At 39.9% G+C, this 106074-nt stretch overlaps 4 protein-coding genes across 9 annotated transcripts; 2 read left to right on the plus strand and 2 right to left on the minus strand.

Moving 5' to 3' along the window:
• Positions 1-30364: 30364 nt before the first annotated feature.
• xxylt1 (xyloside xylosyltransferase 1) lies at positions 30365-52591 on the minus strand. The gene is given in 8 exon segments (XM_034530101.1): positions 30365-32053; positions 32056-32080; positions 33463-33476; positions 39240-39241; positions 39484-39616; positions 46002-46149; positions 51265-51908; positions 52264-52591. Coding segments are annotated over 7 exon segments (1215 nt in total). The 5' UTR covers positions 51805-51908; positions 52264-52591; the 3' UTR covers positions 30365-31700.
• A 1155-nt stretch (positions 52592-53746) lies between these two features.
• On the plus strand, positions 53747-62044 carry LOC117729228 (serine/arginine-rich splicing factor 11-like). 4 transcript variants are annotated; one of them, XM_034530099.1, is made up of 13 exons: positions 53747-54121; positions 55567-55700; positions 55951-58027; positions 58303-58412; positions 58848-58928; positions 59025-59071; positions 59170-59303; positions 59961-60042; positions 60152-60265; positions 60470-60559; positions 60731-60802; positions 60907-61102; positions 61276-62044. In XM_034530099.1, the coding sequence occupies exons 4-13, from the start codon at positions 58329-58331 to the stop codon at positions 61480-61482; spliced, it is 1107 nt and encodes a 368-aa protein (XP_034385990.1). In that variant the 5' UTR covers positions 53747-54121; positions 55567-55700; positions 55951-58027; positions 58303-58328; the 3' UTR covers positions 61483-62044. The 4 variants fall into 4 exon arrangements, with proteins under 4 accessions (XP_034385990.1, XP_034385991.1, XP_034385987.1 ...); XM_034530100.1 differs by having other exon boundaries at positions 57908-58027; XM_034530096.1 differs by lacking the exon at positions 55951-58027.
• A 1582-nt stretch (positions 62045-63626) lies between these two features.
• LOC117729656 (ankyrin repeat domain-containing protein 13C) lies at positions 63627-87864 on the minus strand. Of its 2 annotated transcripts, XM_034530931.1 has the most exons (14): positions 87736-87864; positions 87159-87643; positions 84921-84962; positions 79517-79621; positions 75384-75469; positions 74646-74691; positions 73457-73523; positions 72028-72172; positions 71278-71409; positions 70221-70382; positions 67065-67144; positions 66492-66590; positions 65930-66030; positions 63627-65777 (listed from the first exon to the last, which is right to left on the minus strand). In XM_034530931.1, the coding sequence occupies exons 2-14, from the start codon at positions 87535-87537 to the stop codon at positions 65647-65649; spliced, it is 1575 nt and encodes a 524-aa protein (XP_034386822.1). In that variant the 5' UTR covers positions 87538-87643; positions 87736-87864; the 3' UTR covers positions 63627-65646. The 2 variants fall into 2 exon arrangements, with proteins under 2 accessions (XP_034386822.1, XP_034386823.1); XM_034530932.1 differs by lacking the exons at positions 63627-65777; positions 65930-66030; positions 66492-66590; positions 67065-67144 and adding an exon at positions 69186-69581 and having other exon boundaries at positions 87736-87848.
• A 2702-nt stretch (positions 87865-90566) lies between these two features.
• LOC117729520 (cystathionine gamma-lyase-like) lies at positions 90567-101058 on the plus strand. 2 transcript variants are annotated; one of them, XM_034530664.1, is made up of 12 exons: positions 90567-90828; positions 92726-92807; positions 93002-93097; positions 93288-93397; positions 93834-93968; positions 94653-94710; positions 94903-94980; positions 95829-95981; positions 96108-96229; positions 96509-96561; positions 96831-96969; positions 99935-101058. In XM_034530664.1, the coding sequence occupies exons 1-12, from the start codon at positions 90643-90645 to the stop codon at positions 99950-99952; spliced, it is 1230 nt and encodes a 409-aa protein (XP_034386555.1). In that variant the 5' UTR covers positions 90567-90642; the 3' UTR covers positions 99953-101058. The 2 variants fall into 2 exon arrangements, with proteins under 2 accessions (XP_034386555.1, XP_034386554.1); XM_034530663.1 differs by lacking the exon at positions 99935-101058 and having other exon boundaries at positions 90625-90828; positions 96831-97864.
• The last annotated feature ends 5016 nt before the right edge of the window (positions 101059-106074 follow it).

Below are 106074 nucleotides of genomic sequence, written 5' to 3' on the forward strand. Positions count from 1 at the left end.
ATGTAATTTACCAGATCAAAGTTCATGATAAGGCTGTGTAACATGAAGATGTTGTGAGACAGCATTGATGAAGGGGATACAATGGTCTCATTTAGGACACTGGCCGGTGCTAGGGTTGGCTGCTCCTTGTCTCGATATAGTGAAGAACATGAATATGCGGACTCAGCTACTGCACATGGTGGATATGAAAGACATGGAAAGTTCGAGAGATATCAGTGTTATATTGACTTGGTGCTTGTATTGTGAGTTTCTGTGTATTTAATGTGAGATTTGGACAACCTCCATATCTAAAAAATGTACTGAAGTCCTGAACTTGCAGTCTATGTGAAAATGACTACTTCTCACTTGATGTATTACTCCAGTTAACAATCACTAGTTTCAAGTCTTTTTCCATAGAGAGTGATTAGTAAAGGTTTAGTAAAGTATGGTCCCATTTTGAGTAAGATAGCCCACACACAGGGTATGCTTTAGGGCGGGCTACTTTGTGATTGACAGGTTGCTACCCCTATTAGAGCCATATACAGCATCTTTATACCGCGTCACTCCCCCGTAGTCTAAATATGGTCACTTACGTTCACTGGTTGCAAAAAGCCAATGGCCGTAATCGATAAACTCAAGACTTCAAAACGGCCGTCTACAAACCAATGGATGACATCAAAAAGACTACTTCCACTTCTTATATACTCCCTATGGTCCAGGTTTGAAAACCTCAAAACACCCAACCAACAAAAAGAAAAAAAAGAAAACCACACCGATATAAATTTTAATCTAACACATACACGTGGCACAAATGTCAAAACTTTAGCAAATGTTTCTCCCTTCTCTGCAGATAATTCAAGGCAAGAAGTCATATAGTGTGCAGTATCTGCTGTGTAACTACAGGTCTAAGCATTGTTTATACTTGCACATGTCACCTTAGCGCCAACCTCCGCCAATGGTGGGAGAGCTACGAGCGTGCACCAAGGCGTTTATGCACAACGTGCTGTTTGATGCAGTATTCTTCAAAACTGTAGAGGGCATACTGTGAAGAAGCAATGAGATAACGAGAGTAACCGCCAAAATGCCATAAACCAACCTCCACAATGCAGGCGAGTAATTGTAATTTGTACATATTTTCTCAAATGTAGATTTGATACCTTCTGTTTCTTAGGGCATCTTATAACCAATTCGCCTTCTTTGTATAATCCCTAGACATGTAAAAAGTGATGTTATTAGTGCACTATTTGTGACAGTCACGTGAAAAGCTCTTAAAAAACTTCTGAGGTGCACGACCAAGCACTGCGACCACTTGCGGATTTAGTTATTTTCTGGAGCCAGCTTCACTGCAGTGATCATGAACTACGCTGCGACTGTTACTTTTCTGGCCTCTAGCAGAGGTTCTAGATTTCAACTGGCCACAATGGTTTTGCCAGCCAAGTGTTTCTTGCAACACGTCTTGGTGGGATCATGACCATATTAAGGTAATACACTTTATTTGAACATATCCTCCAAACTAAATGGTTAAATACGTAGTTTGTAGTGGTCCACAATGACACATATAGGCACCTATGATATGTTCTTCTAAAACAAATGTGGTTCATTTGGTGTCCATTTTCTGATTTGACACAAACTAAACTTTGGTAAGGTTTAGGCACAAGGACAATTAGGTTACTGTTTCATTGAGTTTAAGGGATTAGCACCGACATGGTTAATTAAAATAATACATATTTGGTTAAAAGAAGCCAGTGTTGATTAACTGCATCAAATGTAAAGCGATCAGTGGTTTTACAGTCATTTGGTGGACTTTTCAATCCAGATGGACACAAATTATAGTGGTGACCATATTATACTTATGGTTGCCAGAAGGTGTTGTCGCTTAAACGTACACATATGTTGTTTGCTCAAACAACTGATTCTGTTTTCTCTTCTTTTTTTCCCCACAGCTGATATTTGAGACCTATTAATTATCTGAGCTGTGGCTTTTATCTGAGAATGTACATACAGTTGACTGAATGCAGGATCCTCAAAGAACAACAATCACTGAAGCAAATATGTAATGCCTTGCTCAAAGACACTCCGGAGTGACACACTGCTTGCGTGTAACAAACACCATGCTTGTATGTGTAAGAGTAGATACAAACAAAACAGATGAATAAAACATCAACAAAGAGGCAAAGAGCTCAAAAATAAGTGTCTCCATTATGACAGAATTAGAGTCTGTTATATAAAGCCAGTCCTCTATAATGAGGCTGTGTTCAGGGCTTTGTAGAGCATGAATGATGCGTTTGCATGAACTTAACCAACTTACCAAGTTCACTTACATAACACGGACTGTTGGGGTTTTAATGTGTGTGTACTAAGCCAAACACCCCTCTGGGTATTAGTCAGTGTATTTGTTCTCTATCTATTGCCAAAAGGCCTTTAGGAGTTTCATTTGATACCAACAAGTAAGGGAAGCAATTAGGGTCAGCTGGGTGTAAATCTGTAGTACTAGTGCATCTGATGGTAATTTAATTTCAGTACCGGTTGAGTGAAAGATAGAGAGCAGGCGATTCAGAGAGAGACCAAGACAGAGAGAGTGGCGCTGTGGCTCAATACACAAGCACAGAGCTGGTTCCTTTCCCTATATCCTACACCACAGTCCGATTAAGCAGAACCAACTTAATGAAATAGAGGGTTGGGTTTTAAGTTCCTATCACTCAGAATGAGGTCAATCCGAACTCGTAAAAAAAATGATGAAAAACTCATAAAACCTATAAGTCACTCTCTTTTGTTATTTGTGGTGAGAGTCAGGGCTGCCTCGCCTCCTCTGGGGCTCTGATGTATTCCAGAGACTATTGATCCGGGAGCTCTAATGCAATCTGGCAACCCTTCCACCACTTATTGACGCTGGCGTTTCAGACTAATGCCCTGTGATTAAACACTGATGTGACTATTAATTTAACTTTTTTTAAACAGTATTTATTTTAGGTTTGGCATTTACTGTATAATAAATATATCTGTCAGCTTCATTTCGCAAAGTTAGTCGGCTGAATCACTTGTTTTGCATAAAATGCTCTGGGCTGAAGGGCTGACACCTTCTGGTTGGTTGGTTGGTTGACATATTCTTGTCCGACCAAAAGAAAAAAAGGAAAGGCTTTAATTAATACATTATTTTGGAGACGGGAGGGATGTGTGTTTGTGTAAGAAAGAGACAAAGAGACAGAGAGAGAGAATGTCCTGTATTTATTGAAGGCATACTTGCTTTACTGCTATTCAGCAATAAGAAAACAATGTAATTTTAACAATTAATCAGCCTAGATCTTCCCAATACTGTAGGCGATGGAGAAAGAGAACACCCTGCACCGCTACAGCTGTAGCTTCCAACAGCTAATGTGGTTGATCTAGACAAAGTGAAGCTCATTGTTATTTTTTTCCCATTGTCTAAGCAAATGTTTGAAACGTAGGTAGAAGCCAGTATGTATCTTTGGTTCCTAGTGAGCTGGAGTCCTGAGCTAACAGTTTGCAATAGGAGATTAAAATGTCACACTGTGGACGGACGAGACCCAAACAAATGAATGGCTTCCATTAATAAAAGTAAATTAATGTAATATACTCTATTTTCACTTTTCAGCCATCTTGGGAAGATGAATGAGAGTACATGTTGATTTATTTTACTGAATGAGTGAAAGATGTGCCTTGTTGGTGGTGGCCCAAAGGAAAGGTCAGGGGATCATCAAAGTCTTAAGGATGGATTTGCACAATAGATGTCTAATATATTTTATGGAAATCCACCCAAAAGTTGTTGAGATATTTGCAGAACCAAAAATGACAACCGGCCTCACTGACACTTCTCGTGGTCGAGGACAAAAGGCTATGGCGATTTACCGGGGCAGGAGCAAGGCGGACAAATCCAAACAGGCACGGTCGGCAACGGGAAACCAGTCGGAGGGTAAACGTGGGAAAGTCTGTCATAATGAGGAGAACGATCTGGCAGTGAGTGTATGTGAGACTTGGGTTTAAGGAAGTAGGTGCAGCAGAGTGGGCAGGTGAGAGTAATTGAGCTGATTAGGTGGGTGTGACTAACAGGTGTACTGAATGAGCTGATTAGGTGAGCGAGAGCTGAACTGTGACAATCAGTTATTCTCATGCCAAAAACTATGGATTAGTCAAGAGAAAAGAGATTACGTTGGGTTTTGAAGCATAGTGATCACTAGGTGATGCTCCATGTCAATGCCCTCCATCCCCCAAGGAATAGACTCAACATGCAGTATGGGGCCTGTACAGCAATCATAGCGATTGCAGACAAATGCAGACACCACTTATTATCCTGACATCGAAAAAATAGCAACTATACTACATGTCTTCATGGAACCCCATTGTTAGGAGAGCAATAATTACTGATGTGGTTGTGGTCTCACAGTTTGTGAGCCTCAGTTTGATGTAAATCCTTCCGTTTCATACATGTTCTCGGACAGGTTTTATAATGGATGGCTGATGGTGCAGTTAATATTTTGAAGGCACTCATTTATAGTGAACAGCATCCAGCAGACTGCCAGAAGGCGTGTTCTTATTCATAGTCTAAAGTTACATCTAGGGCTTCAACTAATCATTATTTTAATTATTGATTGATCTTCCAATTATTTTCTCATTTAATTCAATCAATCAAGTGTTACTGATACAGCACCTTTGAAACCAATCAAATGCAATTGAAAGACAAAAACGGAAATTGGAGAAGATATAGAAACTTATGGAGCCCAGATGTCTTTGTAAACCCTCTCCTGCAGTCGCTCAGTGCAGCGTAATCCACGTCAGTTCTCAAAAATGTTGTGGAAAACAGCCTGCACACGTGCATCTTTTTAAGGGTCTAAGAACACCTTTGTCTTTCAATGCTTTATTGTTCAGGAGTTTAGTCTGTTGGAACATTTCAGTCAGGAACACAGATGTCCAAAAAGGGTTATATATATTTCAGGTAGCAACCTTCATTTATTTACTGCACTATTTGTTTATCAGTGCAGTAAATAAATCTAGGTTGGAAACGAGAGGTGGAGCAAAGCCTTTATTGTCCTTAAACTGGAAAATGAAGCATGACTTTTTGACGAAGTCTGTCATTTTGACTTTGTGTCATGTGACTTTATGAACCAGCATCTGATACAACACAATGAAGAAATAATGAGAAAGTTTCACAAAGTCAGAATCTCTTCCATCAGCAAATCTTTTGTCTGGTGTCTTTTATTTATAATACTTAGGGTATATATATATTGTCAGTAAGCCTAATTCATGGCAGCTTTAGAGATTTATTATGAACCAGTCTTGTATCTCTTTGTACTGTGTACTTTATCGATACCACCGTGGATTTATTTAAATGTTAATATTTATAGCACTTTTGTTCTTTCATTGGTATCTGAGTTGACCTGATGTGCACACCAATTATTTTTGCCATATGGAATTCTCTGTTCTCTACTTACCTAAAGTAACAGCACTCTCACCATCCACTAATGTGTCCAGCCACTCAAACAATCAGCCAGTCCCAGTGTGTGTGTGTGTGTGTGTGTGTGTGTGTGGGTGTGTAGGTGTGTGTGTGTGTGTGTGTGTGTGTAGGTGTGTAGGTGTGTGTGTGTGTGTGTGTGTGTGTGTGTGTGTGTGTGTGTGTAGGTATGTAGGTGTGTGTGTGTGTGTGTGAGGAAGACAGCTATAGGTAAGGAAAAAAACTATAAACATGGACAGCAGTGTAGAATTTTGCTTCATGATACAAATATGTATCAACTGTTTAATTCAGAGAGCCCAGTCTCTCATGTATAGAAACATCTCATGTATATTACATGAAAGTCATGGCAGCGTTTTGGTGCCTGAGAAGCTTACGGATAATTTACTCAAACTGGAGTTCTTGGATTGTTTATTGAAGTGTATTGATGCAGGACTAATTTTGGCCTGAACGCCCATCTACCCTGCCAGCCATTCGATTAAAGTAATGCCTCATTCACACACACAAATTAAAAAGTGGCAGGCTGTCTTTCGGGTGTTTAACACCGATTGGCATTGTGGCCCATCACCTGTGTTTAGGCCAGTCACGGTCCCCATGCTGGTCCGTTAAAACTAGTGATATTGTTTGCCATTCCAAGACGTAAGAGTCTTTGAGCAAACTGATTATTGTATCCTGCCTAATCTTTATCGTCAAAAATGTCTACAATACATTTGTCTGGTTTAGAGTCATGTCGGTCTTTACTCAGGAATGAATATTTAGTGATTATGTTACTTGTTTCAAATGTTAACCAGTTATCCTTTTCCTACTTTTTACATTTTGAATAAAGACATTTTGAATAACATACTCCCTAAATAGCCAGTTGATCAATCTTTAACTGACTTTCATAGATTATAACTTCTTAAAATCCGCCTTCCCACATGTGGGTGCGGGGTAGGGTAGGGGTTGGCGGTGAATAATGGTTTTGAATGATGAATGATGGTATTAAGGTAAGGGTTAGGTATTGTCTGTAACAATGTGAATGAAGGCCGTACACTCCACAGACAATACCTTTTGTTCAAGTGGATTTGCTGTCCTTACTCTGACAATGTTTTTCTAATTCTTTCATTCCCATACTTAAAGTAAATTATTACAAGATGCGAAGAATGAGAGATGCTAAGATCAAAAAAGGGCCACTTATTAATGTAACATAGGGAAAGTGACATACCATAATTGGCACTTCATTATCATCTTGGAAACTGCAGGCATATTTCCTTCCTGCTGAGTTGAAAGTCCCTCTCCATTTTTTCTGCTCTCTCTCTCTCTCTCTATCTGACTCTTCTTCTCCTCTGACTCTATTGCTTTCATGTCAAATTGTCCGTGTGAAGTAGAAACTGAGAGCCAACTAATTATGACATAGACAGACACGTGAAAAGAGGGGGAGGAGTGACCAGGCTTGCCAACTCTCCACTTTGCCCAGTTACAATGCAGTCGGATAGCTGCCCCTGGCTGACTGGAGCACCAATTAACATCCACAGTGTGAGGCTTTAGGAAACCTCTCTCACTCAGTCTTGTGACCTGATATTCACCCCGGCATCACTGTATATTAGCAGCCAGCCAATGAGACCTTAATGGGATCACACCCAGGCACAGGGTGTAAAGTACAACACATCCCTCAGGACAGAACTTTGGCACAACATACTGGCTGGAAATCCTTCATGAGCTCTGATCGACAATTTTGGATTACCGAGCTCACAAAACGACGGTGCAGTGTGAGCCTGTGCCAGATGGGGACTGGCACCATATTCTACCACAGCGCCCTCCACAGGACACCTCATGGGACGCGGGTCATACGTCCTCTTCAAGTTGTCAAAGGTCCCTCTCTAGCTCCCAACGATATTTGCTGTAAACCGTGGGTGCGGTTAGAAAGTTTGTTCTGAAAGTTCGTAAGCAGACCTTTTTGAGCATTTGTTTGATTACACTTTTCCCAAAGATGTACCCTCCAGTATTTATATGAGCTGGTCTACTGTTTCCCTTCTGGATGTGAGTGTCTACATTGCCTAACGTTTCTTTTCTGGCACACTGGAATACATTTTTCCACGAGATTTAGGGGCGTTCACTTTAGTTCAGTTCTGGCCCAGTTTGTATCCACAGTTTTTCTAATGAGAAACAATAAACAACTCATTCACTCGACAGTTGTGATGCCCATTACTTTGCATCATCAATACCTGGAACCCTGGGGGGAATCAAAACCAAGTTAATTCCAGTGACTGTCATGCTGTGTGTTACTGCGCCTCGTGTGTTCATTCATCCTCCCTGAAAAAGGTAGCAGTATCCGCATTATTAGTCGAGAATGTAACTGAACCTCATATGTCATTAAAGATGATGGACAGGTCTAGACAGGATAATGATGAGCTCTCTGGTATTAGGGGAAAACAGTAGTTGCTCTTAGTGTGGTCGCTACATTTCAGTCACTTTTAAATCATTTGATCAATTAGCCACTCAACAGAAAATGAAAAAATATTTTGGTGCTTTGTGGTGATGCTACAAAGAGGTCTCTGTATGCTTTTGGTTTGTAGCAGTAGAGTTGAATGACAGTGTAAAGTTACAATATTTAGCATGTTACTTGTGTTACCTTTAGTTTAGGTCATTTGATTAAATGTGTATTCTTCTCTTTTATTTCTCTCTTTCTTTCTTAACCAAATGTATAAAGCACAAATTGTCACAGTGAAGGCAGTAGGACGGGCAGGAAGTACCCAAATGCAGACTCTGAGATGGCTACGCAATATGAACATTTAATGTTAACAAGATCCAAACCAAAACAATTGTGATTCACAATATTGTCCCAATCATAATCTCATAATTTGCAAACAATCTAACAATGTTATGTAAAGTAATGAATCAAAAGTTCACTCAAGTCACTCATGTATCGCTGTTCACAATTATTTTGATCATTGAAATCATCCACGATCAACTTGTTCTGAGTGTCTTTTTTATCGCCATCTGCAATAAAATCCTATCCTATAATTGTCTTGCCATACAAACACTGGATTTCTTCTCAAGGAGCCTGGGAGTCGAGGACCTCCCAGGACCGGCAGGGCTCCCAAGAAGGCGTTTGGGGATTTAGAGTGCCGGCCAGAGTGGGGTTTAGGTTGACAGCAGTGGGCACTAATAACAATATTGATTCAAAGTGGAGGTCTGGACTCCATGAATATGTAGGTAATCAGGATGCATTCATTACTGTAGATACAAAGATGTATAGAGGTGTAAATGAGTGTTTCCTGACATTCAAGCTCCTATCAGACTGAAACTCGTGTTTTTATGAAGATGCAGGGAAAGATTCTCGTGTGCAGAACTGAGCACAAAATCCTGATTTTGTGTGACACGCTCTGTGTGGAATCTGTTCTCACATTTTGGCTAACAAGCTTCAGAAAGACACATCCAGGAGGACGGGATGACACTTCCAGGTCAGATGGTTTCTTTTCTCTGCTAGCAGGTGGATTTTGTATAAAAGGAATGCAAACTTTGGATTGATTACTCAGTATGCTGCAGTTTAGATGCTTTTCCAAATGTCTGCACACACACAAACAGATCCAAATACACATGCAAATATACACACAGATTGTACACCACATACATGTCACTCTCTAAATATGTATAATAATTGTAAAAATAACAAACAATGAAGAAATTCCTGACAAAAAAGCTATATATATATATATATATATATATATATATATATATATATATATATATATATATAAATAAAATGAAAATGGAGCAGCCGAGTGCGAAGCGGCAGGGATGAGAGTTAGCACCTCCAAATCTGAGGCCATGGTGCTCTGCCGGAAACCGGCGGATTGCTCCCTCCAGGTGGGGGCAAACTGCCTACCCCAAGCGAAGGAGTTCAAGTATCTCGGGGTCTTGTTCACGAGTGAGGGTAAGGTGGAGCGGGAGATCGACAGGCGGATCGGTGCGGCTGCAGCAGTAAAACAGGCGCTGTACCGGTCCGTCTTAGTGAAGAGGGAGCTGAGCCGGAAGGCAAAGCTCTCCATTTACTGGTCGGTCTACGTTCCAACCCTCACTTATGGTCACGAACTCTGGGTCGTGACCGAAGGAACGAGATCTCGGATACAAGCGGCCGAAATGAGCTTCCTCCGTAGGGTGGCCGGGCTCAGCCTTAGAGATAGGGTAAGGAGCTCGGACATCAGGGGGGAGCTTGGAGTCGAGTCGCTGCTCCTTCGTGTCGAAAGGAGTCAGCTGAGGTGGTTCGGGCATCTAGTTAGGATGCCTCCTGGACGCCTCCCATTAGAGGTTTTCCGGGCACGTCCAACTGGTAGGAGGCCCCGGGGAAGACCGAGGACACGCTGGAGGGATTATATCTCCCGGCTGGCCTTGGAACGCCTCGGGATCCCCCAGAATGAGCTGGAAAGTGCTGCGGGTGAGAGGGAAGCCTGGGTCGGCCTGCTGAACCTGCTGCCACCGCGACCCGACCCCGGATAAGCGGGTGATAATGGATAGATGGATGGATGGATGGAAATGAAAACGGTTTCCTAAATTTGATCACACATGTTTAATATTATATAATATATAGCACATTCTTAGATGTTAAATTGCTACATATCTCAATTTAAATGTTCAGGAAGAAAAACAACAGGCAGGTATAGTCTGCAGCTTTGTTAAAAACAGTTACAGTATTAAGTTTTGTTGCTATTTTACTTTTTTGTAATATACGTCAGTGTCAGTTATAAATTCCATTATAGTTATGAAGTTTGACTCATGCATCTGGTGTTGCTCTGACTGGAATAATAAAAATAAGAATATGCAGACGAGAGCACAGTGTTCCCTCTTGTCTCACTGCAGATATCAGTATAATTTAACAGCATGTGGAGATGTGGAGAGATATGCTCTTTTTTTCTTTCTTTCTTTCTTTCTCTCTCCCTTTCTTCTATATATCCATCTATCATCCATTGCTCTCTTTCTCTCTCTCTTAATCAAGGCTGAACGTTGATCTTTGGCAAAGCTCCTGCTGAAATCCTGCATTTAAAATGATTAAAATAAGCTAACAAAAACACTGTAAACACACATATTATTTTAAAGCACCTTTTAACGTATAGCATCAGTCAACATATGTTCATGCTAATTTTGCACATATATATTTGTTCCTAACAGAAATATGGCAGTTGGATTTAAGACAACTCAGGATATATATATATATATATATATACATATATATATATATATATATATATATATATATATATATATATATATATATATATATATATATATATATATTCAAAGAAAACATCTACAGTACAGTAAGACGTGAGCTCCTGTCTCCACCTCTCTTTTCTGACAAGGCCTAGTGTGCCTGCTGAGTCTGTTCTGCCTGTGACAGGCTGTGTCCTCAGTCTGTACTTTAGTTTTCTCTCAGGCACCTTGGCAGGTACTTGCCACCGTGTATTCTCTTATAGTGTTACAAATAAATGTCATTTACTTTGTGATTTCATGGTTAGGTTCCAATATTTTATTATTTTGGTTTTGATTTGATTGGGTCAGATTGTTTGGTGTCTACCCTGAAGCCCTGGTGTGTGTGGACAAAGGACTCTTTTCTACACAATGTGTTGGCTCGCTTTCCAATTTAGATAATTAGAGTGTATTGGCTTTATCTGAGTTTGTCTTTTGATGGCATACAAATCCCTTCTTATAATCTCCATCTCATTTACAGCCATGCCAAGAGGTCCAGTGGACAAACTGATGTCCAAGCCTAAACATGTATAATGTTTTGTATCAATTTCTATATTTCCGAATGTGAATTTATTTGTCTCCTGTTTGTTTCAGTTTCTGGAGGGAGACAGGAGAATCAGGCCATCAGCAAACATCTGACATTTTACTTCTGTGTCCTGCAGAGAGTCACACCAGGGACTGGTGAGTTATTTATGTGTTGCAGAGGTTTGGGCTCATGCTGTAGCCCTGTTTCATTTTTCATTTTTATTTGTTTCCAATTATAATGCTTATTTGTTATTCAAATTGTTATTAGAAATGTTATACAGCCATGCATATACCTTTTAGTATATTCAGGGTAAGGGTTTTCTATAAACTCATTTAATCTCTTTACTAGTGCTTGCCTTTTGGTATTGCTCAGTGCTGTCTGAGGCTTTACAGTATATCTACATTTCTGATATGTTGAACAGCTGATCTGTTTGAAGGCGAGGGTGATGCGGTCTGATAAAAGGGGTTAGGGCTTGCCTGTGAAGGCATTGAAGGGGAGAAGGCGTCCATGTATGTGATCATATAGTCTACAGTGCTGAGGAGTGCAGGGGCTCTTACAGACTGGTGTTCTTCTCCTGGAGGGTTTAGGGGGTTTGTCCGAGGTCATCACTGCTCTCTTGATCTGTTGGAGCTCTTCTCACAGTTGCTGGAGGTTGTTGAGTTATGTGAGGTATGAGTGGTGGCTTCAGTGCTACCTAGCTCTTTACTTTTGCCTCTAACTTGAAGATGTTGTTTTAGAAAGGGAAAAAAGGGAAAGTCTGTCTTTCCGGAACAGGAAGCTTACCAATCCTTTATTTTTCATTCTTATACCAGTTGTTTAGAGACAACTGGTCATTCTGATCATTCCCTTCAAAGTCTTGAGGTTTAGAGATGCCCTTTTGTTTATCCTCTGCGTGCCTTTAGCCATCTTTAGGCACATGGGTATATCAAATCATCTTTGTGTTTTGTTTCAGTTGGTTCATCAAAAGTGTTTCAATTTTTAAAAGTCTAAAGCCCTCTGAGGCAAATTTGAATTTTTTGATTTGGGTTATTAAATAAATTTAGTTTTAGGAGCTCATTTTTGTTTTTCTCTCTCTCTTTGCACGATTTAACATCCTCTTCTTGTCTTTTTCGTCTGGCAAGATCCAGGTCACTGTCTGAGCAAAAATAACTACTGTTTTTTTTATCATGGCACTCCTCTCCCTTTTCATGTGTTACAGAAAACAGATGAATCATGAGGCTAATACTTCCTCTTTTGCAGCTCTTTCACAGGATTATAATACAATTGTACGTTTTCCAGGAAGAATCTTTATTGGGCACTAAAACAATACAACTTAATGATTGCAAGAGTGCGTAGATAAATATAAAGACCTAAGTAGAGTACACATATCTCACTTAATACCTGCATACATTACATCCTCTCCGATTTTCTGAGAAAGCGTTAGTTTATTTAAATATTGAAGTTTTGTACATTTTCAGATAAATAAGGTAATCAATACCGGATAGACTGCAGTGTCCCTTTTGCACTATAGATGAACATTTGAAGGCATCGGGTTTTATGAAACCTTTTTCAGATTATGAGGCTGATGGTCATAACTGACTGTGGACAGAATACTTTGTCAGCTGGTTCAGTAATGAGTCAACCTGTTTGCACAAGTCTATTTTTAGCCTGTCATCCAGACAGCAGAAATGCTGAATATTGTCTCACTGCTATGAGAACTGATCACCTCAGGTGACAAGAGATGGTGATAAAGTGGTGCAAAAGTCCAGCCGAGCTGTTATGTTCTTTTTATACGTTATTTTGTCTCAAGGATAGAGTGGACAACTGCACTGAAAGCTCATACTATGACCCAGAGTGTATTAGACTTAACGCCATCATACTGTATATTCTTTAGTGACACAAGAGACGTTCCACTTTATGTGACACACTTTGGTTGGAAATTCTGCCGGGAAGATTTGTGTGTATGTATGTACTGTAACAACAATATTACTTTAGAAGCTGATTTTGGTTTTGATTCTGCACTCCCCGAGCCTACAAATAGCATAACATCTGTCGGCATGGGTCACATCCATAGACCTGAGAGGCGTTTATTCTCATCTTCACATTTCCTCTTACCTTTATCTGTGTCAGTTTTCCATTTTCATAAACTCTCCTATAGGAGAGTTTATGAAAATGGAGATGAAAAAGAAATGGTCCACATTTACATAATATCACAACAATTGATTTATGTATGCAGCTTGATGTACTGAAGATGCATATTTAGAATAAAATTGGAGCCTAATGTTTATCAGGTGGTAGGTTGTAGAGAGATAAGCAAAAAAGTCTCAATACGTCTTCATATACGTCTTTAATGGCAGGATTAAAGATAAACATGAGGAACATGTAAATATAATTTTAAGCCAGTCTATGAATTGAATATATCCCATTTAAAAGTAAGCACCACAGAACGGCCAATCAGATTGACTGCAGAGCATCTACCAACAGGTTAATGAAGAAGAAAGCAGAGCAGCATTAATAGAATAATGACAGAAAAACATAAAACTAAAATGCATTGTTGGCAAGTTTTCTGTGATTGCTGAACTGGTACCTGCAATTTTCAGTGTGCTGTTTTGCAGGAGTGAGTGGGCTAGTCTATGGAGGACAAAGCCTGTTGAAACACAACTTATAAAACAGCTCTACAAAAAAAACATGTTAGATTTTAGAACTGTGGCAAGCTGGCTGCACAGAAAGTGCTGCCAAGGTTTTAAAAACAAGGCTTTATTGTATATGAAAATTATAAAGATGAAAGACAGCTGATAATATATTAATTTTATTCCAGACTCATGAGTCCATAAAGCAACAAACACAAATACAACAACAATATACAACAATATACAATATATACAATACAGGGACATAGGTACAATTACTGCAGTTAAAAATTCACTTGTGGTTTTAATGTTTCCAGAAACGGGAAAAATACCTTGTATCACTCTGTGTTGGCTCAGTTAAGGCTTTTATAATTACATTTTCTGAGTCATTTAATCGACATTTAAATTTGTATATAAAATTCCTCAACACAGCATGGAAAGTGGGAACATTATGAGTCACAAACATATGACTTGCTTGAGCAAGATTCTGAAAGCATCATTAAATGCCACATGAATCTTTTTAATTTTCACTTTGCTAATCAGTAAAATTCTGTGAGTGATTGGTTGAAAATTCAGCATCAAAAAATCCTACATGAATAGAATAAGTGTAGAGGGCACAGTGGTGGCTCAGCAGAGATAAGGTTGGTGCACTTGTGAGCACATGCATTTCGGATTTGAGAAGGGGGGCGGGGGGGTTTGTCGACCCACAAGCATGTGTCATGGCCGCCCGCTGTGGCACCCCGGTGTTGAGGGCTGATTGATCACCTGCTACACAGAGAGGCATCAGTCAGCAGCCATTCAGTGCCCACGGAGAGTGTCGGTTATAAAGGGAAGAAGGACCGAGGAAAAGGATAAAGAGATGTGAAGGAGGAGAAAAACAAGGAAAATATAGATGAGAAAGAAAATGAAAGGGAAATCCAAAGGGAAAGGAAAAAGAGGTACAGAGATCGAGATAAGGAGTTCTATGGAAAAGAGAAAAACAGATTGCAGGAGATTTAAAAAAAGACATTGAAAGAAGCATATAAAGTTAAAATGAAGAATAAGGGAAAGGCACATACAGCAGAAGACAGATTCCATCAGGATATATAACTGTTATAAGGAAAAAGTCGCAGTCAGGAGGAACATAAGTTACAGATGAAGGTGGAGAGGCAGGAATATCAATTTTTCTCATCATGTTCAGTGACCCCGCCTGGGTGTAGTAATTGTGAAATTGTCAGAATGGCGAAGAATGAGGACGGGCGTCTTGTCCGAAACGTCAGTGTCGCCATATTAAAAGGTCAAATCGGCGTGCTGTCCTCGTCTTTACTTTTACTTCAAATTAGTTCAAATTGGTAAACAGACTGAAAGAAGTTTGTCGATTTACATCGAGGAATCTCCATCTTGATCACCAACATATGATTGACTCCAGCAGATTCACATGATGTGAGGTGACAGTGTGAAGCCATCACGCTGTGATAATGAATGCTATTTCTGAAATGATATCTCACTGCTCACCAAGAGTCAAGACACACGGAAGACAAATCCAGAGCCACCATTGTGAAAGGAGAGCTCCAATAGACAGAAAAAGACAAATATGGATGAAGTATCTGTGTCAACCACAGCACTCTAACTTTTAGTTTACCGATGACTCCAGCAGAAAATAATAATTGACTTGTAGGGTTAGGTAGGTAAGAGAAGTTATTACGAGACATAACATATTATATTATTACCTTGTACTTTTTCAGCCCTTTTCAGGTGCCGAGTACTTGATATTGCTGGCTTCATCTAGATATTATTGAGTTATGTGTAATGTTGAGATTTACAGAGATTTTTTTGTTCTTTTAGAAGCTGTATCAGTGATGGATGTTAAAGCTGGGCATTGTGAGCGTCCGCTTGTCATCATTGCCATAATTTCTCAATGTTATCAAAGAGATAATTTTGCTGCTTGTTTTGTAATAATTGACAGTGCACAAGCATTCAACGATAGGACGGTAGGCTGGGACTCTTGTTAAATTGGTGTTTTGCTGAATATTTATTTATTCGTCCATGCAGGTGGTTTGAATGGTGGTCAGATTGTTGTTGTTGTTTTTTTATTGATAGTTTTTATTCTTCTCTTTTTTCCTGGTCGCACTAAAAGAGAATCATGTTTTTTATAAACTGTTGTAATATGTAAAGAAACAACTTAAAGCCGGCTTTTTTTTATACAACGTTTCATAGTTTATTAAAATGATTAAATTGTCTAAGTTTTTAATTTAACATCTTATATTTGAGCCAATATTATAATTTTCCCACAGTTGGACTAATTATGTGAGTTCTTCCACTGCTAGAAAATCTCTCTAATCATGTAGTACGTATAATAAATCTGTAAAACAGAAATGGATGAAAACGTATACATTGAAGTAAAATTGGTGTGTGAAAGGGAAACGGGATGAGAGAGGGAGGCAAAGACAGATAATGAAGGGGAGGGATGAAGACAGAGAGAGGAAGGTTTTGACGTTGTGAATGTAGGTCACCAATTCAGAAATGTATGTTAGTGTGTTAGGAAGGAGTGATACAACTTTAGAGAGCAGAGTGTGAGACTCTGACGGAAGAACAGACGGCAAATGAAACGTAAACAGCAGATTAGACGAATAATGAGAAGGAGAAAGGAGAGGAGGATGTTGGTCAGAAGAGAAGTAAAAAGGGGGAACGACACAAAGCACAATAGACAAATGAAAAGAAAGAGAATGCAATATAATTTATGGAAAATAGATTATCTTTTTAATTATGTAAGGGCCCTGAATTGCTTATGGGTGAACTGTTCAATACAGCCTTCAGAAGCACTGTCAAGGCGTTGTTAAATACTACAGACAACATTTTAAATGCATGCATTTAGCAATTGGACTGATACGGCATACAATACAGATCACTGTGAACAGTGTTTGTGTTATTAAGAGCTGCAGTAAATTTATTCATGAACAATATGTAGCAGAGAGCTACCTTACTGGTTCAAAACTATCCACCACCTTCTTAAAGTAAAGGGCTCTGACCTGTTGTTTCCATGCAAACAGCTACATCTGCACTTTAGCTGAAGTAGGTTTCTCTCTTGTAACATTGAGCATTTTACATTTATGATTGTTGTAATTTGTGCAGTTTATGCATGGCACAATAAAAAACTCACATAAACCTTCAGTCATCTTTCTATCACACTGTGACGTCACTCTGAAACCCATCTATGTGAAGAACAAATACATTTTATTTGAGACTTGTAGTTACATTTTACAGACATTTTACACAAAGTATTTTTGTATCAGAAAACAAATGCATTGTCATAAGGAAAAACAAAAGAGAGCGTTGTTCTAACAAGGACAATTAACCAATAGCTAATGGTGATAAAGGAGTGACTGGCCAAGAAAAACACGAACCGTCTCTTCCAACCACTTTTTAGCTGCGCCGCTCTTGTGCCCGCTAAGCTGGATGTATGCAGTCCTCTTTGTCAGCACTAAGCAGATAACAGATAACACAAACACCTATTACATGGGGCTCTACACTAACATTACTGTCTGGAAGAACTGGGCTGTGTGCATGTTAATGGTTTTGTCCCATTTCATGAGCAGCAACGATGCAACCCCTTTAGAGTACAGCAGTGCCTCCTGTAGGCAGCCCACAGGACCTGTGGAGCCTATTTTCTGCACAAGAACACAATGTACAGCAGAGTGAACTGTGTGTCTATGTGCTGTACATCCCCCTGGCTCAATTTATTGATGTGGAAATAATGTTAAGCATGGGCCCTCTGTCTGTCTGTCTGTCTGTCTGTCTGTCTGTCTGTCTGTCTGTCTGTCTCGATTTGTGCTGTTATAAAGGACCTAAGAGATATAGTAATGAAGCTTAACAATAACTTTCATGTTTCTTTCTGTCTCTGTCTGTTTCCCAAACCCCATGAATAACCATTTCATCTAGCTGCACGTAAAATAAACTATGGCTCTGCAACTCTACTGCAAATGTGCAGCCTCAACATAGTTATTAAAATGATTACAGATGATACCGGTAATTTAGGGAAAATAGGAAATATGAGATTATCTGTGAATTTCAAGGTGTAAAATCCAAAGCAAGAAAAGTGACAGCCCAGCAGCTGGGATGTTTCTCTAATGCTTTTTTTACGGGAGGAATAATGTTTTTTCTTGTTTTAAAGAAAGGATTGCAAACCATCCGTGTAGAGCCTTTAAATGATGCACGTCCAAAGCAAATGGCCACTCAGCCTTGCAAGACCACGATGAGCAAAGCAAAAAGAACTTGTTGGGCAGGCAAAGTGCATATGACAAGTGACAAAATATACAACAACAAACATGATGTTCTGCCCCTTTCTGATACAAAGGCTCGTTGCTCAAAGCACTGGCATGGAGAGCAGCTGGTTACAAACCGGCATTGATAAATCAAACTTCCCCTGCAGAGGATAGCAGCGATAAATAATGAGCTGTGAACAAGTTATGTCACTCAATTAACTGGAAGCACACCAGCATCCATTTGCAATTCCAAGAAGAGAGAAATAACATTACCTTGTTAACCGTATGGAGAAGACATGATGGGGGGTGGATGAGAACGTGTATGTTGCATTTAATGCAGGTATGTGCAGTTGTGATGTTTGAGATTTCTTCATATGAATGAAGAAACAATAAAACAGGTGAATGACGGCAGCTGTGCAGTGAAATCGGGCTGTATTGATATTCAAAATAAGTGATCACAGAGAATGCCAGAAGGGATTGTATCGTCCAATGACTATCAGACAGTCATCGGATTGTCTGTTGGATTGTCTCTACATCCCACTACCCATGGCAACATTATTTTAACACTCCACCTGTTTTTCCACACAGGACCACAAAACACACACATAAGTATTTGTGTGAGTTGTTGTAGGCAAGACATTCTGATTGTGTGTGTGTGTGTGTGTGTGTGTGTGTGTGTGTGTGTGTGTGTGTGTGTGTGTGTGTGTGTGTGTGTGTGTGTGCGTGTGTGTGCGTGCATGCATGCGTATATTTTGCACATATGGTACCAAGGGGACTGTGTGTAACTGTCATTATAGATCATAGTTTTTGTGGCCAGTGTCTCTCCAGTAGAAGATGAGTGGGTGGTTCAGGCTGCCAGTGCTAAACAGGGGTTAAACAGGGCTGGCAGCCTCACTGGGGCAGACGGAGGAAGTGACACTGTCATGGGGGAGGGCGGGGGGGAGTGGGGGCTGTACTGCGTTCCCTGTGAGATGTAGTCTGAGTGTTTTGAGGCAAGAAAGACTTTCATAGTCAGATCATCAGCAGATGTCCCTCAGCTATAACACTATCTGTTAAGTCATTACCATAAGCATCATTTCAAGTCTTTTATCAGAAACTATATGCTTCACTAGCGGTTTCATGCAGTTAGGTAAGTCAGGTCCACATGCGAGTGAGAGTCAAGATAATGTACAGAGAGGTGAGAGGGCAGTGTGGTGGATCAGTGGTTTGCAGTGTTGCCTGTGTGTGAGTTTAAATGTTCTGCACGGTCTTCTGGTGTAAACACAGAGACGGTAGGAGTGTACAGATGGAGGATTGGTCAGTTAAAATGAAGCACGAACCACAGAGAGAGAAAGAGACACAAAGAAAGACAGAATGAGTGATACAACATGTTCAGCATCACCACCCACACCTTTTAATTCACTGCAGCTGACAGCTGGTACTGTCTTCATGAGGAAGATATGTAGTTATACAGAATACACAGTAACATAGAATGCACATTAGGATGCATCACTGGGAATCCACCTTGTTCCAGTTGAAACAATGTTATGTCATACCAGTGTTTAATATATATATATATATATATTTTATATATTTTTTTTTTGGGGCTGTTTTGCAAAGCTGCTACTGCAGTGCTTCAGCCGTTATTATTTTACATGACCATCAGTATATGAGTCATCATGATACATGGAGAGGAAAGAAATAGTTTTCGATGGACGGACAGCTGGAATGTGACTGCAGGTATAAAGCAGGTCTCTGTGTAGACAAATCTGTGACGCCAATTGCATGTTGGATCACATTTATATTAGGAGTGAGACACACACTTCATACACACACTAATACACACACATACACATACAAGCAGAGCATTGAAAGCTCAGGAGACAAATCTGGGCAGCTTTTCAGAAGACACTGTTGCTTTAAAAGTTGGTCAAAATGTGATCTGAATTCCTCATATGCACCAAGGTCACCTGTGTCCAAGCGAGTTACAATAAAGCCCTTTTTGGAGTTCAAACAGGTAGCCTTGTCCATGTGGGGCTTTGCAATTTATTATTCATATATTGAAAATTGCAGAAAGAGGCTGAGTTTAAATTGAACAAACGATCCATTGCTCCACCACGACTGCTGATTTTAATTTAATCAAAGCTTTTCTTCTGGCTTGGAACAACATATTCCCCTCGAAGAACGCTCCATGGATGAAATAGCTGAACATTTAAAGCAGTGTCAGTATTTTAACCGGCACCTCGTTGCTTTCTGAAGCACATTTACCTGATGGAGAGGATTGATTTTCATTAGTCACCTCTGTGGTGACACAGCAGGCTCATCTTCGAAGCCATAAATAAACACAAAGAGAGAAAGAGGAGTGCGATTGGAACAGCAGGCGCACTTGTGTGTTATTTGGATACGGAATATGGGTCAAACTAGTGGAGGCCTGACACTTTACCGGCAGAGTCAAGAAAATGCCCCTCGGCCCGCCAGGAGAAATGCATCTATTCTTTAGTTTTTACATCTTCTGTGTGCATGCATTCACCACACAAAGACATGATTCTGTTTGCACCTGCTCATTCTCAGCCTGACCACAAGAGATTTTAAGCTGCTCACCTGCACACAACCCCCTCCTTCTTTTTTCCCTTTTTCCTCCTCTTTTTTATCTGTGCGTCATTCACAGCTTTGATGTCATTTCTGGCCTTTCTGTTCCATCTCCGAAATTCACAAATGTCCTTTCTTCATAAAGGGCAATTGAAATACTCTCACAAGATATCAACAAACTCATGAGTAACATAACCTGAATTGGTGTGGCGCCCCATTCCGACTGTTTTAGGACGAGCACTAAAACTAGTGTTTCAAATTAAAAACACTATCAAGGAACATTTTGTCTTGAAATTGTCCCGAATAATGCTGCTCCCTGTTGAGCAGTATTATTCGGTTCAAGTGTTTCTTGATTTTTTGTTGTTACCTGCCACATAAGATGCAGAATAGATCAATTGATGAGAACACGCTCTGCAACATTCACTCGTATGTTTTATGTGAGTGTGTGCATTAAAACATGTAGATGTTTGTGTAAATGGAGGGACGGGCTGTTGTTTCAAGCTTTTATGTGCACTGTATTTAACACTGTAATTTTACAACACACATTTAACAATATTCATTCAGACATTTTATGTGCTTGATCAGATCTAACATAACTGCCTTATATCTGTCTGTGTGTGGGGGATATTAGCTATAGAGTCGTAAACTGCTTTTTGAACCAGGCTGTAAACATCTTTATTTCTGCTGTAAAGTTAACAAGGGGGTTTGGAGCCTGCCCCAAGTGGCCATTTGATGAACCGCAGTTTTTGGCACTTCCGTGTTGGCTCCATTTCTCAGTACCGGAGGTTGCCAGTTGGACACAACGCAAGTACTTTAGTCATTAATAATGTTTTGAAGGTCCAGTCACATAAAAGAGAGAGAGAGAGAAATAAAGAAACCTACATTCAATGTGAAAGAAGTCACTGGAATTGACAAACCCACAGAGAATAATGTCCAAACTCTGTTGTGTTGTGTCCAGTACTGGCCTGCAAACTCCACTCTCATCACTCTCATCGCCCTCATTACCATCATCAGCAGGCAGCGGTTTTAAGCCAAAAAGCTCAGATAAACCCATTGTACACTATCTGCCCCTCACGAAAAAACAGACAGACACCGTTTGTGGAGAACATAGCGGAGTATTAAAACTGAGCTAGAGGGAGAGTAAATATTGAACTGTACATTCGCTAGAAACCAGAAACACGGCTCAAAATGAGTTGCTTCATAATTGTTTGCTTAAAAGTTTGCTACAACAACATTACAATATGTCCTGCTTCCCCAACATTACCAAGGAATATACATGCAGCTTTGAAATACCAAGTTCCCAAATACTGCTTATCGGCATCTATGTACAGTTTACAAGCTTAAGAAAAGCAGCTGTATTCAATATTAGCTATCCTTACTAGTTAGGCTCCTTACGTGCTTGCTAATAACTTATTTGTAGAAATTGGTCGCAGAGATTGACAGGGTTGTGTTAAGAATGTAAATAGGCTAAGTCAGTGGTTCTCAACCTTTTTTCAGTGACATTTTTGTCGAGGAGACCTCTGGGCTGTCTCCCATATAGCAGCTCAAAGGGTGAGAAGCCAGTGGACGCTTGAGGAACCTCTCTGATTGAGAAAAAGACATAGGGCAGGAGCTGGTCCCAGTTACGACCATCTTTATCAACCACCTTCTTTAACATTGACTTCAACGTCTTGGTAAAACATTCAACTAACTCATCAGTTTGTGGGTGATAGATATAGATGCAAAGCTGTTTTACCTTGAAGAGCCGGCAGAGGTCTTTCATTACCTTGGACATGAAGGGGGTGCTCTGGTCCATCAGCATATCCTTAGGGATTCCAACTCTGCTGAACAAGTGGATTAGCTCCCGAGCAATCGTTTTTGTGGTCATGTTGCTCAGGGGAATGGCCTCAGGGTACCTTGTTGCATAATCCAGTATCCCCAGAATATACTGATGTCCCCTAGCGGACTTCGCCAGGGGCCCCACCAAGTCCATAGCAATGCAGGAAAACAGAGATGTATGAGGGGACTTTTAAAATAGGGCTTAGGGCTCATCTTTTGGCATTCAACGCAGGTACGACAATAGTCTTGTACTGCTCTTACCACTCCTGGCCAGTGGAACCGGCTTGCAATCCGCTGCCTTGTCTTCTCAACACCGAGGTGGGCCACCAGGACATGGCTGTGGGCTGGGTGCAACACTGTGGGGACATACGGTTTTGGGACAAACAATAAGTCCCTCCTCTGGCCTTCTGTCTCTTTAGTATAGTACAACATGTTAGGTTAGCTTACCCAGCCCTGGAGCTAGTTTCTCCTCGATTTCCAAGACATTGCTGCGTGCAGGCAGCAGATTAGGGTCCTCCAACTGGGCCGTTCCGAACTGGCCCTTTAAACTTGGCAGCCAGTAGGCTTCCTCCTCCCCACCATCTGTGCCTGGCCCCAACAGAAAGGAAAAAAACAAATTGTCCAGTGTCTCCTCTGCATTGGAACTTTGGTTGACCCTCCTTTCTTCAAGGGCCGCACACACCACTTTAGGCATATGTTGTCTCTCACGGCTTTTCAGTTTAGAGCCAGACTTGGTTCTCGGTGGACTCCTTTTGACGTCCTGCCGCAGCCGGTAATACAGTGGGCAATCACGCCCTACCAAGATTGGGACTGGGAGAGACGGGACACCCCTATCTTCAGCTGACAGCTGCCTTTAACCGTAGTGAGTTGGATGACGCTTGTGGGATACTCTTTGGTGTCCCCATGTACGCAGGACACCGGGACCACCTCACCAGGCCCGGATGGTTCCAGAAGATGGGGTTGGACGAGGCAGGAGTCGACCAGTGCTTGTGTATCTCTCCCATCTACTTTGACCAGTGTCATATGGGTTGGAGAGGTTTCCTGCACCCAGCAGGAGTCGAGCAAGTGAGGGTTTTTTGCCCACAAGGAGTCGGAGGTGGGCATCGGTTCATCCTTCCCGGGACAGTCCCAGAATATGTGGCCTGGCTCTCCACACTAAAAGCAGCGCCTTAGATCACTTGTTGAAGGCGGTCGCCTCCGTCTTGAACCCTCCAGTTCATGTATTCTCCTAGCCCTCGGGACCTCTTCCCTAGATTTCCGGCTCCCCTCGGGGTCCGCTCATGTTGATTGCAATAGTTTGACTGTAACCCTCTGGCTACCCACCAGGCTAACCAGGTCATTGAGATTGGCGTGATTCTGCTGACTAGTCATTTTCTTGCCGTAATATGGTAGAGACCGGCTGTATTTGTCCATCATGATCCTCTCCAAGACCCCTAGTTTCTCTGGGTTGGATGTCAGCCAAGCTTTGGTTACCTGGCCGAGGTCATACATTTGAGCCCTGGCGGGCAACTCTGGTTTAAACCTCCAGTCATGGAACCTCTGGGCTCTTGCTGCTAAACTGTAGATACTAACCATTTGTGAAGCATATGCGAAAGAAAACACTTGCAATCTTCTAGTAATGAATGGTTTGGTCAACACAAACTCTCTCACAATATGCATTATTTTATGGCTTGTTTAATCCTCAGGTGGAAGTGTAGAGTCAGTCGGTGTCATAACGGGCCAACCTGTCAACCCATCACTTATCACTCATATTTTCCATGTTGACATCCAGTGCGATTATGATGCCTCCTTGTCAGTGATGTCAGTCTGAGAACAGCATGTGCATCAGCTAAGAAGGCATTGACTATTCAATTTGACATAAATGCCAGTGAGTCATCACCACCACTGCTTTGGCAGAGGCACAGGGTGTGGATGCTGGCCATCTGGGCCGAGGGAAGAGGACAGAGCCATGGACACACAGGCTGCCTGCAGAGTATGCAGTCATTTGGTGGTGGCTTATAATGACGCTCACAATAATAGAGACTGGGCTTGTTGAGAAGTTGCAGTGCGCTTGTTGCTATGGCAATGCTGATTGTTTGTACCAAGCATCAAGTCCAGGAATTGATAATTGAGTTGATTTATGGATTGATTGATATTCACTGTGTCATTACAAGAATAAACTTTATATAGCAATGCTAGCAGCATCGCGAAGATGTAACACTCGATATATCCCACAAAATGAAGTTGCTGGATGGAGAAAAAGGGAATCATCCCGTGTACAATGGTCATTATGTGGTCAGATGCACTTACCCCAGCTGTAATTGGAAATGTGTCATCACTGAAATTTGTAGATGTGTGTAAATGAATGTCTTCAATCTGTCAACTAAACCAAATTTGGACCAAAAACTAATTGGGCATTGAAACTGTAAGTGCTACAGTGCACTCTTTTGTCTTTGTTGCTTGTTAATGGGTTTATTGGATGTCAGAGCCTAGATTTTGAGAAGTGATTCATGGTGGGCTTTTGGTTGTTTTGCTAGCCCTTCTCCACATGTAAGTGAGAGGTCAAAGTTGAACGACTGAACAGCGCTGCATGAACAGATAGGAGTTGCCGTCAGAAGGGCAGCTGCTCACCCTCCTGAAGCTTGAACTCAAAGCCTCTGGTTGACTGATAGGCTCCATCTGTTCATTACGCCGGCCAGCAGGCCATGGAGCATCATTTCTAATGTGGAAGCAAATACAGTTGCTGAATTGATTAAATAGCTGATCTCTGATGAATCTCCCACAGAAGGTCTCCCAGACGTGAGCTCAGTACTTGCATCCTGATAGGAAGTGTGTCACATTTGTAATATATGCAGCGTTATGGCCAAGTAGCTATTAATCACCACTGGAGCCTCTCTACTGCTTGCCTGCTCCATGTACAGTAGCACACTAACCTACTTATGTGGTCTGCTGTTTGTGATATCCAGACAACAGAATGGGCCGATATATGAGACTCTTGGCCATTTCCATCAACCAACATTAATCGCAATATAATTACTTAAGTACAGGGACTTTAGCAGTACGATGAAACTCCAACACACACACACACACACACACACACACACACACACACCTGTTGGGCATTCTTGGTCATTATAGGCTAGTCATGTAACTGGCACATTAAGCATTGAGAAGCAAAAATAACATCATATAGCTTCACCTATGTGTCATTTCACAGTACACACACACTTGGGTTTAACAACCATAAAATAATAATATGTGACAGATCTCATTCTTTCAAAGGGAACTAACTGGATTTATTCTACTGACCAATGAAGCGTCTCAGGCACTTCAAGATGTGGGTCATTCAAACCTTGATGTCCGGTTTTAGTTGTCTAGGTCATGTCTTTCAAGATTATTCAAGGCCAAACAGGTTCTCTTAACTGCTGCTTTTAGTCCCTAGAAGGTCTTTTAATCAAAGATATTGACTTTACAGGAAAAAAGATGGCCCAATTTGACTGCTATAATCTCAATTGATTATTTTACTTCATCAATCTCCAAGAAACCCAATGGGAGATTCCTTTTCTGCTCAATGACTTCCTCTACAGCTTCAGGCTTTACTGACAGTACTTATAAGAGTTGAGCAAAGGTAGACGATAGATAATGTTTCACCTGATTATATTTACACCTGTGTCTACAGTTAGATGTCATTGTGATACAAGTTTGAATAGCTTGTGTTTACAGTACTAATCACCACTAATTCTAAATCAAATACCTTTTTTTTTTATCAGTAACTATTTTAGGTCTGAAATAAAGAAAAAAAAGGCTGATAATATTACCTTACAACACCATAATGGGATTAACTAATGTCATTTAACTCAAAAAATGACTTCTTTTAAACATGAGGCTCCACTGCATCTGGAGGATTTGGTTCAATCAAACTCACCCTGTCTATAAGAATAGTTCGACCACCTCAGATTTTAAATCACATTCTGCAGCTGAATACAAGATTAGACGTTACCATGGACATTTCTCCCCGTGGACTGTGAAGTAGGGCGACACAGACACCTAATTTCTGCTCGGTAGAGCCATATATTATGTGGGTCAGTCTCCCGGACAGTTTTCACAGTTTGCATTCTCCCAGAAGACATGTGTGATTCCACATCTTGTGAATAAATGGCCGGAATAAGTCTAGGTGTAGCTCTTGAGACTGTCTGTTCACATATCTCACTGTCTGCTTATTGTGAGACGGCGTGTTCCCTTTGGTTCTTGACGCACCTTCCAAATCTATCTTCTGGACCCACCTGATCTCACATAGTTAATCTGGTGTTTTTGACATGATTAAGACCTCAACAAACGAACATATGATTGAAATGGGCTTACACGTCTCAAGGGTTGTTGTACTTTAACTATACTAACTAAACTGTATGTACATAATCCCTCTGAGGATCTTTGGTAACACATCATTTTACAGTGGCTTTATTCCATACTGTGTTAAATATTTATAAATCTAATTTACACTTTCAGCTGTAGTCTGTGAGTCCACGTTACATAATGTAATTAAACCTTCTTGAGAGTACAGGGCATTACCCTACGTGTACACACTGTACTTGCACCCCTGCAAATGCATGATGTATGAGAGTATCATTAAACGCTATTTAGTTCTCCATTTCCTTAGTTAGGAGCTCAGTTAGTGCAGTTCAGAAAGAATATAATATATCGAAATGGGAGGATAATGCACCCAAAGGTGAAAATTCACAGACATATAAAATAAGATTATATTAAAACGCTACGAGTGAATCTAAAATTCACTTATTCGAGATAGAGGTTCTGCCCAGTTTTCAACTGCTTGACGTCAGTGAATGTCACATTCACTGACGTCAAGCAGTTGAATGTCAGTTTGAATAAAAGCATCAAATCAGTGTGTATAAGATCACACACATGATTAAGACCTGCAGTTTACTTAGAGTAATGAGCAGCAGAAATTATGTTGACACTCAGTGGCCCAATTTAGAGCCATTTAATTTTGGCTGTCATCATAACCTTCCCTCTTGTTTATAAGTTACAGCTGTTCTGACACTGAGAAGTGGAATCCAGAGCAATACCTGAGGAACACAGATGGTTGTGGCGAGTGCATGTTAATTTGTGTCTTTTTATGCATACGTAAACGTTTGGGGGTAAAATAGGAGCATGATAAACAAGAAAGAGACAGAAGAATAGCTCCTTTAATGGCAATAGCAACTGCACATCTGCATACAGTAAATTGTCCTTTATCTGTACTGTTCTCTTGCGAATATCTTATTCTGTTTAAAGGTGAGTATCAATATAGGAGCAAACAACTGTGTGCTTTGTGAAGATATTGTGGAGTAATGGTGTCCTGAGGAGAGAATGAAGCTCTGTGTGATGTAATCTGAGCTTCTCTGTGCCTTGTTAGTGCATGTGAGTCCCAGTGTGTGTGACCTTCTGGCTATAGGTAATGTGCCGCTCTGCACTGTGCTCATATGGCGGTTACTGCTGATAATGCCTGGGTCGCAGAAGTGTAACGCACCCTCCACCCATGCACCCTCTTTTGCATCTTAGCTATGAGTGAGCAACAATTTCCCTTTACGCATGGAGAGGACCAAACCAGCTAGCGGTGGGAATCCTTCGGCCCGTCACGATTCAATTCGGTTCCGAGGCCTACGATGCAATACAAAGCGGTTATCAATTAATCTTGATCTTTTTCTCTCACTGTGTTTATCTGATATTTTTAAAACACTGTATATTTGTAATGATTCATGATTAAAAAAACTTCTATTATCTTTTATTGATTCATTACATATTAGTAACAAATAGAACAAATGTGTCAACTGGAGGGTTACATTTCCAAACATTGCAAACACGATGCCTGCAGCAGCATCCTCGTGGTAACAAGCTGTCCTTATTCACAACAAATCCTCCTTTTATAGGCAATGAACATTCACCTCTCAAACAAAAATAAAGCTTTCTGGAACATGTGGTGAAACTAGTGCACGGTTACGGTGACACATGACAATCTACTTGCATCTTGCATCTGATGCGTTCAGGGGTAGCTGAAAGGAACTTAACGTTGAGTTTTAAAATGTCTGATTATTGAGTTTTCTGCATCGAATCAATCGTTCAAGAGAGAATCTCGATGCATCTAAGAATCACATTTTGTCCCCACCCCTAAAACCAAGCTGTAATAACATTTTCAGTTCATGAAACTGTGGTGGTACAAAATTGACTTTGGCGGCCGCCAGATTCTGGGTAATTAATGGTAAACACTGTATTCAACATGTCAAGGTGAGTCAATGGCATAAGTTAAAGACAATAGTGTTGTGAGAACTGGTACACAGCACCAGGGAATCAGAGCACGGCTTAATACAACAAGAAGGCCGCTCATTGTTCAGCCTTTTATTCAACAGCATCTGCCCAGAGGGAGTAAGTGGTGAGAGACAGAAACAGAGAGAGAGAGGGAGAGACCAAAAGAGAAAGAATACTCCGGAAGATGGCCTACATTTTAGTGGTGTCATCAGCACACACATACAGGCACATTCATTTGTAAACCACAGGCTTATGTATACTGTCAAAAATCAAGTTACTTACACACTGTCACACAGATCATGTAGAGTTCATGTCATGTAAATGTGTTTCAGAAGTCACAAATGTTAGGCTAGCAGCTAACAATGCTAACAGCATGAACCATACAAACAACAGCAACAGTGTGCAGCTGGGAGGCAACCGGAGGGTGAGCGCCACGCTTCTGCGATGGCGTCGCGGGTCGGGAGAGTGTTATCAGCAGGGATTGGCCTTCGATAGGCCGTGCAGGCGGCGACTAGCAAGGCAGTGGGAGAACAGAGAGACTCACATGCACTGAAACGCATAAACAGAGCAAAGAGAACCTCGGACACACACATTCACACAATCTCTGCTCTTTTAGTTGTTTGCTGCTATATCAGCACTCTCATATTCTCATACTCAAATTTAGCAATTTCAGCGGGTGCTATTCTAAATTGACAAAAGTGGAACATAATTTGCAATCACAATTACTGTAATTGCACAACGATAAACAAATAATTTATTTAAAATGTCGGTATTACAAGATGAAAAAAGTTAATGTGTCCGTGCTGTCTTGCAAGCCAAAGCATGAAAGTAAAGAGTTCCGGTATGTTCAAAGCAACTGTCAGAAACAAAGGGAACTGGTTCACAGACCAAAAGCAGGTCAGTCGATCGTCTGTTTAAACAACGTTTTTGACTTGTTGCCATAAGCACAAGTGTGGACTCCTACACTTTGTTGATATGCCGTTCTCTTTCTGTGCATATCTGTAGGATTATCATCATCATGTGACGTCTCTGGTCACTTTGAATGCGTCCCTGACTCAGTGAGTCATCTATAATTAGCCGTTACAGCAGCATTAGATTGTGCAGAGCATTCACTCCACTGTCAATCTGTCAGAGTCTCACTGAGCTCTACATTGAGCTGTTTGTGTTTCTTGGAGAAGACGTCAATGCTGCCGCTGTATTGAATCTCTACCAGCCTGCTGTTTTCCTGCTGAAGTGTTTGGCGATTTTTTTAAAGAGCAAACCAATTTCAATGCAGACAAAACAAAATACCATTATATTTCAGCATATATTTATGCATTTTAACTTCAGGGGTAAATTGGGTTATTTTAATGTCAGCACATTCAGAGGTCGAGGCTGATTGATGTTGTTTTTTCCGTCTAGGGAGTGTTTGCTGCCTGCGTCTGGAGATTTGAGTGACAGAAATGGTTCATGTTTACCACAGACTAGACAAACTAGAACAGTCACAACTCTGTATAATGAGAAATTACCACCTCATCATAACCCTTAAGTGACTAAAAGTGTCCCCTTTTTCACAAGGATGTGTTTTCAGCTCCCTCATAACACATCAAACAAAAGCTGAGCTGAAGAATAACTGTCTGCAATATTACTGTTAACATCTTTTAAAAAAGAGTGACATTATCATATCATTTATTTAGGAATGCGGATCACACAAAAGAAACAAAATGTCGACGTTGTGAAATAATGTAGAGACAAAGCTTACTGTATTTCTGTCACAGGAAATGTGGGTCTGAAAGTTTAACATTCATAAAAACATGTTACACAAACGTGACCATTTTCACTGCACACCATCTTTGAATCTCCAGTACTTCCCAAGTTGTAAACAGTTGTGTTGATGGGTAAAAACAACAGAAACATATGGATTACACTTTTTTTGATTTCATTTCTTTCCCATAATTTCAAAGGAGGAAATACAGAAATGTAATTTGATACCTCTTATCATTTTTAAACATAGTTAAAATACAATGTTCTTCAGCAAACAAGTATCCTTTCTTGGTCCTCAAACGCACCACTATGAAGAATTGCTGCCTAAAGAGTGGGAATCACTTAAAAACTACAACAATCTGCTGAGGTCTTAAAAACAAAAAACAAATAAAAATCAATGCAATAAAATAAATCTACCTGTCATCTCAACACAACCCTTGATGATTAAGATTGTGTTTTGAAGTTGTAAAGTGCAATTGGAAACTGAGAATGGAAGTTATTTGTCAATATTTACTATGATTCAACGGCTCCATGTGTTTTAGAGCTATAGAGATTAGAGATGCCTGAAAAAAGCTTTAGGGTGAATTGAAGGGAGGCGCATTGATTTGCGATGTTTGTTCTCAAGTGTCTTCGGTAGCCTCTCTTTGACTCCACTGATGGTGAAGGGCAGGCCATTGAGCTGCTTCACTCTCACTGTGTGTATTAAAGTGTGCAACGCCTCAGACAATTTTCTGACTGAATATTGAGTGTTGACATTTCTTTGAATCCAGGTGGCAGTTCAGTGAGCACAGCAAGAACAACTTAAAAGTGGCTCAGTGTCTACCTGGCCGCTTTACTCCTTCTGAAATGTGCGTGTTTGGCCTCAGCTAAACTGCAAGGGGCACAAACAACAGCTCGACCCCTCCTCCAAGTCTTAAGTAAATGGATCTGGACTTCGTAAACCATATTTCATCTTCTCTATAGCTAAAGAGATGTGTGTCAACTATTGCAGCTCCTTGCATTGCTGTAACACGGGGCTTTCAAACTGACACAGTTGTACGCTATAGTTGTAGCACCTTGATATCAGCCCCGTGGCCAGCAGGGGGCAGAGTCTGCGACGACGCTGGCTTTATAGTGGTCAAAAAAAGAAACAGCCGTGTAAGTCAAAATCCCTTCCATCTAAAAAGCAGGAAAACATTTCCCCTAAACTCTATTGTAGATGTCATAGCCTCCTTTTCGGTTCCAGCTTTAGTCTGGTGCCTACATCAGTCATCTGGTATAGGAGAGTTACAGTTCCCATGGTAGATATAGACAAGGCCTTCACAGCGATAATACATCTGAAACACGTCTCCGTATCCGTGGTCCTGCCACCAGGAGCAAAGCTGCCGGTTCCACCCACAGGCCAACGAATAAAACAGTTCAGGATGCTCCATGCCGATCATGGTGAAGAAGTCTTGGTCCCCCAGGTGGCCCCTGAAGCGATACTGGTCTGCTAGTTTGGCCACATTGCTAGGCTCCAACAATTGGTTATAGAGTGCCGAGTCCCTCATGGCACCTAGGTCCAATAACATCACGCCGCTGTTGAAGCCCGGGAGGCCGTCAGGAGGAGGATCGCCACTCTGGTCTGAGGGTTCTCCTTACGATACTGCAGAAAGTGTGTCTGAGGAAAGACAGAAAGGGTCGCATGAAAAAAGTGTTCTGTCGGAGAACAAAGTGCCCACAGAAGAGGCCTCAAGTCAGTCCTCAAGGTGCAACCATCTTTTGAATAAACTTGACTTGTTGTGCGGGTTAGCGATTGAGCAAGCCGAGTTAGCTAACTGGGGTTAGCTCATTAGCCACAGTAGCTTGCCAGCTCGTCCGTACCAAACTTCCGGCAGATATTCATACTGTGAATGAATCACACGTTCTCTCTTTCTGGTGTAACTGGCACTAAAAACTGATCTGAATGCCTACAAAGTCATGTTTCTCTCTCAGGCTCACTGACAACAACCAAACCCGAGGAAAAACACAAATTGTATCGAGAGATTTATTCAAGTGGTTGAAAAATAAAATGATGACTGGAATAATGCGGTTGCAGAAAAGTCAGCAATAACTCAAACACGACCACTTGATTAAAAAGAGTGTCTTTCTGAACCTGAACTCATCTCTTTGCAACGTCTGGAGCTTGTACATCAACGGTTATATGTCTCACTCATATGTATGTTTGGGCTGTTGCATATTTAAAAAAAACAACAACAGCAGTGGCTAAAAACACGCTGTTCCAGGAGTGTCAGAGCGTGCTGCAGAGCCAGATGCTCATGCCAACTCAGCACCGTGTTCTGCCAACACACCAACACTTAAGTAGCCAAATGACACACAGAGCTGCATTCAACAAGCATTTGTATGCACAGTAGTTACTTGTGTCTACAAAGGGGAGCCCCTTTGTGGGATTTATTAATATTATTTTCTCATTTTAAAGTTGACCCTGGTGAGAAAAGTTCTAGTTCGGTGTAATAGATGGCACATGCTTTATGTAATGCGATACAAGTGTAATAAAGGATCACTATGTTTGGCACACTTGACTAACATATGAGCCAGCAACAGTCCTTCTGTATTTGTAGGTTGCATGTTAAATTAGATCGAGGTAAGTTACAATATATGAGAGCTTTCTAGAGAGAGACGTTTAAAGTGCACTTGTCAGAAGTTGTCATGACATCTATTGCATCTGTCCATCCGGGGAGAGGGATCCTCCTCTGTGGCTCTCCTGAAGGTTTCTTCCCTTTTTTCCCTGTCAAAGGTTATTTTTGGGGAGTTTTTCCTGATTCGATGTGAGGTCCTGGGACAGGGATGTCGTATGTGTACAGATTGTAAAGCCCTCTGAGGCAAATTTGTAATTTGTGATATTGGGCTATATAAAATAAACTGAATTGAATAGAAGAAGAGTTGTGAGAATGGCCAGGGGTCTCATTTATAAAACAGTGGGTAGGAGCCACACTAAATGTTTGTGTATGTTCAAAGGAAATATATTATGATATACCTTGCGCACACCTGCCAGTACGAATCTATTTCTATAAATCCAAATCAACCTGTAAATGTGCACATGTGCCTCACATCCCGCCTTCTACACGGCCACATTCAACCATACACGGTCAATACAAAAGCACTTTATGTTGAGTTAATGCATCGAAACCAGCCTGCTGATCAATGGGTCTTTACGGTGAATCAAGGCAACTACTTTTTTTTTTTTTTTTTAAATAGAGAAATCAAAAGTAACTGCTTCCGCTGTACAGCGGACCACAAGTGTCAGTAGTTCGGCCCTCACTTCTTTGATTTTGAGGTTTGAGTTGGTTGTTATCTTTTACAATTTAAATGTACTTTTAGTTTGGCTCACTAGTACAAGCACAAATAACACTGCTGGTTTGACGGTTTATGATTACGAGAATATATAAGTGCAAAGTACCGTGTGATATAAAGTGAAATTAAATGTGTGAGAGGCATCATTATACCTAGAATGATGCATCTCACGTTGCATTACTACAATCTGGCTTCAATTCAATTTGTTTTTATAGAACACAACTTTTGCGTGGCAAGTGGCGTACTCCTCTCTCAAGCCCCAGTTTGTCCATTCCCAATGGTAATGAGACCCCCGTTCAGATAACCCAATATTACCCCTCCAAGCACTGAGTGTATGTTTGCATATTCAACCCCTGATGTATGAGTATGTATTAGTTATGAATCTAATCTCTCAAGACCAGCAGATACAACCCACATGGGAGAAATAACAGCACTTTCATGTTGCTGTGGTTATAATGGTGTACTATTTTTAGTTGAAGTGAAGTGCTTGCTGTATGGGATAGTATTCTTTATTGCATGTATGTCCACACGCACAAACTCTTTAGAGAATTAAGATTATTCTTAGTACTGGCCAAGCCTGAAGAAACATACTGTAGATTAACATGAATTAATGGAGGAGTTAGTTGCCTTAAAGCACATTTTCCATCTTGAAGAAAAAAACAAACACAAACAAAACAAGATCACCCTTTAAATCAAACGGAGCATGCAGCTAAATCAGCTGCATGCTCAGTTGATGCAGATAAAAACATGTGGGGAGATCTGTGTAGAATTATTATTATTCATATTGTCAAGGGTATTGTCGATTGCAGCTTGATCAAATCTAGTGTTAGCAGAAGATTCTCTGAGTCACGCTTTGATATTATAGCTGACCCTATATCAGCAGCTGTAGCTTGTCCACACAGTTTTACACAATATGTTGGTTCGGTCGCTGGGGACTTGTGGCCTCTGTGGAGCATTTAGCATCTTTAAGACATACACTACGTGCCCAGAGACACATTCTGGGTGAGTAAGTCAGTATGGGAAGATTTACACAGACTTTTCCATTCCACTTTCTTGTGTCGGAACAGCAGAATACTGCATTTGCTTTTAAGTGTCATGGTGGCCGTGATATAAGACTGTCATGTCTCATAACTACTATGCTGTCAGACAGTAAAGCGAGAGTTACCGGAAGTATATGTAACACCTTTTTGTGGTTAGAAATTGAGATAAATTACACATAGACACAATTTACTTTTGTTAATGTATATTATAAATGTGTCCTTATATATATACTTGTTAAAAACAATACTCCAGCTAGGCTATTGATAAACCTGATCATAAACATTTTAGTATCTCCACCTGGGGGATCATGCAATCGGTCTGTGAGTGTGCACCTCTGTGTCTGTCCATGGCTAATCTCCCATTCTTCTGCAGAAAATGGCATAATATTTTGGGTGGCCAGTTATGGCTGCAATAAAAAGGACCAGGAGAGGTGCTGGTATAAAACATCTAGAAGGGGTCCTGGTTCTGAGGTACACAGATGACATAGACAAATACTTAATTGGAATAATTGGGACGCATCACACAACAGAGACTCTGTACACAAAGCAAAAAGAGTGTGATTTGCTTCTGGATAATGTCTCTCATTGTGTGTATGTGGTCTTGTCTCTTGGGTTTTTAAAACCTTACAAATGCAGCTGGTGGGGAAAGACATGTGACATTTTTTCTAACAATTAACTTTTTCTGTGGCAGGATGTGTTCTGAATGCGGCTGGTGGGAGGATGCACTCTGCAGCATAATGCTCTACCCATTAGCACCAACACAGTGTGGGAGCTGAGAGACCTCTCCACACAACACAGGGAAACATTCAGGTGAGCAGATTGCACACAATGCGTCGCAGATACCAAGTTTAAAAATGAAATTATTACAAGGTCCATTGACCACTGGCTAATGGTTTACAGGCCAGCTCACTGGGCTCACTTGTGTTTTCTCAAATGTTCCCTCTGGTAGCATCATCTTCTAAAGAACACCTAATGCATTGGCAGTGTAACCATGCTGGTGTTAATTTCCAGCCAAATATCATATTGCTCTGAATAAAAGACAACCTTGATTATGAATTTAAAAAAATAACTACTTCCATTAAAGCATAATGTAAATCCCACATTTGGGAAGCTCGTCTCTCGGAAGGGTCCTGAATGTTTAACACTGCTATTAATATGTGTGTTTTATTTGTGTGTATTATTTTGCCAATGCAGGTGTCAGAACTCAAAATTTTAGAGGCATGCGCAAATATATTCCCATTCTCTTACTTTTTACTGATATAATAGCGTGAAAGCGTCGGCTTTCACAAAGGAGAGCAGCGCAGCAAAGGATGGGATTTTTAATGCTTTGTTTTAGCTGATAGCAAAATATGCCCATGTCTTCAGGATCAACTCCGAATATCTGGATTACATGCATAACATTGAGGACCAACATGTTTATGACATGATGCATTATGAATAGCAGATTTAATCTTTAAAACAAAGATTCCTTTTGAAAAAAGGTAATATAAGGAAAACTTGCATACACATTTACATGTACAGAATATAAGGATGCTGTGAATAATAGTCTTAATATGCATTCTAACAATTCTAAAATTATTCGTTGTTTCATTCACACACCGTTTTTAAAAGCCAGGAGGAAACCACCTGGATGCATGTTTACCCCAGTAACCAGCTGCTACCTGAAACCTGAAACCTGACAGACACAGACACAGACACAGACACAGACACAGACACAGACACAGACACAGACACAGACACACACACACACACACACACACACACACACACACACACACACACACACACACACACACACACACACACACACACACACACACACACACACACACACACACACACACACACACACACACACACACACAACACACACACCTGACAAAACCTCTGCGATTTGACATTACACCTACAATGCCCCGAGACTTACAATGGTTGCACGTGTGGCGTTATGCTGCACTTAATTGGTTAGTGTGGCGTATGCACACACACACACGCATGCCACACAAACGCTACACCTGACATAACAAAAATGAACTTAGTCACTGGTTGTGTGAGCTGGGTGAAATTGAGAATGGAGGTGCACTTTGTGTTTTACTCTTTTGTAAAATGAACTCCATTTATGTTGATTTCTTTTGGCTGAATGAATATGAACAACTTAAGTTGTGCTCAAAGATAGGAAACCTTTTTTGTAGCAGATTGTATTTGCCAGGCCTGGGAGGGAATGCAGAATATTTTGTTGAAGACCAATCGGTGAAATAATATGTAATTTTGTAATATAACAAAATGTTTTACCACTGCAGCTGTATCTTTTGTGTCTTATAAACCCATGAGGGTTGAGCATGTTATGTGAATTATACGTGAAATCAATCATGTAGAAGCAGGTGGGGTGTTAAGTGAAGCTACAATGGTCAGGTGCACTGCACTATCAAGCAGCAGAAATTGAACATCATTCTAGACACGCACGCACAGACACGCACATGCACAGACACACACACACGCTTGGATGGAAAACAGTGATGTAGTCAATACAAAGCAGACCTGTTTATTTTGCTGTCTTAGAGAGGAACGGAAAAATCTGCTGAGGAACAAAGAACTTGAAAGTCTCTTGTTTACATGGACAGACAGACACACACACACACACACACGCACACGCACACGCACACGCACACGCACACGGACACGCACACACAGTTCATTGACACTAATAAGTATGACATTTTGATTTGGATGCATAACCCTGGTGTTATTATTGAGTGGTGTGTGCATCTGCATCACCTTAAATCAGAACACAACTGGCTAATAGGAGGTGTAAAGTGGGACGGATAGTTGATCTGACTTGAGTGTGCCAACTGACGCACAAGTTTATCTTAAATTGTAGGAACTAAAATGACAACTTTTCTTGCCATTCAACAAAACACTTCCTGCATCCATGGTTTAAATTTGTCTTTTAAACTAAATTTATAATAACCACTCGTAGTAATGGCAAATTAATGACAGTAGTAACTAAGCTTTTGATGCAAAATATATTTCCAATGGGCAGTTTGCTATCTGTTATAAGTGTTTATTGAGTAGAAAAATGATGGTCTGAGAGTGCAGAGATGAGGATGAGAGGAAGGAAGAGTTCAGTGCTGTGACCTAAAGTCAAAGTGGGTTCAATGGGTTTACTTTATAGATGTCAAGTTCCCAAAGAACCTGACAATTAGGGCAGCTAATACAGCCAGTTATAGAAGGTTATGTGGATCCTATCAGTGTGTTTGTCAGTTTTGGGGATGAGCAGATTTTTTGTATTTACTCCAGACAGGTCTAACAACGAGACACTTCTGAATCACAGGATGAGAACAACACATTTCACAACCAGAGGAGCCTTTCTGCTGCTTACATTCTGCCAAATCTTCAATTACTTATCTGACGTGAAGGACTTAAAATAGCTCATTCATGAAAACATCACATCACACTCAGTGTTGCAACTATGACTATGTCTGCTATCATGGATCATGGTGGTAAAATTAGATTTTTTACTGGTTTGTGGCAGATTGTCAAATGGAAACAATTACATTATAATAACACCTCAAGATTCTTCTTCTTTTTCTTCTTTACAATAACAACATTCAGCATGTCGTTGTTTTAAGGGCTTCCACTCAGTAACATTTGCTGTCACATTCAGTACATTCAGCCTAGGAATTATGCAAAAGCTAGGCACACAAGGATGATTCAGGTGTGATAGAGCTGCATCATACTATACAGATTTAGGAATGTAATGATTCATCCCCCTTACTTTGTACTTGAAGACAATCCGATTATTTACATCCCTATTCTTACAGTAGTTTTGATTTTAGAATTTACCATTATTGAATGTTTGAGGTTTTTTTATAATGAAAATTGAACATCCTGGAATGAGAATCATTACATGGATCATTAGAGAAACCACTTTGTTTCTCTGAAATATGACATTGCAACATTTAGTTGGGAAATGACTGAAATGGTTGTTAACACTGCTGAGGTTCTTGTGAATCTGAGCCTGTATGAGAGACTTCTGATGTTCTTTCTCACTTAGAAACTGTGAGAGAAAATAACTGTGAATGTGCAAGCGGGGCCCATTAAAACGACAATCCATCTGGGGTTAACAACAGTGAGTGAGATTACGGTGGCTTTTATCCCATTAGTGGGAAAGAAATAAAAAGGATATTGCTAATGTGCCTGCTCTTACCAATTTTATGCTTAAATAAATATAGCATATCAGCATTGCAAAGTAAATTTGATTTTGATGATCTTTCCAGTTAGATGATCTTTCCAACTTTTTCAGCAAGATTAGGCATAGACCAACTCATAGAGAAGATACACCGATCAAAACAAGATCTGACCAAACATTACATTTTTTATACAAAACTGGTTTTCATTGTCCATTCTTTGGCCACATTTTAGCTGCGTTACGTCTTGATACTCAGTCACTAACGCACTCGCATGTGTAGTTGGAATCAATTAAATGAATGTATACAGACGCATGTTGGACTTCGGGGAGTATTATCCATTTATTTTCTAGACCAGCGATCCATGTTCAAAACCTAACTTGTGTCTATAGACTTTTGTTTGGACACATTTTTTATCACAATGTATTTTGTGTGGCCCTGACAAATTTGCATCACTAACATCTGCCGTGTTGTGCCACACTGCCTACCTGTAGACTGGCTGCATCTCTCTGGTGATGCCTATTACGGCTCCTGGAGGAAACTGGTCAAATTCTTGAAAAAGGTCCCTGATGTTGGTCCTGTATTTCAGATCCAGGTCAAGCTGCACTATGCGCGTCAGGCCTGAGAGAAGAACACAACACATTGAGAAGGCAGCATCAAACTGTTAAAACATCCAAGATTATTCTAAACATGTGTAAACTGATTGCCGTTTGATTGCTTGCTTTATGTGAGTGAATGATTAATGACAATACATTTTCAACCAAGTTTGAGAAATGACAAAAACAAGTTCTCCATTTTTTTTAAATGAGCTTCTGCGTCAACTGCACATGGAGGTTGACATCCATCCAGTGACAGACTAACTACTCCTTCCTTCCAGGAATACACAGTGGGAGGCAATAGGAGCCGACTGTGACGAGACTGTTGACAAGCTTAACACAATGAAATGCTTGCTCAGTCTGTGGGGCGAAATGTCTAGAAAGTTGAGCATGGCTGTAAAAAACTATTGACAGCGGGGAGTGAACACAGTCAAGTAGTTTTTGTGGATGAAATGGTAACAGCAGTATCCAGGATATTCAGGCCCTCATCTGTTCATTGTTTCAGCTTCCTGTGTTTTGCTGGTTGGCATGGTGACGAAAAGGTTGGGAAATAATCAGGGTAACAACATGATTATTCAACTAATGGAAACATTTGTCAGGTTTAGACAAACTTTCAAATACAAAAAAACAAAAACATGAAATGGCAGAAGGCTGGTTTAAATTAACAACTGCAGAATTGGTACAAGCGGTGCTCAAGGACTGAGGAGATGAGAGAACTTAAAAATAAATCAATTCAACATAAATTTGAGATCTGCTAGCTGATGTCCCATCTTTAAGTTGCACTGTTTATCTACTCTGGTTTTGCAATGGACACCAGTGTTGCTTGAAAGTCATGAATAAGCACAGCAATTATGTCTGGCTTCTATAAATGTGTCTGGCAAAAAAAAATTACTCAAAAAGGGCCAAACATCACAGACCATCATCCTAATTTTGGAAAAAGAAAATTGCAACTTTGGTTCAACAAAGCCAGCTGAAATTTAAAACATTCAAGGGTATGAATGTAACTATGGGGAGATCATAAATGGGCTACACATTTGCTGCAAAGATATTCAAGTGGCGGTTTCTGTTTAAACAAGTGGTGGAAAAAGAAGACTCAGCAGTGCGGCGGCGACCGGTTTTCTGAGCTCTCCAAACAAGGAAGTTGCCATCACAATGCCTTCATGTACTGTGGCAACAGAGAGGGGCTCGGACGGGTAATCTCTGAGTGGTCAACGCTGTTTGTTTGTACTAACGGGGCTTAACTAGTGATAAAATAACAGGAAGAGTGGGCCTGGAGTTGTTACAACACTGTGGTGTGCTGGGTTTGATGTTAGATCAATGACTCAACGCAGGCCTGTGTAGGTGAAAGTATGGCAGTGTTTGATCGCCACATGTTATGATTTCAATAAAAAGGTGATTTAGTGTACGACAAGACTCCGGTGTTTGTTGTACTTTTTCACATCATTCATTTTGTATTTTCATCAGTGCCTTAAAGTGATCACTCTCTTCCATAGATGCCCAATTATGTTGCGTATAGGAGTACTGATAGATGTTCTTATCATAAGAACAGTAACTAGTCAATAACTGAAGCAACACTGTTTGCATTGGTCGTCATTTGTAAACTGCCTTTCTGAGATCGAGCCCATCTTAAGAACATTCTTCATGCTCAGTAGCATGTTTTGTTTTGCCATGATAAAAGGAAGTTGGCTATAATGCCACCTCTGTAATAAATTGCCTAACATCATAGACTGCAGATAAAAGCAGGAAATCTGACTTGGAGAAAACTATTCCTTGTTCATAGAAAGCTGAATATGAGACTAGAGAGAGTGACAAAGAAAAGAAGACAGAAGGTGCAGTTCTCTTTTTGCATCTTCTTATCCCACTTGAATCGGTTTCTCTTCCTTCAATTCCTCTCTGCAGCAAGTAAGTGGGAGAGGAAGCAAGTTGCTCTTCTGCAGTGCTGCCGATCACTGTTGATTGGTGCACAAATGCTCTGAACTGTATTGTTGTCCTAAAGTTTTGAAGCCTAAAATCAAGCTGTTGAGTTTACCAGCGATCAACACACACATAACAACCTCAATGAAGCCAGTGTACCCATAAATCAAAAATTAATACAATTTGTAGGTCTATTGGTATCAATACATGTTTCATATAGAAATGTAAGAAGTCATAGTCCTTTTAGCTTGTTGACTTAAAAAAAATAAAAAATAATGTTTAAGCATCGTTTTCATTTTCCTGGATTTACTCTTTTTTCTTCCCAGCAGCATTTAGAAAACCCAGATATCCTTAACGTTGGTAGATATTTGCTGATTCCTAGATCTTGTGAGGATGAAGATAGACAACCCAAATGGATAAGTAGAAATAACGAGAGTTCAAATCAATCTTGGCTGTTGCGTTTGAGCAATAAAATTATTGCAGGAATAATGTTGTTGGTGTGGCTTAGAGCTTGCCCGAGGCTCTGGTCAGATCAGAGTAAACCTCAACTCCAGAGACACTGTTATCTAACATCACATTTTGTTCAGAAAAAGAAGTAGGTCAACCTCATTGAGCCCTAATGTTAGCCTGATGCAAGCACTTACTTCCTATTTGTAAGGGTCATTGTTGTAGGCTTTCACCAACATTCACTGGAAAACAGCCCGCCTTTTTCAAAAGGAGGGGATCGCCTGAACTTCATTTTCACCATCATTGGATATGCAACATTGATGGGTTTCCTGCTACAATAACAAACTACTGTTTGCAGTAAACAGAGTTCACTAGTCACAAACACTTGTTAGAAAATGCTTCTAGGAATATAAAGAGAAAACAAAAACACAAATAGCTTCAGATCATGAAGCTATTAGAATGTACACTGTTTTTAGGTAGAATTGTATATTCTTGATATTTGTAGTTTCTAATTTCCAATTGTTAAACATATTAGTTATTTTAAACCACATTTAGGCAATACTAGCTTTGCTGGACTGCAATCCAAATGTAAATTTCCAATATAATGCCTTTGCTTTAGCCAAAACAATGAAAACTTGCCGTCTACTCTTGTTGACCATTAAGTAAAACCACACCTTTTTATATATTGCTATCCGTGTGTTTGTTAATCACAAAACAGACCTGCTGCAGCTAGGTTAGCAACAGTATGGCTAGTTAGCTATGCTACACTAAGAAGCCTGTCCAATCAATAATCACCATTTAAGTTGAAGCCTTTCAGACACCAATGACTACTCAAACAGTCATTTATTTACAGCTGGACAAATTTAGCAAAAACAATGATTCATATTAAATCACTGTTATTTTTGTCTTGTTTTTGGAAACTTTGATTTAAAGTATTTCTGATATGAATGATGCTTATTTGAACCAATGTGCGTTTTAACATGTGTCGGTCAGTCAGTAAGGGACATCGACTTTCTGTTTATCTTATCGAAGTCAAGATAAACAGCCTGAGCAATCTATGCCAAAGACCAACTCATGTTCAACCCTTGCTGTCAGTTTGTATCAATAAATCCATGTTGAAGTGTTATTATCTTTGTGTTATCAGCTCTAGAGAAACCGGATGGGAGTTCTCATTATAGCAGGTATGTCTTCCAAAGTTAGACGTCAGTGTTTGCAAAAGGAAGTAGTGCAGGTAGGTTTTTGGTGCTTCATCTCGGAATTTTACAAGGGCCAGAAACGGATAGCTGTCAAGAGGCAAATAAAGATAGAACCTTAAAACTATTGCAATAAATCAGCATTTCTGACATCGACCTGTTGTGTAATGTTAGGCTTGTGTGACAATAGATGAGCTATAACTCGCTTTCAAGTAGCATCTTTCTTACTTTAGAAAAGCATTTCACACATCAACAGTGAGACTCCACCAGAGGTGGAAAAGAGAAGTCAAGGTTTTGACTCAAGTCCCAGCATGTTGAGACCTCTAGAGGGGAAACAAAACATGGAACACCTGTCCACCAACAAAAACAGTGTTTCTTAGAAACCTTATCATTAATTACAACATGTTTCCATTGTGCAATTTTATTTCCATCCTCCAAAGACAGATGGTGTGGAAATAGAGGCCTCCTTTTTTTAAAGCTATTTGTCTAGTAACTACTAAAAATTGTCATATATATCACATTATTACTTTAGCAAATATATTGTGTTATATTATTGATAGCTGTTCTGTGATATTTAATAGCTATTTAGCTGATATACAAATATTGTTGAGTACCAAATAGACTCCATAGGTCAAATAAAAACTAAATATATACCACACTAATAGTTTATCTCCCATTTACAATAAACAAACACTTTCCTCTTCAGGCTGCATCGCTGGCCAAAGTGTTGACAATTTCCTCAACCTATTCCTTCTCTTTTGACAACCAAATGAAACTTGCTGAAATCAGAACATCGCCCACTTCACAAGTTAGAGGATGTTAAATTGCATGTCCTCCCACTTGCAGCTGATATTTTTATTTATGGACATCACATTTGTTTTCAAATCATAAATGATGTTCTGTGTCTACTGTGATGTTTGCTGAATGAAGAGTTTCAGGAAAATCGTACCCCCGCTCTCTCTGTTACGATGACCCCGTTATGCCCTTTAGAGATAAAGGGATTCTTTAAATAGAAAAGTGTGACCACTTGGACACAAAGCAGACGGCTCATGTGGTTGATCAATAAGCATTTCAGGGACACTGTTACGGCCACAGCCGGCCCCCTCCCATGTGTCTAACCCTTTCAGTGTTTGATTTTTTTTACGTAAGCCAGGTCAGATGTGTGGTGCCCTGTACGAGGTTGGTTCTGGCTGGCACTGCCCATCCCACTTCCTGCATGGATATCTGAAGAGCCTGATTTGAGCCGCACCCAGTCCAGCTTATATACTTGGCCTGTAGTTAGGGCAGCTGGGATTTCACTGTGGGCGTCTTGCCACCATGTCCTCTGTTGTTGTGTTCTGACTAATAGATGTTAATTGTCGTTTGTGAATTAATATCGAGGCACTTGTTGACACCTGGGCCAGGTATAGTTTCTCATGTTTCTGATAGCACACGCTAATCATTTTATTGTCTAAATGCATTTGCAGCAATGGTGCTGTTGAGACTGTTTTTGGTTTTCATCGCATTAGGTTTTAATACTGATGTTTTATTTCCATTTTGGTTTCCTTTTGGGTGAAGTAGCAAAGTAGTGATTGGTTACTGTATATTAAATACTGTATACTGTTTATTTGTTTTCAACAGCACCTACATGCCTTTTTTCCTTTTTTGTCCACCTCTTTGTTTGTGATAATTTAAGTTCCTTCCTTGTAAATAAAATACATTTATTATATCAATTCTAATTATTTTTAAATTGCTTGGGTCATACCAGGCACCATTGGGACATACACCTCCTGTCATAAAAAAACTGCTGAGTGAAAACCACACACAATCATTTTCCCACCAAGTACAATCTTTTATTTATCATCGTGTTTTGATTGAAGCATCAAGCTTTCCTCTTTTGAACTTTAAGTGACAGCCTGTATTTCAGAGTAATGTAAATAGCATACTTTAATGTGTTAAAACCTGAATTTGACCACAGGGGTTGTTAAGCCATTAAAATGTGGACATGCAGCATCTTTCTTTGGTGGAAAGCTAATAAAAGGAAGACATTCTGCTTCCAGCTCCAGCGAGTTCTAATATCACCTCGTTTATAAAAATCACGCACGCAACTGCTGAAAAACCCTTTGCTTTAGAGTGGAAAACACATCACTACATCCTCTGTTCACGAAATGTATTACATTATTTTATTATGATGCCTAAATCATAACTTTAAATATAAAAAAGTGGTGTCCTGCTGTCTGCAAGACAGAGACTTCAGGTTTCATATGTGTGCCTCTGACGACTTTTCATTCAAAACTCATTTGTTTGGTTCACTTCTGTATGGATGCCACATCCTGCACATCCACTGAAATAAACCACAAAGGAGGACATGGCTGCATCGGTCAGCACCAACACAAGGGGCACTAATGTGGGCAGCAGCGACAGAACACATCCTGCCTTCCTCACTCCCCAGGGCCTCTGCAGCATGCCACTTGTCTGTTAGATACATGCCCATGCTGCCTTTTCCAGCTGTGCTCCAAGTGAGCATCTGAATTTATTTAAAATATGGTCTAACAGAGAAGAAGAAGAATCATTTTAAAGCTATATTAAGTAAGATACAGTATTTATGGAAAAAAACATTCTTGGATGTAATACAAGGTCTTTTGTCAGCCAACATTTTTTGCTGTTTATTTAAAATGTGCTTTATTTCTTGTTTGTGTATTTTTCAAAATAAAGTATTAAAAAATCACACCAACAAGCAAGTCACCAAAGCCTATGAGGTCATCTTTTGACTGACTAAATAAAGACACGCATAGATCAGCCATAGCTTTAAATCTAAAGCTAAATCTGTGGTTATTTCACTGACAAAGTAACGTGACAAAATATGCTTTTTCTTACTTTCAGGCATGATGTGATGCATGGCAACAGACAGGAAGAAGATGGCGTCGCTGTAGTAAGCACCAGAGCCAGCGCTGAAGTGCTTCTGCATGGCCTCCACAATAGGGAATAGCTTCTGTGTGAGAGCCACCACATCATGAAAGAACACCTGCAGATCAACACAGTGGAATCATGTTAGTACAACAAAGTCCCATTATGCAGTAGCGCTGGGAATATATATAGAACTATGAAGATATTCATGAGACCATTGATACATATCACCCTAGAGGAACATTTTCTGATAGCACCACGTTCACGAGTTGTGAAATACACCAATGTTGGAGCCCATGGGAATGTTCTTTGAAAAAAGCTTTCCAGCGGACAATAACTTAGGTTACTCCTTTGTGCGTGTCCGTTAAATTCAGAGCAAACTAAAAATGAAAAGCTGTGCACAGATGAGAGGAAGGTAACGTGGAAAGTGACTCAGAGGAATCTGACACTTGCTCGCGGTGCACTACAAATGACTACTTGCCCCTGACTACTTGCCCCGTGCAACCTCTCAAACAAAGCTTTCACTGTCCACAATAAGTAAACAAACCATGGTGCCTTCAGAAGTATAGTGTCAATAAAAAAGTTTTGACTCTAAATTATGCTTCATCTTACAAACCAAATTCCAATAAATGCCTTCTTCTTGCTTTTCCTTTCTCTCAGCACTGAGCTTTAAATTACATGACATCTGTGAAGCAGCAGCCTCTGCTCATGTACAGTAGACATCTCAACAGATTACTGACAGAGGATTTGTTTTAAATATAGTAAACACTGAAACAGTGATTATTATTAAAGCTTTCCTGCAGGTGGGACATTAAATGTGTTGGCTTGGGACAAACATTATATCCAGAGGAGAATCTGTCCTTTTACTGGTCAAGCCTGACATCAGCAGGTGTGAATGTTAGAGGCCTCAGATAAAACCCGGACAATACGGCCATCATTATTATAAATCCGGCCCATGTGCCTCGATGGGCAATCATTTCATGATCCCTGGCAGATTAAGGTGAACCCTGTTTGTGGAAATAAAGGCTGTCCTAGACTGCTGTTAGTTATGTAATTGCACATAAACCACTGCCGTGGGATGAATAAGTGATATTAGTCCTGGGTCACTCACTGGGACGGCAAAGGACACATTTTCATTTTACTCTACGAGTGGCTGCACGGTGGTGTAGTGGCTAGCACTGTCGCCTCACAGCAAGAGGGCCGCGGGTTCAATTCCCGGTCGGAGCGGTCCTTCTGTGTGGAGTTTGCATGTTCTCCCCGTGGCAGCGTGGGTTCTCTCCGGGCTCTCCGGCTTCCTCCCACAGTCCAAAGACATGCTGCAGGTTAATTGATCTCTAAATTGCCCATAGGTGTGAATGTGAGAGTGAATGGTTGTATGTCCCTACATGTGCCCTCGATGGACTGGCGGCCTGTCGAGGGTGTCCCCTGCCTTCGCCCTATGTCAGCTGGGATAGGCCCCCGCGACCCTAATGAGGATAAGCGGTATTGAAAATGGATGGATGGAACTCTACGAGTTGCATTACAGTACTAATATCAGAATCCATGTTCGCTGTTTTCATATGAAAGTACGTGTCACTTTTCTATAAGATGCTTGTTTATTTTATAAACTATTTTGTATAGCTTTCTACTATCAATTCAAGGAGAAAACTCAGCTAAACCAAGTTAACTACTTTACCAAAAGGGCTTCAATAAATACTGCAACATGCTCTTTAAAAATATTTTGACATATTTCTACTATAGGGCCCCTATCTTGCACTTAGAGGATCGGCGGCTCGATCCCGGCACCGCTATCCATGTGTCCTTGGGCAAGACACTCAACCCCAAATTGGGTGAATAGGTGAATGATGACAAGTAGTGTTAACGCGCTTTGAGTGGTCAGAAGACTAGAAAAGTGCTGTACAAGTACAGGCCATTTAACATTAACATCAGCGCAGCACAACCGTCATCGCTAGCTTCAGACTAGAACTATGAAAACACTTCTGAAAACTTGAAGCTCACGTACCACCAAAAAGACTCCTGTGTGCTAAACTTTTATTTCTAATTCATTCTAAATCAACTCTTGAATACAGAATAATAAATATGACCAGGAAAAGCCGTATGTACATAACGACAGTATCCTTTGATGTGGACAATAATTTCCTCATCAATAACCTTTATCGACGTTGTGTGGTCAGAATACAGAAATCAGACACCCATCTTTCAATCTAATGAAGAGTGCAGGAACCAGATACAAGTTTACAAAGTCCAGTCAAAGTACACAGAATACCTGTTAGCAGGACATTCATTTCAGAGGATCTCCATAAAGAAGGGAAGATATTAATGCTGACTGTTGTTTTTGTAATAGTGCCGATTCACTTGAGATTTTTTTTGTCAGATACATGGTTGATATACTGTATACTGCCAATATGATATTAAACTGGGACTCACAACACTGGGTTCTCCATGCTAATGCCTGAACGGGAATGAGGCACACGACTCAAGAATGTTGTGTGACTGATGGTCAGCAGTAATGAGCACAGCCTCTGGGTAGTGTGACTCTGTGGGCTGTTTGTTGCGAATGTCAAGTGGGTCAATGAATTTACCACTGTTGAGAAGTGATGGAGGCTAAAATTATTGCAGAACCGCTGTCATACCCTCATGCTCCTTTGAGATGAATAATTAAAAGAAATGAAGCTCAAGTTAAGCGGACGAGGATGTCAACATGCTCATATACACGACCTCCGTCAGCCCCTGGGGGGTCCCGACCCGTCTGTAGCTTTGGCAGGACTTCAGCGTGTGCGCTTCAATAGAGACAGAGGAGACGGTTGCTGTACTTGTGGTCGTCAATGGTGGCGGACATCATTTCATGATTCATCATCTCAAACCATGATGCTTAAAAGCACTGGTCTGGAATGGACAGTTAAAACCACCGGGAGTACACCCAGCTGGTACAATTTATGGAGCATTTCATTTTATATTTACAAAAGCACAACAATGTGTGAGAGAGAGTTATAAAAATGTGTTTCCCCGGGTCGCGATGTACCGACTGTGATATGTGTGCCCATTTGTAGCATCTCATAGACATATTGGTATCGGTGTACATGGTAATCTGATTTTTGAGGAATTTAGAATTTTTTGAGAGTTGACAGTTCACAGGAAACAAGGGGAGAGATTGGTGTTGGAAACGATGTGACAAAAGTCTCATGCCAAACCAGTCAAAGGGAAGTCGTTCATGGTCAACACCTGCTCATGTATATATTGTTCACAATTCTTTAATAACTAAGTTTAAGAGAGCTCTATCAAAATAATGGCCCAGCATTATTGCACCATTGATAGATAGTTTGGAGAATAATTATTACCAAGCTACATACTGAGGGTAACATTTTACAGTTGAAACATCACAACAACATAGAACGACATGTCAGTGCCCTCTGGTGGCCGAACTACGTGATAGAGACACTGTTTCTAAATTTCCTCAAGCCTAGTTTGCAGTAATTTCTTTACATATAGACCAATTAAATATCAGCAATAATTCCGGCTGATATATCTGCCTCTCAGTCAAATTCAGTATTAGTCAGGCTGAGTCATGTACACTTGCGTTGCAATGTGTTGAGCGCACACACTACCACAACTACTGTAACAGCACCATAGGCTGAGGCTAGTAAGTAAGCTTGAAATATCTCACGATATTTACACTGTCTCGTGAATTATCATATTTACATTGTGAATCATGATTTTGCTGACAGGTTTCTGGCTGAAAGTGTAAGTCAATACAACAACAAAAAGTGTTTCTTATTGCCAACATGTTTGGACATTCGTTTGTGAGGTCTTTAAGTGAATTCTTTAATTAAGGATCCTTGCAATTGTATATTTTTGCATTTAAAACATCCTGATAATACTGCCAATACTGTGTGCTACACGTTTTACAAATGTGTTTTGCATCTAGGTGAACTTTGATCATTATGCACAGAGCAATTACTTGTATTGGCTGAGTAATACTTGAAAGACGTGTGTGGTGAGATAATCTCTGCATAGCCGTTTGGGCTGTGTTCTTGAGAAAGAGACCGTATCTGGTCCTCTAACAAACACCCTGCTGTAACCAATGTTAACAGATCCATTTCATATTGGTGTAGCAGGTTTTACAGCCCTTCACCATCATTTGTCAGATTGTGTCCCGTATTTTACATCACACTCTTTAGCTGTGCTCCAGGATACTTTGAGCTTGGAGTACAGAGAGTGAAATGAACAGGAAGCAGTCTGACCCACAGGCTCAACACTGCCAAGTTGCCAAGCTGAGCAAACCTCCAACCAACCCAAGCAGGCATGGGATCAGCCTGAGCTAATACTGAGCTGTAACAACACCAGATGTTGTGTAGATGATACATTCCTGAGCGAAAAGGCCTAGCTGTGAGGAGGATTTGGAAACATAATAAGTAACTTGTAAATAAGTGTATGATCTCGCGCTCTGTGACAAATAAAGAAGAGAGCGAAACAGCTGACATTGCATGCAGCACAAAGAGAAATAGAGAGGGCACATGATCTTCTGTGTTGGAACCCAGAAGCTAAGGGACACCTCCATTATAGAGGGATTTGTTTGGCAAGCCAACACTGCCCCCGTGTGTTTCAACTTTAAATAGCACATCCAGTAATTTGTTCTTAGATCTCAGGTCAGTATGCAAGTTCAGTAACTTCCTTAAAATTACAAACTGTAAATCTATTAGGCGATCCAACAGGTGTGGGGAAGTGTAAGGTCGGTATCCTTATTCATATGACTGTTTGGTCTCATCCCTGTCTGTGACGCCAGACTTGTGAGTATAAGCCTATCGTCTGTCTAAATGGTGTCTTTTCAGAAGTTAACTTGAGAATGCTCTTTTGCATCCAACTTGGAAATATTGAATGTTGAACTAATAAAATACATTTGCATTCTGTAAGACACTCTGCTGCTGGTTCATCAGAGTTGTGCAGTTAAAAAACAGGACCTGTCTCTCTGTACTGTTTTACTACAATGATCTTAATACCAATACTAACTTCCTTTTATCTGCCACAACTTAGCTCAATAAATACATTCTATATAGTGAAAAAAATAACCCACAATCTCAATACTAGCAAGTTATGTAAATACACAAAGGCAACTTTACTGGAAATGAAATGCATCATTAAAGTCAAACATTGCAGGGGTTTCTTCACCTTAATATTGAAATCAACTGATAACAGGGCCATGGTACAGTGCAAATAACATTTTTAGACTGCCTACCTCATACTTAAATGGTGCATCAAGGAGAAACTCCTGCAGCATCCTCTCTCCCAGTTCTTTGCTGGCCTGGTCGCTCACGAAATGAAGGACCAATATCTCTTCTTCAAGGAAGTCTCCATATTTAACCATAGACAACATGGCCACCCTGAACTTGTCCTGCAGGCTCCGGCTCTTGTCTACCTTGGTGAACATCATGAGTGCGTGGTAGCGTTGGTCATCAGTGTCCCCACTCTCCCTTTTCCTGGACCTTGACCCCTCACTCTCCCCTCCCCAATCTCGATCTTCCTCTCTTTGCTCTTCCAATCCAGCTGGGTGTGAAAGCCTGGTGTCCACAGTTAGGTCAGCATCGTTTCTGTTGCCGTTGTGGGTGGCCTGGGTCTGCTTGATCCTCTTAGTGGTACTAGAGAAGTTCTGCCTCTCTGAGCCAAAATAGTAAAAAGCTACAACAGCAAGTGCAGCAGCCAGGAGAAGCACAAACTGATAGGACCTGAAAGTACTGATCCTACCCATGATTCTGACTGCCAGTCTTAGGATGCCCATGTCTCCTTGTTGGTGTCATGAGAACGGGAGTGTACAAGGGACTACTTTCACCATTATGTGTCGTTCCAGTTCATAGTTGTTTTTGGTAAGTTACCAACCTTTTCCTGTAAGAGAAAGAATGCTCATGTTAATCTTGATGCACAGAGATGGCGCTGTCAGCCAAAAACAGCGATGAAGGTTTGAATCTTGTTTACTGACTTCTGGCATGTTACCTTCACATTTAGCTTGTAAAGCTCTAACTCCTTATTGTTGGCATGCACAAAACATATAATTTAGCCATAAAAATAGGACAGAAGGGCCCCCACTTGCCCGTCTCGCGTCGTTAATATCTGCAGTTCCATCTTGTCAGCCGCGTTACTGGATGCTTGCGTGCATGTGTCGATGCTAACGTTATACTGACATGTATCGACTGAGTAAACGTACACGGAAATGTCATATGATAAAAAATAAAAAAAATACCTGCAGCTACAAACACTGCAGCAAACTGTTGGCATGCCAACTGGTAGCGAGGGTGCTACGTTAGCAACCGACGACTTTGCGCCTCACGTGATGACGTTATATGCAGCGCGTTGAGTTGCCCTCCGACGCTGTTGGTTTAATCCGAGCCCAAAGCATCCCGCTGTTTGATTGTTTAAACTGGCTGCTGTATCTTGTGCATACATGTGCCGTTCTTTAAGTACGGCGACTGTATTGCTTTGTTATTTCGTAAAGCAACACGGAAATAAGGTTTTTTTAAAGAAATCACAAGCTAAAGTTAGCAGCCTAGCAGCAAATGCTGTGACACATATTTAGCCACACCCACTTTGGCTTCAGTCGTATTCAGAGCCGTGCAGCCTTTACGTGTAGTTGGAAAAATGAGATATGGTGCCGAATGAATTACATTTTCATTTATGATATCGTACACATTTCTTGAGCTTTTTCACGATTTTGTGTACATTGTACATTTCGGATTCTACAGTTTACATAACACATTTATATAATTATTTCTTCGACTATTGATAAATCTCGTTTTGTTTGCTGGACATTGTCTAACAATTCTTAAAGTATATCAACAACCCAACCAAAGTACTTGTGGAGTTGCAGAAATGTGTCGAATAGTTGGTTAGCTAGTTTCTACACCAGCAATGATATTATAATAATATGTTTACACTATAGTTAAAAGAAAACATAGTAACATAAACAAGCAATCATAATCATATACTACACATGCACATATTTTATTTACAAATATATATATATATATATATATATATATATATATATATATATATATATATATATATATATATACATATAGATATTTACTGAAGTATTGTACTTATGAACAGTTTTGGAGAACTTCACTTTACAGTCTTTACATCTGAGGCTACTTGTATTTCAGCAGAATATATAACGTTTAATTCCACTACATGTATTTGACAGCTATAGCAACTTTCTAGATTAAGATTATGATTATGTTTATTTACTAGATCTAGGATGGTAAACTGCTCAGGCAGATATGTAAGATGATGTTGACTTATTGTGGACACATTGGTAGTGGTGGATATATCTGCTAATTGTAATGCCATACAAATGTTTAGGTAATTGACAAAAAGTGTCTCACATGTTAGACACTTTGTCCGTCAGAGAAAACTGACAAGTAGATTTTTCAACTGTAGAATATCCATCTTAGTATGTAAAAATAGGTGATGTATGAAGGTGTTTTTTGTTTTTATAAATCATTATAAAATGTTAAACTCATACATATTGATCTCAGTATAAGCCTAAAAAAACAGTACCGGTCAGATATGATGTAAGAGTATTTTCAAATAGTGATATTGCCGCTTTTACTTTTTTTCACCATTGGACAGTCAGATATCAACCACATACGTAATCTTACTAGAATGGGACACTTATTGTTAGCTAGGAGGAAAGCCCATAAGTAAGAATTTACAAACTGCACGTGAACGTGCCACAAACCCTGCCTGGCGACATTTTCAGCAGCTGCATTGTTGCTCTCTGCTGACGGTCGTCGTCGATCTGCCACCAGCAAACGTTAACCATCTATTTATCTACAGAGAACAAAAATGCACGCTTTTGTAATCGCCTGATGTTGTTTTCCTCGTAAACATTACCCACTCGTCTTTTTTAATTTATTTTTTAATTCAATCCCGTTGCTAATATAAAGCTAGGTAGCTTGATTAGCACTCGCGAAAATGAATTCTAACACGCACGTCATTCAGGTGACGAACGTCTCCCCGAGCGCGGCGTCCGAGCAGATGAGGACTCTGTTCGGATTCCTCGGAAACATAGAGGAGCTGAAACTGTTTCCGCCTGAGTGAGTATTGCGAACTGTAACCGTTGTCTTACCTAGCGTCTGCGGCCCCTGAGGCCTGTGGTGTCGGGTAGGCCTCGCTGCTCGCGCTAACGTTTGCCCGCGCCTTTAATGAACGCAGCAGCAGTATCTCCCCTTAACGACGCGAGGGACACGCGCTCATCATATCTTCAGTTGTGTGCATGCGCGAGGGATTTAGCGAAGTAAATCACATTTCTGCCACGTACTGTAACCACACAATTAGCTAACGCATCGATTGATAATCGGATCATTTCTATCAAGCCAACGTGGTCAGACCTCAACTAATTGGATTAATCGTTTAGCCCTCAACTGTCTTTTATTTATAAAAAATGCCCATTACAAGTACCTATAATATTAGTCAAGTTGAAATGGTCTAATACCCAAAGAGACTCAGTTTGCAATGATCTAATGAACACACATGTAGCATTACACCCTCACATTTGATTAACTGGAAACAAAGTAAGCGCAACATTTTTGTTTAATAAAATGTATGTGAATTAATTGACTAATAGTTTCTACCTGAAAAATGTTAGACATTAGCCTGTTCAAGCCGGTCTGTCTGTCTTCTGCTTTACATTACTGTTAATTTAATAAATTGGGCATTTTCTCTTTCATCCCCTCTGACAATTTATAGACTAAACAATTTGAGTAATCGGTTAGATTAAGAATTGTTAGATTAACCAATATTTTAAATGAACTATAGTTAAAACCTTGAATGTATCTGCTGCAGCATCTTCTTAATGTTGTACATGCTGATTTAAACAAAGTAGATGAACACATTACGTTGGGGTCAATATTGTTATGTCATTGACTTCCTGTTGGCAATACCTTGGGTTCCCTGCATCTTTGGATGTTAATGAGCTACTGCAATCTACAGTATTTTAACATTGACTATAGTAGAAAATAATTGTTCTCTGCTTTGTATCTTCCTGTATTGAATTACACCTGACTTCTCAGCAGGTAGGACATGGCGAGGACTGTAACAACTACAAAGGTTCAAAGTGTCAGTGATTGGCAGGGATATTAGATTCTCAACAAATTGTCAATGAGAAAAGTCCTTATTACAACACGTTATAAAGAAATATATTTAAGATGCATTGTTGGCCTAAACAGAATGTAGAGTTCAGAGTGGTTGAGTGTGCAGCTTGTAATCTATTATTAAAGGTATAATATGTAGCATTGTCCTTTTGTTTTAAAGCACAAATCCACACCACACTCTGGGAAGGTGCCAAAAAGTGATGTTTGAGGGATTTTTGGGGGGAATCTGTCTATACATTGTTTTTTAGAAAAATGCTGCATATTGTACCTTTTTTGTTGTCGTTAGTTGTCCCAGGGGACAACAAATAATAATTCATGTCCGTTTGAAGAAGCCATGTTGGGTCTCCTTGTTTGTATTCTTTGCACAACATATCTGTATTTTCTTCCAGTGACTCTCCCTTGCCTGTGACTTCACGTGTCTGTTTTGTAAAGTTCCATGAGTCTGAGTCGGTGGGAGTTTCCCAACACCTGACGAACACCGTCTTCGTGGACCGAGCCTTGATCGTGGTCCCTTTTGCTGAAGGTGGGTGTTTGTATTATTCTTGTCTCACTCACATGGCTATCTCTGAACATGCACCACAATGTGTAGGCTGTTTTGATAGAATGGCAAACACTCTGAGCCATTTTGAGTTCTTTATGACCAAGCAAACTTCGCTAAGCTTTTCAGTGCTTGGCATTTCTAGGTTAATAAAAGGGAAATGTACATTTGTGTCCATGTCTGACAATCTAGCTGTAAACTTCTCTCTCTGTTATTTGTGTTGTGGTTTTCATAGTGGACAAGTCATTTGCAGAGAGTCCCTTCCTTGCTGGCTGAAAGTGGTCCTCTGCTGCCATCAGGAGATTAGAAAAAATAATGGCACCAGGCTCGCAAGCCCCCTTCTCTCTTGTTCTGCAGTAAAATATTAACTCTTTATTTATTTTTTTCTCTCTGTTCAAGGCATCTTTTATTACAAAAATGAGCCACACAACTCTTCAGCAAAATAGGTGTATGGACTTCAAGCTTGAACCATTTCTGATCCTCTATTTATATTTGAACCGTAAGCACCCTGGGTAAGCCTGCTGTAAATGTTCCACTGTGCTTGAACTAATAAATATCAACAATGCGTTTCAATTTATGTTATCCAAACTGTCAGCAAATGTCAGCGGGGAAAGCCACTGTAGGCTGGTCGCTTTGCGTCAATTCCAGTGACATTTTGCACGTGCCCAAAACAGTTTAATCTTGGGAATACTATATCATTTATTTTACGCCGCATACATGTCGAAACCATTGAATATGCTACATATACACAATGGTGTTTGTGGTCTCGAAATATTTATAGGTTTACATTGGGTGGAGCTATGTTTCATTAGTTAACCAAACTACAGGTGTAAGTTTCCCCGCCCTAACGGGTGCAACAAAACCTAACAATAGAGTGGGGGAGATATCAATCTAGCACAGTCTTAGCAGGAGAGGTCGAATCAGCCAAATAAGTGAACACTTTACCTCTGTGGGTGTCCGGTGTGTGACTTTGTTTTTTTGATGCATAGCTTTTCACCAAACTGTATTTCCTTATTAAATGTAATCGGGGCCCGATTAGGCTATTGGGGTGCATTACAAAGGAATTTATAAATACTGGATCTGGACTTGGTATTGGCTGAATGCTGATTTAATGGCTCAGATCTGGGTAAAATGTTCCGGACAACCCTATACCAGCACAAAGCATGCAGGATAGATGCTGTGCATGCTAGGATATATTTGGAAGATGTGTGTGTGTGTGTGTGTGTGTGTGTGTGTGTGTGTGTGTGTGTGTGTTTGTGCGATCGGCTACACAATTACTTTGAGTAAATGTTTTGGAAGTTAATTAGCATATAGTTTGGTTATAACCATGATAAGCACACAAACCGGCAATGGCATTTACTTGCTCCATGTGCGCCTTGTATTATTTTACATTGTGCATCTGTATTTCCAAATTTTCACTAAGACGCAAGAGATGCAAGTAGTTTTAATTCTCTGCTTGATGTTGCAGTAACAATGCTTTTTATTGATCCTCTCCACACATGACTGAAAGAGTTGAGTGAATCTCACGTTTAACAGTGGTGTTTCTTTTGTTGTTGTGTTTTACAGTTCTTTTTCCTGGTTCAGCCAGCCCTATATACCAGGCCCTGCTGAAAATGCCACCAACAGTTTTGTCTTCTGCAGCCTTATCCTGTTTCTCAAGTGTCCTTTCTGTTGTGTGTGTGTGTGTGTGTGTGTGTGTGTGCACGCACGTGTGTGTGTGTGTGTCTCTCTCGCCCTCCCCTTTTTAAAATGTAAAATGTCATACAAAAAATAGCCTGTTTTCAGATTGCACCATGGATGATCATCTCCATAAGAATTTACTGTTTGATTTCTTCAGCTTTGGCCACATTTGTCATGATTTTATGACAGCTTTAGCTGGTAATAGCCCTTAACTGTTTAGTGCAGTTTATCTTTGACATTGTTTAGTGTTTTTAGTGACATACTGTTGTCCAAAACATTGCAGTACTGTAGCTTGTTAGCAATACTTTATTTGGTTGCCAAGTATTTTTATTTCTTTTTTTGTGGTGGAATTGTACAAAGTAACCACCAACAAAAGCCCAGAAAAGGTAATATGTCTGAACCTTTTCTGTTTTTGTATTGGTAATGGTAAGTAATGTTGAAATGTAACCTTGTCTCCACCCAAATCATGAACTTTGTTTTTTTGTATCTCAATGTTTTTGTGTGCTTTATAGCGAAGCAGCCGGCACGAGTCGCTTGTTCATAAAACATCTAATGAAAGTTGAGAGCACATCCCACGGGACAACTGGCTGTGCTTGCTTACGTTTGGTTCATGACTTAAAAAACAAGTACAGGTGAAAAAATCTTGGCAGTGTTGACCACAGTGTGTATTGTGACTTATAAATTCATAGTTGCTAATCATACAATCATACTTTCACACAAAAAGAAATCAGGGATCAAGATTTACAGACAAGACAAAAAAGTCCATTCTTTTCATTTATTTATTTTTTGATTATTCATTATTTGAATACAGAGTAGTTAGACAGAGGTGGCTTGTCTGCAAGTCTTGTTTGAGTGTTCATCAATGTTTGCTTAGAGTGTGTCCTGAAATGTTGTTGTTGTTCTCCAGGAGTCATCCCTGATGAATCTAAAGCAATGTCGCTGCTGGCTCCAGCCAATGCCGTGGCAGGAATGATGCCTGGGGGAGGCCTTCTTCCAACACCCAATCCTCTGGCAACAGTGAGTTTTGACATTAAGTTTGACTCTAAATATACATTATGTTCAAGATCATTTTGGGTTTCTTTTTTTCTTCTATTGTAATAAGCGGTCTGCCTCGCTTTGTGGCAGTGACTGGGATTTTGTTTTTAAGAGGACGTTCTGCCTCTTGATGACTTCATCAGCAATGAATACGTGGTGGCCGTAGTGTGAATTATTACATATAAATGAGTCTTTGGGTCAAATGTTCTAGGACAACTGTGAGATGCCGTCAGGAGTGAAAGCGTGTTGTCCATGAAGTAACACTGTGAATGGGAACAATAATTCAGTTTTCCATAACACATGCTGATAATTAAGACTCGCTGCTGTGTTGCGTCAGCTGGATGCTTGTTCAAAAGGTTTTGTGGTGAGTGCTGTTAATTTAGCTATGCTTTACCTGTAAGAGTGTCTGTGTTTCAGATGGGAGGGACACCATTTGGAGCTCCCAACATGGAGCAAATGGCTGCCATGGGAATGTCGGGCGCTAACATGAACCCCCAGGTGAGCACCGTGTCAGTCACATTCATGGTCGCAGCATGCTTCGTATAAATTTCTTTCTAATGGTAATTTCCCTCTTCTTTAAAAAAAAATGTTCAGGCTCTTTCTGCCGACTTCCTGAAGCTCATGCAGTCCATGGACCCCAAGTAAGAAACTTTGCACGCTCTCATTCAGGGTATGCGATCCATTGAGCCTCAATATTTTTTGGGAAGAAAAAAAACCAAATAATTGATGGCACTTGCAGACTTAATCCATTAGCGGCCGGACTGAACTTGAATCCAGGGATGAAGAATGATGCGTCCAATAAGGAGATTGAAGAGGCCATGAAGAGGGTCCGAGAGGCCCAGTCTCTCATCTCTGCAGCCATTGAACCTGGAAGTGAGTGTTTCCTCGTGTTCCCTTTGTTTTATGTAACGGGTCATAAAACTCACCGATCGGATCAGCACAAAATATAAAAGAATATAACTTTTACAGATCTCGGATAAAAACATTTTGCATCAGATACTAATTGCTGATCATTGATCCATATTGGCAGATACATATCCCTTTGTTTGATAATAGCAGCTGATCTACAAGGCTCCAGACTGGGTCAATGTAAAGCATCCCATTCTAAATGTTATCCTTTTACTTTGTTATAGTCATCTGTAGTATTTTTATTTCTCTTCATAAAAACACACAATTCAAATTATTAGGAAATAAGAAATGTAAATTATTTTGGGTTAAAACTTATCTTGTCATTAGTATTATTGATTATAAACAGCTTGAAGGTATTGTAAAGAGGTCATGATTCCCCTTAATATATATTTATGTTGTGAAAACATACAACACATGGTCAAGTTATAATTTAGACCCTACGGATCACGGACCGACAGTGGTCCGTTACCCCACTTTACATTATAATGAATGAAAAAACTTAATGTTTCATTTAATTAAACATTGTGCTGGAATTTAGTCAGCGGTGCAGTTTTTTGTCCATTGTGTGAGCAATAAGCCTCTACAACCTGGGAGATATTCAACTTTGTCATTGTTTTACAGATAAAAAAGATGACAAGCGCAAACATTCACGCTCTCGTTCGCGGTCGAGGCGCAGGCGGTCCAGATCTCGCTCAAGACACAGGTGAAGACACTGTCTGTGCAAAGTGACATACACAAGACATGATCAAGTTAATTGATATCTGCAAGTAATTTGCTACGTTTTAATATCTGATATGGCTTCATTTTGGCAGACGTTCAAAGAGTCGGTCTCGGCGCAGGTCCCATTCAAGGAGTAGGAGGAGGACCAAGAGTCCACGCAAGAGGAAGTCCCACTCCCGCGAAAGAAACCGCTGCAGTAGATCGAGGTCAACATCTCCATTGTTGTCCTCAGTAGTTAAATTGCTGCCTTCTTGATTTGTTATTATTTATGGCCGACCACTGCTGCAGAATTTAGTCGCTGAAGTTCTGATTTTCTTTCACTTGCAAGAACTGCCAGTCCATCGAGTTGTTGTTTCCTTAACTGTGCTGCTGTTTGCTAATGTTGTGAACCTCGCTTGTGTCTTGATCAGGGACAGGAGGAAGGAGGAAAAGTCTAAGAAAAGGTCAAAGACGCCCCCCAAGAGCTACAGCAGTGCCAGGAGGTCTCGAAGCATTAGTCGGTGAGTGTCTGAGCACCTTGTTGATTGTTGCTATGGTGAATTACAGGCAGCAGTCAAAACAGTTAATGTGATTTACGTTCACAAAAGCAAATAACTTCAAAAGTCAGCAGTTAATGATTTGGTAAACATGACCAAGTTATTGACATTTATTTATTGTACTTTGCGTGTCAGGAGGCACAGGCGAAGCCGCAGTGCAACTCGGTCCCCCAGGAGGAAGTTGTCCACTTCTCCGTCCCTCAAACGGTGAGATGTCAAACCCTTTTTACATGCAGTTAATCTAGTTACATCTAACATAACGACTTGTCACGTTAGTGCAACGACTCAAATGATCCATTTGTCGTGTTCAGTCACAAGAAGGAGAAAAAGAAGGACAAGGAGCGAGAGAAGGAACGGGATAGAGACCGGAGGGAGGACAAGGATCGGAGGGAGGACAAGGACCGGAGCAGAGACGAACGGGAACGCTCGGCCAGTAAGAAGAAGAAGAGCAAAGACAAGGAGCGAGACCGGGATCGCAAGTCTGATAGTGAGAAAGGAGACGTGAAGGTATGTTTCGAATATTGTTTTGAAATTACTGGCAACTAATTGAACATCCCAGAAGATATCCCTTCTTTTTTTTAAAAGTAATTAATGTAACTGTCATGGCCTTTCTTGTCTCTATTAAATACAGTAGAAATGCCCCAAAAAATAATCTTTAAAAAAAAAAATTGTCCGGACAGGTGACCCGTGATTACGATGAAGAGGAGCAAGGTTATGACAGTCAAAAGGAAGGAGAGGAGGATGACTATGAGAGGAAGAGCGACTCTGACTCTGCCTCATCCCCCAAGGGCCAGGAGGAGACGGAGAGATCAGAGGGCCAAACCCCCAAGAAGTCCAAATTGAATGGAGACGACCACCATCAGGAAGACATGGAGATGAGCGACTAAGAACAGCCCGAACAGTGTTAACTTTCCACTTTTATATTTTTAATATAGGCCACAACATGTCTGTGTCTGATCACTCGAAGTTAAAAAGAATGATTTGTTGTCTTAACTGTAGAAGCGTTGGTGAAGGAAGGTGGTTAAATCCTTTTTGTAAAGACGAGGAAACGACGACTAAAATATGATTAACGTGAGACATGGTTTTAAATAGTCATTGCTGTACTTTTTTAAGATTCTGTTTTTTTTGTTACCTTTTTGTGTTTTGAACTTTGTCTTCCTGGCAGTAGAATACAAAGCATTTCCAACTAAATTTCTGTCGATGTAAATATTTTATTGAGTCCTTTCTTCCTTGCATGTGACTGAGTCACTTAACACCCAGCACAAACTTTATGGTAATGTTTTGTTTGCTGAACAATTTTGCTTTAACTGTAATGCACGCAGTCCTGTTTCAGATGCCCTTACTATTTACAACCTGTGGTAAGTGTACACTGTAGATCGAAATGTGTTGTTGCAATGAAATGCTTTAGGTTTTCCAAAGGAAACTAATAAAATTGGGTTAAACTGTCAACTTGTTTCGTCACTGAAGGAAACTTTACAAGCAAAAGTTGGACATTTCTTTTAATTTCTGTCACGTTGCCTGGCAACTGCTCTGCGCAAAGACGCTGTACAACTGTACAATTCCGAATTGAGAGTTCAGTCTTTGTGTTAATTAATTAAACAAGGGGTTATCAAAATGTTAGTTTTAATTTAGTGAACCAGCATATGTTTGAGGGCCACACCGGGAAAGATAAGAAAACAAATTCTGTTTCATATTTACATTAAACTGCCGAACAGATCACTGAAATCGCTAATTTTCCCTGATGCCACTAGCATTGACGATGGAACATAACATACCATAAACCAGTAGCTCTCCGAGTTCTCATTCCCAACCTGCTTGTTAGGGGGCTCAGTTTGACCCAGTAGTGGAAAAGTGTATTGAAAGTAAACCTTGATATGTTTTGCTGCAGATAATTGTATATGATGCACATGCATTTCATGTCCCGTTCAGGGGCAACATGTAACTTAAGACAGTCGATGGCCCACCGCCTGCAGTTAGAGAAGCCATGTACTAATATACTATGACTTTTTGTAATCTATTTTATGTAGCATAAGATGCTGTGACAATCTTTTATGGGGTACTATTCTATGACTTTTTAAAATTGTTATACTGCATACTACACTTTATAAAAATAAAAACTCCTATGACATTTATTTTGATGACACTAGTGCAGTGCCTGTTGGCGTGCATCCAGAATGGTCCTGATGCTGCTGGCCAGTCGGGGGTGTGGCCATCTGCTCCTGGACTGCTGCTGCGGATGAAACGCTCAACTCTGCAGCGCTCTCAAGCTGCAGAGACCTGCTCTCTAATTATCCAAAGTTTGTTAACATTGAATGTTGAATGTCCAAATTAATAGGATAAAGAATATTGGGTTCTCTGCAAAACACAAGATATGCGAAGAACAAAGATGCTCTGCTTTCTTTTGACATAATCTGATGGCATGTTATATAACATTCTTTTTTTATGGCAAATTATACGGGTTTATTTTTAATTGAAATTGTATGGCCGTTTCATGATTTGTGGCCAACTGCACTGATACTATGTTTAACATGATATATTATAACTTTTCTTCATCCTTTGTCAATTTAGTAATTATTTTTTACATTTTTCTGACATGCTATAAAAAACATTTTGAATTACCATGTGACTATTTTGACATTACATGAAATACTATGACTGACTATTTTATGACATGCTATTTTAGGATTATGACTTGTTACTGTGTGTACAATGACTTATTTTCATGTCAAACTATAATGACATTTTGACATTTGTATTACATGTTATACTATGTATCTACATTAGCAGACTTTGACAATTTACTTTTTCATGACTTGAAATGTTTTATTACATACTATATATATATATATATTTTTTTTTTTTATTACTACAATTATGATGTACTATACTTGATTATTGACGATATACTATATAAATGACTTGTTTGTTAGAATACTATGACATTTCCTGGGATCTTTTTTCATCTCTTTTCATCATATAAAAAGGGTTCAATCGTAAATCATAGCAGTGAAACACACGAGTCCAGACTCTCTCAGATATGTGGAATTTTTATTTTTAGTACATTTGATATGAAAATAGTTTTGCAGACTTATACAACAAACATGTAGATGAATGATACATTTCCTACCTAAACATGTGAAATTCAAGCAGCTGAAAACAGGAAGGAGTGTGAAATAAAATAGATCGCAGGATGTCATACATGTCAGTCAGGAGGCACACTTCCAGTTGTGTTAGCTGCTTTTGCCCATATGGAGTAATGTGACGTGTGTATAAAATGAAATGTACTGTTTGGTTATACTGAATAAGGCCAGTCAAAGTAAAAAAAATGAAAAGAAAAGCCAATTGTTCTGACAACACTGAGCTACCACATCTGTGTACACCTTCATTTTAAAACTCCAGGAGCAGGCAAGTTAACAAACAAACATGAGCACACCTGTTGGTATCGACATAATTAATAAATTAACCACAGCAGCAGCTATAAACAAATAACTTCCATCCAACACCTGGACTTTGGATGCTTTGTGCTTTTCCCCCTGTGACGGTGATTGTTTGTTAATCACACCTGGAGGAGGTCTATGAGGTTTATCAGATATAACCAGAAGGGAAATAATGACAGAAGAATTAAGAGATTCTTTTTTTCCTTTAAAACATGACAAGTATTTACAAAAATAGCAACTGCCATCACATCAAAAAATCCCAAAAAGGACGTCTTACAATCACAAACACAAAGAATAATAAAAGAGAACATAAAAGACAAAGGTTCATAAAACGTGTATTTACATGCTGCGCAATGAAAAGCCTGGCTCTTGTTATGATGTAAAGATAGCATGAATGTTGAAGTCACTCATTCATGTCCTAATATGTACCCACTATACAACCCAAAGTTAACTTATGTTAGCATGATTGTACAGTTTTAAAAAGGTGTAGTAAGAAACAAAAGGCTTCGACATTATTACTTACACGCGCTGTCATGCCATAAAACATGAGAAGACTTTGTGGTACCATTAAAAACTGCAGCATTTCTAGCATTGCCTCAATTAAACTATAATATTTAAAATGCAGGATTAAAAGGTGTATCACAAAATGAGTGTTCATGATCTGTAGAGTGGCTGTTATGGATCTTATTAGTGCCCAAAAGTTCAGTGATGCAACTCCATGCCCATTAAAATCAGTCTCACACACACACACACACACACACACACACACACACACACACACTCTCTATCTCTCTCTCTCTCTATCACAAACAATTTAAGGAATTCTGCAAAAAGTGATTTTTAGGGCTTTTGCCTACAAAAGACACTACTTCACTTAACATTTCAAAAAGAATATTTTCAGTGTTGTGAATTTTAAGTGGCATCTTTGGGAATTGAGTGTAAAAAAAGTAGTGATTGTATTCTCCTACACACCTGTCCAACAGGTGGGCATTAGATTATATACAAGTTTATGTCACATTGACTTCAGATCTAATATCCCACATTATTTTAAAGTTTACTTTAGCAGGAAAAAGGACCTAAAAAGTCATTTTTGGTGGAATTCCTCCCCCACATCTCACACAGTGCTTTACTAAACACATTCCCTTTATAAACATTACTTACATACTTAAATACATAGCATCAACCGATTGTCTTTCTTCTGCTTATACCCCATATACAAAAAGGTCACCTGCTCTGCGGTCACTAACTTTAACTTCAATGTCCCCTCACCTCCAAGTTAGTTGCATTTCCTGCCTCAGCTGCTGGATTAAACCAAATCTAAAAGGTGAGAGTAGAAACCGGCAACATTGAGCTTCAAAACACCTCGTTACTATCGGGAGACTTAGACCTCTCTGCCACAGTGAGCCTCCATCTGCTTGGATGACGCCATTTTGGTCCCGTTTGTCTCTCTGGTTGTCATGTTGCTGCTTGTGTTCAGGGTTGTGATGGGCAATAGAAATCCATAAACTGTGATGGAACAATTACCGCTGCTTATTTTTCCTTTTGTCATTGGAAAAGTATGTTTTTTGTGGCATAATGTTCCCTTGCTGCACATTCCTGTTCCAGCGTAAGAGGTTAAAGGTCGGGGAAGCGGCTAGGGTCTTCTTTATAGTCGTTGGGAATGGTAAAAATGGACTGATCAAACTCATCATAGCGAAACTCCTGAAACGTCACGGTGGCTGTGATCGTAGGAAAGACGGGGATGTCTGCAGGGAGACACGAGCAGAATTATTATTCACGTTAAATTTGGTTCTACCGGGATAGATTTCTTTGTTGGAGAAAATATCAAATGAAATTTAAAAAAAGTCCCTTTCAAATCTATCTATCTTACACAGCATGCTTATTGGAATCTACTTACCCAGTTTGACAGGAAAGCCAGGAGGGAGCTTCATCTGAACAAACTCCCTGAGCTTATTAAAGTGCTTGAAGGGTGCGATGACCTCCAGAACATTCAATAACCTGAGAAAGACAACAAATGGTTACTGACAAGCCAATTTAACTAACTGAAATAAATACAATTTAAGGGAACATTTTACTGGCTATATTTTAAGTTCTTAGATAGTGGCATATTTTGTTAGATTTCTTAGTTTATCATTGTATTATTTTGTTAGATTTCTTAGTTTATCATTGTATATTTCAGTAATGAATTCAACAGTATTCATTTGTTGCTTATATCAACCATTTAAAGACCACAGGACAGAACTGTCACACATTACTGGTACACAAACAATTTAGAATATGTGTTAGAATAACAAATACAAAATAATAATATACAAGGAAATAATTCAAACAAAAAAGTTTTTTGTGGTTTGCACATATTAGTGATTTCTCTTTTTATCACCACAGAAAACAAGTTGGGGAAATGATGTCTCTCTGCGTTTTAATAACAGTCTGGATACAAAGTCAAAAAGAAGACTCACGATTCGATGCCCAGAGGGAAGTCTTGGCTCATGGCTACCGTTGCTTTGAAGTTTTTCTTGCTCTCTTTGCAGACCAGCTCTCTTCCCAGATGAGGAGCTCTGAGCAGAGAGAGCATATAATTTCATGATAAAGCTCATACAGCTGGTTACTAGACATAAATCTCCCATATGTATTTTTTGCCAATATTGAAAACAGATGCACGAGTTCTGAATTGTACAGATATGTTCATGGAACGTCTTTTTGTCCCCCGTGTTCTTTGTTCTAAACGGTACGTGAATGTCATCAGTCAGAGGAAACAACCGCTCTTCAAGCAGTTAAATATCCTGTGACACTGAATCTGAGATGATTGCTCAAATAAATTACAAAATAAAAAATATACAGAATATATATTGCATGTGACATGTGCGAGAGGAGAACACTATATTTGCTAAAAAAAATTGATTCATCTTAAGTCTAACTTCCCATTCTTTTAGAGAGGGAGAATAAAATAGTGGTTCAGTCACAAATACAATATGTCCATTACATATTACATTATTTTTCCTGAATGGTCTGGTGTCTCCTGAAAAACCTACTTTCCATTGTCAGCAGTAATGTATTCTTCCCAGGAAACAGTGTTGGGTGAAGGGGCAGTTAAAGATTGCCTCCTCGCCGGCTGCAGAGCAGAGAAAACAAGAGCATCATGTTATGGGCAGATCTAAAGACTCAACTACTGCAGGGTCAAACACAAAGGAATACAAAAACAGAGATTACAATTCCTGTGTACGGTCGATGTGTATCACTGTACTGAATGTTCTGCTTGTAAAGACCAACAACAGCGGTTGTTTTTTATTCATGTCAGACAAAACATAATGATTCCTGAATGAACCGAGGTCAGTCGAACGTTAGGCTTATCCACAGGTTTCTGGTTTTTTTCACAATGGGCTGTTAGTAAAATATGCAGCTGCCAATTTCAGCTCAACAGCAAATCTGACAAAAGTAACACCACGAGTAACTGAAGTAATAGAACTCAGTCCTCCACTAAACACCTGATATCTGAGACATGATCCTATTTCAGAGTGCAGTCTAATCTAGTTTTGTACGCATGGCTCTTATTTCCGGACCTTCAGTGTTCCTGCTCCTTTTGTATTCACTCTACAGGACTCGACTTCTACAGCAGCTGTAGACTGTGAGAAAGAACATCATCTCACATTGGTTTAATTTACAACCAAGATGAATATTTGCTGAGGTGGACACTTTACAAATTAATAATAATCATCTCTGTTTACTTTTTTGTTACAGTTTACTTTCTAATGCTGTTTACTCTCTTCTTTCTGAAGTGCACTAACAAAACCTGTAAAGCAAACAGCCAATCTAAAAAATCAAACAGAAAGACAAACAGAACATGTACGATAAAGAAAAGTACATCCAATGCTGTAACAACATATACGCACTTATAATACGATTACAATCAGTATTAAAACATCAGATACTAACGTATACAAATATATAAGCCAAAGGATGCAGTGCACTCTGTAGGATTCGCAAAGATCATCAGTCAATCATAATCAAAAGCAGGGCCAGTTTTCCCTCGCTTTATTGGAAGATTTGCTTCCAGTGGTTAAAAGACATGATTGCTGGAGCAAAAGTCCTTCCATTAATCATTCAAAAATACTGTGCTATGTGAGGAGTGGCCATCCTCCTCAAATCAAATAATCTAAGGAACATGATTTCAACTCTGCCTTCCTCGATAAACTCAAGAGTGTGGACGTCCTGCTCGTACTATGGATGCCACCTCCTTCATTGGAAACAGATCTTGATCTTTGGTGGCATCCATGAAAGTGTATTTTTGTTTGTAATGTTTCTTCTGTAAAAATGTGTCCTGCTTGTTTTACACTTTCTGAATAAAATACCTACCTACCTACTGACCCAGAATTAGAACTTAGGTCCCGTTTCTCGTAAAAATTGACTTTCTGCTAAAATGAACTTGGTGTTCCTGCGAATTTATAATATGGATGATGAGACACCTGACTGTCAAGAGTCAGCTGCGTGCAGTCTGAATACAAACAATATATCGATTTCTTTGTTCACCTTCGTTCCCACCTACACTGAAATCATCACCGATGTTTTGCCGTGTTCACCGTGGGCTGCGGCCTCGCTAAGTGCTCTCGCCCTGTGTGCATCAGCTCTGGCGTGTTGTTGTGACGAAGACAGAGTACACTCAGCCTGCCAAAGCCTGATCTGCCGGTCCCACCCCGCCATCATTCCATTGCACCGGGGGTTTAAGCCTTCATCCATGTGATCAATAGTGTCGAGTCCTGTTTGAAAGCCCCCCCACAGATCTGCCCCGCTCTCGTTCGCTGCTGTAAACACCGCTACGTCACCACAGCTGCTATCTTTCCTCTCACCGACTTTCCATGTGTCATTTTCGCTGAGGTGGAAGGAGACACTATTTCAACATTTATACCAAGACACACTAAATTACAGGTCTTTTCACTTTGAACATGAGTGGGCACTGATTTAAATGAGTGTAAATACACTGACAGACAAACAGAGGACCCTGTGACGAGACAAAGCCCAGCACAGAACAAGGGGGAGTAGACAAAAAAACAACCAGTTAAAAGGTTCCCATTGAGTGTTGAGAGGCTTTGACTTTGCAACTGGCTTTATGGTCAGTGTAAGGACAAGAGCTTGCTAAGCAAACTCTAGAACGTACTATAGTGAGGGGATGGTGGGAGGTAGAGTCATCCCTGTGAATGTGACGGAGCAGCTTTGTAGCTTCTACCACTAGGTGGCTGTGCTGGGACTCAGGTCCATGCATAGTGGATGAGGAGAGGGTACTGTCTCAGTGAGGGGTCGAGGGTAGATTTTCTTTCTGTTTTAATGTCAAAAACAAATAAAACATGAAAGAAACAACAGCACAACAGGAATGTTTCAATAAACCATGCAACGTTGATTGACAAGCTGTGGCAGGATCTCCATGCCGTTTCTACAGGATTTATGTTTGTACAGAACATAGTGGTGAGAACTGTGAGGTTTACTCTTTCTGAGTAAAGTCCTACCCCAAGGTTCCAGCGGGACAGGACAGTTTCAGGACTTGACTGTTGGTTACGCTGCAGGTGTAAGTAATCAGCATAATTGTCAACAGAGCAACTTTAGGGATATCATTTTCCATGAGTCATGGTTACTTTAAATGGGCATATTTGCTCTAAGTATACAGCTGCACTTAATCCATTAAGTATTATATTTTACACCGAGAAAACCTCTAAGACTTGCTTCTTTTTGATGATAGGGATTCTCAATGTCGGTGACCGTCACAGTTTAGCAAATAGAAAAGTTGAAGTTGAACCAGGTTAGACTGACTATTTGCCTAATCTTCCGTGGGAGTGCAAATTAGGAAAACAGCAAAGAGGCTTTTAGTTCCTCTGGTTCTGCCGTTTTTTGAAAAAAAATGTTGTTCAGTGCGGCAGTCGGGAATGATTCTGTGGCTTCTTTTAAGAATGTCATGGTGGATGTTAGTCATTGGACCCTGTGTAACAGGTTATCAACACGCAGGTTTCCAGTAACAATCTATGATAGGACGTTTGCGATGTGATGCTTAATGGAGCCTTGGAAACCCAATAATCAAATCATGGGTGATGATAGCGGCGGAATTGTGGACCGAGGCCCTACATTCGATTCTCTGGTGGAAGTTGCTCTGCTTTCTGTGCTTTATTGAATTAATAATCAGTCATATGAGAAGCCCCACTCACCTCAAAGTTCTGCTCTATGAGATTCCCTCCTTTGCTCAGGCTCTCCATGATGGCTTTGTTCCTCAAGATGTCCTCCTCGCTCAGATGCTCCCGTCGCTTCCTGGACTCGAGCACCAGGCCGTTCACAGAGTAAAAGTCTGCCAGAAAGTTTCCCACGCGCTCCTGGAGGTAGAGGAAACAGTTAGATAAGTCCCGCTGACTCACCAATTTCCCGTTTAAACATGTCAAGAGGATGGAAAGCAATAGCCTCATAACTCATCCACCACCATCGTGCCCACTGCCCTGCAGGTCTGAGCCTATCACCTGTGGTTCCTTACTCGGGTTATCATTGATTTATTTACTGTCTTTGCTGCCTGCTATGGGAGATGTCGTGCAGTAAATATGATGAGGAAAGTAGACGGAGTCTACAGCAATGAACAAGAGTCATAATCTGACAGAAAAATGCATTTGAGGTGAGATAGCAAGAAGGCACAGAGAAACAACATTTACAGGTTATTTACAATAATAATATATAATTTTACGTAATATAATAATATTACGGTGACCAAATTGGTTTACCTATAGAGTTCGAAAGAAAAGGGAAAATTAACAAAAGAAAACAGATTATGATTCTGTCCAGACAAGTCAAACTGTAATTGATCTGCTATATTTACTTTGCCTGCATTATTGCTTTCAAAGTAGAGTACAAGTACATGGATCCATGTTTTTTCTTTCTGTTGAGTCAGCACATCTAGCACACTGTTGGAGCACTTCCCAGAGCAGACCTAATGTTTTTTCAGGTCAAACATGCTGTTAAGGGTTCAACAGTTGAGGTTAATTTCTTGCAACTGATGTTACACATAATCTGTAATATACGTGCTGATATTTATCTGTGTAGCTTTCATTTCCTGCTTAATACAGCGAATGGTTGAAATTCCCAACTTTCTGTCTGGGTCAAGCCGTAAAAATTCCAGAAATTACACATCCTGGTGGAACCCTGTGACCCACAACTGACTTTTAGAAAAGCTGGGAGTAATATCATGATAAGAACAACCACAAAACAACAACGGGCACAGACCGTCTTGTCCTCTCTGAACAGCCAGCCGGTCTGCGCCCTGGAGAAGGTGATGGACTTGGTGGAGAGAGTTGCAGAGTAGACATCGCTGCTCATCAGTATGTCCACTTCCTCCTCTGTCTCCATCTCGGACTCCTGAAAATACAGGACAGTGTCAGGAAAGTAAAAAGGCATCCAACTCAAGATATTAAGTACTGGCCAGATTGCGAGAAACAGTTGTAAATATGTAGGAACACAGTCATTTACTGAAAAGATTCATGGTCGTCAGGGGATAGACCTGTTTGATTTCATTCTCATAATCACCATCAGAACAAACCATACATTTAAGCCCCACTACAAAAAGAATTTAGAGAAAAATTGCCAGTATGTTGTTCTTTACAACCAACAGTTTGGTAATGCGCTAAAATTAAAACAATTAGTCAATTTACAGAAAATGTATCTGCAATCATTTTGATAATCAATTCATCCATATAATCATTGTCCAAGCTTCTTCAATGCTTTACATAAGTGCCTCATACAACCACACTTCAAGAAACACCCCAGTTATTTCTTCCTACTGTTAGTTGGAAGAAAAAAAAAAACACATTTTATAACATATTGGGAAATATATCTCGACAAAATCATGAAACGAGAGAATATTTGGCAGCTGAGATGAAAATAATTGCCGGTTGCCGCAAAATGTGGGTTGTTATGAACACTGCAAACATCAGTAGCTGCAAGTTTCAGGCTTGTTTCAGCGTGCGTCTCACACACCTCATGGTGTATCCGCTGGTAGACTTTCTGTTCGTTGTCCAGCACAACAAAGGACTCGGAGGGGACGGCATTGCCATTGAAGATGAAACTGAGGTCCCCACGTTGACACTTCATGTCTGTGAAGTCTATCAGGGTAGTGTCCAATCTACACTCAACAACACACACATATTCAGAAACAGAGAGTAGGTTTAGTGTGGGAACTTTAGATACATGAAAGAAGAACACATACAGACAAACAAACAGAGGATGACTGTAAAAGAGCTGCACCGAGTTAACTTTGGCCACCACTGAGACATCAGCAAACAAAGTGTCAAAACTGGCATGTGAAAAGGAAAAAAAAAACTGTGCTCTCACACCTTTGCTCAGAGTTTAGAGACAATGTGTGTGGTAATCATTGCCATGGGAGACCGGCAATGATTACCGGCAATGTGTGGCTTGTCATGGAATGAGACAGCAAAGAGAATAGCTGATCTGCTTTTGAAGACCAGACACAAAGTGGAAGGTGCTCTGTGCAGGCCTGACACATTGTAGCTCTAGAATGTAAATTAACTTGCTGTGACAGTTTTTTTTTTTTATTGTACCCTCTCGCTCTCTTTTCCTCCCTGCAACTCCAGGATAACAAGAGGGCATTTTGAATACCAAATTAGACAGCCAGGAGCCGTTTCAGAGAACAATGACACACTCCAGCATGAAGATACTCAAACACACTCTTATGAGTCGAGTTCATTCTTGAAATTGAAACAGTTGATATATTATGATACGCAAACACAGAAGCATGTGCATGTGCTGAATAAAAGGCTGCCAGCGTTTGTCTACGATATAACCGAGTAATACAAATGGAACCCAAGTGTTGATGTGCCGAACCTCCGGGCTGCTGAGCGCTGCTTGGTGTTAGATCTTTGCCCACAGGACCATGAAACACCACATGTTGGATTCCTGCGGTAGATTAATTTGTGTGACCTTGTGTCAACTTCCCTTTGACTGTGGCAAATATCTCGGCAGCACGTCACTGTAACGCTCCTTCTATGAGACCTCTCACATAGATTGAAAAACCACAGAAGTGAAAGGTCTGTGCGCAGAGGCATCACCGTTCAGTTTCCTCATACTGCCGGGCACTGACTTCCCACTCTAGTTAACCAAATTAGGTTGAGGAGAGAAAACGGGGAGGTAGAGAGAAAGGAGAGAGGAGACATAGGGGAGAGGTTGTTATGAGCAGATGACAGATGAAGTAGAAGGACTCAAAAGTAATAAAGTACCTCGATAAAAGGCTGTCTAAAAAAGATGTTACTGTTTCATTTGATGTGGTTTCCATATGTGGTGATCTTGTTCATTTCGGCTCAAGACCACAACATATAATCCTGTTATCAAGCAGCTGTTGGGCTGTCTTCAAACATCACATAAATACAACACACATTTTGACATGACTTGCCTGATGTTGAGGCCCTGCTTGTAGATCTTACATGCATCTGAAGGTAGGATTCTGGAGAGCAAAGGCACTGCAACGTGAAAAGAAACAGTAAGCACATGTGAAACAAAGTCTAAATTTAGAAATGTAGGCCTGTAAGTCTGTAGCTAAATATCGTATTACTTCTTGAAAGACAGACACTACTTGCTGTTCCATCCAGAGGTACAGTGAAGGACTACTTTAAACTCAGATCTGCGGGACTGTGTTGGTTTAAACCAGATGCTTCTCTTAGTTCTAATCTCTCTCACTTACAAATAAATTTACTTTCTACACAAATGCCATTACAAATACATTGTTACACAAACAGTTTACGTTGAGTTACTAATGCATTCATTACATAATCGTGTCTGTGACGACCCGCCTCCCAATGCCCTAGGTGTCACTGTTCAGTTCTATGTTTCAGGTGCTGATTGGCGCGTCGTCAGACGGGATGAGCCACACCTGAGCTGGAGCGGCCTGGCCATAAGAAGGCCCTCTGCATGTGGCTCGCTCTCGCTGGGGGGGGGAGGACATCCGGTGTGTCGCTGGCCTTGACACCATTGCTGCCTGATCTTTTGTTTTTGTATTTCGATGCACTGCCACACACCCATACATGCACTGCACTACTGATTACTCCACTTTTCGTTGATTTGACTGGTTTTGTTAGCAGGCCGCTCGTTTGTCTCCTTGTTTGTTGCTGCCTTTGAGCCGGGTTGTGACATGTCCACCGTGTCAATAATTCACACTGATACAGTGAGTACACAGAATTCAGTCCTGGCTCAGACTGTGAGGCCAGACGTGTGCCAACTAAGCAAATGCTGCTATACCAGTACAACAAGATACATTTAGTCACTTTGTATATTTCATCTGCTTTGTAAATGCAGTGCAGCTGGAGGCCCAATTATGCGTCTGGTATAAGCAGATAGTCCCGATATAATCATAAAAGGAGGGATGTCATTTTCAACTAATGCCCCTTATGGCACAGATTACCACTCTGTAACCAGACGGACGTTGGCAGATTCCATCACATTTTCCTGTCACTACACATTCTTCTGTTGGTGTTTCAGACTACACCTTTACTAGGACACATGGTTAATTTCCAGAGTGGATTGCATCTTTGAAACAATGTTTTCTGCATCTTTTGTAAGAAAGCAGAAGGCGTTGCTTTACTCACCCCAGCTTTGGAAGTCCCAGTGAAGCTCCAAGTAAAAGTCTCCGAGCTGGACGTGAAGACAAATACAAATCTCAATCACAAGCAAAACTGAGGGGAACATTTGGAAATACAGGGCGATTTGTAATAGAAAATTAGATATATTTGTAAGAAGCAATGGGTGCAATTAATTTGCATGCAACAAAAACAATGACAAATTAGAAACTAGACCAATTGTACAAACAATTAGGAAGAATTATTTTCGGAGTAGGAATCAAAATGATGTATCAAAGACATTCAGTTTCCATAGATCCAAATGTGAGCCTTTGGCCCAATCCCAATCTTCTGAATCCCTTCTAACTCTGTGAGGGTTTAGGGCTGTCCCGCTGTCACATCGCTGAGTGTTTGAGGACTCTCTGGCAGACAGCTCTTTATGAACCCTTTCCATAAGTCAGCATTAGATGGACTTTGCTCAGAGGAATTACCCACAATTCACAGCAATGTGACATTAAACATGCAGTTACCAATGGAAGCATGGAGACGAAAACAAAAGGGAAACAAAAAAGGAAGGCACATGGGTATTCAGTTTACACAACAATATTAATTAAATAATGTGTGTATGTGTGTGGCTCCTGGCTTTGCTTTGTTGAGATTACGAGCAACTCAAGATGAAACAGGACAACAAGAAGGGGAGCAGAATGAAAAGTTTAAAAAAGCCACATCCAGACATCAAGAGCAGAAAACGGAGTAAGGACTACTTACTTCTTTCAGGGCTGTCAGCAGCTTGGGTCTCTTGTCCTCCACAGTCTCCCTGGACTGTTGCTTCAGCTTCCTCAACAGTGCTGTGACTGGGAGACAAAAGAAGAAGAAAAAAGAGAGAAGCGTGAGTGAGACCGAAAGGCATATTTATCAGCACAGAAAATTTAAAAAAGACACGTATTGGAGAAATTGGATTTGTTCCCATGACGGCTGAATGAATTTTTTCAAATAACCTTTTGCTTTTATGGAATTCGATCCAGACACTTTTATTCACTAAATTCAAAAACTAATTTATCCACCATATTGCTCTTGTTTTGGCATCATTCTTTGCATGACATGCAAGCCAGTTTCTCCTTAATCATGATTAGTTGATTGAGGAAAGAAAATATATAATGTAAAGTTCATATCACAAAGACTAAAACCAATTTGAAGGTGGCAAAATGAATTCTGCCTTAATGTAGCACTGTTCAGGAAAGTGAAGGCTGATGTTTATGCCTGCGGGAATCTACTGTGAGTCAACACCATTATCTTAGGTGTTGTCTCGCTATCCTTATCCTGTCAGCAATGTGACATGCTGAAGGCAAATATCAGCCGTTTAAGCCGAAAGCCACCGTTAAGTGTAGAGACACGCTGACTTCACAGGGTCAGATGGGCCATTCCCTGCACACTGCCTGCAGAGATCAAAACGTTTCCAGGAAGGGCAACAAAGGGCAACAAAGGGCAACAAAGGGCAACAAAGGGCAACAAACCCGACAGGTATGGACCGTCCTATAATTGAGTTGCACAAGCATTCGCAACTCTTCAGCACTCTGGATGTAGCGAGCAGGACTAAGAGAAAAAGATCCACATCCAACTAGCAAACAAAAATGTTATTACCGTTTATAAAACGGGAATGGGAGCACTGAAATAATTGTGGCACTTTAATGACTCAAGGAGGGGATTCAATTAAAAACATGACTGTGTTACTTGTAAACTAATGGAAGCAGTAATAAAAAAAATGTATGCTTGGCTTGCTACACCCAGACATTTTAATAACACTAAAAGCAATAAAGGACATATGGCATTAACATTAGCCTAAATAAGTTATGTGCTGCATGTGCTGAGTCAACATACACTAACACACTGTAAACATTCCTGGCAATAAACAGTTTCTGACTAACAGGTCTAACATATTGTCTTATTGATAATCCTCAGGATGCAGTGCCGAGGACTCGATGGTCAAACAAGAGTACAGGGCAGGCATGCAATACACACTAATGCATATGACGACACACATGCCAATTGACACACACAAGTATAGCCCTAATGAGGGTGGACAAGCTCGGGATGAAGCTCCTCCTCATCCTCGTTGCCTCTCAGCGGGACAAGCAAAAAAAAGTACAATCTCACCATCTGCTCACTAAAGCCAACAAAGGCCGACAAACCAATGCCAACCTCTTTAACACTAAACCAAACTGACTCTCCACACTGGAGTTAATCACTGAGATACTAATTAGGGTGCTTATCTGACTTTAATTAGACAAGTGATGTCAATAATTTCCCCCTCCACACATTAATGAAAAGAGACAGAGTCAAGACTATTAGTATTTACATCACCATAAACTGCAACTACTTAACAATTAGGCCATGCTGCTGCTGGCAGGTCTCCAACAATCGGAGAACAGTCAATATTGACTGTTGGAGACACGGTGTAGTAGAGAAAGCAGAGAGGCAGTAAACAGTCCAATCTGAATAAAGTTGAAAATATCTAAATGTACTGAAGCATTGTCAATACATTTTACTAGAAATCTAAAAAGACGCAAAGCGGCCATATTAAATGGAGGAACAATAAAAAGCGCAAGGCAAGAAACAATGAAAGCAGTTCCTCGTCTAATAAACACCAACATGACTGTGGCTTCAAATGAACTCCTGATAAAGAAAATCCAGCTGTGAGAGTGGAAAGACAGAAATAGCTTTTATTAAACAAAACACGCAACAAAAACTATTTTAAGTATTAAGTTGTGCCTCCTTGTTCAAATGATAAAACTTTAAGTGACAAAACCTCTGTTGACAAATACATGAAATCAACAAATGTGGATTGACAAATGGAAACATTAAAGAATGCAAAGAGTTAAAGGACAACAACAACAACAACAACAACAACAACAGTAGCCTTCAGTAGCAGAGTTCCTCTTGTCGGCTGATTCAGGTAATAGGCAGACTGTACCTGTCTGCTATAGGTTGAGCCTGTGCTTACCTACCGATCTCCTGCAGCGCTCTGGCCTACAAACTCTTCTCCCTGGCAGGAAGAGCAGGTACAAGTCCATGTGAAATTGCTCCTCCCCTGAACGCTATTCCATAGAGGTCTTCGAATCACTCCTACTTTGATCCCTCGCATGGTGCACATTTGCCTTATGGTGTCCAGTACCAAAGTTGCCGGGACAATGAAAACAATAACTTCTACCTTTAGAAAGGAGAGCTTTTGTGGGGCATTCAGACCCACGTCTGCCCTGTGTTAAAATTATTCAGGGTGCTAGGTTTGAGGCGTGTTGCTTCAGATGTCAGTGAGATCTGATCCAGGAAGCCCAGTCTGAGCAAGGTAAGGAGGGTCTTTTTTCACAACCTCATAGTCCTTATTTCACATTTGTTGATGAAGACTGAGATGTGTTTTAAAACCTTAAAAAAAAAGTGTATTTTGAGTTAAGATCATTTTGTCACACATAACTTCAGTCAGAGTGTTTCTGTTTTTCGCAGAATGTCTTTTGACAATATTCAGACACAAGCGGCAAACATGCTGCATTTAGCATGCAAAAGCAAAGGTGACTGCAGCAACCGAGAGATAAACCCAATATGTCGTGTAGCTGCATGGCACGGTTGTCTGTACAAGCTAGACGAGGTGAGGACCTGTCAATGGTAAAGTGAAATAGTGCTTAATTAAAGTTAATTAAAGGCTTCAGTCAATAGAGACACTTAGTGACAGGTAAGTGGCTTTAGAGAGTTAGAGGATGCAGTCAGGAGACACTAGTTGGCTCATTATTGGTGCCAAGTGGCAGCGCTAATAAGCCCCAACTATTTCATTCTGGTGGACTTAAGTCTTCTTGAGAAAATTGGACAAATGCATTCTGCCTTTGAGCTTTATCATAGTCGTATTGCTATGATATGCAGAATCTGTAGGCACTAGGCCGCTGGGCAAGTTGTGGGTATCAGAAGTGTTCTGGTTTCCGTTTGTAGACTGTGACCCTGCCTGCTCACGTGCTCAGGTATTCAAAGACAATGGAAAAGACAAAAAAACAAAACGAGGACTCTTTTGAAATAACATAAAAAGCTTTTCATGTTTCAGTAATTAATTAAACATGATGTTCCAACTCCACTTGCCCTTTACCAACTCAGTCTGGCGGTAGTTTTGTAGCAATAGTGTTGTCATTCATTTTAACACGTATTTAGATTCTCACCACTGCTACAGAGCTCCACCACACAAACCTCAGGCCTTCCTGTTACAAGTATCGAGAGCTTGAAATAGACAGTGGACAAAATAAACTAGTCACATAAAAGTAGGCTTTGAGATAAAGAATAACTATATAGTCTTAAAGGTATATTCCAGAAAACCAGGTGTAGAAAGGTGTTGCCAAACACCCAGTACCTATAAAAAACTAACATGATTGGTTTTACTGGCATGTTTTTTTGAAGGCCAACTTAACATGGATATATCAATTTTGAAATAAAAATGAATCTTTAAAATATTCAAAACATTTTAAAATCAAAGTTTGAACAATATGAACTGTGAGCAACCGAGAGTTAACCATGGGCGAGACAGGGGCTTGAGCACAATCATCCTATCAGGGGAGAGAGAGAGAAATCCAATGAATTGCCTTTCATAGAAGCACAAAAGCCAGAGGGCCTTGAGGAATGTTCCCTCTCTCTCTGAGGGACAAAGTAGGCAGACCATCATGGCCGGCAGATAAGGCAGTGCCAGGGACTGTTGATCGACTCTATTCTCACCCCATCACTGTTCTGTTTTTACACTGGAAAACCCAAACTGAGCCACATTAAATGGGCATATTTCAGTAAATCTGCCTAGTGACCAACATCAACTCAGTGTATGGTGTGGGGTTTCAGTGTATTGCCAAGCAGTGCCTCTCAGTCAGTCGGATACTTACTCATTTGTCGATCTCCGTAGCTGATGGCCTCAGCAAGGGGACTCCATCCCTGAGCGTTCTTCACCTTCACTGGTGCATTGTGGGCCAGCAGCAGGTGGGCACACTCTATAAGAGACAGTCAGATGGGTAGATAATTACATTAAATCATAACAACTCTCTTTAAATGAGAAGTTATACTAATTAAGTCATAATTAAGACAAACAAAGACTACAGTATGCAAATAAAACACCAGCAGCAAAAACAACTCACAATGTGCCTCACAAACATGCGTCGGTCGTTGCTCCCATAATAAAAGGTCTGTTTTTGTTTTTTTGTCGTCTTAAATCCCTGGAATATAACAGCAGTCAACGTGTGTGTGTGTGTGTGTGTGTCTGTATTAAATAAATAATAAAAATCCGCAAATCTGTAAGAGGTGGTTCTGCTACAAAGAGGAGCAGAAAAGCAACATTGAAAGTGGATTTCTTTCTCTGACCACCAATTAAAACCCTGGCTGCAGCTTTCTGATAAGCATGAGGCACTGGAAACACGTTTAATCTGGGTAATAAAGAGAGGTGAAGTATGAACACATTCCTCCGAAGTGATAGTGGAATTATGCATCAAAAGGAGTCTCAGAGACAACTCACAGGTACCAGGACATTTTTATTTTGTGAACAAGGAGACCAAAATACACAAAGAGAAACAGATGGCACGGAAGAAAAGGGGTGTGGTATTAAGCAGAAAGGACCTTTATTAAAGACCACACACACCAACGGGTGAACAAACTTTAATTAATTACTTTCCTCATTTGACTTTCTGGTGTCATCCTGATAATACTCCTCCACAACGCATGAATACAAAATGTCAAGACTAAGAAGGAAAATTATGTGTTTGGCTTCAAATGTGCACAGGACAAAGAAATCAACAAGATCCTTAAACTAATTTAAGTTGAGACTGACCCAACATCCCACAATTCTTAGGAGCGGCTTTTTCTCATCACTTTTCATCATTTAATTCATAATCAAGGCCCAATAAACTAAATTTTAACTCCATACCAACACTGCGCCCAGCGCTAATTTTGTGTCCAGCTCATATTCACAAGATGAACCAACCAAAAAGGAATACTAAGACACTTGTCCTACTACTTTACTTTTTCCTTAGTGCTCCCTGTTCCTGCACAAATGTTTAATCTGATCACACTTCTTTCATTTATTTTTCATTAAAAATGCATCCGATCACTTTGCAGTATATTTTATATACAACGTTTTTTTTTGACTGCTGGAAAATGTGTGATACAAGCTGAAGATGTTTCCTGTAGAGTCACATCAACGATAAATATCCTGGTTTTATAGATGAGCAAATTGTGTGTAGGATTGACATGTCAGCTGACCTGTTAACCAAAGAGCCATATGGCACCAACAGTTACACAAGACTCAGCATCCCACTTTTGAATCTACACTGCTAAAACATGTGGAAGGATTCTCAGGAATAAAATGTCAAACATCCGCTGGTGCTGTGCTTGAATTCTAACAATGGGAAATCAGCCAAAGAGCTTCATCCCGCTTTCAATGGCAAGATCAGCAGTAAGTGCAGCGCAAAATCCCTTCACTCTCTGGGCAGCCTGTCCACAAACTACAGCAAGCCAAAAATGGAGCCTGTTGTTCCGGCTCAGCTGTCAGTTTTGTCGTGACATCATTCATTATAATGTTGGCGTCTGCACGACTCGGTCTCAGTGCTGGGCAGGAGCTGTCACATGTGAACACAAGCAAACCGCTAACAGTCTGCTGCAGAGTGGATATGTAGGGCTCTGACTTGATGGGGAGTGACTATTATAGCCGTTTGACCGACCTTTTCAACAATCTCCCAATACAAGCCTGTTTTCATTTCAAACCTCTGAGCCAACCCTATTAGTCTCTTATAAAAATTCAAACAGGTTACTGCCCTCATGTTCAGACTTGTTTCTCCGCTTAATATCAGTATGACAGCTATTAAAATAAACCTGCCTCAAGTGGTGTATTCACAGAGCCAACCTGGTGCCTAGAACTAGAAATAATAACTTCTACCTTTTGAAAAGAGAACGTAACAGACACAGTAGCAACAATGTCACATAGTCTTAAATAGCACATCACCCCTCTGATCTGCATACTCAATGTTTTATTAATGACAAAGAGGCCACGGTCTCATGCATTCTTTATGAAAGAGGAATACATTTTGTGTGGATACTATTAAAAATAGTACAAACAAAACAAAGAGGAATGTGGCTATCTCAGGAGTGTAGTTATATAAAATGTGTGTTGTGACAGCACCTAAAGCATTACATTATTTACAGAAGCAATTATCAGCAAGGCATTTGCTATAATGTACAATTTGCTTCCATGTGGAAGCACGGCAAAGAAATCAAAATGAACTAAGACATGGAGTTCACACCAGGGGAGCAGCTGAGGTTCAAGAACTTGGCTCATGACCAGTCTGAATTGGTTTTCTTATGACATTTCAGCCCAACCCTATTCCATGTCATTTGTATGTTAAGCTCTTGACTATTGTGCTCAGCACGTCAGAAAGACAGAATAACATTGGCCATACTGCATGCTTTCATTAAATAAAAATGCTGCGTTGGCACTAGAAAGGGTGGATGTAACTGTAAAGTGCCTTACATCAGCAAACAAAACACCTCAGTCTTTATGCATTTGTTTGATCCATACCCTGGCCCGAGGGTGGAGCAGCTGATTATAGAGGTCTATGTTGAGAAAATACTGGCGGCCATGTGCATGAGCATTTGCTTTCCGATGTAAGCCCTGTATTCCGCCTGGCCTTTGACCTATATACTGTATCACTCTGCTATGTGTCCTGCCAACCTGCCAGCGTCTGGTCTGGCTTCAGACTTTCAGGTACTGCGAGGAGCCTGTCTGGCTTTGGGGATTAACCATTATATAGATTTGATTTGACTAATGATTGGAATAACAATAATGTATGGACACATGGGTTAAAACATTTGTTTTATATACTTAAATGTGTTCAATGTTTGTTCTACTGATTAGCATTATTATATCTCGATAAATCTAGAGTCATCAAGGTCTTAGACATAAATTATGTCTTGGGAAAGATTCTAATTTTGAGTCAGAACTATTCAATAACTGAAACTATAAAATGATTATTTAACATAGTTGCTGTTTTCTGACCATGGACACTTGACTAGTTGTCTCATAATACAGTATTATTATCATGTTATACACATATATATTTGTTTACGGGTTTCCTCTGTAATGTACTCATAGTAAGCTAGTAAACAATAATCAAACAGATGTAAGTGATTTATTTGAATCAATTTGTAAAGATATTTTAAATTTTTAAAGCAGTGGTTTGCTGTCTGATTCGATCTGTAACGCAGTCGTAAAAGTATTGAAAGGAAGTCTCCTTGTGGGTTTCTGGGTTAATTGCATGAGCAGCAGCCGTATGGAGGTCCTGCTCAAGACACACACAGTACAACTCTAACAGAGGAATGAGGTTGGAGAAATAAAGTGCTAATCTATTGCTTCACTACGTGCAGTGGCTACAGATGGGGCACTTGACAAAAGGCTCTGTGGGCTGGTAAAACCCCCACCATCACCACCCATTCCTATCCAGGCTGAGTACTTCTATAAAATAGCTTTTTCACTCACTCCCCATCGATCACACACACTCACTGACCGAATCAAACAGCACTTGAAGAATCCCATTGTCGTAGTCTCTGAGGCAAAACTGATGCCCTTTAATGTTTCATGGTTTGCTTTGCAGATGATCCCAAACCAATGTTATTCTTAATATACAGTAATGAGACTCTAATCTCCTCTCCTGATGAATGTGCTTTTGTGCCGTTTCAGAGGAAGACTCGCCAGAGTGGCTGGTTGGCTCCAAACACTCTCTAGGTTGTTATCTCTGAAACCAATTTAAAATATGTAGTGATTTTTATCTTTGTGGCCCCAGGAACAGATGTCACAACCCCTGGACAAAAGGAAAACATGTTCTGTCCTTTGAGGGGACATGACAGAAACCGTGTTTATCTTATACCTCTGACTGCAGTTTCAAAACAAAACTGGGTGTGAAATACAGTAATAAGTGTACTGCAAGTTTCAATTTACAGTGAGTTTCCTTAGCAGAGAATGCATTCAGGACGAAAATAACATTTTAGGCTGCATGTATAGTGTTGTGGAGTGTTGGTCAGACAAAATTAAACGTTAAAATAATGTCAGCTTGGGCTGCAATAAACGCATCACTGTGTCCTTACTAGTCTGGTACATAATAAACACCACGCCATACACAAAGAGAGCCTGTCCTCTCCATCCCGACAGACCAGCCACACCCAGACTATGATCTCATGCTGTAGCCTTCAGCTTGTCTAGTCTGAGCCTCCCTAGAGGACTGGCAAGCAGCTCAGGCAGATAGACAACCTCATTAGCACAATACATTCCATAGTGTCCCATCCGCTACTACACTTCGGCCGTCCACTGTCTGGTTTACCGATAGGCAGTGCCAAGGCCTTCACTTCGTCGACGGGGATGTGAAATCAATTGAAACCATGCTCCAATGACAGACACTAAAATAATGGGAATGTGCAGAACAAGTAACCCTATGCTTGAATTGTTCACTGAGAACCTGCTGCAGACGAGGGGAGATTAATTTTTCAATAGCATGTTCTGAAGTCTCTTTGCATTGCATGAATATTTTATGCACAAGCTTTCAGTCGAACCTGTGCAATTCAGCTAAGAACAAAATCATGTAAAGACTTCTATAAAGCCTCGATTCATCATGAGATATGCATCCTCTACTCCCAACTGATTGTTATTCTAGAGTTTGTTTCGTAAATACTCAACTAGTTACACTTTCTAATTTCCCTACTTGGACAATACACATAGCTGTACCATTTAAGTCAAACATATTATGTGAGATCGTTAGTACAACTGATTTAAACTAATAACGGAGTAAACTTTTCAGGACAAAAGAGGCCATCAGAAAAATAATAATAGCTCACGAAGCAAATATTATGGAAGTTGAAAATGACATCTCTCATCTCAACTAATAATTCCATTCGCAAACTTGAGTCAACGGTGGAACATCAATCAGAACAAGAGACTTTAGCCACTGAGAGGATCCTATTTCTTGCAGTATCATCATTTTCCAATCCACACTGATTAAATATGTTATTTCTCTTCCATGTATTAAATAGAAGAGAAGGTCATAATAATAACATCTTTTCTTCAGTATTCTGTCTTTGACCGGGCAATAATTCACTTGGGGTGGGATGTGGTGATCTATGACAAATGGTCAAAAGGTGGAGCTTAGCAAGACACATGCGAGAAAACTAACTGAAACACACATAAACGGAAACAAAAACAGCAGCAAAGAGATTAAATTGGAAAGTAGCAGAGAGACAAACACAAACATTACTCACCTTTGTGCCCCATCATAACGGCGAGATGCAACGGTGAGTTTCCTGAAGAGGAGAAAAACAAACTGAATCTGTCAGCTGCTTTTGATAATCACAATAACAAACAGTCTAAGCACTGTGCCTTTATGCCTGGTGAATTAGATGTTTAATTTGGGAGGCAGAGTCCACTAAATTTTACAAGATATGGTAAGTATATGCTTATTGAGTGTTCTCCTATCGTGACAATCAATATTATATTATGTATTAATCTACTGCACTCCCAAAATATGCTGCATTTTGATTCTGGGTAAAGCTACAATACAGTAGAATTTTTTTGTTATTAACCACCCAGCCATATTTGAATGAATAAAAAATAAAAAGTATATCAAATAAGGGTTTTTAAATCATGCTAAAGACTTTGCCCAATCGTGGTTGATGGTTGATTACATGTACATCAGTTACAGTGTACGACATGTTGGCCATCTCACTGCTGCGCACTACTTTTGCAGAGTGCTCAATGGGCAGAGCATGGGCCCCAGAGCCTTAAGCCGGCCAGAACCGCTGATGCCATGTGCTCTAGTTTTTTTTAATATAGTGTTAGGGTTTATGCTAAGGATGGCTCTTGTGCTTCATTAAGCCATAATTTCAGACATGAACAACATCCTGAACACAAGTCAGGTGTGGAGAAGCACAGTTTTTCACCCCAGAATATGAAATGTGCCTCATAATCATGAACCCCTCAAGGTGGAAGCCAAACGGGCATGTCAGCTCCTTCAGGCTTCTTTTCCAGGGAGAGAGAGTGGTGGGCAAACATTCAGAGAAAGGAGGGCCTGGCTAGTAGAAGCCCTGATGTACGTGAACATCCAAGCAGGGAATCAGATAGCAGTTCCACACCATGTTGTGATAAACAGAGACGCCAAGATGTCAATGGAGGTGAAAGGAATTTAATTTGTATTATAGCAATGTGGCTTTCCCAAATCAGTGTACTGGTAGATAATCCAGATCATAGTGTCAACCGTTTTCATTGGCAGTATTTATTCTGCAAAACGTTTGAAAAATGTAGTGCTGAATCTTTTGTGAATTAATCTATTAATTTTGAATATTAAAACAATTAATGGTGGTGACAATGTTCAGCTTTTCACTGTTTATAATCACTGAAAATGTAATATCTTACATTTTGTTTGACGGACTAGTCATTTAAAATCTATTTTTCATTATTCTATTGTTTGATATTTTGCAGAGATTAATCCAAAATGTTTCTGATTAATCAATAATAAAATTATTATTGCAGCCTATTAAACTGGACAACAAAAAGAAAACTGGAGCTAATTAATGAGATTGAATGGTTTGATACAACTACTGGTACAGTAAGTGAGAGGAAGGTCTTTTTGGGATGTGGATGAATTGATCAATCAATAATCACATCATTAGAACCATTAACTGTGTGTATATGGTGGGTTATACAATGGTTAATAGAGCTATATTTCATCATTTGTAAACATGGTGACTGATGCTAATGACATTATGTGACAGTCAGGCTTCAGCGGGTCTCCAGTGGAAGATAAACTAATGTGTGTGTAAACACACGAACAGCTGCCACTGAACCCTACCAACCCTCAAGAAGACTAGCAAAAACCCAATACAGGCTCAAATTCCAAAACAAAACGAGAGGCAAATACCCCTTCTGGCAATCTGTTGGTTTACAATGTCAGAGCTTTGATTTGAAGACCGACCACATTCCTGGGCTGACTGATGCAGGCCATCTTTTGTCTCAGCACGTGAACCGGAACAACACAATTGTGTCTTTTTGTTAGTTCTGGGAGGGTTTCTGGTGTAATCTGAGCAAACGTTGCCCTGCAGAAGAGGGGCCATCAGTCTGGGAAAGGTCTTGCAAATAATCCCTAAACACATACAACGGCTGTGGACCAACTTCTAATGAGCTTTTATCAAAGATGGCTTATTTTAGAGGGTTTCTGTGACTAGCTCTTAATAATTAGGAATTCCAGTGCTAGGGTGAGAGGAGGCATTGGAGCAAAGCAATCCTTCTTAAATACTTCACTGTGCTGTTGACTTGAAGGCACTGGATTTGAAGAAACTATGGTGATCTAAATATTTGTCATTTTGGCCTTTGCGGGGAGAAGCCTCGCCTACTAGGGACCGGTGGCCTATTAGCTCACTAAAACAGAGCTTCGCTGGACCTCGAAACTGATGGATCGTGATAAGTGCCTACAGGGCTAAGAGATGAGCGGCTGGTCGACTTACCGTGGAGATCTTTCTGGGCGATATTCTGCGTCCGTATGAGTGAGGACAGGCGTCGGACGTCTCCTTTGAACACACATTCATGCACCGGGAAGTCCTGCCCGGTTCGGATAATGGGGTTTTTGTTGTTGTCATCGATAACCTCCGATGTTGACAATGTGTTGGTGTTCGCATTGATCTGCGACTGTTGGTTCTGCTGCTGCTGAGTGGATGAAGACTTGATTAACTTGTGATTGCTGAAGATTTTACTCGCCCTGCTCTTGTTGTTCGTCTTGGAGGCGGTGAACGTCCCGGTTGCAGCCTCCTCGTCTGGCTCCAGTAAATCCTCGTCCTTGCTCGGCCTGTGGTCTTTGCGCAGGGAGCGGATCTTCTCTCCGGTCATTTTCTAAACAGTTATGGGAGCAGAGGGTGTCGTCGCTGACGATGACCCTCCCGGGCGAACTGATGCGATTCGCCAGTTGGAAGTCCTCACGTAAACACACTGGAAACTGCACAACATGAAAACACACACTTACGTTAATCCTCAACCGAACAGGCAAACCAGAGACGAACAACGAGCGACTTCCTATCACTGACTTACTGTGAAAACAAACACTTCACCGCCCTCCTGCTTTTTCTTCTTCTTCAAACTACCGTTGGTTGCTGCACAACATAAGCGGCTCCAGTTAACTCGTACGGAGGATTCGGCTGATGTCTTCCGCCTCGTAGCATCGCGAGAGTTCAGTAAAGGTTACTAACGGCCACTAGCCAACACACATATTCATACATTTGTTCCTGGAAAGTAACAAAATACTGTACTATATCTATATTTCACAGCTATTGCAACTACAGTTAATTTTCTCGTCCTGATTTAAAATACATGTCATTGTTTATTTATTGCCATCTAAGTAAAGCAACATACAGTACCAGTAACTCTAAGCAGAGGTATTCTGCATAATGACTACTTTTCCTTTTAATACTTTAGTTCATTTATATTACAAAAGGACCTGAATATTTTTTTTCTCCAACTGCTTGTTTATACACAGCCTATGGGTGGAACAAGTATTATGTCAAGTAAATAAACATCATTAATAAAATATATTTAAAACAATAAGTACTCTTATACAGAAAGTACCTTTATGAGTGTGTATTATATATCACATTATTGACTTGTTAATACAACTTATACGTCGAGGTGTTAGTGGCATTTCACTGCTGTTGGTAGAAGTGCATCTTACTTTCACTATTTTATACCCTGTATTTAAGGTTTGTAATCTAATCATTCACTTACTACAATTGTTCGATGTATTACTCCATTTAAATAAAAGTATAAGTTAATTACAACTATTACCAATGTGTACATGAAATGTGAAAATATGGCTTACAGTTGTAAGATAAATGTTGAGTAAAAAGTTGAAAATGTCCCTCTGGTATCTAGAGTAGATTTGTGAAGTATAAATAAAAAATACTCAAGTAAAGTAGGCTGCTTCAAAACTACAACTAGAGTAACTATAACAATCTTAAAGTTATGCAGACATTCGCCTTTAAGCGGACAACAACAAACAATGAATTGGACCAAGGCCTGAGAGTTACATTTACAGTCAGCCAGGCACACAGATATTTATTTATATTTCTGTGGATGACTTCAGGCTAAAGTCAGAAAAGACCAATACACATTTAATTCATCAGTAAAGTCTTACAGTTTCTCATTTTGTTCTCCCTAAAAATAATGTTCATGTAATAAAACATCTCCACCATGCAAGCCGACAGCAATGCTTGAAATATACTTTGTTTGCAATGAGAAGAGAGCGCACCTGTTATTAATTTGTTCAGTGCTGTCTGACTTCCCAGATGATCAAAGTATCTAAGCATGCATGGGTGTCTGTAACTAAAGCTAAAGAGTATTATATTGTAATGCATGCTCAATCCAACACTTTATACACAATATTATGCAGACCTTATGTAGTGAATATAATGTTTATTCAATATATATCTTAGTTGGAGTATGGGTCAAAACTTTATTTTGGTTGATTATTTATTATCCCTGACTTTATATGTATTTTCTTACCGTCCTCACTGAGTGCTCGTGTCTCGCTTGATGAAGATGACTTGAGTCTGATATCTATCTGTAGCATCAATGTTTAGTCAGAAGCCTAAACATTGATGCGAAGCAGAAGAGATCTCTATACAACTGAGCACTTCCTCCCTCTATGGCTCATGAATGAAATTACAGCACACGTCTCTGTCTTGTACACTACAAGGAACAAAAATGCGCAAAAATTAAATGTATAATTTCCTAATAATAAATAGGTACGTTCGTTAGAGCTGCGCCTCGCCTGGAATCCAGACGAGAGCAGGCGGCCGCTGCAGGGGGCGTTGCCAAAAAACTGTAATCAAGTCTGACAGTTTTCAGCTGCCTTCATAGAACACACAGGAAATCAGTGTTCAGGAAGTCACAACAACAGTTGTTAGTTCCGATCTGAAGGCTACTTCAGAAGGTGATCTAGCTTAGATCGGAACTAGTTTAGTACTAGTTTACAGACCTAATTTTGATATATTTTTATTTATTTAACTATGTTATTTTTGGAATTGAGGACAAAAGATTGGCCATATTGTAGTTGTTGGATGTCATATTTATTTACACATTTATATAAATACATATATGTGAAGATAGTTGTCATTTCTCTATAAATTATTCATTTACAGATAAATAAATAATAATAAATAACCTTATACATTATTATTATTATTATTATTATTATTATTATTATTATTATTATTATTATTATTATTATTATTAATGACAGCCAGGCGTTTCACATCATGCACTGGGCCACTCAGTCGATGGAGAGCTCCTGTGGCGCCTGGCTCTAAAATCGACGGCCGCCTAGCTCTCGTGAGAGTATCGTTGACAACGTGTGCATGACGTCAGAGCAAGTCGGGAGCAAATCGGACACAAATCTAACCAGCATGCATTGCGCGCCGATCGGCGATCGACTCTGCGCAGAACTGTCTCATCTCGAACGAGCCTATTGTTATGGTGGCGGTTACGAACCATCCTGATTATGGTATTTAGTGAATAAAGAGATGTTTCAATTGTTTTCATTTTTTTAGCTTTATAAAATAATTAATTAATTAAACATTCATTGTTCATTTGGTTTGTTACAGCATATTAACAAAATCGGATATTTGAACTCAGTAAAACTCGGTTCATGAAGTAAAATTGGAATATTATGAGAGCTGAAACGTAAAACGTGCACCCTCCTTGATTGAAACAACGGGAAACGTTGCATCACTACCGCACACAGACGCACAGGAGTCAAACAACGTGAAGCGTGACGTAACCTGGACGCCCCCGTTGAACCACCAATCAGTGCCTTGATCCGCTTGTTGATGGGCGCTGATTGGCTAACACGGAAGAAGCGCAGGGCCAGTTAAATTGCTTTCTCCCCGTTATACATACTCAACCCTCGTCTGAGCCAGCACACACTTGGCGGAGCGCATTGTCATGGATCAGAATCACAAGCAGGAGGAGCAGAACGATTTGTACGCCGGCTTCAGCGCGGCGTACAAATCGTTCGCCACAGAAGCAATTCACATCGGTCAGGAACCGGAGCAATGGAAATCAATGGCTGTGGTGCCGCCGATTTCTCTGTCTACCACGTTCAAGCAGCACGGACCAGGAAACCATGCTGTAAGTAGTCCATTATGCCGTGGTTACTTAATTGAGGCGCGGGGGGGGGGGGGGGGGTGATGAGCAGCATCCTGTGGTATGCACGTGCGTCAAGCAGAACATATGCACAGTTATGCAAGAGGTTTTAATGGGTCTAAAAAGATGAGCTATTATTAAGTTGACTTGTTGTTGTTTTTTAAACTTATTATTATAGAGTATTGGAAATACGTTGTTAGTAAAGCTAAAGTCTCCGTGATACATTTTTATCAGACATATGTTTAACACACACAAGAAGGACGCCTAAATAAGTAATCTAGGAATAGTACACTAATTTAATAGCTATATAATGGACATTATATATAAATATAGCAAGATTGGGCCATCCTTTTGAATTTTATACAAAACAATAAATTAGTTAAAGTCCATTTTTTTTACTAGAAACTACAACACAACTATGATCATAATCTAAGTGTATACACAACTACCAACATCTATCAAATACATAGCCATTGTTTTTGTGGGAGCGGTGAAGTAACTCCAGCAGCCACACCTGTTCATACATGTTCTACCTGTATACTATCACCAAAGCTGTGAATGTTCTTCTGCTTCCTCCGTCAAAAGGGAATCTTTGTGAAAATTGACATCGTAACTTGATTTTTTTCTCTTATTTAAATGCTGTTTCTCCCATCAATATCATCCTCCCTGCCGTTCAGATATCAGGATTGTTCACTGCAATCGAGGTTAACTTTTACGACTGGCGTTTGTTTCTGTCAATGATTATAAGTTAATTGTTTAACAGATTGCAAGTCTGTCATCTCTATTTTTCCCACAAAGGCACAATTGATTTAGGTGGAGAATGAGCAGTCTTTTATGTTTCTGAGCTATTAGATCAATCTTGAGGTAAAACTGCATTCTTGATGTGTGTTGTGAAAGTTTAAAGCCTCCTTCATTTGTACTCTATGACAACCCAAAGTGCAAAATATTTTCATAGAATTTATTTAAACTGGCAGATCTCTATCTTTTTCATATTAAGACAACAAAAGTGTGTATGTCCTTTTAGAAAACACAAACTAATTTTAGGGTCTACTTTCTACATTAAGTTAAACCAGAGCCGCTTTAGTTTTCTTCCAGGACAGTTATCAATGTTACATATTACAGTTATTATAACAGTAAATAAGAGCGACTAACAGGCACGTTGGTAAGTGATGGGACCCACTCCAATTATATAAACGTCATGTTGCAGTCTATCACATTTACACCACACCGTGTAACTTTTAGGCAAATCGGAAGATTTTACTCGCATCCTGTTGTCAGTAGGTGGCGCTATGACTGCCTCAATATGGGGTGTAGTCTCAGGCCTGGACTCTCATCCACCATGTGAAATTTTGAGCAGGTATTGACTTTTCCTTCATAGTTTAGCGGCATTAGTCAAAGAGGAGGAGTTTGCATACAAAACACGTAAAACACATGATGTGTGCGCCATGTTTTGTGAATTTCTTAGTTTACCGAAACACAAAACTGTTCAACGCTAAAAGTAATTTAGTTGACTTGTAAATATGCCATGCTTAAGCCAAAATTGCGTCATCAAATTGAAATTATTAGTTGTTTGTACATAAGTGCAACCTTTTGTGGGTTTTTGTACATCATAAAGTCCTCAAACGTGATTGGAAAAAAACTTGGCAGAAATGCACCAACAAGTTTTAAAGACAAATAAAGGCGTATCCATACCTGTACAGGTGTTCTGTTGTAAATCCTTTTAAACTCCACCCTTGTTTGCCCACCTCAGAACCTAAAATGTGTTCATACACACTGACAACCTGTCTGCCAAAAGACAATCCCACCTTTTTTCTTTTTAAACACGTCTATTACAAATGTTGAAACGGTGGCTGAAATGTCTTCTAATAATGTTTTGATATAGGGCTTTGAATACAGCCGGAGTGGAAACCCAACAAGAAACTGTCTTGAGAAGGCCGTGGCTGCTTTGGATGGGGCAAAGTATTGTAAGTATGACTATTATAACTGACGCTCACATAATCGTGACAGACATATTTGACACAAAGAGGAAATATTTAACAAAATAGATCATGGTTTAAACATCAAACATAATGGAGAAATGTATGCAAACTGCATTGCCTGTTCCCTCTGCCATGAAAAATGATTTTTGGTCTTAATAACTTGTGATTTTCCCCCACAGGCATTGCAGTTGCCTCGGGGTTGGCAGCCACAGTTACTATCACTCACATGCTCAAGACGGGTGACGGAATCGTCTGCATGGACGACGTGTACGGAGGTGAGAAACCTGCTTTTTAAATTGTCACAAAATATGATGCAACACTAACCATTCACATATGCCATTAGAAACTCACAATTTCCCCACTTGTACAAAATGGTTGCTGCTGTGAAGGAGGAAGTGTATATAGTGTGAGCTGGTTATAACAAAAAAAAATGGATAACTAAGTTTCACTTTCTTAATTGCAAAGGTACAAACCGCTACTTCCAAAGAATTGCATGTGAAAGTGGTCTGGAGGTGTCTTTTGCTGACTGTACAAAACCAGAGCTGCTGAAGGCTGCTCTGAAAGCCAACACTAAAGTAAGTCAAGTACTGATAAAAGAATGAAGTGCTCTTTGTCCTTTTTCTAGCAGTGTCATAATTGGGTGTATCATTTTCTTTTAATAATAATAATAATAATCCATTTAATTTATATAGTGCTTTTTAAGATACTCAAAGACACTTTACATGTTACATTATACACCGTAGACACAGCTACGGGGAGCAACGCAGGGTTAAGTGTCTTGCTCAAGGACACCGACTAGGGTGGGGATTGAACTGCCAACCCCCTGATTGAAAGATGGACATCCCACAGTTGCCCTTTTGGGCAAAGTTGAAGCAGTCATTATGAATCATCCTTATGTGTGATGACTTATGGCTCAGTAGATGAGCTGCCTCTTTTTAGGTTTTGCTGCAGTGACGTGTGCGTTACCACATTGTTGACACTCCCTTCTAAACCCGCTGCTTCTTTGTGTAGCTGGTGTGGATTGAGACACCCAGCAACCCCACAATGAAGGTTGTGGACATCAAGGCCTGTTCTCAGGTGGCCCATGAATACAACAAAGACATTGTGGTGGTTGTGGACAATACCTTCATGTCTGCCTACTTCCAGGTGAGTTAAAAACAGTCAAATTCCAGTTGACCAAATACCAGGGCCCTATTTCTCGTACGTGGCTCAACTAAGTCGATCAAATGTCCTATTAGACAGCTTAAATTAACACGATGATTGATATCCGGCTAGCTCAGTTTCTCAAAGGCTGATCCGCGCTCAAACCATCTCGTTAATTCGAGCCAGACGTCAGTTCACAGGATAGTTGCGCGTGCCCGTCCGACTTCAAAAGGGGGAAGCGCCGATCACCGAAACCATGATTTACTAACAGCACAAAGGCAAATAAACTCAAAGGAAGAGCCTCTTTTCTCCGCTGACGAGCAGGAGATGATGATGATGATGAACGTATTTGAGGAATTCCAGACCATAATCATGGCAAAATCTAATTAATTCACTTCACTCGTGCTGGAGAGGCTTATCTCCATGGAAACATTTATAACTTCCGCCATCCACAATGGAAGAAATAACCACTATTTCTGCTTTATAGCCTGCGCTGGAGCAGGTTCAAATTGTTGGATCTGTTGCTATGGTGATTTTTGCCAAACTTGCTTCGAGGAACCAAAAACCCTGACTTGTGTATATCTCATCCGGAAAATTATCCCGCTAACCACGTTAGCCAGATACGAAAAATAGGGCCCAGGAAACAAGTAATTGATTAACTTGTGTGTTTGTGTTGTGCACTCTTAGCGCCCCTTGGCTTTGGGAGCTGATGTCTGCATGTATTCAGCTACCAAATACATGAACGGTAGGTTGTGTACATTTTTCCCACTTTGCCTGAGATCTCGATCTAATTAATCCAATCATTACCTACATTATTTTTTATATTATATCTTGAAATATGACCTTACCCTCAACACACAAACCAAAGATGTTCTACTCCAAATTACTTGTATTAATAATCAATCTTTCTTTTATTCCTGTCTTTTTAATTTGTCAGGTCACAGTGACGTGGTGATGGGTCTGGCCTCAATGAACCGAGATGATCTGTATGAACGACTGAAGTTTCTGCAAAATGGTGAGTGGAAATAACGACATGTCCCGCTGCTCTTGCATGGATAAATGCAGGTCCATTGATAGTTGGGCAACGGAGACACATTTTGACAAAACGCCAATCGGTTGACGTCAGCGAGTGGCTAGGGTTCATCAGATTAACTCTCCAGCAGACGTGTGCTGAAAGAATAAGTTTGAATAAGTAACACTTGTCTGAAGGTCACCAAGTATATCTTGCTCGGTGACTTATTAAAATCAGAGTGAGAAACGGTTAATTGCCAAGTGCGTTTGCAAGGAATTTGGCCTGGTGATCGGTGCGTGAGAGTAAATGCAGTGCAATAGTACAAGACATCAAATTCCATGTCTGAGCACATACATGGCCAATAAAGCTGATTCTGATAATTAAAAAATAAACAATATGAGAGTTTAAAATAAGTCTGTTATTGTTATTAAAGTGTTACGTTTGAAGTCATTTATCAAACAACGAGCCACATGTTTGCTGGCTCCAATTTCACCAGTTATGTATCTGAAATTAGGATATATATATATATATATATATATATATATATATATATATATATATATATATATATATATATATATATATATATATATATATATAGGGACATTGATCTCTAAGTTTTCGTCATATAATCACTTCATGTCCTCTGTATTTGTTGGACTGCTTCTTTCAACCCGACCTACATTCGCTTACTTAATAACCAAAACATTCCCCTGAGGCCAAAGTTCAGCACCAATATGAAACCCTTTCAGAAGGAAGTATTTGTTTTATGCCTTTGCCTAATCTGGGTTTTGGGAAGCTCTACAACCTTTTAGTATATTTTTCTCCAATGTGATCTTGCCTTAATTTAGCTCTGGGCTGTGTACCGTCTCCCTTTGACTGCTTCCTGTGTAACCGAGGACTGAAGACGCTACACCTGCGGATGGAGCGTCATTTCAAGAACGGCATGGCTGCTGCAAAGTTTCTGGAGGCAGATCCCAGAGTGGAGCGGGTCATTTTTCCAGGTAATCTATCTCACACACCAACGCCAAACAAACAAGGACTCTTCAAACCCGTTACACCCCACTAGTCCAGAAATATCATGTAATCACCACTTGACTTTTTTTCAAGTTTTCCCTCTTTCGACATAGGCCTGCCCTCTCACCCCCAGCATGAAGTGGTGAAGAGACAATGCACCGGATGTCCGGGGATGATCACCTTCTACATTAAAGGGAAACTCGAGCACGCCAACGCCTTCCTCAGTAACCTCAAAGTAATTTGGCAGTACAGTTTTATTTGATCTGGAAAGAAATCTTGGTTTTGCAGGTTTTAAAATTTAATTTCATGTCTCGGGTCATGTTGTCACAAAATGAGTAGATTGTACGTCCAAATGTTCGCTGTTGTATGTTTGAAAATGATTCACAACATGTTACTATGGCTTGGTCTGTGATTGGTTACTTGTCTATGTTTTCTATTCCTTCTATTGAGGTTTAAACATTATTTATATCCTACACTATGTTTCACTTCATGGCCTCTATCTTTTTTATTTCAGTTATTTGCGATCGCTGAGAGTCTTGGTGGTTATGAAAGTTTAGCAGAACATCCGTAAGTATCCATGCAGAATTTGACTCTTTACTATTTTACTAGATATCATTTTGTATTTTAGGGAATTTGTCTTTGTGAGCTCACCTATAAGATGTAATGTTGGAGTAGCACCACAAGGGGGCAACAGATACCTAGAATAGCACATCCCGATGAGATTCTCAAACTGATTTTAATTGACACTTATTTCCATGTCTCTGATCTTTGTTACTAGAGCAGGATGTCTTTGTTCATGACTCGTGTATGTTGCACTGTCTTCTATCATAATTTAGGGCGATCATGACCCATGCATCAGTGCCAGAACAAGAGAGGATTGACCTGGGGATCAGTGACACACTCATCCGACTGTCTGTGGGTCTGGAGGATGAGGAAGACATCATAGAAGACCTGAGACAAGCGCTGGCTGCAGCTGTAAGTAACATCCGACACTGGTGGAGTACCAGATAATCCATCAAACCAATGTGGTTTCTGGTAATATTCAAAAGTTTAAATTATGACACCAAGTTTATGGGATTCTGGAATTATGTTCAGCTCTTAAGTGATCATTAGGAATTTACTGCACACTAATTAGTTTTTCAGAAAGTGAGAGCACTCACGTTTTGAGCTAGACAGAATAACTACAGAACAACCAAGATGACTCGGGTGTTTCCGCTCCATGTTCTGTTTCAATTAAAACTGTATCTGCTGTAAAGAGGACATATCATGAAAAACTCATTTTTATCAACAAACATGTGATTTAACAAGCCATTCAGATTTAGCTTCCCTTCCTATGTCACTTGCAGGCTCATTAGAAGTTTCCGCCCCCTCGTGAGTTATTCCGTCTTAGTTTTTCTTTTGTAAATGTACTATTGCTCCTTTTTTATAAAGCAAAAATATTTTATGGAGTTATTCAATGGAATAATTGGTAGAATACTTGATTACTAAAACACATTGTTTTAAGTTGTACAACATTTGGCATGACCAAAAGCCGGGTCATATGCCCTACACCAAGGATTCATGAGGGGGAGGGAGAAGAGGGAGGGAGATCCTTATAACTCGAGAACTTGCCCGAGAATCATAATTTTGTTGTTTCTGACTTGTCTCTACATTCTTGGGTACATTGTAAACAGAAACTAAAAACTAACTTAGAATACTTCTCATCATGCATATTTACAAAATAACAAATAAAAAAAACTCTTCGTCTTCATAGCAATCCTAGACGTCCTTACAACCCCAAAAGCATGAATATTACTGCAGTTCCAAAACTTAACCCATGATTATCTACCAAATAGGAGTAAGATATATATATATATATATATATATATATATATATATATATATATATATATATATATATAAATAAAGGGGTTTGGTCCCCTCCGTTATTACCATCAACTTATAAATATCATTTAACATCATCCAGACTCAGAAACTTGTGAGTGTGATGAGATGGTGTTTGAAGGTAATTCATAGATTAAAAACGTTTTTTAGCAAGTTGCACTATTTGTAAATGTTTACAATAAAACATGTCGCTAAAATGTGCTGGTATTGAATGCACCACATTCACAGCTCACTTCCTGTGATGAGCGTTGTGGTGTGAAGGAGATCCAGATGCCACACGTGGGGCTCACTAATGATTATTCAGAGGATTAATGTGCCCATGCGTCTGTGTGCTTTACCAGTGCAGCGTTATATCTGATGTCACGTGAGTTACGCCCTGTAAAACTACTGGTGCTTTAAAGTTTTAAGGGAATATATCCTTCAAAGTAAAATGGAGTGAATAATCTAATTGATACCAAGCGAGCCAGAAATTATTTACTCAAGGCACAAAACAAACTATATATTTGAGCTCTGTAGTGCAGAATAAGGCACGCCTCTCAACATTTAGACAAATCCGGCCTGAAGAAGCAGCAATTATCTCGGAAACATTTAGGGAGAGCCAGGCCAGGAAGAGTTGCAGACCAGGATTGAGTTAAGTATGTAGTGGTTGCTCGCTGTGAACTTTGTAGAGGGCTGTGGCGTCTCCACCCATCTGATGACCCAACTTTGCTCCATGACCAGATCCCTCATGCACTGTGAGGTCTGTGTCTTTGCAGCAGTCTGGGGTAAATACCTTTTTAGTGTGGTCCACAGGGCATTTTCCTCCATTTCCACTTGCTTAAAAAAAACAACCTGAAAACTTGTAATGTTTGTATGCCATCTCCCAATATCACTCTTTGTGTTACACTCTTTAACATTTTGAAACATTTTAATAGATTCTCAAAAAACAGGCTCATAATATCTTTAAAATACTTTAAGTTGATTTAATAGCTGCATGATTCTGGTCAGTATTTTTGTTCTGCAAGGTAGAGCAACAGATGCCTCATCAGAAATGCTCCAGTGTTCCCTGAATCCATTGTCACGGTCAGCTTTTCTCCCGTCTGTGTGCTGTTGGTCCTCAGATCTGGCCTGATTCAGTCCAGACATCTGAATTTTTATCACCCCTCTCTCTCCGCTCAAAAGGCTGGTGTCAATATCTGAGGTTTTATTGGCAGGATGGCTGCGGTTTCATAAAACACAGTATCTTGATTGAATTGTTATTCATAGATGCATTGAGGAGAAAAACAGAAACTAATGAAACTGTTAGACTGCAAAAGCTGGTTTATAATCAATTTGGCAGATGAAGGTGGTTGAGATTTTAACATTAAAAGTCAAGTTCTAGTGTGCTGCTTGTGAACGGTGTATCACTAATTCCCACCTATCATCTGCATGTACCATCAGTAGGGAATTTGAGTTTCCTAAAACACCTTTTTGCCACCTCATGCAGCTGTATCTTGCATGGTGAGCTGCATCTCTTCTCCTCAGGAATCAGATAATGCCTCTGCTGCCCATCTGCAGCAAATGGAAATTAAATGGAGACAAATATCTATAATGACTATGTGGTCCGGGGAAAAGGCACCTCAGATGGGTGAAGCGGTGAATTGGATGGGACGGCAGGTCAGATTGGGGCAGGCGGTTACATTTCCAGACAAGCGTCCTCATCCTCGGGTTAGTTTTGGAATCGCAAACTGTTGGTTAATTATATCAAACTCTCCAATGGGTCTGTGCCATTTGTAACGTCGCTGTAAAATGCTGGATCTGTGGTGTTTTTATTGACTAGTTTTCTCTGCAGTTGGCCAATCTGTTAACTTGCCTTCGACTTGCCTTTTTATAGCAGACATTTTGACATCTTGCCTGAGCTCATGAAGCAAAGACGGAAAGATTGACTATGGAGTGTGCTTTTTTTTTTTCCCACGGATGTGATTGTCATTTCAGAAAGAAACCGTAGCATGTTATTAACTGTAGTCTCATGTATGTTGACTGTACAGTATTTATTTCACTGGTCCTTTTTTTTTTTTTTTTCCTCGTCTTTTTATAGCACCCAAAGACAAAATGAAAAGTCTACGGGACGTGCTCCAGGCTGAGTTTGGAGTCGGTCTAAGTCAGTAAGAAGTACCTGAAGTCTCAAGTCATCGCAGATCAACACTTGCTACTTAAATTCACCGCACAAACAGCAGAGATTAAACTATCAGGAAACAACTTGTTCTTTACAAAATACAAATTATGCTTTCTGTGTCAATTTTTACATGATTGTTTTGATGGCTATTTTACTCAAACATTAGTTGTAATCTTATTCATCTGCTGGGTTTGATACGTTTAATGTTTTTATTTAAGTTTTGTTTGGAGGGACATTACTTACTAGGCGTATTACTATTCAATAAAGACTTATACTCTATAAGTTACTGCAGGAAAAACACCAAACTCTATTTTCATGTATAATCTTGCTATACAACTTGTGTACTTCAGGCTGAATCTTAGTTTTGGTGCAGACAACGGTCTCCAAATGTCACTGCCCTGTTAACAACTGCAGCTGTAATCTGTATTAATCATTTCCTAATTCTGGCTTGCATAATGTTCTTTGTAATGCTGCCACCTACTCAAGTCAGAAATATTTTCTCTTTACTGTGAACCTCTGCGCAAAGATTTAAGAGTCTTTTCAGACTCATTTAAATTATTAAGAACAAACAATCTTCATTCAAACATGATGAATAGAAATCTTGTATTTGGTTATAGAATATTAATGATTGATATAATGCTTCATTAAGTATATGCCTTGTCCTGAAGAGGAGAGGTATCCTATTTCCCACATTTGAAGCTAATCAAGACATTTGCCAATAAATGGAGTATTCGGTAAGCATGTGCCTTGTTAGGTGCAGAATTTCAGAAAAGTTAAATGTTTTTAATACCAACAACTGAAGAATGTTACAGAAATATTTGTCCTGAATGGTTCTCATGATTAAGAAGCATTTGATGTGTATTCTTGAACTTGTGTCTTGGTCCGCGACCAAAGCAACATTTCCCCCAGGTCAGGGCTCATGCCCCCCCCACCACACCCTACCTTCCACATCGCTACCAAAGAATACACTTCATTTAGGACAGACCACTCACAATCAATGTCGGTTATGTAACTGAGAAATCCATTAAAATCAGTTTGCAGTACAAGTCTGTGTCTCTCACTTCCTCTCAACCATCCCTCTTTAAAAACACAGAAGCAGTGTAACCGTGGCGAGTCGATAAGCCACATCCCATTTAGCCTGGCGAGTGGAAGGCAACACGCTGGGGTTTTAGCCAATGGATCAAATGAGAATGAATCGTCCTAATGATAATAATATGACAATAACCTTTCCATTAAGAAACTGAAGGTTCTGGTTCTCTGTAATCGGTTATCTTTAACGGTTTTGGTTCAGTGACAATTTAATTTCTTGTTACCTATGACCGTGTAATGGATTTTACACATCTGGGAATCTTCTGAATCATCCATTAACATTTTGTGTAAGCCATGCTACCTCTCAAATCTCTGTCCACGGCTGATGTGTCAATTTAGCAACCATAAACACGGCCTCAGAAGACTTCACGAAACCTGCCACGTTCAGTCAAACTGGATTTGGGGGAAGAGGTGGTCTAAATGGAAATGTTCTGGAAAAGCTCAGCATATAAACAAGAGGTGATATTGATGTGTTTGAAATTCTGCTCCCATCTCTCCCAGTGGGACTCGTGTTGGGATCATGTCACTGGGTGTGTGTGTGGTTAGACTTGTCAGCTCCCTCCAGTCAGCCAGGGACTATTTTGGAGATTATATCTTCTTCAGTTGAGCCTTAAACATGAGTAAAAGTCTCTGATACAAACAAGTGGAGGCAGGAGAGATACATTTACAGAAATGGATATGAAATTACATTCACTGCTAAGTAATGTGCGCTATGGATAGTTTAAATAACAAAAAGTGCGGCGAGAATCTTCAATATAAACAAAGTAGCTGTTTTGACTTCTAACATGTGACTTCAATCTGATCGCAGATGCGTCATAGATGAAAAACAGAAACCACGACCTGCATCAGGCCGTCTGCACTCTATCGGAAGTCGTAGATGACATTCACGTATGCAAATCTTTAGATAAGAGATTAAGAGCTTGGCGGGTGACTGTGACGGCAAAAATGGCAGCAGGAGTTTAAAATATTTACTTTGGTTCAGTCTGTGAAAACTACAGTATATTACATACCTTGGTATGAGGAGAGAGGCGAAAAATGCAAGAGAGAGTCCAGCTGTCTCTGGACAGTGCTTGCTCCTATTTATAGTTTTACATTTTCCCTTTCAAGTTGATTTGTCACCTCAAACAGTTGATGAGGATACCCAACACTAGAATTTAGCCCGGAAAATTACATTTTTTGTGTTATGTGCCGGACCGTTTCTTGGCCAGGAGTAGTCACTGCCAAGGCAACTTGTTGTTTTTACACTTCAATTGTTTGTACAGATAAAAAACTAAACAAGGCATAACATATTAATTAGTGAAGTGTTGGTAGACAGATTTTGGTGGACAGAGGCAGGCTAGCCATTTCCCCCTGTCTTAAGTCTTGAGCTCAGCTACGCTAACTTTATATTTACCATATAGTAAACAATATTTAATTGAACTATAGCTTTAGCTTTTAGCATAGTTCAACAAATAGGTGGTTTGCTCTGGTCTGTTATAGCCTTACTGTAATTTTAGAGCTTTTTCTAATATTATTAGTGATCAGTTAAGAATCCCTCAAGACAACCTGCATTTTGTCATTTTAAATCACTGCACTTCCTTTTAGTCGCCTCATTGTACACAGAACAATGCAGGATAACAGCTCTGTCAACTTGTACAAAGAGTTTCTAAATGAACTGTATTACAAAACTGTGATTGAAACCGAGGGCAGCTCGACTGGGATTGATTGAATACCCTGATTCAGGTTTTTATTTACTACAGTTTTTTGGTATGTTATTTAAAAAAAAAGCGAAACAATTATTGTTGTGTTGCAGTACCCCTTAGGCAGTGATTATTGGCCAGTAACAGTCTCTTTTTTCAGCATTATGTAAACCTTAATTTTTTTAAATTAAGATTTTTTCTTTTTTTACCTGCATGGTCTCCAGACTCCATTCCCAACCGGAACAATACAGTTGTTGGTTTGGTGAAGTTAGTCTATATCTGATAATTATTTTTAATTGATATAACCAGTGTTGAAAGGGTTAGAAAAAAAATTGATTTGTAATTATTTTCATTGGTAATGCAATCCCACATTAACATATTTGTTTGTAGGAAGGGGAGACCTGCGATTAAACAGCAACAGTGTGTGTGTTTTATTGGCCATGTAAATTACAGTGAGTGAGTGAGAAGGTAAGTAAACGTGTTTTGCAGTTGATTAAAGTTTGTCGAGGTTGAAGACCAGTAAAGAGTTACAATGTTCTCTGTGTTACACATGCATGTTGAATGGGCCATATTATCGTTTGATTTCAGTGGAATTCATGTATAAGACTCCAGTATAGCTGACCTTATACTTCATTGATATATTGCTTGGTTGTAATGGATGTCAACATTGATGTTAATTTTTATAGCATATCTGCTACGCCTTAATTTTTATAAATGGTTCTGCAGCCCTTAATGTCAGCCCTGCCAGCTCTTACATTGAGATAAACACAGAGTTTAATCTCACACTTGACCTGTATTTTAGGAAAGTGATGCTGGACAACAAAAGGTCATTTTCACAGATTGCAAAATAGACAGGAAATGGCCATGGTTCTCACAAATGAGTTTGACCGGACTACAGAGGGTTTACATAGGAACTGTCTCCTAGTTCTTAAAAGTTAGTTCTAAAAATCATAATTTTTATTGTGACGTTTTATTATGACACGCAAGAACTAGGAACGATCGTATTTCATAGAATGCCGTTTTGGGTTACTTTTTTTTAGCTCATAATGAAAAAGATTTACCTTAACACAGGCAAATGGGCCGACAGTGAAAGGCAGGAGTTAACTCGTTCATGAACACACACCCACTGAGCCAAAGAACAAGTGGGGCCTGCAGTAGCGTTAGCATAAAGGCTAACCCAGTAGTGTTAGTACAATGGCTAAACCAGTAACGTTAGCACAAAGACTAACCCAGTAGCGTTACCACAATGGCTAAACCATTAACGCTAGCACAATGACTAACCCTTTAACATTAGCACCATAGCTAACCCTTTAATGTTAGCACACAAGCTAACCTAGTAGCGTTAGCACAATGGCTAACCCAGTAACGTTATCACAAAGGCTAACCCAATAGCATAAAGCACACCCACTGAGCCAAAAAAACAGATTCAAACTAAAATCTGAACAGGAACTTTTAAGATGGATAACTGATTGTGTTTATATGATTGGCATATGTGACAGGGTTGTTTTTTTATTAATTAATTACTAAAACAAATCTACAAGAGTTTGGAGCAAATGTAGCAAACTCGATCTCCCAGATGGGGATGTGTGGCGAAAGGGTACAATCCATAGAAAAGCCAGTGAGTGTACAGAACTGTTTGGTCTGAAGATGTCTTATGAGTAAATCTATTTTAAAGAGGCCATACTGAAATCCTAACAGTATAAGGTGAATCGAAACAATAAATACTTGTTTCAAGTTTAAGTTCTCATTCTTCTCTGAACCCTTCTTTCAAAAGTGAAAGAACACAATTAGTGCTGTATTGATTTTGAATTGTCAATATTTGCATGCTGTTCTGGGAAAAACAGAAACAGCAGAGAGTGTTGATCTTGTAAGTGAACTGAAACAGAAGTCAGCAATCTGAAAAAATATTTTTGGGGAATTATTTTATGTTTTTCTGTAATACCGTATGACTCAGTCAGTAGATGTCTGCTGAAATACTGCGGCCATTAAAAATAATGATGTTAAGACCGGAAAGGGAAAACCCATTAAGCACCAGCAGAACAGAAGATATAATCAAATGTACTCAACAAAGATGCTGAAATAAATGCTTTAATGCTAACTCTAAAAACCCACTGACTCAACAAATTCCCCCATTAGCTTTCACCAGCATTTCATAAAAAATGTTGTTCATATACCAAAAAAAAAAAAAAAAAGATTTGCTATGGTTAGAAGAGGTGCGCTGTGGGTCAGTGGTTAGCAGGTCCGTCTTTCAATCAGGGGATTGGGGTTTCAATCCCTGCCCTACTCGATGTGTCCTTGAGCAAGACACTTAACCCTTAATTGCTCCCTGTAGCTGTGTCTACGGTGTATGAATGTAACATGATTGTAAGTCGCTTTGGATAAAAGCATCAGCTAAATGAAAAGTAATGTAATAATAATGCGCTAATGTGACAACCTTTAACTCTGTGCATCCTTGTTACAGTAGGTATTGATCCTTGTGGCTTTTGAATGTAAAAGGTAATGAGTGATTGTTCCATATTCAAATCACAAATCAAAACCCACCTGTTCAGAACTGCTTTTATTGTGTGATTGTGTGCTCTATGTTCTTTTTTTATTTATTGTTTTTATTGTAATTTTAATTAATTTTATTGTATAGCTTTTAGGATGTTTTAAATATGTTATGTAAAGTGTATTTGAGTACCTTGAAAAGCGCTATATAAATTAAATGCATTATTATTATTATATATATTTTTATTTAAATGTCACTTCCATTGGCATTTCAAAAACCTTAGTGTATGTCATTAACGGTTCTGAAAAAGCACAGCACGGGGGTCTGACAGCCATAAAAGAACATCTCATGAAAGACAAGAGAGATGCATTTATTTTTTTGTGTGCATGGGTGTCCGTGTGCTGTTTCTGTCCAGATAAATTCATGCTTGTATGCTTTATGTTTCTGTATGTGTTTGTACACTGTGATATGACTTACTGGCCTTTTGTATTTTTCCCCATGTCAAGCAAAGATAATTACATATATCATTACATATGCATGCTCCTTACTTGGGGTTGAAATCGGTACTAGCTCGCCATGAAACGCCGTCGTCTGCATACATGCATGGAAATAGATCAAGCAGAAAATGTCCCCTTGTTTCTCATTATTACCCCCCTGCCCCCCATCTGCTGAGAGGTATTGGAACTGTGCATTACGCTAAGAGGCCATCAATACACTCTACGTTTGTGCTGCCTCCTCGGAGAGAACAAGGTCCAACAGGAGTCTAACAAAGCAGAATAAAGTACATCTTGAGTAAGGAAATAAGT

Source organism: Cyclopterus lumpus, chromosome 4, assembly GCF_009769545.1.
Source record: "Cyclopterus lumpus isolate fCycLum1 chromosome 4, fCycLum1.pri, whole genome shotgun sequence".
Lineage (NCBI taxonomy): Eukaryota > Metazoa > Chordata > Actinopteri > Perciformes > Cyclopteridae > Cyclopterus > Cyclopterus lumpus.

Coding starts and splice junctions, on each gene's coding strand:
- LOC117729228 (XM_034530096.1), top strand. CDS start 54,000: ATGAATTCTAACACGCACGTCATTCAGGTGACGAACGTCTCCCCGAGC. Junction 59,072..59,169: donor ATGCAGTCCATGGACCCCAA/GTAAGAAACTTT, acceptor TGGCACTTGCAG/ACTTAATCCATTAGCGGCCG. Junction 60,803..60,906: donor ACTTCTCCGTCCCTCAAACG/GTGAGATGTCAA, acceptor TGTCGTGTTCAG/TCACAAGAAGGAGAAAAAGA.
- LOC117729656 (XM_034530931.1), bottom strand. CDS start 87,537: ATGACCGGAGAGAAGATCCGCTCCCTGCGCAAAGACCACAGGCCGAGC. Junction 73,524..74,645: donor CTGGGACTTCCAAAGCTGGG/GTGAGTAAAGCA, acceptor TTCACGTTGCAG/TGCCTTTGCTCTCCAGAATC. Junction 72,173..73,456: donor AAGCAGGGCCTCAACATCAG/GCAAGTCATGTC, acceptor TGTTGAGTGTAG/ATTGGACACTACCCTGATAG.
- LOC117729520 (XM_034530663.1), top strand. CDS start 90,643: ATGGATCAGAATCACAAGCAGGAGGAGCAGAACGATTTGTACGCCGGC. Junction 92,808..93,001: donor TTTGGATGGGGCAAAGTATT/GTAAGTATGACT, acceptor TTTCCCCCACAG/GCATTGCAGTTGCCTCGGGG. Junction 95,982..96,107: donor GGAGCGGGTCATTTTTCCAG/GTAATCTATCTC, acceptor CTTTCGACATAG/GCCTGCCCTCTCACCCCCAG.